At 38.7% G+C, this 144179-nt stretch overlaps 4 protein-coding genes across 4 annotated transcripts; 1 reads left to right on the plus strand and 3 right to left on the minus strand.

Annotated features, from left to right (window-relative positions):
• Positions 1–2217: 2217 nt before the first annotated feature.
• ivd (isovaleryl-CoA dehydrogenase) lies at positions 2218–14223 on the minus strand. The gene is made up of 12 exons (XM_084742908.1): positions 13966–14223; positions 11722–11811; positions 11209–11260; positions 10549–10718; positions 10344–10437; positions 7881–8011; positions 7605–7701; positions 7342–7435; positions 6443–6524; positions 6187–6291; positions 5397–5469; positions 2218–3006 (listed from the first exon to the last, which is right to left on the minus strand). Exons 1-12 carry the CDS (start codon positions 14095–14097, stop codon positions 2873–2875), a joined length of 1254 nt encoding a protein of 417 aa, XP_084599034.1. The 5' UTR covers positions 14098–14223; the 3' UTR covers positions 2218–2872.
• Positions 14224–16580: 2357 nt separating this feature from the next.
• Positions 16581–19044, minus strand: LOC146310770 (phenylethanolamine N-methyltransferase-like). Its single transcript, XM_084742592.1, has 3 exons — positions 18811–19044; positions 18132–18342; positions 16581–17379 (listed from the first exon to the last, which is right to left on the minus strand). The coding sequence occupies exons 1-3, from the start codon at positions 18962–18964 to the stop codon at positions 16941–16943; spliced, it is 804 nt and encodes a 267-aa protein (XP_084598718.1). The 5' UTR covers positions 18965–19044; the 3' UTR covers positions 16581–16940.
• Positions 19045–21284: 2240 nt separating this feature from the next.
• Positions 21285–39197, plus strand: itpka (inositol-trisphosphate 3-kinase A). The gene is made up of 7 exons (XM_084741786.1): positions 21285–21955; positions 29547–29643; positions 29959–30172; positions 33852–34056; positions 35115–35216; positions 35725–35796; positions 37184–39197. The coding sequence occupies exons 1-7, from the start codon at positions 21542–21544 to the stop codon at positions 37454–37456; spliced, it is 1377 nt and encodes a 458-aa protein (XP_084597912.1). The 5' UTR covers positions 21285–21541; the 3' UTR covers positions 37457–39197.
• Positions 39198–41124: 1927 nt separating this feature from the next.
• Positions 41125–113271, minus strand: ltk (leukocyte receptor tyrosine kinase). Its single transcript, XM_084741787.1, has 29 exons — positions 112843–113271; positions 87979–88077; positions 85930–86079; positions 84541–84769; positions 82179–82318; positions 81091–81228; positions 78620–78769; positions 78055–78155; positions 77753–77913; positions 76777–76871; positions 74264–74335; positions 73645–73819; positions 71527–71677; positions 71224–71352; positions 70651–70807; positions 65407–65592; positions 64800–64898; positions 61898–62059; positions 60926–61036; positions 55037–55223; positions 54816–54906; positions 53707–53771; positions 50176–50305; positions 49998–50095; positions 49199–49291; positions 48398–48499; positions 46061–46195; positions 43142–43232; positions 41125–42805 (listed from the first exon to the last, which is right to left on the minus strand). The coding sequence occupies exons 1-29, from the start codon at positions 112892–112894 to the stop codon at positions 41765–41767; spliced, it is 4590 nt and encodes a 1529-aa protein (XP_084597913.1). The 5' UTR covers positions 112895–113271; the 3' UTR covers positions 41125–41764.
• Between the last annotated feature and the right edge of the window lie 30908 nt (positions 113272–144179).

The following is a 144179-nucleotide window of genomic DNA, read 5'->3' on the forward strand; positions in this document are numbered from 1 at the left end:
CTGGTTGAGCGCCACCTTTACCCGCTACAACAATAAATATCAGTTCACCTGGTAAGGACAATAAAATAATATTACATACTATATATATACAGTTTGAAAGACAGTCAGCATAATGACTTTCACTCTTGATATTTATAGCTGCAGCAGCTAATTTGAACATACAACCCTCTGCCTCTCCTTTGCTGCCTCACATGCCGTAAGCCCCTCACACTTTTTTTTCCTTGTACCACAGGACAAGTGCCATTTAGTCTCGTTATAGTGGAGAGAAGGCAAACATCTCTATGGCTGATATCTCCAAAACTCTGCAACTCACACTAAAAGAATCTAGACGGATAAAAAGCACTTCAGGCCAGGGGTAAAAAAAATATATTTTTGATTTTTGGGTGAACTGTCCATTTAAGAACATTTGATGCTACTACTTACACACTTCTACTTGTCTGAATGCAGTTATTCTACTTTTAATTTTTTTAAGTATTTTCATATTGCAGGATTTCACTACAAGAGAGGATCTGAATATAACTTCTTGCTACTGAAGATATTTATGATTTGAACACATGAAATTAATAAACGTTAACAAACCTCTCCTGAAATTTTGTTTACAACTGCACCGAAACAACAGTTTAATGAAAAAGTACTTTAAAAAAGAAAGCTAACTTTTCACTAAATTAAAATACAAAATTGACCTTAATAGTTTTTTGTTCAGCTTCAGAGAAATGAGACACTTTATATGCTGATTGTCAGTTACAGGAAAAAACAATGCATCAGTACATAATTAAATAAGACTGTTGAAAGTGGAAATGTTGATACAAAAACAGAAAACATGCAGACTGTTGTGTGATGAGTCCCTTCGGCACTTTATGTTTTCCACCAAGCTACTGTGATTTTACTGCTAGGCAATCATGTATTTTAATTAGGGTTTAGTGTAAGCACCGACATTAAAAATCATAGCGGTGATGATGGATGAAGGAGCTAATGTATAAGCTGGTGATAAAAGCTGTTACTCCAGTGATTTAGTATTGCACTTACATTCAATTGGAGGACTCATAAACAAACAAGTTTTAAAACACATTTTAAGAAGGAAATGTCAGTAACAAAGCAGCAGAAGAGGCAATATCCTGACGTTTGGTCCTTTGTGTGGGGCAAACTCCAAAAATGCAGCATCTTACATTTCCCTTGATGTCGCAACAGCATCTTTGTGTTGAACACTTCACTGCCTGCTGAATGGCCTCATCTTTTAAACTCATGTCCTCAATTTGTAACACGGACTTTATTGCTCTTTTTTAAATTCTCTTTTGTATAATACATATTGTTGATATATTTTCCCTGTTATTTAAACATTTAAACATTTTTTTTACTTCTTGTTATCCTTCATCCATACAAAAGACACAGTGCCTACATAAACAAAGTAATACAAGTATAAATGTTAATTACATTTATATATCAATTACATTTATATATATATATATATATATATATATACACATTATATATATATATATATATATATATATATATATATATATATATATATATATATATATATATATATATATATATATATATATATATGTGGGTACTTTAGCAGATAGCAGATATGTATAGTAGGCACTGTTGTGTGTAATACAGTTTCAGATGAAAACTTATAGTTGCAAAACCTATGCAAAGATAACCCACTGATGACATCATGGCGGAGGGGGTTCATGTTCGAACTGCAGCTCCTTCTGAAATATAACTAAGTCTGAACCGTGACTTATTAAGGAATGATCAAAGGGCATAAAAAAATGATCCTTAAAGTACATAAATGTGATACAAATTAAAGACCAGAAGTTTAAAAAATGACTTTTATTTAAACAGAACTACTTTATTTCATAGTTTTTCACACTGTACAGCTACATCGTGACACCAACAATACTCTGGAGAAAAGACAAACAAATCTTCACGAGGGTTTCTCCACTCGGACTCCACAGACAGGTTACAACAGCGGAATATGTTTGCTTCCAAAAATGAACAAACTTGTTTTATTACAACAGAATCCTCAGGCAGCCACTTTTCCTTATTGATCAGAAACAGTTACCAGTTTGCATTGAGATCCTGAAAGGGAAGCTATATACAAAAAACTCTGCACATTTACAATGAGAGATCAAAATGACTTAGTGTGATCAACTGTTAAAGGTCATTACTGGATATTCTCATGTTCTCACATCAGCGTTTCTTGTACAGTAATAGTTCAGAATTCATTCTTATATCCCTCGAAACACCAGCATGGTTTGCTGGAGGTGAAACTAAGACGCAGCCGTCGCAGTATGAATGCCGAAGCTCTTGGCAGCAGCAGTTTTTGAGCTCTGGTTGGAGTGTTCAAGACAACACAAAAATGTGTCTCCATCATGTCAAGGGGTCTAAATAAATTATAATGCAATGACGAAATGAAAACATCCAGCAAGTGGTACACAACTGCATTAGACATTTGCAAAATTTAACTTCACCGCCTAAGATTCAAATTTGCAACACTGTCCTTTATAAAGGTAAATACTTATAGATTTATTGCTTTATTGCCATTGCAGTGGTTATAAAGTAACAGTAACTTAACCTACTTACCCTAATTTGAAAATAAAATGAATCAAGGTCCCTTCACCTACAAAATCAACATTTCATTTGTTTTATCGGTCAACTTGTAAGTTAATCGTAAACTGACAGATTCCTGTATGTTATATATGTGAATTAAATGGTGACAATGATTCTGACACACGTGATAATCCAACATCTTAACAGCAGCAACAGTTCATACAGTATAAGGCGCTGGGTGTGAGTAACTGTGTTTGTCCACGGCAAGCCACTCGTACAGTCTTTAGTGATCGCCACTTCTCAGTTCTGATTATTTGAACATGGTGTTGAAGGCTCGTCCAATAATGAGCCGGCGAATTTCGCTTGTGCCAGCGCCGATTTCATACAGCTTGGCATCACGCAAGAATCGTCCCATGGGGTAGTCGTTGATGTAGCCATTCCCACCTGTTGACAGGTGACACGTTAATTAAAGTTAGTGCGTTGAAACAACAGAGCAGAAATAAAACACATGGGCATTACATTCATATACTGACCAAAGGAGTGAGTGAAATCTTAAAGGGATAGTTCAGATTATTTGAATTGAGGTTGTGTGAGGTATTTATCAATTGTGATTTGCCTGTGGAGTTTGGTTGGTTTGGAGAGAGCGATATTTGGCTTAAAAAGGGCAGTTCCCCATCAGAAAAGGCTGCCTGATAGCGAGATAAATCAGTGAAAATATTTTAACTATAGCATACACTTAAACTATTGATTTTTTTAGGTGGACCTTTTTTAGGTGGCTTTCAGTTTGCTGTCAGCATCCAGAGCAGCTCATTGCTTAGCTTCCATGCCGGCCTGTCTGCATCTCCAACCCCAGTCAACTACCATCTACTGTCGGTAAAACACTGATGATTGACAAGTACCTCACATAGCCTCACATCAGATGATCTGTGTCATCTGTGTCAGTTGCTACTAGGCCTGGGCGATATAGCTGAAAAGCCTATATCGACATATTGGTCGATATCGATAATGGAGGGTGGGGGTGGGGCGTGCGCAGTCTCAGACTTTGAAAACCTATGCTGTAAATTAATACTCAACCAAAAAATCTCTGTGATTTTACACTACTTAATGTAGTCAAGTCTGCAAACTACAGCGTGAGAAATGTCTAAATTAAGTAAGAATATAGAGAAGAGGAAACACAATGAAACAAGGCCATTCACAGTTAATTAACTCGACATGGTAATTTGTTTGTATATTATTATATTCTGGGCACAAAATACTATAAAATTAAGGCATTTACTTGGCAAAACAAGGCAATCATCAAAGCTTGGCATGTGGTGAAAATGGCAACAGGCAATATAACAAACACAAAGAGGCAGATTCTTTCTAACCATGCAAATGAAGGTAATTACAATAAACACTGCATGTAACATGTTGAGAGCAATTATGTCTGTCGAACAATCTCATTAAAATTAAACTTATAAGATGTTCAATAAGGATTATTACTCCAATCTTTGTCTTCTACACCTTCATTTCTTACTTCCACTAGTCTATCTATGAATACAGTATATTCCCACTTCTCTCTATCATCCTGGGCCCCGTTTCCCAGAGCCTCCTTAGCGCTACGTGCATCGCAAATTGTACCTTAAGGTCTCCCTTTAGCTTACGGGCTGTTTCCAAGAGTCTCCTTAGTTAAGGTATACCTTCTGAAAGGTATACCTTTAGAAGGGTGGTCTGAACCACTCTATAGCTGCCCTTTAGTGATGCACTCTGTCCATCCTGTCACAGTTTTAGCTTTATTAGGCCACAATTATGCTTTTCAAATACTTGTGCAAATTAAATCCTAAATTAACTTCAGGAAAATTAATTATGAACTTGTTTCTGTCCATAACACATCATGAGAATGTTGTCATTTGACCTGTCTATTCTTATCATGATGGTAGCCTAGTGAAATATAGGCCCTCCCCATAACACTAATCCAATTTGTGAAAAATAGTGGATTTTTTTATGTAACGAAGCTAACTGAGGATACAGCTTTTCTGAATGTCTGTACCCCAAACTGTCCCTGAGGTACCTATTGTGCCAAACTTGTATTAGACTTTTTGTTTGTATGAGAACAAAATCATTCACCTATTTAGCTATGTTATTTATCCAGGCCTTTCAAGAGGTCTCACACTGTGGCTTATATGTTTAGCAAGATTAGCAGATGATCTTTAGTAAGCATAGCTTCCTTTGTTGTCATTATAGAATGAGATAAAACTGTCATGGTAACACCCCTCATGTTAAAACATCATTTATGAGCCTTTACAAGTGATCACTTATGTGCACTGCAATGAAGGATAGCTTAGGATGTACCTTAGCAGCTCTTCCTTAAGGGCACCTGCTAAGTTCCTTTGCTAATATTAATACCTTAGAAACGTTCGTAGAATGCTATGGCACATCTAACCTGGGAAACGTGGCCCAGGACGTTTAATATCGAACAGGTAAGTCCCTCTGTGTTCACACTATGCAGTCGAGTCAGCCTCCTCTCTCTCATTCCCTGCAGCTGTTCACTAGTCAGCGTTCTATTTATTAACCAAATTAGCTGCACCTGTAGAAACCCACTCCAGCTCCTGACAACAATGTTAACATCAAACCACCAACCAGCTACATCCTAAAACCGTGTGTGTAGCCTCATCAGAATCTAATCTCTATGCTGCATGAGGCTTTTCTTCTGTAAACTGGATTCTCCTGACTGTAATAAATTTATTCTAACTGTACGGTACTGTAGAGGCTTTCCTGGACTGATAAAATCACAACAGTTGCCTTCACTTTGAGGTTCAGTTTTCAGTTGAGCCTGTCAGTTTCTTGGCACTTACCCAAACACTGAATGCCATCCAGCGCAACCTGAGTGGCGTTCTCCGCACAATACAGGATCACTCCAGCACAGTCCTGCAATGACAGCACAAGTCAACACAGTCACTGTGAGCAGCGGTGGGGAAAAACATGAATGAGCACTTTCAGAAAAAGTAGAATAAGATAAAGCTGACTTAGGGAATGGTGGAGCTCTTTGAAATAATGAAGTATTTTTAGTTCAAGTTAAGTCTGAGGCTTTTTAAAACTTTGTAATGCCAAATAGAAGAAACAATATTTTATCATAGCATGAAAAATTTAGCACATAATTAACCACCGTCTGACACCATGACGTAAAGAGACATAAAAGATGTTACAGGTCACTAATAAGACTTTTCCTAAAACTCTTAAAGTCATTAGATTACAATTATCAGCTTTTTAATATGTGACTGAAATTTATGGGTTGAAAAATATTTAAAATGATATGTTGTACTCTGCTATTAAACACACCATCCCAAGCCTACACAATCACTTTCAAGATATAAGTTCTGTAATTAACTGCACTTAAAATGCTGTTCAAGGAGATCAGTTAAGATCATTTCAAAATCTAATTTTTCTATAAATTAATGATGCAATATTTCAAAAATACATTTACAGACACTGTAAGAGAAAAAAAATATCTGTACACTAATGCATTGCTATAGTCTCCAAATAAATTTTTTACATTTTGTGCAAATTTTGTGGGAAAATTTAAATGTTTTTTTTCCCCTAAACTGGGTTGTACTGAAGTAGATAAGTGATTAAAACTTTTCTCACCATTGCACTGAAGTGTCCTTTGTCACAAGCCCGGGCAACATTGTACACATACTGCCGACAGGAGCTCAGCCTGGTGTACATGTCGGCCATCTTCCCTTGCATCAGCTGCAAACAGATGAAAATAAAACATTATTAATTTCCCTTAAGTCAAATTACGTTTTTAAATTCTACAGCTTCACACTAGCAGTGTTAAATTTCACAAAACATATATTGTGACTTTTAAAACCTACTTTTTTGGATAACGGTGAAGACAAACCTGAAACTGTCCGATCTTCTGCCCGAAAGCTTCTCTGATGTGTAGGTATGGAATTGCAAAGTCCACGACTGACTGCATGATGCTGAAAAGTAATGACAATAATTTATTGAATATTGCAATCAAAAATGTCCGGATAGAGACATTGACGATACCTGCCATGGTAATACATGAGCAATTATTTAATTTTATTTTCTTTCTTAAATTGATTGCTACCAACTGCTGCATTTTTGCACACGCTTAGGTCATGACAGTAAGTAACACGACAAAAAATGACTTAAAGATAGAAGGAGACAAAAAATATGTAACAAAATGAAAAATGATGTAAAAGACGTAACAAGACAAAACAGACAACAGAAGAAGACTCAACTGTGGAGAAAAGGTGAGGATATTTCAGAGCCTGTGCTTTTTCATTCTTCTTCTTCTTGAGTAAAAGACATTGATTCAATACTTCTACTTTTACTTGAGTGTTGTTGTTTTTTTAACACGGGTATATGTTAACTACTTGAGTTTAAAACAAAAATGAAATAAAAACTACACATATACATATATACTTCACATATATTGCTAAGTATATCAGTAATAATGTAAACACTGCTTTGCTCCTCTAAAAAAAACATCAATTACACACATGAAAAGAAAATGTGCCACTAGTTGTTTTGGCTGCAGGCGAGCCCACAAGGTCTAACTAGAGGACACAGAGTTTATATTCAAATTATTTCCTCAAAGCCACCAGAGGTTATTGATAGATTAGCAATTACTTTGGGAAACAAATATGAGTGAGTATGTGGACTGGATTCAGGCAACTAACAGACTGCACTTTGTAAAAGAGTAGCTAAATGTGCTGCAAATATACTAGAAGATGCAAAAATGAAATAATTTTATTTCTGGTTTGAACTTACCCAATAGGTCCTGATGCCAGCACCAGCCTCTCCAGATCCAAGCCGCTCATCATCACATAAACACCTTTGTTCAATGGACCGAGGATGTTCTCCGCTACAATAAACAAACAAAAAACATTTACAACATAATTAACTAAAGGCGTACCTGATAAGAGATCACACAACACACATGCAAATAAATGAGCCAAAACAAAAACATGATCTGTTGATTCTCCTGCTGTACACACATGAACATATGGCAGGGTAACCGCTTAAACACACACCTGGGATTTTGCAGTCTTCAAAGATCAGCTCACAGGTGTTGGATCCCCTCATGCCGAGTTTGTCGAGCTTCTGTGCTGTAGAGAAACCTGGCATTCCCTACAAAACGCACGTAAATACGTGCACAAACAAAACCACCTCTTTTAACTGCTACGATTCTTGTTCCTTTCACATCCTTTTTGTATCATATTCTTTCAACAAAAATGCAAGGCAGACCAAAAACACATCCCCAACAAGTAAATCCCGAGGCAGAGAGGGATGCTGGATGCTGGATTTACCTTTTCAACAATGAAAGCTGTGATGCCTTTTTGATGAGCCTCAGGGTCTGTCTTTGCATAAACAATAAGGACGTCGGCATCTGGTCCATTTGTGATCCAGAACTTGTTGCCATTCAGAACATAGTAGTCGCCTGTAGAAAAACAGAAAGGCAAAACAAAAAATAGGTTTAACACTGCAGAATTTAGATCTTAGAAGCATTTGTCTGGATACTATATTTTAAGGACACTATATTTTGAGGATACATTTAACAGTGTTATTCACAGGTTCAAAGGGAGAAGGTGTGGTGACCTGTGATTGCAGTTATTTAATGTCTTTAGGCCATCATATTTTCAGACAGCTCAACAATAAATTCTCCCATCCTGGAAACATCTCAGTCTCTCTGGTTAAATCAGTACAAAACAAAACACACACCGCTACTCTATCATTAACCTTAACAACAGTTAGAAAAGCCTGACTTATAAAGGGCATGAGGAAAGGTGCAGCCACCAGGAGATCACACCCTGGAGCTGCAGCACTCTGACATGTCTTACTCACTCAGTGGTGTATCTGTAAAAGCACTGAACAGCTGTATTTCTATTTCAGTGAACATGTGTACCTTCTACAGGCGGCTTCATACATTCTGCTTTGATACTGTCAGTTATTTGGTTAACATAAAAGGCAATGATAATGTCTTTGTCTTCTGCAGTTTACTGCCACAGTGTAGTGTGACACTAGGGCTGTACCCAACTTAAAAATATCACCTTGGACTCTGAAAACCTGGGATGGACACTTTTCGCTATTTTTGTTTTATATTCTATAGATACTGCAGCCCTAGATTTAATATGACAATTAACTTTTATCTTTGTTATTATTTGATTACCTCTAATATATAAAATAATTAACAAAAAAACATTAAAATTGAACATTAGGACCTCTTTCACACTGCCTTTTTAACACATAGTGAAAAATATTGGTTATAGTCACTTTAAGATGTTCAAACCTGTTTGAATATGTGCATTAATTGTTTTTATTGGCCTTAGGACATTTACATGGTTTACACGCTCAGTTCACTCTCTCCACTCAGGGCAGCAGCATGTGAGAATCACTGACTCTTGACTGATTTTTTCAAGGGAAAATCAACTGATCTCTTCTGAGCAGAATCAGCCAAACCTGGTCGTTATCTATGCTCCATAACACAGATACAAATTCATCTTGAATGGGCAAATTTATCAAGAAGAGATGTGAGACCCTAGTTTCACTGTATGAAGTGACTAAACTTTATTTTATATATATGCATATATGTATACACATATAGTTATATACATATATATGTATATGTATATATTTATGTATTTTTTCACTAGCTGAATAAATAATTTTGTACAAGACAACACTTATTCCAAAAAAGCTGCGGTACTGTATGAAAGCAATCAACTTCAGAATGAGTTTATATTTATATATTCAAAAAACAATAAGGTTCATCAATTTGAACAGTAAATATATCATCTTTTAACTGTATAAAATTGATTACAGGTGGAAAATGATTTATAAATCAGGGAGCAAATTGAATTATTTTGGGAATGTTCAAATTTTACCAGCCACTCAAGACATTACCATTTATTTTTGGGCCTAAGTAGTTCACTTATCAGGCTACATAACCTGTCAGTGAACTAAAGTGACATGAGATAGTATAAACTTAAACACATACACAACAGAGGATACCCTGTTTCTGTCAGAGGATCAGTATGTGGCCTCGCAAGACTGAATTCTAAACAGGCTGTAACTTTTCACTTTGCTGCTGTCTCTTTACATACAGTATATTGACTGCTCACACTGACAGGGTGGCCATCCAGAACACACACACACGTCACTTTGCTGAGTCAGAGTCACTTGGCAAATGTAATATTCAGCGTGAAAAAAGGCTGAATGCCAACAGTGTTTTTGTCAAACCCTGAGTCAGTAAAATCGCCAATTTGCATGAACTTGCATCGTATTCTTTGTACTATGTCGTTGTATGTGTGTGTGATGTGTCAGTTTAGCAGCGTGTTGTATAGCATGAGTGTCAACTGTCTCAGACTGTCCCTGACGGCAGAGACAAGTCAGCATGTCTGGATCTTGTGTCCACACACATGCATGGTTATGATTGTTTTTATATTGACTATGTGTAGATTTTGGGGGCTGACTGTTATGTTTGATTGTTTAAATCACACGTGCAGATTTAATGTGATGTTATTAATGTATTGTGGTGTATCAGTATTTTTTTTTTCTCTGTTACCTGTCAAGGAACTACAGACATAAATTAGCATTCTTGCTAACTCTGGCATATTTATATCATGTATTTGACACTGATGCTCATTTACATAAACTTAAAATAAGAATAAAAGTAAAGAGAAATTAGAGGAATATAGAAAAATCACAATGTAGAATAACATTAGCATGTAGCACTAATGCAGAGGAATAAATCACACTCATTGGTGTCCTACCTTGCTTCGTTGCTTTGAGTTTCATGGATACGACATCAGAGCCAGCGTTGGGTTCACTCATGGCCAGGGCTCCTACATGCTCTCCTGTCATTAACTGGCAACAGAAAACACCAAGATAAGAATGACGAAATTGATCAATCACAGTTTGCGTTTGTATGTACTTTTAAAACTGTTGATGAATAGCAGGTGCTGTTTTGGTTCTGACCTTGGGCATGTACTTCTCCTTCTGTTTCTCGTTGGCGTGGCGTACCATCTGGTTGACACAGAGGTTAGAGTGGGCGCCGTAACTAAGAGCGATGGCTGCTGACACTCGTGACATTTCTTCCATCACAATGACATGATCGAGGTAGCCCAGTCCTGTGCCCCCGCATTCAACTGAAGGAAATGTACAAAGTAAATTAATTTTAAAGCACTACAAAACAAGAAAAGAGTATTTAGTCCAAACAAATAAACATGAAAAAGTTCCCAAATGGATAATTAACTCATAAAAGTGTGCAAATTGACCAGTTTCCAATAGATAACTGTAATTACACCAGTATAATTAAACGGAAAATATTATTAAAATCACTATATGGCTGGGGGTAAAATCTAAATTGCAGAGGCTGCAAGTTTTTCATAAGGAAAAATGTGTGACAAAAATGTTCTTCAGATGTAAGAAAATATGATTTTGATTTCTTCCAGTGACAAAGAAAATTTTGATGCAAAAATGATTATTCCCACCAATTGTGAAATGTTGCAATATCTCTCAAAATAATCACAGTATATTTTTTGTACCATATCATGGAGCTCTAACTGTAATTCAAACATCTAAATATTGAAAGACAGTGTTTTTTTCTTCCTTTTTTTTTTTTGTTTGTTTTTTTACCTGGAGCTGTCATCCCAAGGAGTCCCATCTCCCCCATTTCTTTCCAAAATTCCTGGTGAAGAAACACAAAATGTTACAAAGACAGAAATCCAGCTTTCAGTTCAACGCTAAATTTCAATTTGGAAAGACACAGCTCCCATATGAAATACACCACAACAGGAATAGGCATCATGTTCATGACAATGCAACCACTTTGTGAACTAGTCAACTCAATCAGGGAACTCGAGGTAGGTGGACCAAAGTTTTCCATATGTGCCAGCTTCCAGCAAAACATCACTTGAGTCCAGTCGGTTACTTTGTTAGGTTATTGTATTAATTTCAACTTTAAAACAATGAGACCATGATGACAGAGACACATGCCTGTCTGTCTGTATCAGTGCCGCCCCCACATTCTCTGTATGAATGTACAGAATGTGTGTGAGAGCCCACACAGAAATTTATGGGTTTAATAAATTAAGTGATTTATTAATATTAAGGGACCAAAATCAGCACCAGGTAATAGGGGTGACTCACCCGCATTCTTGGAAATTCATTCATCTTGTCGATCTCGTCAGCATGAGGGGCAAGTTTTTCTGCGAAGAATTTACGGACTGTCTGCCTGAGCTGAGGATAAAGACACAACAAAAATGAAATGCTTCAACCCTCATCCTAACAATATATTCAACAGTCACAGACTACCGCCTATCACGGCAAAATGTTAACTTGTTTCTTCTCAAATCATTATCAGTCATTTAATTGAGTAATTTTGCATAATTGTATGAAGAGTAGTATTTAGGGTCATTGACAAATCACACGACAAAAACTGTATCTGCTGCGCTGTTCTCACTCATTCGGCTAATTAGCTTCAGCTAGTTCAACTCTGTGTAACACGATTTTACCTCACTTTCAACATATTGTATAGCGGGCTGTAACAGCAAATTGTACAAACAGTTTAAAAAATAAATCATGGGATTACATTATTTTTTTTTCTTACATGGAAACTAACAAATCTAATGATGAAAGATGACATATCACCTGGTGACAATGACAGGTAATTATAACTATGCACATTCTGCTCCAAAGATGGCAGCGCCATCTCAGAATGTTCCGTGATTTCCAGTCTCTATACACTGACATTTTTAAAAAGCAGTAATTAAAACAGAAAACAATGATATGAAGTCATAAGGACCAAACTGATTGACAAAGTCATTAAAAATTGGAATAACAGAATAAATCACCTGTGAGATATAATAGAAAGTATAACTCTGGGGTCTGCAGGTACCCCGTAGAGAGGGTGCAACAATAAGGATTGCCCTCTTGGCCGGGGCAAGTAAAATGCCATGTCAGGCTAGCACATCTCGCAAATTATTTGCCCATCTGAGAAAGTGGTTTATAAAATAAATAAATAAAATAAAACAGATGATAATCAATTAATGGTTAAAGTAATCTTTCATGCAAAAATGGCAGAGAATGGTGTTTTATTAGCCCCTAAAATGTGGAGATTTACTGCTTTCCTCTGTTTATCACATAAAACTGAATATTTTTGAGCTTTAGACTGACAAAACAAGACATTTAAAGACATCACCTTGGACTTTGACAAACTGGAATGGACATTTTTATGTTACTGAGATTGCAGCCCTAGAACAAACATGACAATAAACTTAAATCTATGTTATTATTTGATGCAAATGAATAAAAATATTTGCACAGGGGCAAACAATTTTTTGTTTGTTTGTATCTGTTATTATTTTATTAAAAACACCGAAAAGGAAGAAACTGACATTAATCTCCGTTCTCCTGTGGGAATAAGTGAGAATGTGAGAGAAAGATATTTCACAGCCATACAGAAATGTATTTACTGACATTTCAGGCGTATTCAACTTGACACTGGCCAGGACTGGAGGACAGCCACTTTCACCCAATCAAATCCTTTATATGAACCCCACCCCCTGCCCTCGTCCGAGCCAGTGTCCACGCAAGTCTCTATCACTTTGTGCCAAACACTACCAACCTCCTGTCACCTTGCGTTAAACTGACATATCTTGATTGATAAGCATGTTTGGATGAGCCTTTCACCTCGCACCACCTTTCCATTGCGGTAGCTTAGCCTGTAACGTCTGATCTAGCAGGGCTACTGGTGGCAAACAAAGCTGTTTAAGCTTATACCGCTGCTCATAGAGAAATGATTAGTGTTGCATGCTTTAGCAACTATATAGGTGCAAGGGATATAATTTAGACTGATATTAAGCAGCTGTCGAGTTTGAAAAAATAAGTTTGCTAAGTGGTTAGCTAGGTTGAGCTAATATCAAGGTCTTCTAATGGGTCTTGTGTAGGGAAGGGAACCCAAACCTTGTTGTCAAACTCTCGCGATATTTGTTTCTTAATTATGCACGTTGTGCAGACTACGTCTGTTCTATGATATGACAAATCTCTAGTTAGTATATGGGTATGTTCAGAGACAAAAAAACACCCACCAAAGTAAGAGGAAACGTTATGGTTTAAGTTAAAATGATCACTCTCGCGAGATATTTCGGGAGTCTGGGGTTCCCTTTTCAACACAACTTTCCTGTGAGGGAGAGTTAGCTAATGTATGTCATAACGTCATGCGCACATCGTCCTTAAATAACTGTCGGCATTTGACCATTAAAATTATTTAACTACAAAGTTACTGTTCTTTACCTTTGTTTAAGTCATTCTAGGATTATCTTTACCATCAGGTGCTTAACTACACAGATAAGTGAACTTTATGTGGCGTGCTAGCTAGCCAGTGTGGCTAACCTGTATCTGCTCGTCGGTCAATCCGTTAACAACATCGTCCACCGGGATGGAAGCCCCGGCGCATCCTCTCCTCGCCACGGCGGGGATGGATAACCTTGAGCCGAGGCGGAGGGCGGTTCTGACGGCAAACATGATGAGACCCACACGTGAATGAAGAGAAATTGCAGTGCACCCAAACGTTCACACTGACGATGGTTGACAGACCCTGGGCTGGCAGTTCTCCTGTATAGAGAGAGTAAGAGGTCTCACTCTGCCACTATTTTCGAGTAAGAGGTCTCACTCTGTCACTATTTTTCAGGACTACAAACATCCACACAGCTGTTCGTCCTTCTTTTTCCTTCATCATTTTGCCACACTATCGCCACCTACTGGACTGGGGTGTATATCAGTAGCTCTACCAGTGAAGACAGTAGACCAGTCGGGAAGTGACCGTTTGGACCTCTTGTTCTCCCCACAGCCATATACATTTTTCACAGCTGCCATATAGACATGAAATTGTACTGTAAACACAGGTTTTATCAGTGATACTAATTAAAATCCCATTCAATTCTTGTCAAGCTGAGTCATAGTGCTGCTATTGTGCACACTGGCTCACTGGAAAGGCTCTGCTCAAGCAGAACCTTAATTAATATCATTGATAACACCTGCATTTACTATCTAATATCAGTATGGCTCCTGGGGAATGTGTCTTTCTACCTATTCATCAGTACTGGAAAGTAGTAGGACATGAGTAACATTTATTTGTGTGTGATAGTTCTACTCCACTACTTTTCAGCGAGAAATTTTGCACTTTTTAACACCACGACATCTATATGACAGTTGGACTAACAAGTTACGTTTGAGATGAAGATTTTACCTAAAACATAATTTTAGAAACTTGCAAATACATTGAATGCTCAAAAAGTAAACTCTTCCCATTGTCCAGGGACAATTTAAAAATAGCACCTGAGACACAACGATATGGTGTCTGAAACAATTCTTGAACAGTTGAGAAACATATCATTATAAATAAAATGATGATGTCCATAAATTGCATCATAAATATATACATGTTTCAGTTGTTGGGTGATCAAATTAAAAAAGTGTGAAGTGGCACTGGAAAGAGAAGGGGAACTATAACAAAGACCAGGCTCCAATGGAGGCAGAAAATGGGGGGAAAAGTGCTCAGGCACTGAATGTGTGTGTGTGTGTGTGTGTGTGTGTGTGTGTGTGTGTGTGTGTGTGTGTGTGTGTGTGTGTCTGTGTGTGTGTGTGTGTGTGTGTGTGTGTGTGTGTGTGTGTGTGTGAAGTAAGTGTGGAAAAGAAAGGATAAAGGGTGAGGAAGATCAGAACATGAATGAACAGATGAGGAGTGACACTAGAGGAGGAGATTGTATTTTGGTCAAGAAAACACACTCAAAATTTCTCTTAGTATCATTTTGATGACAGGAAATATTTGTGTGTGTATGTGAAAAACCTAATATTTATTATTTATATTTATTGTGAAGACATTAAAGACATTTTTTTAATTTTTAGTTGTTGTGCAGGAGATACTTGGACTGCCAAGGAGTCATCAACAGTAGATGGCTGAGAAGCAGCAGGAGTATTGGTGTAGGAAGCTAAGCAATGTACTGCAGTTTTCACTAAGATTCTGGGATTCACCAAAGTTTTCTCATGTGGGATTTAGAGTTAGGGTTATAAATGTATTTATTAATAATAATATAAAATAAATAAAATGATTATTTATAGCTTGCAAATAATCTCAAGAAAGAAACACATCACAAATCAAACAGGTTTTAATGATTATTCCCTTCACTTTTTTTAAAGCATGTCAGAGGTCTTGGCCACTGATGAGGCTCTCTGTGTGAGCATCAAGGGTTGTCCAGGACAGATCTGAGATCAGACTTGGGGCCGTTAAACAGGACCTAGAGGTACTGGCTGCGAGGTGACAGGTTCCTCCTCAGAGGATGGTTGTTTTGTTGGACTTCTGTAAAGAACTGATAAAAATAGAACCATTGTGGTGACCTTTTGGGGGCTTTGAATGATGCAGTGTTTACATGTCTGCATACAAACTAAGCAATTCAGTAACACTTTTTAAACACATAGCCATGTTGAAGAGGAGAGCATTTATTCACTAAATCTTTTTTCTTTTAGGTTTTACACTGGTGTTTAAATGTGAGCATGTATCTACAGCTCCCATCAAATTGTATTAATTCTGAAAAAACACCTTACCTTCTGATTGTGAGATGATCTAGGAGATAAACCTGCTCCACTGTCTTTCTCAGCTCATCTATGTGTGATCTCTGTGTGTTCATAGCCACACGGTTCTGCTGTTTCATGCCCTTACATTGGGCTTCATCATTGTAAAAACAGAGACCGGAACAATTCTGCAGTTTAAGAACACCATCATGAATCTGAGTTAGACTTTTCTTAGGACTTTCTCAAGAATGATATTTGTGAATGAGGCCCATTGTTTTAATTAGGGACAACGTATGTGGGGGTCATGTTAATGTTGGCAGAACTTTGCAAATCTCCGCTGGTTGCGTCTGGCAGTTGTGGTGGCATTGTAGTACTCATGCAACATGTGTTTGTTTTGTGTTAATAAAAACATGGATATCACAAAGGACATGATGCCATTTTGAATCAAGAAGTTTTTAATATATAACTTTAATCACTGTAATCACTATTGGAAAGTTTTCATATCATTTGATCTCTACCTGCTGTGTCTCCAAACTGGGGGCATGCTGACAGCCGTCTACTGTAGTTAATACATTAAATATTGAAAAGTCCCTCATACAGCTTCATTTCAAATACACAGTGTGATCCAAACTATCCCTTTAAGACTTTGCCAGGAAAAAATAAGATTTAATTTTTCTGATTTCATAGTAGATTTGCTAAGATTAGACACTAAAATCATTAATGTATAAGCTCAGTGTATTGTATTCACTTCTAAATCATTGTTACCTTTATTCCTTTCTTTTCCTGTCTCTATCACTTTATGCCTTTTTTGCCTTTACAAAAAATATCCCAAGCGTATCATCCTCCTTCACTTTGATCTCCTCAGGTATTGTGAAGACCTCCAGCCTGATCAGAGTGAAGCCGGTCTTCTTCAGACTGTCACACACAAGTGCCCCAGTCAGTGGAATCATGGGGATCTTCAACTCACGCCCGGCACAGTAGTAAGTCCCTTCCATGGTTCCAATGAGAAGAAGGTGGCCTCCAGGTTTCAGGAGCCCCTGAATGTTTCCCAGGGCTCTGGTGAAGGCCTCCATGTCAATGCAGGCACCCTCCAGACAGAAGCACGACACCAGGCAGTCGGCCCCCGCTGAGGGAAGAACACCAGAGCCCAGAGGGTGAGGGCTGTGCACATCGACAGGGAGAACGTCTGAGACAACTGCACGGAGCCGAGCAGCTTTCTGTGTCCAGGCTGAGGGCCTAAATGAGACAAAATCACCAAATTAGATACTGATATGGGCCTACACACCCTCTCATCTGAGGGATTATATTTCAGAGCGTCATACTGATTATAGCGTCAGAATCTTTCTACACATCAAATTTGTGTCACATTTTATTTTACAAAAAAAATACAAAATAACTGTACTGTAAATGAAAGTGTAGCCAAGCTAAGTAGATGTTTAAATTGATTCTTAATTTTAAGCTAGTTTTAAATTTTGATGCAAATTTAAACCATCATTTAATAAGCTTTATGAATGAATTCTTGTTGGTGCAATCCAGCCTAAATCTTTTCAGTCACCCACAGACAACATATTCCTCTACTGTGACAATTTTTACGCCTTTAATTGATAGCTCTGATTAACATATTGTTTTTAAATGTGTAGATAGCAGATATGTCGTATCACTTTAGTTTACATTACAGTTCTGTTGTAATGTGTCCCTTATTACCCTCTAATAATATCTAATAAGGGTCTAATAAAGAGTATAAATGCTGTCAAATAAAGAAGATATTTCTAGTTTTGTCATTATTTGATTCAAAGTTTGGTTTGTTACGTCTTATTAGTGTACTGTAAAAGAAAGAGCAACCTAAATTTGATCTCTGGATACCTTTACCTACACACATCCATTAAAACGTAATAAACACAAGAAAAGACTGAATGAATGAATATCACATCATGGATTGTAACTCTTTACACATGAGGCAAGATCAGTTATTATTGCTGTGTCCATACTCTCTTCCTTCCAGCTTGCAGACATGCTGTATAAATGGTGTCCAGTCCACTCCACAGTCTCCCTCGTCCTGCAGCCATTTCTTCAACTCCTCCCGGTTGACCTCCAGGAAGTCTGTGAGGATCACTCTGTTGAAGATCTCACAGGCGCTGAACACCTGGTACAGGGTGGGACCAGAACCGATGTCCACCAGCAGGTCCCCACTTATGTCACCTGGGAGAAATGGAAAAGAGCAGGTGAGACTCTACTAACTATTGAATTAATGTAGCCTAAACCTTCCATTCCAATATTTTAAAGCACTGGTTCCCAACCTGGGTGTCCCGACCACCACTAGGGGTTGCCAGAGCTTCACAGGGGGGTTCGTGAAGCTTTCTAGATTTCAAGGGGTTTAAGAAAATTTTCTTAAAATTAATTTCTGTGATGAAAACTGAATAAAATTGTTAATTTAATGTTCATATTATTATTTAACACAAACAGCATTTGTCAGCTTCTCTGTTGGCAAAGAGGTGTTAAAGTTTGTATTGATAGTCTATGTGGTTTCAACACAGACTTGGTTTACCACACACACTGTGGGGCCCCAGAGCCGTGAGCCTGCCATGCATTTCTTTAGTGTGGACAGTATCTAACATGCACTATCATTTTGTAGAGGTTTTTGTTAAGAGGTTTGCTCTGTTGTCTCACCTTCAGTGAAAGCCCTGTGCAGACATGCCAGTTTCCACGGCACGATGACGTCCTGTGGAGGCGTGTAGAAATACTGCAGGTAAGCTCTAGGGTCAAAGCTCTTGTAGTAGGCTGCCATGGCTGCCACTCCATCCTCTCCACTTTTCTCAGCCATCGTCACTCTTTGACTGTGTGTCCCGCACCTGAGCCTGCCCTCAGTGCTCACTCTTTATAAACCCTGCGAACAATGGATCCTTCACAGAGGGGCCTCACTGGTTGGGTCCCACCTTAAATTCTACTTAAATAAAGTTTATGTAAAGGGTACATCACCTGTACAGTTTACAAGATGATAACAGAATGCTAAGTACACAGTGTTACATACACAATAAAAGTGCACACACTTGAAGACAGACAGACAGACAGACAGACAGACACAAACACACATTCATTATCATACACAGTATTAATAATATATATATTTTTAAAAACCGAGATCTTAAAACTATAATAGGGTTGGGTTAGCCACTCGTCAGTAGAAGGAAGAATCAGTGATTTGGGTTTCTCAGCTGGTAAAATTAGAAGAGATCATAGTGAACAGAGAAAACACATGTCTTTGGATTTGGCTTTGGCTTGGATTTGCACATATCAATAGAGTTTGCATTTCGGCTGTGCAGTGGCAGTTTGGTCCAGAGCAGTGGGGCTCGGTGGGCGTAGGCTCGACCACCAAAAAGAGTTCTTATGAAAGTGAGGAACAGTTAAGTAGTCTCCATCGAGGGAACCTAAGGGATATAAGAAGCTGAATTTTGACATTAGCCCTAGCAGGAACTGGTAGCCAGTGCAGAGACATCAGAACTGGAGTTATGTGGTTGAACACTTTTGGATCTTTTCCGGCGCTTAAAAGTCAGGAAAATAGCCACGTCCGATGGTGGGGATTGGCCATGAGAGAACAATCTGCTTGCTGGTGCCCTGTTCGCTTGTCATGCCCTTGAGCAACTGAGGCGAGGCTACATCCTGGAGGCTGCCGGGGGGCTTTGAGTTAGTTCTCGGACCGATTCATGCAACCAGTGGGTATCAGTGGGGAGGCATTATCTTCTTTCCTGTGATGAGGATGCTGCCGTTTGTAAAACAACAGTAGTCTATTGTATTTAAGGTCACTCTCTGGGATGTAACACCCTATATGCAAGTGATGTGATTAAAATAGATGAAGGCAAATAAGCCACATGTAAACCAAAGTTGATAAAGTGAACTAAAACTAAACTAAAAACTAACCCTAACCCTTACATTTTAGTTAAATGAAATAAAATAAATAAAAACTAGACTTTTGACAAAAACAAAAACTAATTGAAACAATATAGTGTACTTATGAAACTAACCAAAATCACGATCTGTCTTTAGTGTGTCAGTTTGCTCAAATGTATAATAAAAACAAAACTAACAAACAAACAAAAACAACTATGAGGAGGCACTGGTGTCTACATGACTGGGTCAGTTGTGTTTGTATTGTAATACCTATTCTGAACTTCTGAAATCTTACCCCTGACAAATGCCCCATATATTATAATTAAAAAAAGAAAAAATAAAGAAAAACTAAAACCAATACTGAAACTAAACAATAAAAACCAAACTGAAAAGAGCAAGCCCACTCTTAAAACTCACTGAAACTAAACTGAAAGAAAACAAAAATTAAACATGAATTAAAAATAAAAACTAATAAAACATTTCAAAACCATATTTGATGTAAACATCATGATGATAGATATTTCAGTTTGCTTTTATGACATGTAATGACAGGAACATGGGCATAAATTTTCGTTTTAAAATGTAAATGTACTGCTGAGTCACCACAATGACTGTAACTGTGATTTGTTTTGTTTTTTTACTAACACGGAATTAATCACCCAGTTTCACACCATCTTTCCTCTCATTGCTGACTGTTTCTTGTCAAGAGCTGTCAGCAGTAAAACTGTACAGGTGTGTCACCTCCTGAATAATAACGACACGATAATAATAAACCTTTTATGATTTTTGAATAATTTCCTCTATTGCCACCAGATTTCTACAGTGGTGCACGCATGTAAATATATTATTTTATTTTGATGTTCTGCACACTGTCAGCACTGCGTTTATTAGATAAGATAATTTTTGTTTCATCCATCAAGTGTCCATTAGACTATACTTATTTTTTTATTTGAAATGATACCGTTCTGTGTAATTAAACCAGTTTGAAAGCTTGAAAGTTATTGGTTGAAATATCGAAATATTTCGATACAGGAGCTAAAACAATATGTTATTTTTGTGTTGCTGGATTATTTTTGATTGAATTGTTTAGTTCTGGATTGTGTCTGTGCGAGACAGAAGACAGTGTTCAAATCTTAACCCGTCAGCTGGTTTAAATTTTCAGTCAGGAAGCGAGAAAACCAATGCGGAAGATAATAAACCCTGTTGTACACTTGTGTGCGTGAGTGCGCCGGCGCGTGCGCGCGTAAAGCGCGTAGAAGCGTGGCCACGCTGCCTGCCAGCAGAGAGGGGTTCCCCTTTCCACCAGTGCGCACCGAAAGGAGAGGCTAACGGAGGCTGTTTAATGTGTCAAAACTCGGACAACAATAAACGAGGAAGTGGCACAAAGGATCGGCTGACCACCTAAACTCAAAACTGCGTTTCTGAAAGTGAAATGACCAGATTTTGAAGGTTAAACTGCTGCGGCTTGTGCGCTTCTTTCGTCGTGCGCCCTCACGACGGATTTTGGTATCCAATGCCCAAAGAGTGCAGAAGAAAGACCTCCAAGGACTTCGGGCTTCCTGGGATAAACGAGGGGTCGCGTTTAGAGCGAAGGACAGCCGGGAAGTCACCCCAGATTTGCGATGATCTCCTTCAGAAAGCCGCTCAAATCGCCCCGTCGTCCACAACCCGACCAGCGCCGACTGTGATGGATACGCGCCGGGTACCGCAGGTCACCATCACCCCGGAGGGAGGCGGCTCCTCCCGGGAGATGCAACAGGAGGACTGGGATGATGTGGTGGACGGTCCCCTGCGCAGGAAACTGTCCAACTCGTCCATCTCCTCCACGGGGTCCTCTGCTGTGGAGTCCGAGGATGACTTACTCAGCGACAACGAGAGCAAAAGCAAAGGCATCATCACTCTGGAGCATCTGGGGGACGCTGGAGAGGTGAGTAAACTGATGTATTAAATACTATAAAATCCTATTAAAGTGCAGCTAATGATTGTTGTAATTACTGATTCATCTGTTAACCAGTTTCTTGATTAATCGATAAGTGTTTTTTTCCATAAAATGTCAGGAAATGGTGTCAAATGTTGATCACTGCTCGCCAAAGCGACGTCTTCAAACGTCTCATTTTGTCCACGACCCAAAGATATTCAGTTTACTCACATAGAGGACTAATGAAATCAGAAAATATTCACATTTGAGATGCAGAAATTGAGAATTCTGACATTTTTCCTTTGAAAAATTACTCAGAACGATTGATCAGTTGTCAAAATAGTAGACCACTAATTGATTGATTGACTAATCATTGCAGCTCTAAAGTGGCTGAGTTTTCATTGGTCACTGGCAGGTTTTCCAGGGATTTAACAGCAAACAACTGCAGTGTAGTTTATGGTTTATCCCATTTACATAGTGTATGAAACAATTAAAATCACTCTCTGTATAAATTCTCTATAATGCATGACTAAATCAACTACAGCTAAAGTGATCCCGGGGCAAAACCATCTCAAATTACCATCCTTGACCTCCTTTGTATCTCCTCATATCAGTATCCTCTGTAATTATCCAGTTACAGTAAAGAGCTGATGTTTTGAAAACAAGAAACTGTGAAGCACAGCAGCACATAAACAGTGTCAGCACACTACTTCCTCACAGAAGACCTCTGGGATCTCTCTGACTGCAGAGAGAGGAGGCAGTTACATTTGTTTAAAGTTTGTTTAGTTGATTCTTGAAGTCCCATAAACACCTCTTATAAGTGAGTTCTGCAGCTAAAGAAAATCTCATGGGAAATCAGTTACTTCTACTTTTTTTTTTGGTGTCTGTTCTGTGTTTATCAGTGTCGGTTTGAGATATGGGAAATTTCAGTTGTGAGATGTACCAGTCATCAGAGTCACACTGCTTTTCTCTTTTTGTTAAAGATCATCTTTAGTAGAAGTGACCATTTTTTCCTTCCGTATATTGACTAAACTTTGCTTACCACAATAATGATATTACTAAATAAATGACTAAGTCTTGCTGATGGTGTAACTAAAGTGTTTACTGTGAAAAAATATAATTCTACAATAAAACACTACCCTTTTGAATGGAGTTTGGTTTGTAATGAGACCTGCACCCTTGGTTTCAGGGCTAATACATTCAGGTTCAGATTGATGCATACAGTAAACTCTCACCAGATCTGTCAGTACAAATACCAGTATTTTTGGCAGTTTTAGGGCATTTTCCAATACTGGTATCAGTATTGGAACAACCTTATAAAAAGTAAGATTAAATACCTTTTAGATCCCTGCCAGTGAGCGCAGGGTAATCTTCAGGAAATGTGATTGTCCCCATTGAAATCACATTATCTCTTCTTATGTTTAATAGCTTATCAAAACCTCTCACATCACCTTAATGATCTCAGGTGCTGTTTATGATCTTCAAACAACACAAAGAAGCTCCTAAGAGCTAGATAATCTTTGTGTGGTCGGCTGTTAACTGCTAATTATCTTAAAGGCTACGTCTTTTTTTTCCATGAGTAGGGCTGCACAGTTAATCAAAATATTACGGGAAATGCAATATGGCCAAGTGCAATATCCAAATCGCAGAAGCTGCAGTTTCTTGATAAAGGAAAAATGTGTGACAAAACAGGATTATAATGAAGTTCTGTGGTGCTGCAGAGATGCCCTGGCTTGTAAATCTTCTCCAGATGCAGCATGTGTGTTGGTACAGACCCAAACTAATGTCACGTCATCATGATTTTAATAGTTTATTTTAGTGAAAATGAAAATTGTGATGCAAAAATGATCATTCCCACTAATCACGAATCATACTGCAAAAGCAGTATGTGCCAAAATCATTGTAATCTGATTTTTTTTACCCTATCATGCAACCGTTGTTGTCAGATATCATTTTATTTACTGCCATCATCATTTTCCTACAGACTACTAAGTCAACAACTCATGCACATGTTACACACATTAATAATGATAAAAGTACATCTGTTCCACCCTAAATGTCAGATCAACAAAGTCATTAAGTCCTGACCTATTACACTGTGCGCCTCTCCTTCATTACACACACCAGTGGTGAAGGATCGGCATTTACTTCAATACATGCTGAGGGTGGCAATTTGTTTGCCTTTGACATTCTTGGCTGATAAAGCTTCACTCGTGGCTGACAAGTCTTGGTCTTATTAAACATGCTTGGGTGTGCGTTCAAATAGTGGTGTTTTTACACCGTTAGGCAGCACAAACTCATATTCTACATTTAGATTTGAACAGAACAACATATATTTTTGCAGCTGTGGAGCTTTAACTCTGCGTGTGATTTGTAGGGAAGTTTGGTGTTATCATAACAAGTGAGTCACCTCTTGGTTTCTCCAGTTAATCTGCTTTTTGTCTCCACTCTTGCCACATTATACTCAGAGGTTCATTGTGTGTGTGTGTTTTTATGGTGCGGCCTCTTCTCTCTACCTTCTCCATACAAGGCCGGTAGCTGTCACTTTCTTTTAAACAGACTGACTACACATTGCCTGTTAAGCCTTGGTGTTTGTGAGTGAGAGTGAGAGAGAGAGAGAGTGCGAGATATTTTCCAGTATTCTTTGAATGTAACATTGTTCCATGAAATCAGGCTCTCCCAAATAAAAAGTCAATTCTAGCTCTTTATTGGCTCCTCAAAGCACCGTAAGTCAAAATGGAAATATGTTGGTCGTGTCACCTTTGAAAATAGACACTTTTATGCTTCTGCCCCTTCAGCCCACACATCAGCCCACACACACACACACACACACACACACACAAACACAAACACACACACACACACTCAGAGTACAGCACAGGCTAACATGTCATTGTGTAACAGTGTTTTTTTTTTTGTGGCCAGTAGCTAATTTGAGTCCTGGCCTTTGACATTTAACAAAGAAGCACTTCAGGAAGTCAGAAACACTTGTTTATCAGCACTTAGCTTTTGAGTTCACATTAATACATGTATAATTAAACAGATTAATTCCTATTACTGCACAGCAAAGTGCGTTTTAATGAGGAGAGAACACACAAGACAGGCAGACAAACAAGCAAGAGGATGAACTTGATCAAACTCGCAGTGGTTCACATCCCGTTACACATAGATGACAGTACACAGGTTCACATGGAAGGTATGAGTGATGATGGTCGGCCAACAAAACCTGGCAGGGTGAGTCACATCATCGTCTCACTGATGATCTCATCAGTCCCTGGAAACGCATCAGTGGAATTTGGTGAAGTTGGCTTTCAGTGGCCAGTGTTTCGATCGATTTCTCAGACTATTCAGATCACCGTGGTGTAATGTCAGTGTGTCACACACACAACAGTCTGGTGTTACAAAGGAAACGTGTGTCTGACAGAGCAGACAACAAGTGTGGAGGGCGCTGAGCAAACCAAGCAGAAAGCAAACGAATCCTAGAAATACAATCCTCTTCATTTGTGACAACTTTGCTTTGTTTAAACAGTCATGGGAAATTACCATTTACATTTACTCAACTTCTGTATTTAACAAACCCCCCCCCCCCCCCCCGCCATTTCTTTATATGTTTATATGAAACCTAACTATGTTTTCTTTATGTAAAACAAAATATGACATGTGCTTACGTAGGTTTGAACCATCCAATTCCAACCAATAATATCATGACACCCACTCATCAATCCATCTTCAACTTTTAGCAGCACAGTGCAAAGAGTCATTAGTTATCTAGCTAGCAGCAGCATGGTTTGTCAAGTAATGACATGCCCAGGAGGAGTTTCAGATAAGATTTTCTGTCATTTAAGATGGTGAAACATGTTCACATTTAAAGACGTTGTAGACTGAGGAAAATTAGGTAAATGTTTATAGCAGGATGCCTCAGAGTTAATACAGAGCGTAAAACTAACTTTTACTTTTCCTTCCCAGAGCTCACGAGCAAGACCACTAACATCGCTAACAGATGTGTCAGCAGACTTATTTTGTTTATCTGCCTTGTGAGCGTAGGCATTAGCCGATGCCGATGATCTCAAAATGCTCAGCAATTGGCCTGATTAATCAACCAATAGATTGACCGGTCTTCATTAAGCACACCTGTTTTTAGCTTCAGACTAGACCCCATACGCTGCCTGCTGGATTTAAATACCTAAACTGAACTTAACTGAGTATTTATCTATATATCTAACTAGCTAACCAACTTTATACTTTTACTCCCTACATTTCAACACAAATATCTATACTATCTACTCCTTACATTTTCAAAATAGGCTTGTTATATTAGTTTTAATATTGATTAGTTTTAGTTGTGTCGTTGTGCACTGCCTTTGCAACATCAAGACTGATTTCAACCTAAATGGTCGGGGCAGTAACACATACAGGTGATGGACTGGTGTATCTATCAGTGCATATTACACATGACAGCTGTAACAAAACAAAAACAACATAACAACACTAAAAAGATGCAGCAAGATGAAAACCGAAGTAAAAGATGTAACAAGATGGAAAAGACGAGACGAAAATAAGTAACAAGACTAGAAACAAGGTAACAAGACGAAAAAGATGTAACAGGACAAAGGGAACTTCATTACAATTGTGGCACAAAGGCCATTCTTCTGCAGAATGTCTACTTTTAGTTTTGATACTCCCACTTTAGTAGAACTTGAATGCAGGACTTTAACTTGTATTTGGGTATTTCTACCTTGCTGTTTTGGTACTTTTACTTAAGTAAAGGATCTTCCACTACTGTATAAAAGGAGTTTTCAATGCATTGTGCTTTGTAAGTAAAAGGAGTGTTATTGTGTTATCAGTGCAAACTCTTGTGGTTTCTGTCATCAAGGCTGGCTGTGACAGCATAGAGTGAACAACATGAAGTTTCAAAGACAGACTATGTGTAAAATATAAATATTGTCCATAGAGCTTGGTCATTATGTTTACAGCAAAACCCAGAGTTCACATCTAAGCTTCCATACCCTCTCAGTCTGTGGAAAAGACATTACACCACATGACACCACTTTGTTTCAGTCAAAATGCAGTCAACCAGCAACATCCTGAAAATATATCTATCTATATTTTTTGCATTAGATAACAGTAAAGTTAAAGTTGACAGTAATAAACCAAATGCCTGTGGAAGTCTTAACACTTCCACGGTGTGATATTATCAGTAAACAAGTGGCACTGCAGCCAGTGAAGCATATCACCTGACATTTAAGAGGGACTTGGCTGGCTGCTGCGGAGTTCTGCTATTAGTGAGGACGGTGAGCTGAGAGACACTGAAGCGTGAGCTGAGTGTTTGACTAACATGAGAGTCCCTGTTTCATTTCCTGTTTCAATCTCAACACAGAGTAAAATGACCTCTCCAAAGCCTAAAGCTAGGATATAAGAACATGTTTTGCTTTTCCTTTCCAACACCTGGGAGTTTGAGTATGTTCCTTTAATTATATTTGAGAGGATTTCATGGAAACACACTGTAATCCTCACAGTGTTTTTTGAGATATGGACAGTTTTCTGGGAGAGAATTAAACAGGCATTTTCCCAAAGTGTGAAGCACTACTGTGTCTCTGTGAAATATGCAAGCTGTCACTGTGTTGTTTTTCTGTGTGTGTATGTGTGTGCGCACATAGTGAGAGACTGTGAAAGAGAAGGAGAAAGTGAGGATGGTGGGAGGAGAGTCCTTAGACAAACAGCCATGAAGAAAAAAAAAGAAATTCTGCCAAGACAAGATAATTCATTCGACAGCCATGTTTTTTTTTCCTTCTTTGTTCAGGATTCAATGCATTCTTTGATGTGTTCATCTGATTGGCCAAATGGTGTGAACACAAGTATCCAGGGCTCCATCTGAGAGGTCAAATGTTCACATGCTGCATGTGTTAAGAATGCCACTTTGAGTAAATTGTCCCACTGGTTAATAAACCTGTGACAACACTGGTGTTACCGGTTACCCTGGACATTTTACAAGAAAAGGTATGAGTGATGAAACTCAATATCTGTAACATTAGAGCGCTTACTTTGCTCTTTAAGATTAGATCGTTAGATCTTCCCCTCGTCAACAAAACAAATGCTCAGAGGGTTCATTCAGTAGTAGGTTTCGAGTTGCCACGTCTCTCACACATACCCCGTACTGACTCCAACAACTGTAGGTGACAGACAGACAGACAAGTAACGTTAATCTGTAACTGCACCCCAGGTCTAAGCTGAACTTCATCCACTGCAGAATTTTTAAAAAATGCTAAAAAGTGTCAAGAGGTTGAGATAGCGGGACGGGTTGGGGGAGCACAGAACAACCACTGCAGAGGGTGTGGCCACATGGTTATGTAGTAGGTGATGAGACACCAGACCAGAGAGACAGAATGACCACTGCTCAGTGTAGCAGTAATAAGAGCTAGCAGTAAGAGCTGGGTGGCTGCTGTCAGACTCTCTGTCTGCAGAGAAACACTGGAGACAGACAGAGTAATCTAGAGCTTTGACGGTCACTAGAAGCCCATATGTTGCCCTCTTTGAGAAAGTTTCTGCATAGCTAGCCAAGCTAATGCTAGCAGCTCAGCTGAGGCGAGGCTTTCTGGCGTGTGTGTGTCTGCGGGAAAATGTCAATACGTAGCCGTAACCCTGTTGTTGCAGTCTGATGGAGCTTCCACTGCCGTCAAGAGCATCAAAAGTTAAAAATGCTAAGTAGAGGGCTAGCAAAAAGTAGTATAAACTTCTGTGGATGATGAATTTCAATCAGCCTATGAAAATTATGATTTAAGATTAACCCCAAACAATCATCTGTATCACAGCATTGGCCTTGCAAATTTCATGATTTTTATAAATTTATCAAGAAATATTAACACAGGGATTGATGTGTTTCATCAAAATACAGTAATATAATTTAATTTTACAGCTCAACAAACATGTTTATGTGTGCAGTATGTGCATGGTTTACCCAAGTTAGCCATATTTTAGCACCAGCTAACAGCTTCATGGTACTGCATTGAACAACAGAATATTTGACAATGCTGGGGCTCCGAATAAATGCCCTATACATATATATGTATAATATTCCAATAATGATGAAAACAGTGTTAGTTAAGAGGCCAGCAGGAAGGCCGGTGTCACCCTTGATTATTTGGTGTTAAAGCTTGAGGTTTTAAAAGAAAAGTTGATCCAATGAATCCTACTTGAATATTAAAGCAATATAACCAGAAAATGTCTTAAGCTGCACATTCATGTGCCTGATGTCAAATAGTAGATTTAGACCTGTCTGTGAATCAAAGTTGCAAGCCCATCACTACACCAGGCTAGAGATGCTGAGTAGAGATGTTGAGTGCAGATATGAGTTTCCACAGAAATGGCATTTAACTGACCTAGATCAGAGGCTTCACGCAGTGGAAAACCAAAGACCTGGCATCAGATTTACTGGTTAGAACTGCTTATGTGATCAGATTTATGTTTAGACAGTGTAGGCCAGAGTGGACCAAGGGTCAATGACCTCACAGCACATCTTCCTGTTATCAGATCATTGATATGAACAAAGACACAGATAGGCAAAAAAAAATTTGTCAGTGCTTTGTGTTGTCTTGTTTTCCAGAGCAAGCCGTGGTGGAAGCTGAAGACGATTGTACAGTGGCCCTTCAGTGCCACTCAGAGGAGAAAACTCAACTGGGTTCAGCTGGCAGGTCATAAAGGTACCTGACCTGTTCACATCATATTACATACTGTCTGTAGATCCCTGCCTGAGAAATCTGATGTCCTGTTCTGCTGCCCACCTCCCATGTCAGGATTTGGTGCGCTGTCTTTGACATTTCTTTTTGGTACTGCTCTGTCATTTTTGTTGTGTTGTTCAAATTGTCGGACAGATTTATCGAGCAAGAAGGATGGAGGCTTAGAGGTCAGGCACAATCGCTACTAACACTTTTAGCACAGCAGATGCTGTCTGTCATGGATGATAGAATTTCCTTTGATGCCTGAAATCCGAAGTCTTTGCCTTTATCTCCTCTCAGGCAACTTCAAAGCAGCAGATGAGGGCAACATCCTGAAGAAGTTCTCGGAAAACGAGGTGCAGTGTTTCGAGAAGCTGCGGGATGACGCGCTGCTCCCGTTTGTGCCCGGTTACCATGGAGTTGTGGAAAAAGATGGAGAGTCTTTCCTTCATATGACTGACCTGCTGGCAAACTTTGATCTTCCCAATGTCATGGACTGCAAGATGGGAGTGAGGTAATGAAGCAAGCTGTTCATTTAAAGCCACTGGAAACCTAAATCCATAAAAACTTTATAACTATGTAGAGTTAGAGTCTCAGGTACATGGAAGTAAGCTTCTAGATGTATTAGAAATTAGTTTTATTCCAAATTTGAAATGTTGTCATTTAAGTTTTTGTACATTTTCCTGAAATTGGGTTTGAACTAGACACTCCCACAAATTATGCAATTAATTTCACCAACCGATCATAAAAAAAATCCACAACGTCAGTTGTCCCACACAAACAGGTGCAACAAAACCCCTCTGCTCCCACTTAATCTGCCTCTTTGAATCTGAGCCAACACATCAACGGAAAAACAGTCATATCACTTCAGACTCCTTTGACAAAACCTGTAATTTTACCTCATGAGCACAGGAGTTGAATAATCAGTAGAAGTAGAATAATTAGTGGACAGGGACACCATTACCTCACCCATTGGTTTGTGGATTACTGTTTTGGAGCCTTGAGTTTGCCCTTATGGGGGTTGTTTTTTGTAACCAGTGCATGCACAGTACTGTTGAGAGCAGGTGGGTGATGTACTGCAACTTGGGCGGTGCTTGGTTTTGGCTTGTCCATTCAGCAGGACATAATGGCAGCATGCTTGGTCGTGATCTTTCTTGTATTGTATTACATGTTTATGAAAAAATTTTAAGTGAGAAATAGGCAATGTAGTAACAATCTTGATGAGTATTTGATTAGTACTGTCTAGTTTGACAGTTTGATCTGAGTTTCAGGAACCTGGTGTGTTGAGCTGGACGTTAGTGATGTTCCTGGCGACTAATTTCCCTGTTGAGTGAATGCAAATTTGAACTTAGACTAGTCGACTAGTCTTTGAATTTGTAGCCGTTAATCACAGTCTACAATCGCCAAATTGTATTTCAAATGCTGCTGAAATGTGTGGCTCTTTTGCAATATGGACATTGCACATTCATTTACAAAACATGACAACAACTCACTAAATGCCTCAACTTTTCAGACCGAAAAGGTTCACAGTGTTTTGCAGGTTAATGTCGGTTTCTGTGCTTAATGTGGTCACATGTTGCTCCAGTCAAGTGGTTATATACCAGTTTATTATGTCACAGCCTACATTCGACCTAATTTTCATTATCTATATTAAAACACTGCCAAACCACGCTGGTTTTGCAAACTGTCATCTGTTCCACTTTGCTGATAAAAACATCTGGGGTAGGATGGACCACTGGAGCATTCACGCTGGGCAGGAGGGGCTGCCGTCTGATGGCACTGCAGCCCCGATTAGTGGCAGGCAGCTGCATAACATCTTAGAGGCAACAGTTAACTGACTCTGTGCATGAATAAAACTTTGATACATAGTTTAAGCGACTAGTATTTCTAGTGTTGACTAGTGAAGGTGGCGTTTAATCGTATAGTCAACTAATCGAGTACATCCCTACTCACTGGGAATGACTTGTCAGTCACAAGGTAGCCCAACCCTGAAGCATACTCTGCTTTACTGTGTATTTTACTCAAAACAGGACCATAATTTACATTTTCATATAAGACTCAATGCAATTGGACTTGGCCATTAGAAAGAATGCAGGTTAAACTCCGACCACTTATTCTACTCTTTATAGTTGTTGGTCCACTGTTGCATTGATGTGCAGCAATTCACGTTAGTTTAGATCCTAACTTACCTGTTAAAACGCCGAAGTCACACAACAACACAAAAAACAAACCTATCTACTCTCTCTCTTCTATGATGTAAAATTGCTGGGGGTTTTTTTTTCAAATATGTCTAGTGGCTGCAGTTCCCCTGCCAGACAAAGGCTGTCTGACAGCAAAGTAAAGCAGAAAATATTCTTAATATAGCATACATTATGTTGATGTTTTTAGGTGGACTTCTTCTTTAGGTGGGTAAATACATTTTCCAGCCCTCTTCTACAGCAGTAGATGCTTAGCTTCCATGCTAGTGCTCCTGAGGGAGATGTGGTCTAAACACCAAAATAGGTGTTTTTTAAACTAGGTTTTCTAATAGTTATGAACCTTTATTTTCGCTCAGATCTTTGTGCTTAATGACACACTCAGCTTTGATATTATACATGCATTTTTTTTATTTTAAGCTAAATTTACATTCCTTTCCTTACATATAATTGTGTAAAAGAAAAAAAAAAAGCTGTTTGTTTCCGCTACACTAATTGGCAGAAATGATAATGTCAGATCCTTTATGTGTTTGATGTTTATATTAATGCTCATGTTCTGTGGAAATGAATTAATGAGACATGTGCAGACTGGTGACAGTACGTGATGCCTGAAGCATTTTTGCTCTACAAGGGAACACCTGTTGTAACTGCAGGCTATATGCTTGGCTTCCTGCCACAGCGGGCGGGGTGCCTCACTGTATCATGTGCACAGACATACACACACACACACACACACGCACACACACATGCGCATACACAAACTCAGGCACACACACAACACACATACATATATGCATGAATGCACACTTGAATGTATACATGCACATGTTGGTGCATGCAAAGACATGCAGCACAGACATGATCTCCTCTGAGAGCTTTACTTCCGGTTCAATAAGAAAATACACACAAACACACACACACACACACACACACAGAATCACATGTGCACTAAACTTACATACACACATATGAAGACACACGAACAAATCTTTTTATTGTCTGTTAAATGTCTGCATGTGTCTGTATTTCTGAGACTACACACAAACACAGACATACACACATTCGCGCACTCAGGGTGTCCCTGGAGACTCCCCTTTGTCAAAAACACTCTCAACCACAAAGTTGCAAAACCGCTAACTTGCACAAACACACTCACACTCTGTGCTGGAGTCTCCTCTCAGCTTCCCTCTTCAGCACAGAGGAAGTGAAGCTCACAAACTGAAACTGAAATTCACATCTGTGTGCACATTACTGTCTGTATGAATACAAGTGTGAATGTGCTACTGTTCTGTCCACCAGCAGAATTTAATACTCACACAGTGTGTTGCTCTCAGCTGTGCTGCTCAGTAATGACCTTTAATGCACTGCTCATCCGTTTCTGCATTAGAAAAGAGCTGATCTCTTGCTTTTAGTGCAGTGAAAGAAAAATGAGAAGAGTCTTTTGTAGCAGAAAGTCTTTTGTAAGTTGTTGCTATAAGGTTTTTATATTGATAACGGGGTATTTATAATTTATATATATAAGGGTATTTTTATTCAATAAAAATATACTGACGTTGGCTTCATAAACTGAACAGTGTTCTTTTGTTAACTATGTAGTGTGTGTTACCCACAGTAGAGGCGGATTGGCATGCCACCAGTTTGGAGAAGCAGAGTTAGTGCACGCACAGAAGCAATTCAATGTACTGTTATAGACAAAATACCTTTTTTTGCTGACCCTGTCCACAGAAATACGTTGCTTAGCTTCTGTGCTGATGGTGCTCCTCTCTGCTTCTCCCAGCTGCAGGGATCCTAACCAGCATCTACTGTAAATGATACACTGTCTATCAATAAGTACCTTACTCAACCCCACATCTAAAAACCTGACTTATCCCTTTAATAAATAAGGGTGTGAATGCAGGACAAACCCTGAAAGTAAACCACAGTACTATTTATTTACATGCAGATAAATATTACTGTGTCAACATACAGCTGAAGGATTTATTCCTGCCACTGTTTCAGGACATACTTGGAGGAGGAGCTCGTCCGGGCGCGGGAACGGCCCAAGCCGAGGGAGGACCTGTACAAGAAAATGGTGGAGGTGGACAGCGAGGGCCCGACTCCTCAGGAGCATTCCCAGCGAGGCGTCACCAAGCCTCGCTACATGCAGTGGAGGGAGACGATGAGCTCCACCCACACCCTGGGCTTCAGGATAGAAGGGATCAAGGTAGAGGGAGTGATACTCCACATAGATGTTACTAACATGTCATTAAAGCTGCTATACTTAATATTTATATAATAACCACCATGGGTCAAATTACTGTGTAATATGAATATATTAATAATAAAAATGTCTGCTTCCTCTACAATATAAGGGGATTAAATGGCCATTGGAGCACCTGTGCTCAAAGGACCAAGAAAGTACTACAATATGACAATATTTTATTGATTCCAGGGGGTAATTGTTCATTGTGTGTGTCGCCATATTGCCATAAAGTCAGGTGTGTTTATGTTGGAGAACTCGGGCTAGATCTAGCTTTAGTTTCTGACTTGGAATTCCTCCTTCAATGACCATTTCATTGCAGTTTTTTTTCAGAGTACAATGGATTGCAGCATAAAACACAGCTAGAAAGGAGAGCGAATGTTGGACTTTGTTGGTCTATCAGGCGGCCAGAAACACAACTCTAGATAAGTGGTAATGTTGCTTTGTGTGTGGTTCATGTGTAAATAGGCAGTTGTTTGCTTACAAGTTCACCATATCATCAGGTGATGTTGAAAATGTCAAAGTGGCCAAGTAAACATAAATTCAGTCACTTGTGCTGCAGAATCACAAAATACTTGATGAAATATAACATAATGAAAAGTAATTTCACATCTCAAGTAAATGACTTGGTTCAAAGTCATTTTATTGTGTGATATTGTCATTCAGGCTGGGTGGCACAGTGGTGTAGTGGCTAACACTGTTCCAGTCCTCAAGTCGGTTGGGGGGCTGGGAATCTGTGGCTCCGGCAGAGCCTTTCTATGGAGAGTTTGCATGTTCTTCTCATGTCCGTGTGGGTTCTCTCCAGGAACTCCACCTTCCTTCCACAGTCCAAAGACATGCAGCATAATCAGTTAATTGATAACCCTAGATTGTCCGTAGGTGTGAGCGTGGGTGTTTGTTTGTCTCTATGTGTCAGCGCTGAGATGAACTGGCGACTTGGCTTCAGCCCCCCCGCGACCCGTTAAGGATACGTGGTTTTGGACAATGGATGGATGCCATTCACACCTTTTCTTCTCTTTCAGAAATGTGACGGTACATGTCGAACTGACTTCAAGAAAACCAGATCGAAGCAGGACGTCATCCAGGTGTTCAAGGACTTTGTTGAAGGGAATGTCGGCATCATAGTACGTAGCACTGATGAGTCATCTTCTGCACAAACACAACAACATGCAATATATTCATGCATGTAAGGATACAACGGATTACTATGCATATAAAGAGAAATCTTATGGGGATTATTGCAGACTACGCCAACTACAAACACACCACTTGGTTAAGGTCTCTTGTCTGTGTTGAAATGGATAAATGCAAACTGTTTCGTATACTCAGTCCTTACATTGGAAAAAGAGATGAGGCTTTCTAATGATGAATGTGAACAGCCTTGAAGTGTTTGAACTGTGAGAGCAACCCGTAAATCAAACTCCATCACATAAAGTAAATATTCACACTGTAATACTGTTGAGTTTTGTATAATGGTTGGAGGTTCCCAAATAAACACGTCAGCACCTGGTTATGTTGCAGCTGAAGCTTATACTGTACGCATTATGATTAAAATACATTGTATATTAAATCACAGGCTTCAGCTATTATTAATATTTTACATCACTGTCACTGTTTTTTCTTTAAATGCAGAAGTCTTACCTGAGCAGACTGACAGAGATCCAGCAGGCCCTGAAGATGTCAGAGTTCTTCAAGCGACACGAGGTGATGGCTGATCTAGAGACGTGTGACAAATTAAAGGAAATGAGCACATAAGGTGTCTAAGTAAAGCGTTGCACTTGAAGGGCTGAACACCATTTTTTCAAAAGATATTCTCATGTTTTGTGTTTTGGTGATGAGGTAGAGAGCGCTGTCTAACACATAGGTCAAAAATCTGTCAAATGTGTTGTGATCTGGTGACTACGAAGGTCATATCAGTTTCACACTCATCAAACCATTCAACGGCCCCTCCTGCCCTGTATGGCAATGATTCCTAAATTTCTTTGACCTCCCAGCTGCTGTTCCAAATGAGCCCCTTTGAATTGATTTTAAAGGGATAGTTCACCCAAAAATTAAAATTCAGTCATTATCTACTCATCCTCATGCAGACTGAAAGTCGAGATAAGTTTTTCTAATCCACAGAACACTGCTGGAGTTTCACAGGAAAACAACGTTGTAGATCCTTAGCTTGGAGTCATGTTCACATGTACGTACACATTGTCTGAACTGGGTGTGTGTGGTAAGATAGCGTGTATGCACAAGTGAACGGCATGCTGGGGCTTTAGGTGTCTTGGATTACACCAAACAAGCAGTATGGAGGCATGTTTATTCACCTTCACTGTTTGGGAGATTCTGCAGTAGTGTTTCTCTGTGAAACTCCAGCAAAACTAAACCGGACTTTCGATCTGCATGAGGATGAGTGGATAATGACTGAATTCTCATTTTTGGGTGAACCGTCCCTTTAAACTGGATGCTCTATAACATTATGAATTGTGCAACAGTGATTTTGTTAGCTTACAATTAAGTTTTTATATAATTAAACTGTCAGTGTTTAGGTCAAATTAGTATTACCACTAACTGGTTGAAGGTAGACATTTCAAATTTGTCCTTTACTTTAAGCAAATTATTTTATTATTATCATTTATCCTTTACTTTTCATTAAGTATTTCAACACTTTATCCATTATTTTAAGCAAAGCTAAAGTTAAGTATTTCAACCATTTATCCATTATATAACTATCTCAATTGTTTATCCAGTATTTCTATCTATTTCACTTTATCCTCTATTTTTACCTGAACTGTTTATAATCCTCTGTTAGCTTGTTTCCAACAATATTATTTAGAATTACAGCTGACTCAATATAAGATGTAATTTCTGTTTTTTTTCAATCAGTTGAGCTACAATGTTTCCATCTACCCCCTGCTTAAGTACCCCTTAGCTACAAGCATCCCTGGTTGGGAATCACAGCTGTGTGGAAGCATCTGCATGCATTACTGATTATTCATGTATTTCCTTTAATTTGTCACCCACCTGTATTTATGGATTGATGGATGAGTAAAAGCAAAAAAAAAAAATGCAAAAGCTAATATGTAACCTTCATTGTTTGCCGTAGGTCATTGGCAGCTCTCTGCTCTTCATCCATGATCACACAGGCAATGCCCAGGTCTGGATTATTGACTTTGGCAAGACCACAGCGTTACCAGAGGGCCAGACGCTGAGCCATGACATTCCCTGGCAGGAGGGCAACCGGGAGGACGGCTACCTGTGGGGGCTGGAGAACCTCATCCACACACTGGAGTCTGTGAGCAGTGAAGGGACTGATGAAGAAATGTTTAGCTCAGTTACCAAAGAAAACAGCCAAACTACAGACGTAGATGGTCAGTGACCTTCAACTTGTCAATGGGAGACAGGAAGTTGAAGTGTTTTAATGGACACCACAGAGAGTCTCTGAGGGAGGTTTCGGTGCTTTATGAGTTGAGTGTATACAAAGCCACTGACAAAAAAAAAGACACGATGGACATTGATCAGAGAGGAGCAGACACGTCGTCACTAGTTACTGAATGATTGAGCAAATGAACTGACACTAATTCAACTTCCTACAAAACGAACAGAAGTGAAAGTGTAGGCTTTTCAGTTTCAGGGGTCAGATGTGAAGGAAAAAAAGCTTTTAAAATACAAATTAAAACAAGGAGAAAATGATTGAATCACAAGTCAGAAACTCTGTAAGTAATATTAAAGGAGAAATCCTGTGCAGTATGAAACTGACTGGGTCACAGACCTCATAGTTATATGACTACAACACAACACATTGTCAGTATAATATTTCATACTGTATAGTGATTATATATGTGTCGCTGTTCTGACAACAATTTTATTTCTCTCACTTTCTTTTGTTGTTGTAATCAAACTTTAATTTAAACTTAAACGTTCAAATTAAACTTTAATTATTTTAATTTCTGGTGCTGTTGCAAACCTTGTTGGATATTGATGCAGCAATGTTTGTTCCAGCACATTCTTTGGTCCTGGTCTGAGATGTTCTGCAAATAAAAAGAATGAAAACAAACACACATACATATGAGGAATTAAAAAGGGGGAAATACTGTTGCATTTTGATTTCCATAGTAGAGCACTGTTACAATACTTTAAAGGGATAGTTTGGATTTTTTGAAGTGGACTTGTACTGTGTGATGCTCATTGATAGTCAGTGTATTACCCGCAGTAGATGGCGGTTGACACGCTCCCAGTTTGGAGAGGCAACAGCAGTACAGGTGTAGGAAGCTAAGCAAATTACTGCAGTGGACAGACTCAGCAGCAAAATGTATTTTAGCCATTTTAAAAAAGGCCCACATAAAAGCATCAATATTAGTTTCAATGTACGTTATATTTAGAATTTTTTCACTGCTTTTCCTTGCTGTACAACAGCTTTTTATAATGGAAAACCTCTGTTGTGTATGCCAAATATCACCTTTTCCAAACCAACCATGGGCAGAATCGGTCATTTTACCTCACAGAACACAGGAGTTGGTCTACTCACTGCCTCGAGCGAAAGATTAGCAACTCCTGTGTTCTGCAGGGTAAAATGACTGATTTCAATTTTGGTTGAAAGGCAAGAGCAATATTTGGCTCATGTAACGACGGTTTCCTGTTTGAAAAAGCTGTCTGAGAGCTGGTGGAAATATTCTAAATATAATGTCCACTTATAATAAGGTGGCTAAAATATGTTTCACTGCTGACCCTGTCCCCAGCAGTTCATTGCTTAGCTTCCTACACCAGTACTGCTGCTGCTTCTCTAAACTGGGATGTGATGACCGTCACCTACCATGGCTGATGAACTGACTAGTACCTCATACAACCGCACTTCAAAAAATCCAAACTCTCCCTTTAATATGTTAGGCAGGAGTTTTCACTCATTTTCATTTTGTATCGTGGAGACATAACTTTGTGTAACTGATCAAACTTACACGAATACGATCAATATATGTTGATTTATTTGGGGCACAGTTAGGTTAGATGAACATGTGTAAAGACAGTATATTGCATAGAATGAATTTTTGGTTGAGGCAGGACGACCTCGGCTACAAAAAGAATGTGGGGAAAAAAAAAAACCCTCAACAACTTTTCAGGGAGTGTGAAATAAAATGCACCAGGCCATTAAAAATAAACACTGTGAGCAATATGAGGATGATTTTTTTTCTTCTGTGAAAGAAATCAGTATTTCTAAATGACACAAATCTCTTGCTAAAAAGTCTTTAGAAAACTATATGAGCCTTTTGGTGAGTTACCTTTTCTGAAAGCTTTTCAAAAGGAGTGTTGAACAACTGAAATAAACACTCATTAATATCAGCAGGCCTGAGCACAAAAACATAGAACCCTCATATAAATGTAACCATTCATTCAACATATCAAAAAATAAACTATCGGCATGTTTAGGTTCAAAATAAAGACAAGTATCGGATACTAAATCGATTAAATAAGAATAACCTGAAAACATAAATACTGAATAGAGATTTTCACAATTAAATCTTTGATTAATTGTATGAACTGAGATACCTGCAGCAGCATGTTTGGTATATCATAGCTGAATACCTCCCCCTGCTGAGTAAACATAGGTACTACCAGCACCACATCAGTAGATGCAGTGTAGAGGTATCTTAATGGCAGTGATTGACTACAAATACACATCCATCATAACATAAATGAATACAAAATAAATGGTAAAACAGCTACAAATGCTATGGGTTAGTCCAGTGTACAGAGGTGAGTACAAAAATAGCAAATATTTTCACAGCTGCATGGTCGTCATCAAATTCAATATACGCTTACACATTCTGAATCCTGCTAAATACTGAGACACAGGGAGAGAGTCAGGATCAACAAAACCAAATCAAAAGCTATGAAGTTTGACAAAAATGATCAGCACTACCTGATTTTAAGACACACAGAGTCAGAGTTTACCACAAATCTTTTCACATCTGTTAAAGGGTATAGTTAGACATTTTGGGAAATACACTTACTTGCTTTCTTGCAGAGAATAAGATGAGAAGATTGCCAGACTCTCATGGTTGTTCGGTAAATACTTAGACTGGCTCTGTCTAAAGATAAAAAATAGCCTCTAAAAGTCACCAAACACATTATGTCTTCTTTGTGTTAATCCGGACAAAAAAATCACAGTGGAAAGGGGGTGTTGGTTTGTGTGGGACTATTTCTTGGAGCAGTGAATTTTAGGGCTTTTCCATTGTCACTTTTAGCCATGCAGAGTCAAATCATGCTGATTTACATTTACATTACCAGTTATAACGATGCTCAAGATGGAAAATCTCTGAAGTAGGGCCAAGTTGTGCCCGACCCACCTCCAAGCGGCTTGTGGCGACGTCTCAACGACCCGCAATGACCTCCTCAAACAAGCATGTGTTGCGAAAATCAGCTTAAGTTAGTGCTGACGAAAAAAAAACAACAACTCCTGATTTTGCTGCTTCATAATAAAATCTTTTAAGTAAAAAAATATAGGGGCACTTATTGTGAAGAATTTATAGGAAATTAAATGCGTATATCCACTGTTTTACAGCTACTTGACTAAAGACAAGCATGTCATTAGTTAAAGACACATCTTCAAGCGGGCAGCCCTGTTGTAATGGAGATGCAAGTCCCTGGCGTGCAACTGATGTGCCAAGATAAACCGAGTCAAGCCAAGTCAGCACGTGTCTAGAAACAGGGCTTTGACCAGGCGTCAGTGGACGGACAGAGAAAGATTTGCATTTGACACCTGAGATCATCCTCAAACAAAAGCAGGACTTATGTTCTGCTCATTTATACGACCGCTTCTTATCACGTGACTGAAATCCGATACTGAACAACCAAACCATCTCCATGACAACTGAGCAAACTCCATCTGTTCAGGAGGTTTTGGAAACACCAAGTAAGTAGAGCTTATGTTGAGCATTTTCCTTTTTTTTTTTTTTTTTTGCCAAACTGCTGTTTCCAAAGTTAAGAATGAACCTTTTAGCTCATAATCCACATATAAATAAAGAAATTATTGCAGTATATTTGACATAATTCTTTTCACATTATTTAGGGTATTAAAGCAAATCAGAATCACTGAAGTGTACAGAGTTGTACCGTAAGTTCCTAAAGTATGTATACATTTATAAATGAAACAGTTTCAGTAATTCTACAGCCTTTTCTGAATTTTAAACTTTTGAAATTAAATGCTTGGAGATTCTCTTCCCAGTGGCTCAATATTTTTGGATTCTTCTGGTTGTACTGTACACTGAATTCTGCAAAATATTTACTATGACGCAACATAAACTACTATCAATGCATTCATGAAAAAACAAAAAGGTAGAAAAGGAGTCCAACTACAGCAGTTACGTATGGCAGCCTTCTTAACCAGCAGGGTGGACGTTGAGAAAGCACAGGGCTGCTTCAGTGTTCAGCTACCAGTGTACCAGAGGCCCAGGACAGAACTCCAGAGTCCAGGGTCAGCTCTCTGTATCACAGTGCAGAAGACTGTTTGTGTGCATGTGAGTGTGTTTTCCAGCATTCCAAGAGCTCAAATAATTTGATGTTGCGGCCCTTAGACCATGGCAGAGCCCTCGTGGTCATGCTTTTTGTTCCAGAAATCTAGAACTCGAGTCTCAGGCTGTGAGAAAAGGGGCTCTTATCAATCAAAATCCCTGCTACAGTGAGCCGTCTCTTAGATCGGGGTGACGCTGAGGTCTTCTGACAGAGAGAAGCCTGAGTCTCGGTCACGTGTGGGTTTCTCAGCTTTGGTGTGTCTCCTGACATCCTCGTGTCCGTAGCTGGCGTGGCGCTTCAGCAGCAGCTTGGGCATACAGGACGAGGAAGTGTGGAGACCTAACGTCAGTCCCAGGCCGGTCCCTGAGGAGACACTGGGGGCGGAGCTGGTGTTTGTAATGGCTGGGGCTTTGGGTGTAACCAGTGGCAGGCTCTCCGCCTCGTAGCTCTGCTCATCGTAGGCGTAGTTGACGTTGCCACAGGGGAAACTCTGCAGCTTGGCAAGGTCCATGCCAGCTTTGGTGCTGCCACCTGCTGGGGGCTTGTGGGTAGAGGTGCTGGGAGCAGCTTGAGCCTGGCAGGAGGGGGACGGAGTTGAGGAGGTGCAGAGGTTGGTGTTGTCGCATCCAGCCTCGCTGCTCTCTAAGGCAGTGGTGCAGGTCTGAGTGTTAGAGGTGGAGGAGCTTGAGAGAGGCATGGACTGAGTGTGAGCGAGTGTTTTCTTCCCCCTGAAGTTCTCCAGCACCCAGGAGCCGTATGTGGGGTTCCACAGGTTCTTTGTCTTGTTCTTCAGCCTCTGGCTCCCTGAGGAGGAGCTGTTTCTGGAGCAGGGGCGGTGGTGAGGAGGCTCAGGGTGGAGCCAGTGTCCTCCTCCTCCTCCTCCTCCTGCTGCTGCTGCTGTGGACAGACCAGGGGCGGGAACAGGCTCGGCCCAGGACGGCTCCAGAGCCTCACGGCACGATGTCACCTCGTGGTGGACGGGTTGGGTTCTCTGGAGGAGCAGACGGGGTTTGGTCGGCTGTGGAGGGAGAGGGGAAGTACCCAGGCCCAGAGAGGAGAGACCCAGCTGGGAGGACGAGTCCTGCGAGACAGGATGGGACACAAGGAGTGGAGTGAGGCTGGAGGAGGTGTGGTCAGAGGGACGGATGACTCTGCTGCCATCGTCTTCTGAGGTGGGGGTGTATTCCATAGGGAGGGGTGTGTTAATCACATCTGGGTCCTGATGAAGAGTAGCGAAGAGGAAAATAAGTAAAACAGGATGGAAAAATTAGAAAGGAGCAACAATCTAAAGGGACAGTTGACACCAAACAGACTTAACTGTGAGCAGTTTCATGTAGGAACTACTTTCTTTCTATGATAGAATCTACTGAAACTACTTTCTTTCTACTGGGTTTGATTTGCAATTTTTGGCAGAAAATCCCTACAGCTGATATCTCCAAAATTCATACCAAAATGACAGATGGATAAATAGAAACATTTACTTTTGATTGTGGGATGAAGTGTCCATTTAAGAAAGACTGTTAAATGACATTTCTGAGTGTGATATAGTGCGTACCTGAGAGCAGTAGTTAATTCTCTCCAGGATGGTGGAGAAGTTGGGTCGATGCTCAGGACAGTGCTGCCAACACTGGGTCATGATCCGATAGCTACAGAGTAACAGACACAAATATCAGATATCAGTAAGATAAAGGTCAACTTTTACTGACATGACCACAGATTAAGTGACATAATTTTTTAATATTTAATATTATATTTATTGCATAATGATAACGGTACAGAACAGCTGATAAACTGTAAAATTAACCCAAATGGTGAACATAATAAGTGACAAGAGAAAACAAGAGATTTAGAAGAATTCTGAGATAAATTTTTTTTATACAATTGTCTGTATTATGTATCTCTCCTCCTGTCTGTTTCTGTTTCTCACACACATAATAAGCTTCTTTTTTTGAAAAATTCAGTTTTCTTCTGCCTGATGCTTAGCCACTGTCCTATTAGATCATTGGTTCATTCATCTCTGTGAATATAGCTTGTGTTCAGGTCTTCACTGTGCCCTTATCCTGTGAGATTTGTTTAAACTTATATCTTAAGTAATAATCAAAATTGAAAAAATAACAATTAAACAAGATATAGGCTTACTGTATATCTTAAAATATAAGTTTTCTTACACCCCTTTAAATCAAGGAGGACTTGTGTCCCCCCATGAAACTTTGATGACCTCTAGTGGGCTTCAGGAGCCTCAGGTCAAATTGGTTTAACAATGATAAATGTTCTTGTCCTCACTGCTTATACATGACTTTGTGCATGCAAGTTTTTTGATGAGAAATCTTTTGTGTAAAGTCATATGTTCAGGTTCAGGTTACTTTATTGGTACTTGTAAGTAGGGGTTAGGGTTATTTGGTTTGCTGTAGAAGATGAGGTATCCATCCTGATGCACATTTTAGAAACACCACAGACACCAGACAAAAATGATAAAAGTACTCAAGGCTCCAAGGACTAGATCTATTGAAATAAATAAGATAAAATGCAGGTTAAAAAAGTCTGTGCAGTGCTGCTATGACTTGTTCATCTGAGTAATGGCTGCTTGAACAAAGTTATTTTTATGCCACTTTGTTCTACACCTGGGGACTGTAAACCCCCGTCAAGAAAGAAGAAGCTTAAAGTCACTGTGTAGAGGGTGGGCGTCGTCATTTAAAATAGAGCTGGTTATCTGCTGTAACCGTCTGGTGTACAGGGACGCTGGATTAAGCAGTGACTCACTTTGATTCAGAGTTTCTGTTCTTTAAAGACAGGTTTCCATACCGTGACACCAAAGAAAAAGATCAGATAGATTCTATAAAAACATGATAGAATAAGGTTGCCATTGTTTTGGAAATAGGACAGTTTCCTCAAAGAAACAAAACACTTGCTTTTAAGTTAAGGGTTGAGTCAATAATGTCCCAAGATATTTGTGAGTTTGACCATATTCCACTGTCTGACCTTTGACTTGATGTCAGCAGTCATGTCTTCTAAAATGAAATATCATATCTTTGGTTTTGAACATGTTACTGGGCTTTAAATATCCAAAAGCCACTATTTTGGCTTTATTACCATCCAGATACAAATTGGTGTCTATTTAAGACGCAGTCTGTCCACACCTTCTCTCTTACAGCTTTAGTGTATTCCTCCCTGCCACTGAAACTCCTCAAAACTCAAGCTCTCTACCCTCAAACCATCTAATCCACCCTCTACACTCGACTCCACCATTAGATAATGGGATCTTACTGGTCTTATAGGCATTAGGGACTTAAACACTGACATTTTTAATAGTTTTGATGATCTGTTTAGAAAATTTCTAGTCCCAAAGTTTCCCTCTTTTCCTGATCACCCACCTACCAGTACTGGAAAAAACTCATTTTTAGCCTTGATGATAAAGGACTGATCTCTGCATTATACTCTCAACTGATGTTTCTAGGAGATCAAGCCTAAACAAAGTTAAAATCAGATGGAAGGTCAAACTTAACGTGTATCTGACTGAACACTGGACAAAAGCACTGAGGAGCATAAGCAAAGTTTTTGATGAATCTTTGTACTGTTCTGTCCGTTGTGATGTATTTATGACTCTGTCCTTTTAACTTATACTTTATCTTTTGTGCTGTCCATTGCTGTGTTGGACTGTCTTTAACTGTTTTCTTCTGTGTGTTGTCTATTGCTGTGTTGCTTTCAGCTTGCAAAACAGTTGCCCTCTGGGATCATACTAAAGTTGAAGAAGTCCTCAGCTTGACAGCTACTGGGCAATAGTTTTTTAAAACAACCAGTGAAGTTCTTGGAATAACATTAAGACCTTGCCCACTCACAGCTGTATTTGATATAGCAGACGAAACTTTGAATACAAATCAGTCTGACATTTTTGCATTCACATCACTTTTGGCCCATAAGGCGGTCCAGTGGTCTGCAAATCTGCTTCTCTTCCATCTGCTGCTGCTTGGCTAGAGGACGTTGTGTTTTTTCTAAGACTAGAAAAGATTAAATTTACACTGGGGGAAACTGTAATGAAGTTCTATTTGAAATGAGAACCCTTCTTGACCTACTTGGGAATCTCAGGGAGCTGCCCGCTGGATGAAGGCATGTGTAGTTGGGGATTTGCTTTTTTTTTCTCTCTTTGACTTTCACTTGCACCTTTTTCCCTTTTTCTTTTTTTTATTGCAAATTCCACAGGATGCCTGATCAATAATAAATGAATGTATTCTGAGCCATCCAACATGTTAAAGATGTACAGTGTAAGGGCTTGTCTCACAGAACAGTGCAACAAGTACGGCTGTGAAAATATGGACTTGTATTTGTGAAGTATTGTATTATGAACACAACAGCTGCCAATGTTTGTTTTAGGAGGGCAGGTGAGTGGTATGTTGTTAGTTCATGTCATACAAGCAGTTATCTTAAATTAGGGGTCAGTAACCAATCATTTTTGCATGCATTTCCTGCCTGTACTTACACGGGCCCTGGACAGCTCTTAGGAGGATCCATCCTGCCTCCGCTGGTGACAAACTCCAGCACCTCTTGGTTGGTTTTACAGGGATATGGCATGTATCCCAGAGAGAAGATCTCCCACAGCAGCACCCCAAATGACCTGCAGGGGGAGAAACAGGTCAACAACTGAACTGACTCCATCACGTGGCTCACACGTTGAACCTCATCTAATGCTCCTCAGACTGAAGACAACAGAGTGAATACTATATATTTCAACTAGCTGGAGATGTAATCATGCATTGACTAAACTGCAAACCTCCTCAGCTCATGTTTGGTGCCTATAGTTTACTGCAGCTCAGTCCTAAAATCTGAAAGCATGCATGGATATTTGTAATATTTATAGAAAGCAAATAATATAGTCTCAGCTTAATAGGGATGCCTTACACAAGGTAATGAGACCATGTGCGAGAAGATCAGCTATTTCTGTATAGTTATTCTGGCTGCCACCTGGTTGGATTCTCCTTGAAATCAGGTGAAATGAGCCTGTGTTCATGTTATGTCTTAGCCAAGGTTAGCCAGTTAAACAAATCAGGATTATTTAGATGATTTTACTTCTAACTGTAAGGGAAGGACATGCCATTGAAAGACAACAAAAAGAAAAGAAAAATACTTTTTTAACAGGCATGGCTGGGCAAATTGGAGCATCACTGGAGAGATAAACATGTTGTTTGGCCATTTTCTTTAATGAATTTTTCCCTCTGAGGAAGGGAAGCTGCGTGGAGATGGTGCCTTTACACACACATGAGTACAGTGGATTTATCTGGTGTGCTGAGCAAAAGTATGTAAACTGAATGAACTGTGGTGTTAATTGGAAAACTCTGGAAGCGCACAACATGCCTGTGGTGTCCTCAATGTACGTGTTTGGGAGTAAAGGGCTGAAAACCAACACTGAATGCTCCTAATTGTTGAGCCCTCAGGCAGCACTGCATTAAAAACTACATTTCGTGGGTGTGTTAGTGTCTATGGCATCATGGGTAACTGTTACATCTGTGAAGGCCCCATTAATGCTGAAAGGTACATACAGGTTTTGGAGCAACATATGCTGCCATCCAGACAACATATTGGTTAGGGACAATGACACATTCAGCAGCTGTAAGAACACCGTGGCTTCATGCCTGCCTTCAGTCCAGACCTGCCTCCCATTGAAAATATATGGTGCAGTAGAAGCGCAAAATAAGACAACTGGACTGTTGAGCACCTGAAGTTGTATATCAACTGAGAATGGGAAAGAATTTCACTTTCAAAACTTCAAAGTTTCCTCAGTTCCTAAATGCTTATGAGAAGAGATCATGTAACACAGCACAGCACAGCACAAAATGCAAGTTGGCCTTTGTGCTTATTGGCTCTTGTGTGGTCTGTGGCACTGTTAAATTCTGTTCTCACTTCAGAACAAACAGAATTACACAAGTACTGATGAATACCACAAAAGATTTGCACACACAATTTAAGCTCAAATCTGTGCGTACAAACATTTCATGCAAATGGCCCAATGTCAGTATTCAGTTTAACTGCACCAAATTGTAGTTGATGTCGGACTTATTGTCACCACCGTCTGACTTTGTCATCTCCACATAAAAATTCTAATTGCAACTATAAAAGTCAGATTTACACAACAGTTAATAAAACTCTGTTTTGTTCGGACTTGATCTGTAAACAAATCTGTTTTCCATTCTCCAAACGTGACATTATGACGTTGTTTGACTTATGTTTCATATTTGACTCGTCTTGTCATTGAAGAAGTGGCTTGGACCGTGTTCCTCACTGCGTTCTTTGTTCAGTAAGCTGTGTCTTGAATACAGATGCTGTTCTGTCTTGTAAGGATATTCATTTGATATACTGCTTTTTAAAAGCTGAGTTCTCTGTAGGTCTGTGTGGTTTTTGGAGGAGGAGTAAAAATCAAGATGTTTTTGTACTGACAGTCCTTTAAACAAGCTGCACTTTGCTGCTGGGATTTGTCAACACTTAAGAGGAAGAAAACAATATGTCTGATACGAATAAAAAATTATTTCAGTGTGAATCTATTTTCAAATTTTAAGCCCATTCAATGTAAGTTGTTAGTCTAGAAAATAAATCAGGAAAGCACAATGCCTATTAAGATATATGAATAATGCACTGTGACAGCACTCTGCATGTTATCCAGCATTTATCAAGGGCCTGTAAATGTATATCATTAACTAAGAGGTGTCATACAGAGTAAAAAGTAAGCAGTATCCAGTTTTTAAATTGAAAACAGTTCCTCTTTGTGGGTTCACGCTGTTGGAGCCTCACACAGTATGATATATCATGTGTTTAGGATTTATACCATGTATCAGTCTTGCAAGTAAAAATTCCCTCCATGAAGGCCTCCGGTGGCATCCATTTGACTGGCAGCATGGCGCGGCCACCTTTCCTGTAATAGCTGGCTCTGAGAGAAGAAGAGGAAAAAAAAAAAAAAAAAAAAAAAAAAATCAGATTAAGGAATGTGCATTTGTCAGTTTTGAGGAGAAGAAGAGGGTAAATTTGCACAAGGCCATGAACTCTATAAGTACATTTAGGATCTGGCCCTGTGGAGGATAATAAGAAAGCTTTTCAATCGGTCCCCCATCATCCCTCATCAACCCAGTGCTGCCTGGAGTCCTGAGCCCATGAAACACATCATAGTGAATCATCCTGTGTAGTGGTCGACTGATATGGGTTTTTCAGTGACCAATGCTGATACTGCTGATATTTACAAAGCAGGGTGACCGATAGGCGATACATGATGCCAATATCAAAAGAAAGAAGATTATTCCATGCACATTACAGTCTAATATACATGGTTATCTTACCCAGTAACATGCCATTTTAATTAATCAATTCAACAGAAAAATACACTGAGTCATGCTACAGAAATCAGAAATGTGACTGAGCAGGATACAGTATGCGTCATTCAATTGCATTATTCTATACATTATATTATACACTAGATTTGCTTTCATTGGGGATGTGCAAAAAGTGTTTTAACATTTAGAGAAGATGGTGGAGACTGAAGATATTTAGGTTAACATTTACAGTAGGATGCATGAGTTACAGTCCAGGGCTTGAAGCTAACTTTTGCGCTACAATGCAGATGCAGCACACAGACCTGTATATGTCTCGTGCCATGCCAAAGTCTCCGATCTTGGCTACTCTTTCTGGTCCGGGGCAGGTGAGCAGGCAATTTCTAGCAGCAATATCTCTGAAAAAACACAGGATGTATGTTACAAAATCTTGTTTCATGATGGCAAGACATTCTCCAAACTCCCAAATAAATTAGTTGAAAAAAAAAACAAAAAAAAAAACAACTTTTTTTTTTACGGAGATCATATAAAGATGGGTATAAACCAATTTTCAACAGGATTTACATTAACTTAAAACTTGTCATGTTTCCTGCTGCAAGACTAGAATATTGACCACTGTAGTTCACAGTAAACAAGCAGCAAGCAACTGCACTAATATGCATATTGGTAATTAATAGTGTGTCTGCATAATATGCTTCTATCTGATAGTTTACTTTTGGTACTACTCATCTACATCAATAGTGTTTATTTTCTCATAATCACTCATGTTAACCAATGCATAACCAGCAAGCTGCTTTTGACCATCAGGCCCTATGAAAAATTTCTGAGGGCATCACTGTAAACAAGGTTCACAGTTTATCAAATGTGTGGCTGTCCACAAGTCTGTCCATGTAAATATATACTGTATTGCTGCATTCTTTGTCACCCATCATTATTTTTGTCTCATTGATTTTTTTAACTCATATTTTGAGGAACCCATCTTCTACATGTAGCTCTCAATTACACACAGGAGAGTAAAGCCCTGATACCACGTTTTATTTTTGTCTTGTTGATCCCCGTATTCACTTGACTTCTCAGCAGTAATAATTGGGTGTGGATGTGAACCTGTGTATGAAATGGTTCTCCTCCAGGTAGCGACAGCCAAAGGCGATGTCTCTGGCCATTTGCAGAAGATCCCGCATGGTGAGAGAGGAGGCCTGGCCCTGGAGACAGCACAGCTCAGTTTAGTGAACGACACTCACTTACACAAACACACATGCAGAAGGGTGCAGTACGGACGTACAGCTCGTGGCCTGTTCTGTCTCAAGAAACTCTTCATGTCTCCTCCGGTCATCAGCTCCAGCAGGATGAAACGTGGCAGGATGTTCAGGCTGACGCCGATACAACGCACAATGTTCTCATGGTTGAACTTGCTGTGTGGACAACAACAGTTGGGTTAGTTTTGTTATGTAAAGTGTACACTCTTATATAAAGGCGCTAACTAGAACCATAAAGCGTGTTTCATTTTTTTTCCCCATAGGAGAACCCTTCCGGGGTTCCGCCTGGAACAGTTTCAGGGAGTTCTACTTTTCACAGATGGTTCTGCATATAACCCTTTATGGTAGGTTCCAGCAACCTAAAGAGTTATTCACAGAACCATCTGTGAAAGGTTTCACCCAGGACAAATCATGAGCGGTTCTACAGAGAACTCTTCTATACTGTAATGGTTCCACCCAGAGTGTTCTTCAAGGATTTCATGAAGAACTCTATCTTCCAAAAGGGGTTCTTCGGATGACGAGGATTCCTACTAGAATCCTTAGTCTTACAAAAAAAAACAACCCTTGACAAACCATTTCTACAAAAACAGGGTTCTTCAGAAGCAAACGGTTCTAGATAGAACCTTAGCCTTTTAGAACACCTATTTCTAAGAGTGTATTTGTCACTCAGGAAGCTTTGTTTGATGACCCTACTTGCACTCGTTGTCCTATGAAGACAGAGGGTTCTCATTTACACGTTCTTCTGGGAATGCTCTCCAGTGGCCATGTTCAGCCTCCAATCTTTCTGAGAACTTTGAGATCAATGTGTCTCGCTTGCCTATCACACTCAAGCTGAACAATCTGTCCAGTTTGGGCCTGACACTGATCAAAGAGCGAATGCTATTAGCTGGACTTGCAGCAGTGAAAAAATTGATTGCTACATGCTGGAAGACTCTCCGCTCCTTCTCCCATCAAGTGTGGCTTCTAATGTACCTGGATATCATGCATCTGGAGTTACTGACAGCCTGAGTACCCAGGGGCAAAGAAAGTCTCTTTCTGTTACCATCATTTTCCCTTTTTGACACTGGAAGACACACTGTTTGTAGTTAACACAAGAAAGGCTGTCTTTTTTACTATTTTTATTACTGTTGAACGTTATGAATTTGATGTTTTTTGTTTTTCTTCTCCTACCTTACTCATTTATTTTCTGTTTTTATTATTTCTGGACTTATTTTCCTGTTACTATTAAGGTAGATTATGGGCACTTTCTCATTCTTCTGTGATCAACTGTGGTTGTCAGTCTGTGTGTTTGTTTTTCTTTGGGTATTATTGTAAATCGATAAAAAAGACCTTTGAAACAAGAGAAAGACAAAAGACAACAGTGTAGATGAGAGAGAGAGAAGAGTTTTGCCCTGCAATTACCATATGATAAAACTGAATTTTCAATCCTTAAACACATCAAACAAATGCATGCAACACACATTGAGGAAGATAACAGGTTGTGTAAATTATGCAAATTTGTTTTGTTTTTTTCTGTATTGTCCTTATTATGCAAACTGACGCCAGGTGATTGGCTGAGTTATCTGTCTAAACTTCAAACAATCAGATCAAACTCTTGGTGAAGCAGTTGAGTGAAGAACAAAAGCATCTTTTCCATGGAGAAAAGCTTTCAGCGCCATTCTTTGTTCTCTTTTCAATTCAGAAATACTCTCCAGTTCTAATATAACTGACGCTATCACAGTATCTACACTAATCTCTTCAGAAGACGGGTTGTTTCCATTGGCGCTTCTCACTGTTGTCACACCTAAAACCATGCCCATAGCTGCCAGCAGTCCCTCCTAGGATGTTGATTGTAATTCATGTTGCTACCCTGGTTTCTGGTCAGTTTTTCTAAATAATGGTGTCTTGTAAGCCTGTGTTGCCTGGACACATTATTTGTGCATGACATAATAATAAAATCAAGTCAAATATTAAAATGAACAAATCCTCAGCTCCTGTTTTGGGAAGATTCATTGCAAATATAGTCAAATGTGCCCCTGATCTCATTGAACTGTACAAAAGAAATGCTGTTAATAAACTCTTAAAGGAAAACAGAAACAATTCAAGCTTTAACCAGCCTGCAAATGAAGATTTGAAAAGTGCACATGGACAGAAATGTCAGCACAAATTAAGTTTTAGTTAAAAAAAATAAAAAAATAAAATAAAATAAAATTCTGATTTGGTGCATGCTCAGTTTGAAATATTCTTACCAATGGCTTCAGCAGATTTTAAGCAGTGTGATAATTACAGTGAATAAAGGGACTTATCTACATTTTTTTGCTGACAGGCTTCATCAGTATCTCAGCTGTCAGGCACTTTTTCATTGTTTAAAATTCTGGGCCAGTGAAAAAGCTCATAGAGCACACAGAGTAGTCTGAAAGGGTCTAAAAAGAAGATGCTCCACTTCCTGGTTAAATCTAGTGGGTTTACTTTGCTCTTACTTTGAGTTCCATGTGAGGAATAAGCACTATTAAAATGATAACTCTTCAATCTACAGACATAACTCCTCTTGTGCCCAAAAAACATTGATTATCCTTATTCTGTATTTACTCACAATCAAATCTTGTCCTGAGATAACAAATCTAACCTGTCAAATCTAAAATAACAAATTTTCCTTAAGGAGTTTAGTTAAGTGAGAGAGAGCGATATCTGGCTCATCAAACAGTGGTTTCCTGTTTGAAAAGTCTGTCTGATGGCAAAATAAAGTGGTGAAAATAAAGTGAAAATAGATATAGATTAGAAAAAGAATAGATTGTAGACAACGTAGACATCTCCCTGGCTGATATTAACAAAACTCTGCAACTCACAAAAAAATAAAAAATAAATAAATAAAAACTCTGCAACTCACAAAAAATAAATAAATAAATAAATAAATCTGAATGGATAAACAGCACTACTACACTTAACTTCCATGCTGGTACATCTCTCTGGTTCCCCCGAGTGGGAGCGTGCCAACCCCATTTACAGTAGTTAACACACACTGAACTCATATAACCCCACTTCAAATAATCTGAACTACCCCTTTAACTTCAGTATACATCTGACCTCGACTGTATTAGAGGGGCTGAAACGGTGCTCCAATTTAAATGATCCCCCTTTATTTGGATCAAATCTCTCTGAAAACATTGCTAATGAAGCACAAAGAGCAGAACAGATGTTTTGGAATCAGCTTCATTACTGGTACTTGCCAATTAACATCTCACAGATCATAAACAAGAGTTAAACTGTATTACTGTTAGTTTCTGATACCAAATCATATCCCTGCAAATATGATTGTCACTAACAAATTGACCTCTCATATAATTAAATGAAACAATCATCTAATAATACGAGAGGCCATTGTGTATGTTGCTAAGTTTCACATCTGGCTCCAGCTGTTGTTTGCTTTAACTCAAAAAACATGTATGGTTATAAAACAAAGTCAGTTTGTGCCTGAGGACATGAGTTGACTGGTTTTTCACACGTCATGTCTACTATAAGACGGATGTACTGAGTGAATCAGTGTGTGTGTGATGTACATAGGAAGTGTAGCTTTGCACCTCATAATCAGCGCCTCCATCAGGAAATCCATTTCATCCTGTTCTGAGCAGATTTCTGGAAGGGTCTATGGAGCACAAAGAATCAGAGTAACAGAGTGAGGTGAGTGTGTGCCATTGTCAAGAGGAAAGATCATTAGACCTAATCAGCAGACTATTGAAAACCAGGCAAACACATGTGGAGCTCACTCAGCTTTTTTCTTTTTTTATCTTGTATATTTTTTAAGCCAAGCAATCTGAGGTCAGAGACTGAACACATTTGTTTTTTCATGCAGTCATCATGATTTTACATTGCATGTGATTTCATCTATGCATAATGTAGATTTTTTTTTAAACACATCAGACCAACTAGCCTGGGAACTGGACAAATCTGCCAAGTTCATATTTTCATTCTCTCTGGCAGACACGTCTGGCCCCACTGCCGTCAAGACACAATTCACCCAGCCTTGGATCGCGTCAGACCAATCACAACTCCACTGTGGAGCTGGTAGCAATGTTACCTTTGCTTTCAGCTATACTTTGTGTAATGGTGGGACAGCATTATACAAATTCTCAGGAATTGGTTGAATTTGCGTGAATTGTTGCAATTGCGACGTCGCAACTTCCTGCAAGGACTGATATTTGCATCTCTTACTATTGGTTTTAAACTAAAGTTTCAGACATACTCAAAAATCTCACATACTGTTTCAGCGTACCAAACAGCATGTTACTATGGAATTTCGGAAATAGCAAAAACTATGACACGCGTTTTGCTGCTCCAACTGGTTGCAGGTCTATCCAGTTGTATCCAGGGGCGTTTTGATGTGCACATGTTAGTGAGAGGTTCCAGACTTCACATTTGCTAATAAGTCTGGTGACAAAAACAAACCACCTTATTACATTTTATGTAGTGAGTGAAGCAAATAACCTTTCTCTGAATGAACGCATTACAAGAACCTGTCTTTTAAAATCCCACATGCGTGTGTGACCTTTACTGTACATCCAAGAAGGAGAAGCACCCCTGTGGAGATGTTGAGTGATGTATATGTAATCAACATTACTCTTGCTGAGGTGCTATCACCTAACATTTAGTGTGACTTTTCTGTATGCGCCTTCACAGAGTGCGAGCTGACCTTTATGGCCACCTGCATGGGACTGTTATCACCACTCATCCCCAGAACTTGTCCCTCATAGACTTCACCAAATGCACCATGGCCAAGAGCCCTGAAAAAGTGAAAATACAAAAATTAAAGTAAAAACATCAGTACTATGCAGTGTAAGTATGGGCATCAGGACACAGAGAGACATCAGAACCTAAAACTGAAATTTGACATAATATCCAGGTGTGCTGTACCTGAGAAGTGTTATGTTCTTGCGCGGTACTTCCTTCAGTTCATTGAGTGAGGCGGCCTTCCCTGCAAAGCAGTAGTTGGGGTTGTAGTCTGTCATGATGGTGGAGGAGCGGATCTTGCTCAGCTTGTACTCTGGACTCTGTAGACGCCCTCTCACTGCGTGCAGGTCATTCTTCCTGCGGTACCACACTAAAGACAAAGAAAAGACAAAGACAAGCTTGTTTTACGTCAAAGTCTAAGAGGTTATTTACTTATTTTTTTTTTTTACAAATCATAACCTTAACTGAACCCCACACTTACATGTAAGTTGTAGAGGTAACTTCCTGACTATCTGCTAACTGTAGGAACGGTAACACAAGGAGGGGTCAAGCCACATCTCAGAAGTCGATACAAATAGATGTAAAAACAAACATCTTAAAAGAGTACTCCACCAATTTAAACTTGTACCAATATAACATTGTTGAACTCACAATGTGCCTTGCCACAACCTTGTGCCTAATTGATTGATTAAACTACATTTTATATTCAGCATTCCTATTTTTGATTAAATAGTTAACTGCCAAAAACTGTCAACAGTCCTAAAACCTTACAGTAAGAAACCAACAATCACTATCACATTCACTGTGAGGAGGAAGAAACTGGAAACAGAGTAAATGTCAGTATCATTAAGAATGTTTGATGGGATTTACCTCAACGTGTTGACACTGTTGGGGCAATGGTGTATCATATGCCTTTATATAAGCTTTTTTTTTCTATCAGAAATGTTTTGCACTGGTCAGGGAGTACTCGGCTGAAAAAATTCAAAGGGGGTTTATTATTGACAAAAGTTTGGGAACCACCATTGTCATTCTAGTAGTGGCTAATGTAGCCTCGAGCCGCTAGCCTAAAACAGAGACGAGAAGCAGGCTACAGAGGTCTGGTAACCTCACTTCTGTCTAACTCCACAACATCAGATTCTTTTGCTTTCAAAAGTGTGGTCTTCAGCCCAAAACAATGCTGACTCAAGCAACATCACTTGAGGCACTTCATCAGACCTTGCATATATACAGTAGTACTTCCCAAGACCTGTAAACACATATTGATTTGGAAAATCAGTGGAGTTCCCTTTTAAGAAGACAAATCTGTCCACACACAAAACAAATTGTTTTGCTGGATGCAGGTGGGATGTCCCCTCTTTGGTTACTGCACCTAGACTGTCTGTTCCAGTGAGTTTGGACTCACCCTCCGTGGAGGCAGCCCACGTCCCCGATGCAGGTTGGTAGTCTGCCAGGGAGGGGGCGTTGCGTGCAGGTAAGAGGTGCCGTCGAGCCATCGCCCGGTGCAGGTGCTAAGGACTCAGTGGGGTTTTGGGAGGAGGGGTGGGATTAGGAGGAGAAGGAGGAGGAGGGGGGCAGGAGGAGGAGATGGGACGCCCAGGGAACAGACTACCTCCCTGCATGGGGGAGAGCTCAGGTGAAGAGACACCATTAACCTGAAGGGTGTGTGTAGGTGTGTTTTTGCAGCGGAAAGCAACATGTATGTAACTGCACAAATGTCATGTTTTTGTTTTAGTACTTGATTTATTCACTTCCACACAATTACACACAATGCAGTTAGTGAAGACGTCACACTAAATCATCCATTTTTCATGAAAAAGGTTTTCCTGTTTTTTCCTGTTGTGCATAGAAGTGAGCTTAGTCTGTACTTTGGTAATTATAGGAGTCATGCAGTTACACTCCACAGCGGTTTGTTAATCACTGGTTATAATTAGCAAAACAACCGTCTTATCTGCAAGTAATATCAGTCTGATTACAGAAGAGCGCATCTATGTCAAATATTTGGTATTATTTCACTAAGAGTTTCTGTCTCTTCTGTACAGAAATTTGTGTCTTTTTTTTCTAAAAAAGACCATTTATCTGATGGTTGACCTTAACACTAACTAAACAACTGAACTGTTGCTCATTTCCTAAAGTCATTCATCACCCCTGTAGTCCTGTTTTGGTTGTCTGCATCAGCAGGAAGAACCAAAATTTCTCAACATTAATTCTTCTGGTATTCTACAGAAAAACAAATGGTTTCTTCTAATGTGCACTTCACACGTTTACATTAACAACTTCATCCAATACCATTATATATCACGAGGGTCTGCCACTAGAAATTACTATCAAGTAATGCAGAGGTAATTTACCTAGAGGCTGCTCACTGCAGAGCAAAGGGGCGGAGCTTGACCTAGTTCAGCACCACCTCTAGGCTCAGCTGCACCCTAAACTGACAGGAGGCCAGTTTCACAACAGTGACTGGCTTAACCCGATATTCCTACCCTTACCCTACCAAATCTCACTCCTGGTGGAGCCACACTAGGTCCAGAGAGGTGGAGCTTAACTAGATCAAATTTGGTTCTGCAACAAGCACAACTTTTAGAGCCCTACTTGAATCTACCTCATTTTAAAAAAAGTTGTTCTACCTCTTTCTCTGCAAGCTTACCTTTACTTGTGGGTCATCTTTTCTTTAGCAGTAACTGAAGGTGAGATTTTAACTGTCAGTTTTAATATCTGTTAACAGTAGTAGCTTATGCTAGCTAACGTTAGCCTCAAAGGCTAGAAAGTTTACCGTTGTTTAGCAACATCATCAGCTGCTCAGCTGCTTCCATCTCCTGGTAGACTTGTCTCTCTCAATGGCTATTACGGTCCTGCTCAGACAGTACTGAAATAATCATCCAGATTTTAACTTCTAAATATCAAACACAAGTAAGCGAGCAACTCAGGATGTTTAAGATTGAATCTGTAAACTCCTTATATTAACCAGATAATGTGGGATGACAACCAAGACAATCAACCAAGGTCCCAGACCAGATTCTTCCTTCAATTCACAAGTGAATCTGAGACAACCAAAACTGCTGTAGTCTGAGCCCAGCTATAGGTTGGCAGAAAAAACAACTTTTCCTCGCTCACGTCACTGCCAGTGAGGGAAACATCTTCAGATTGCTCCTTTAATCCACCTGATTTACTTTTGATTGATCAGTTTCCTCAAAGGAGGGTTATTGAGTTCAGAGTCAAAACTCCAAACGGCTTCTGACGTTCCTAGTTTCCTTGTTATACAGCATACAAGCCCAGACAGCTGAAAATGAAATTGATAATTTTCAGGAAGTCAGTGCCATGCAGAGTTCTCCAGAGGCCCTCACACAAAATTCAGATTCACCAGAACTGACGGTGGGAAAGAGCTTCATTTAATATTCAGCACTTTCAGTGAGGTTATGCAAAGGACAAGAGAGAGCATCTATCGTATATTCACACACTTTAAACAGCACTTGGTGGAAGATCAGTAGATCAGCCAAAATGTCAGGATTCCCTTCCCAATTATCTGCAGCAGACGGTTGTCATAGAGCTGACAAAGGTGCAAAAAAAGTGTTATTAGCAGTATAATCCCTCACTGTCCTGTATGTCTGCAGAGTGACTGCATATGTTGTTATTACAACTACAACTGTATTTGTATAAAGTGTCTGTGGTTAATAATATTAGATCTAGTATAATAGTCAACACAAGACAGTATATATTGCATAGCAGCTTTTGAGACCACGTTCAATACTAATACAACATTAGTGTAAATAGGTAATGTTATATCCATGATTCATAATAAATGGACAGTTCAGATTATTTGAAGTGGGGTTGTATGAGGTACTTATCTATAGTCAGTGTATTACCCACAGTAAATGGTGGTCAAAGCAATGTACTGCACATCAATTTCAGTTTAAGAATATGCTATATTTAGAATATTTCCACTGGTTTGCCTTGCCATCAGACAGCCTTTTAATGCTGTTATATAATCCAAATATTGCTCTCTCTTGCTTAACCAGATGTCTTTTTAAAAACGGTCATTTTACTAATTAGGGAATGAACTTCATTGTTTTCTGTAAATACACACTCACTCTGAAATTGATTCCTGCAACATGTTCCAAAAATGTTGGGACAGAGGCATTGTTTTATACTCAGTATGTGTTTGGGAACTAAGGACTCTATTGCTTATGTTTTGAAATTCCAAACACCAAAACCTTTTTTGTACCTTTCAGCATTAATGGGGCCTTCACAGATGTGACAGGTACCCATGATGCCATGGGCACTCACACCCCCACACCATCACAGATGCTGGCTTTTGAAGTTGTCACTGGTAACAATCTGGATGGGTCCTTTTCCTCTTTTTCCCCAGAGGTCAAGACGTTCATGTTTTCTGAAAACAGTCTGAAATGTGGACTTGTCAGATGTGATGTGGACTATTAGCCCACACAGTTTTTCCACAAAGTGGTGACTGTCACCACATCTTTGTTTGTGAACAACTGAATCTTTTGAGGACCATTCATACTCAATCATGACACTACCGCCTGTTACCAGTCAACCTGTTTTTGACCATTCCACAACTTTCCCAGTCTTTTGTTGCTTCTTTCCAAACTTTTTTGAAACATGTTGCAGGCATCAATTACAGGATGAGTAAAACAATAACGTGTGCCAGTTTGGACATGAAACATTAAATATGTGTCTTTGTACTCTATTAAATTGATTACAAGTGGATAAGGATTTGACAATCAATGCATTCTGTTTCTATTCATGTTTTACACAACATCTCAACTTTTTTGGAATTAGGGTTGTAATCTGTTATTGATTTTTTTGGTGGCTAAAATATGTTTTGATGCTGCAGTACCTTGCTTAGCTTCCTACATCCCTGCTCCTGCTGCCTCTCTAAACTGGGAGTTTCAACTGTCATCTGCTGTCGGTAGTGCACCGACTGTGGAAAAGTACCTCGTACAACCCTACTTCAAATAATATGAACTATCCCTTTAAATATTTGATTGTGGTTGTCTCTTTATCCCTCAGTTGTTGTCTTTCCTAAAGTTATATTACCTCTAAGTGGTAAAATTAAAACTACACAAACTGGTTAATTGTTAATTCCCTAATTATTCCTATTTTAAGCAGTTTATTTGTGCAATAATCATCAGTAAAGCATTTTACAGGGCGTCTGACTGCACAGTTGTCTCATATTACATAAATCTATCCATCTCTTCACTCAGATACCCACCTTCTCTCACATATTCTGTATCACAGTGCTTTGTGTGACTAACATTTTGCTGTATCACAGCTGCTATATCCTTATCATAGTGTCAATGCCCATGGGTTAAGATAAACGTGTGATTGTCACTGTGTGCTTCCCAAAGTGACTGAAAGGCTAATATTTCACCACAGTTCTCTATTTCCCCATATTATTCTTATTTTCATCTGTATATAATCATAATTGTTTCAGGGTTTTTTTTTTCAGCCGCTGAATCATAACACCTGACATTTACTGCTATCTAATCTAATCTAATCTTATTCATCAGTACATACCTCCAACTGAGAGAAATGTCCTATTTAAATGTCAAACCTTTCCACTTATCCTTTTTATAGCCAATGGTGTATTTTTATACTAAAGTCATACAGTGAGATGTTTACAGTACATCCCTACTGTTCCCTACCGTTCCGCCTCAATGAGAGCAATCTGTAGGCAATAAATAAGGCATATAAACATTTTGTTATTTAACTACATTATTTCACTCCTCAACTGCAGTATAATTTTGTTTCACACTATATGGCACAAAGTTGTATTTACATACAGCCATCAAGAGGAGAGTGCCACCTGAAATAAGTGCTTACAATGTAAGTGTCCAAAGAATCACTTCATGTGTCAGTAACGTATAATTCAGAATCATATCTTTCTCACAGCTCCTTCAATCATCCAGCACACAGCCAGAGGAGGATGTTCAAACCAACGCTTGTCAAAGGTGTTTCTGTCAGTAACATCTGGAAGCATCTGCACGTCCAGCTGCGCTCACAGCCGGTGGAAAGTGGAGGGCACAGACTGCGCACAGAACTGGAAGAGTCTCTTACTGAGGATGAAGCCGGCGCAGATCAGCACAATGCCGCTCGCAATGGTGGAGACCACAACTGCCAGGATCAAAGATGTTGACATCTGGCTCTGAGGACCCAGGCCTTGGGGAGCTGCAGGGAGAAGGGCCTTGATTAATAGACATTGAAAAGTGTTTAGTCTAGATGCTTCGTGTGCTTCGACTGAGAGGAAGTTTGAGGAATTTATCATTTGATATTAGAGTTTTTCCTACTTGTTTACACACTTTTTCTGAATGTTTGGCTCATTTTCTCAAAACTCTTTCCAAAATGTTTTGAAAAAATGTGAGAAAAGGAAATGAGCTGCATCTTATAAACTTTTTTGTTCTGGCTTCTAGGCTCGCCACATGCATCCTCCATTGCCTGGAGAAGAGGCATGCGTGGGGATGGTGGTCAGAGACCTTCTATCGCCTGCCAAAAGCTCTTTAATTGGGTTTAGGAATGGGGAATATGGTCATAAGTATAAAACAATACAGTAAATTGTGGGAGATCAATGAATGGCTGTCCAGAAATGGGTAGGGACCAAGGTTGGCATGGTGATGCTGGCTAATGGCTGAGCTCATCTGTAGCCTATTATTGTATTAAAGCTCTGATTTCTAAGTCAACAATTAAGCAATTAGTGTTTACACCTGTGAAGTTTGGCTGTTGCCAATTGGTAACTCAAGCCTGGCACTGTGACTGCCAATTGCTTTCCAAAGGAGCACAAGAGGTTTTAATTTTGAAGGTTCTGTCTAACATACTGTTTGTAGTGTTTTTAGTGTGATTTAGATTTTAAAAGGTGAGCACAAAGCAGAAATTGTGCTTGTAATAATGCAGACTTGGTTTAGGGATTTGTTGGACAAGTTTCAGGTTTCGGTAATTGCATTTCAAGTTCCAATTTTAGGGTGTAAACAATTGTGAAAAACTGTCAAATGAACTGTTTATACAAAGTGGTGTTTGTCGGGTGTAATTACACACCTACAGCGCCGATACATGTGACGTTGTCGCTGGCCAGGACTTCGTCCTCATCACAGAGACAGAGGATAAGGTGAGTATCTTCATCTCGTTTGCAGCTTTGCGTTTGACAGTGGCTGCAGTTAAGCTGCACCTTGATCTCACATTCACCGTGACTCTCCATGGCTAGAGGGAACAACGTACACACACATATAAACATGGATGTAAAGGAGAACAAACATCAGACACAAACTCTAATGAGATGAAGCTCATTAGGTTAGCAGCGTGCTCTAACAGGGTCTGGTGAAATGTTTTGTGTTTTGTTTGTTAGCAAATATCTTAAAAAGATCAAACAATAAAACAATCCCACTCACAAATACTGTCTGTGTTGCCAGGGAATGATGCTTTATAACCTCCTCTATGCCACAGAGCTTCAGTGTTGTCCAGAAAATATAACACTGTTGCACTTGAGTCAATTATACATATCCTGTTCCAGTGTTATAAATACTTGTGAGAGCCCCAGATCTGTGGCTAAAAATACTCCCTAATAAATGCACCAAATATGCTCTTTTTGAGAAACATTTGCCCCCAACAGTTCTAGGAAATCAGTTAGACTTTTATAAAAATGAAAGTCCATGAACCCTTTTTATGCATTTACATCTTCAGCTGGAACAAATTAGCTTGGACAGGGAAGTCAGAGGTTATTGAAAGACTGACAGTAATGCCTACCACACACTAGAGGACTTTGAAAATACTTCTAAATGACCGACACCCTCACATCTAAAGACAATGTGTCACAAGTCACAGAGGTTTTAGCCACAGACTAAGATTTTGTAAAGACCTGGCATCCTGAGGAGTCACTACTTACAATACAACAACTATAATCTTTTTGAAATTATTTCCCATCATTCTGATGGAAATTTACAAGCAGAAAAAAGCAAAAAGTGAAAAAAATACAAATGATATTTACATATTTAGAAGATCAAAATAACTACTAAAATATAAAACAGAGAAGAGAAGGAGTGAGAAAGAAGCACAAACAACTATTTATATATTTACAAGTTACAGGAACATTCAGATCCGGAGAGCAAGAGTGAGAGAAACTCAATCACACTGTGAAAAGTTCCAATCCGGAAGATAGTTTTACAACAACTGAACTCCTTCTCTGTCAGCAAGTGGCATCCTCCTGTCACACACACACACACGCTGTCTGCCTGCACACAGCTCAAGATGCTGGAGAGAGCTCAAGTATTGGTTGTTGACAATATTTATGTCACTGAGCTACACTGTTTGCATGAGCCAAGACTTATAATCATATTAAACATGTTTAAACATGATTTTATTTGGACATCAAGACAGGAAAAAGATTGGACTGAGTATTTTGGCCAGCTTAAACCAAACAAGTCTGTGCTTCAACAACAACACTAATGACTTTATTAATTGGACTTTTGTTTGAGACAGTGAGATCTTTTCAGAAGTCATTTGGTGTAAAAAAAAAAAAAAACTAAATTAGGCCAGCCTTGACCTTTAATCTCTGAAAACTTTGCATGTGCTCAAATACATAATTCGTATATTTGTGTAAAAGCATGTGCTCATAATAAAATGCTTCTGTAATACATTTTTAATAACCTTACTGACTCAACATTGTGGTCAAAATTATGAATTAGGCTGTGGTTTGATATTTTTTTCCATAATAAAATTACTGTGACCTGAACTACTGTCATCTGTGACCTAGACAGTGCTCCGCTGTCTCTGGATAGAAATTATGAATATAAGGAGAAGTAGGCTTGTGCCATGCGTGTCATATATTAAACCTTGTCTGTCACTTAAAGACATGACAATGATTTAACTACATTACACAATTGAATTATAACCATTTAACTTAATCTCTTTTAGATCTCTCTTTGAATGTGTTTCATGTTTGAACTCTGCAGAGGCAGTCAGTGTGTCTGAAAGCGACAACACAGACACACACAGAAACAACAACAACAGTGTCTTTCACATGAGAATGGAGGCCTGTCTGATGGCGCCGGGGGCAACAGGCTGCATGAGGCTGTGAATTAGTGGACTGCCTTCCTGTTCCCCCCTGCTAAATAATGAGAATCAGATGGCTGGTAGTCTTACAAAAGAGGAAAAACAAAAAAACACCACTACATGCATCTATGTGTGAGTGTGTGGGCCTGAATTTTCAGAATGATAGTTATGGCACCAACTGGTACAAGCACACAAACACACACACACACGCACACACGCACACATGCACGCACACACGTACACCCTGGGGCATTGACTGGATCGATTTCTTGGCGAACTAAGTGCACAGACACCCGAGAGCTCAGGATTTAATCTTCACACCGACAGTGTCTCTTTGCTTTGGGATCAGCCGTGTTTAACGTTATCTGCACCTGGAGCAACTCTAAGCGGTGATGCAACTATATGTTATGTAACCAAAGATGCCCTTGAGTTTTCATGTTACCACCACCAAATGAAATGCAGAGGGATTTTCAACATCTGGCTCGTAACTGTCTGCATGTTTAATAGAGTACAAATTATAACACCAATAACATCAATTTAATAGAAATAATTCTGGCCTCTGATCGAAGGAATTTCTTGACTCAGCCTTTATTTGTCATTATTGTTATGTCCTGTTCCTGAGAAACAAAACTCCTTATTCAAGGTCCACATACTAGCTTTATTCATCTGCCTTTCATGGTCTTCATCATAGGAAGACATTTGCTTTATACTGTCCTCTTTTCTTATCCTCCTCAATTGTTTCCTTCTCCAGTCAAGTCTACTTTACTTTATTCTAGTTTGACCTTCTACTCTATTCTCCCTGTAGTTTCTGTACTGTACTCTGACAGTCGTTTCCACATTTATAAGCATCACTGTTATCTCATTATGATGAGACGTAGTGAGACTGACTCACCTGCCAGCGGCTGAAGAAAAATCTCTCCCATTGGATGAATGAACGAGACTCCATTCTGACCGTCGGCTGTGATCTCATCTGTCAGTGCAGCGTCACCTCCTGTCACAAAATGCACATTGTGAGTGCTCAGTAAAATCAGTCAGTATTAAAAATGATGTCAAAATCCTTCTGATCCAATTATAACAGTTTATTCTTGTCAGCATGTCAGGTTGTTGCCACTTGTGACAGTTTTCTCTCGACAGAAAAACACCATGTTGCATAATGCCCTGAATTTTTATATCTGTGACAGGAAGTCACAAAGCTGTGATTACACTGGAGTGATACTCCTATTAACTTTACATGGCAGCAAACAATTTTATGTTGCAAAACTTTTTTTCAGTTCAAATTGTGTAATTTCTGTAAAGACAAAATAATGCTCTAGTCTGAAGGACAAATCATTATTAATATTTTAAGAAAGCCAGTTATGCCACACAAATGATGAATATTCTTTGAGGAGTTTAGTAGAGTGTCTATCAACAAGAAACTATTATTATTATTATAATTTTTGTGCAGGGGTTAGAAATGGTAAAGCACTGCAGTTTAAGGACAGCTGACAGAATATTTTTACCTCTGTAACCTCCTCCGCCACCCCCAGCTGTGCAGGCTCCACCTCCACCTCCAAAGCCCCCAAAGGTGGACCAACTGAGCTTGGACAGGGCCAGGGGACATGAGGACCCCCCCTCAGCACCCTCCTCCAGAGACTTCCCTGCCCTCAGATGAGGACTAGGACTGTCTTTCCAGCCTCCACCTCCACCTTCAAGGAGACAAACAAAGTCAAAAGACATAATTAAACACTATAAACATATAAATTGCATACAGATTTGATTGGAAAAAAAATAAAACAAAACAAAAAGTTTAATGAGAAATAATTCACTGGATAGAGAAGAAATTCTTGATCAGATGATTTTTTTTGCTGCTGTTCACCTCTATTGACCTTCAGTCCATCTTTTGTAAGTGAACAGGGATGGAGAGTTTACTGAGCAGCAGCAGGCACTATGTGGAAACCCTCACAGGAGGTTTTCCACCACAATTTGAATTCAGGGAAGAAGCAGGGAAGCAGAAATGGTATAGAAGTGGCATATTTTCATTTCCTTAGAATGAGCCGTTAATATCTACAGAAGGCCTGTAGCCTCCATGGAGGTTGATATTTTGCACTGCCATGTTTTTACAGTGGCTCAAACTGGACAAACCAGACGTTGGTTCTAGATCGGGCCTTCGCAGCAACTGTAGAGTCTCCTACACGCTAGTCACTAAATCTCAAACACTTGTGCTTTAACTTCATTAGGAAACAGAAAGGATGTACACTCAGAGACTTGCATCAAGCAGAGAGATTTCAGAGGAGTTTTTAAAATTATCTTATTAAGATTTTGTAGATTTTAACTGTATAATCAGTTAGTTTTTTGCTGTTTATATTTTTCTACACACTGCACACTAGGCTAAAACATACAGCACAGACCTACACATGTGGGTTACATTTTTTATTACGGTTTATTACTGTTAGATATTAAGGATGCATGGTGTGCATCTGTGAATTAAAAAGAGGGAGAGAGACAGAAAGAGAGAGAGAGAGAGAAAAAAGGAAGTTAAGCTTGTCTCTTTAATATCCTAGATGTTCCCTCTGCTGTCCGTGGAGGAGAAACTGCACTTTGACAGCTCTCTCTGCTACTAGCAGGAGGATTAGTCCCCTTCAAGAGCTCAATTGTGCGGTCCTGACAACTGTACTATGCATAAAATTTGCGATTTGTGGGTTGAGTTGGGTTTGAGTTATTGATTAACGCATATATTTTGCTGGTCGTGCAGTGCAAATTGGCTCTCATTATATCATTGATAAAGATTCAGCCATATTGTAGAGTATTCTGTATAGGCTGTATATTTAGTAAAGTATATCACCCTGATGAGGACCCAGCACATAAACACGTCAGGCTGTTGATCTGCCTGAGCATGTTAAATTAGTGGTGGAGGCTATCTGTCTGGAGTGCTCAGCCAGCAAAACAGGCTCTGCTCGGTATGTTATCGATACGTCTCAAGAGAGACAGATTTTCTACAACCTTAGTCTTGTTGAGACTGGGTTTGACAAGATGGGAAGACCTCCAGCTGGAAATTTAAGTGAGGCAAGCAGGGACAAACAGCACAGAAATAAGAGGAAACAGAGCTCTTTTTCTGCCAACCAGTTTTTGTTGTGTTGTTGTGTTACTTTGGTTCTGTTCACAGGCAGCTGGTGGGTCAATGGCAAGTCTTCAGCCTGCCTTTGCTTTTGTTTATCATTTTAAAACCATTCACTTAGTCACTGACAAGCACGCACTATTGTGGTTACACTGTCGCGTTTTTACATGTATATATAAAGTTATATATATATATATACAGCTCAGTTCTTTTCCAACTGATCAAGGAGGTTTATCAAATAGTTTATTTAGTCTAAGTAGGGAAATTTTCTTAATGCATACAGGAACATGTAATCACAAATATTCAAATCAACACATTTGGTGATACATAGATATCACTGGGCAGGAACAGTACAAAAATTTGCAATCTGAAAAGTAACGAGTAATTAAAGCTGACTGACAAATGTAGTGAAGTAAAAAGGAAAAGGAAATGCTTGCATTCCTTGAATTTATACTTAAGTACAGTATTGTAGTAAATGTACATTGTTAAATTCCACTACTGATTGAGACAGAGAGTCTTCAGCAGTGCTTAATTTGTAAATCAGGAGGTACTGGAATGAAGACAAGGTGCTGTTCCAGCAGGTCAGAGGGCAGAAAAAAAGTCACAGAACGTGTAAAAAATCTACAGGGCCTGGAAAACAACAGACAACTTTGCCTACAGATGCTCCCTGTTAAAACTAAGCAAACCAAAAAGACAAGCGACTAAACAACTGTCATGTCAAACAAAGCATTATTTATTTACATTTACTAATCAGCGCATCCAAAATGATCACTCAAAATCAGCAGGGGAAGGTGAGTGGAAACAGCTGTTTGGTTTGCAGCTTTCACTCTCTCGTTGCCTGCCCCTTCACTTCACTCGTTTCCCTCCTGTCTGTGGATTGTGCTGCATCTATACAAAGCCCCCTAATTTAGCCTTTGGTGTTGAGCTGCAAGGCTCGGACACTTTGTCATCCAAGTGAGGAAATACAGGCAGTTCACAGATCCCATTATCTTTTCTTTTGAAGTTATTAAGAGTCATCACATAAAGTTACAGCCCCGATCAGACAGACAGCTGTCTTCGTAGTGAGAGGCACCTGTGAGGTAACTCACAGTCACAGAGGAGCGACACGCAGGGCGGGTGAGTGACATAATCAACATAATAAAACTCTTCATGAAGTCACTCTAACATCTGCTCTGATTCAAAACAGAAGAACAAGTACACACTATCTGAACTTAATGAAACATTCTAAAAATGTTGGGACAGGACCATTATTTACCTCTGTTACATCACCTTTTCCTTTCACAACACTTGGCAGGTGTGGATAAGTTTGGAAAGCGAGATTCATTCCCATCCTTGCTTGATGTACGACTTCAGTTGCTACTTTAACAAACAATACTACACCCTTTGGATTCAGCCATAGTTATTTCACCATTTCACAGCACAAATGCCCACTTGCTTATATTATAGTGATCATCAGATAACATTAAATATTTCACAAACTTTGTTTCAAGCAAAGGAGGTACAGGATCCAATCAAGTGGGTGCCGGTCCCAACCTGGGAGGTCCTGGATCTTGTTCAAGTGGGATCCGGCACAAATTAAGCCCTGCCTTTTCAGCAATTAATATTAATATAGTAAAGAAATGACATGACCACACACACCTGATCAAGGCCTTACCTACACTGATGAACAGATCAAAGCATGTTTTAAATGAATAACACATGTCCAGCAGGAGTTACCAATCCTTTGCAAATGTTGTGAAGTCCACACTGTGATGCATTATAATGACACATGTATCTACTGCAGCTTTTGTCTCATGTGATGGCAGGATGACCACTTCCAACATTGCCAGACACACACACCTCCTCCACTCACCGCTAGGAGCTACATACGTACTTCCCCTCACACTCAGATCTTTATCTAAACAATCCCACAGACATTTCAATGAGATGAACTGATACACAGCCTGTGTTGAGACTCTGTTGGTCAGAGGGGATTTAGTGAGAATGTTCCAGCAGGCGGCAAAGAGAGACCTCCCTGCCTTATATGTCTCGCTTCAAAGGTCAAGACCTGTCAGGGAACTAAAAATACGATCCAGATAGATCCCATTATCCACAGGCCAAACACATCCTGCTGTGTGTGAGAGCAGGCATGCATGCCAACGTGTGCTGTTTCAAGTGGGTGTACACAGACCAAACAAATCCTCACATGGCCTTCGACCAACATGTCTCTGTGGGCCAGTTTTAACACTACTTTTGAGAGAAAAAAGTGCTTTTGATTTCACACAAAAGTTCAGACAGTTTCAAAGAGAAAAGCCTGTTGTAATGTGGTGTTTATAACAGTTCAGCAACTAGATGAGACAAACAGGAGCACATTCTTTACTAAGGCACTTAACCTCTGTGATCATAAAGTAAACATCTGAGTCTGCAGACGAACCTTACTGTCATCAAGAATAATAACTACTGTTGTTCATTTTATACATTATTTATACTGCATATAATACAGTATTGTGCAATTTTGTAATTTTTTTTCTCTTGTGTTCAACTTTTTTTTCAAAGTTAAACTAGTTGAGACGTTTTCTATGTTTTTGTAGCTACACTGTAACCATTCTGTCATTCTACTCTCTACTCCAGCTTTTATATAAAACTGTTGATCTCAGTCTGGGATCCCCCTGGAGTCATAATGATTTGGGGTGATTTACAAGATCTTGCTGATCTGAAGGCATATTCCATTAAAGAGCCCTATGAAATGTTTATATTTTTAAGGGCCATCGAAAAAAATAAAAGAACTGTTACATCCCTGGTTTGAGTTTGGCCAAGACCCATGACGCACGTTCAGGATCTCTCCGTTTTTATTAGACAGCCGAAAGTGGAGGGTCGCCAAAAAACTTGCATGTTGATGTTCCAACAACTTAGTCAGTTTCATTACATTATCATTTGAGTATGTAGTACTCCTGGGACAGTCTGCTTAATTCTGCCTAATCTGCATAGCTTGCAACTTTGTTGGGCATAGGGTAGCACATACAGTGTCAAGATAACCTGAACTTGACCCACGTGAGAGCAGTCTGAACAAGAATACAGCCCCATGATGACAATCCTCCCAGTTTCTTCACAATCATTGGATAAAAGCCAGACTTTAGAAAAACATCTGTTCCACAGAGGTTTAAGTGTTCAAAACTTGAGTTAATCAAAATGTGGGACATTTTCTCAACATGTGGGACATGAGACAAGAGACAGAAATGCTGTGCAGTGCCACATAAAGTAGGACACCTGGTTAGCTTCTGCCACAACAGCATGTGGCTGTGATTTAAAAATTCAAGAATTGTCCAAAACAGTGTTCCCGTTAGTCCAAATTACTTACAGACCTCACTGTCAAATCTGTCACTGAAACTACTTTTGATTAAAAAAAATAGTCCCTATGAGGACTATTAAGTGCATGTTCTGTGGATTATCCAGAGTGACAGAAAACACATTTTTTATTTTTTCAGGGCTGTGAGCACCACAAGTAAAATTCCATTCGCTCTCATTGTGTTAGGGTGGAGGGAGCAATCTTAACATCAGATATATCACAACATGGGCACGTAAATCTGAAAGTACCAGCATGGACAGACACCACAATAGGCAAATGAACATCTGCAATCTTAGTAGTATGACCTACAGTATAATATCGTACCTGCAGCACCAGTTCGACCATTGGTACTTGAAGCTATAGTGCTGTTTTCGTACTGCTCCAGTGGTATATGGTCCAGACTAGACTCTGGGTCCTCCAGGTAGGCATTTCCTCCTCCACCTGCCGCAATCAGCAACGGAACCAGCTCACCCCCCTCCATCTGACAAGTGGACAGAATCAGTCTAAATCTCATTTGAGCCTTTTTCAACTATGTGCGTGCTCAGTGGTGCACATGCATACATTTTATCTCAACATTTCACTGCAAATGAAAATGGAGCATAAGCTTCGGCATTACAGCAAAAGATACCCTCATTTTATTACTTGATGGGAGATCACAATAAAACTGACACGTGAATATTTTTCTACAGTATGATAAATCTACTCTCTAGCCTCTGGTGTATATCTAATCTATATCTAAACCCATGGATTAGCGTGTGAGACCTTGCTGAATCAGTTCAATATGCCTACAAGCATCTCTGATGCCTATCAGTATGTACACTTAATCTGCACAAGGTATAAAATAAACTCACAGAAAGGACACACCATATTGAAACAACACAGAGTTCCTTCTGTCACCTTAAAGATGTAGGTGGCTCCACCTCCTCCACCTCCTCCCCCAGCCCACTCTGCGCCAGCTTCTCCCCTGAGGTTGTTTTCAATCACAGATGACTCCCCAAGGCAGATCTTCTGGGTGTGAGGATTCCTCTATACACCAGATGAAAGTGAGATTCAGAGAAAGAAGCCAACTTCAAAAAAGTATGAATCAAGCCAGAAAGAATTTTTTTTTAATCTAGGTCACTCTCTTGTCTCTCCTCTCTCTGGTAAAAGATATCCCAGAGAGACGTCACGCATATCTATGAATCCTTTTGCCCTACTTACCCCTGGACATGCGTCCTCTCCCTGGTGTCCCGCCAAGATGTAAAGTACATCTCCTTTCTCCAGAGGAAATATGGCAGATATGAACACCCCATGGTTGCGTTTGTTGTGGTTTTTGGCTCCTTTTCCACCTGCAGCCCCGTAAGCAGAGATCCTGCAGGAGATCATTGAGCCACATGGGGATTAAATACTGAAAGAAACTGCTTTCTAGCTCAGGCTTCACATAGTGGACAGATAGACTTCAGTACACTTAAGCTATAGATATTTGCCATAACGCATAAAGAGGTTATCTGTGGGACACGGTTACCTGCAGTTCTATATAGATTTCCTCTTTCATACACACTATGTGTTTATATTGTCATGACGCACAGCTGTGTGTAATTTATTTAAGCTATTCAACACCCTGTGAATCCCATAATGGTCATAATCCTGCCACTTTTCTATTGGCTCTTTTCATGTTGTGAGTGTGATAATGAGGTCCCATGACTGGCTGTGCAAAAACAATCAAACTGCTTGAAGTCTTGATCTGGCAGAAAAACAATCAGTTACGCTGAGCATGGCCAGAAGAATTTATATTCTCCAAGCATGCAGTCACACCTTTTAATTGTCATGCGCAGCTCTCTGAGTCACACAACAATGTGAATCAATACGGTCTGTTCAACAGCAATGCTCTTCGAAATAAACTTTGGATAATATTTAGAAAAATGTTTTTGAAAAGTATAAACAACAATGGAACTCTTTGTCAGTATAAAGCCTGTTACATTTAGTATGGGAATCACTGCTTTTAAAGGACAAGCCTGGTTATATTCATTTCAATGAATTCACATCCCTAATTATTATTTATGGATACACAATGAATATGAGGATTGATGTTGTATCTGCTGATATGGAAACTTTATATGATAATTAATTATTCTCATAATGACATTATAACCACTGGCAATAATAATGTCTATTTTGACAGATTACTTCAAAGAACACAATTTGAATTCTTGGGTAAAAATGCCCTATGAAAGCCAAAATATGAGGTTATTTGATATACTTAACTACAAAAAATAAATGCCTATTTAAAGAATAAGAATTGTTCTGAAGAGTCAAAGCTCTTTTTGTTGTAATAGTGATGTCAGTTAGATTTAGTATGGTCAGAGCTATGAAATTTTAAGTTGTTCATCTTTGTTATACGTCAATGTTGCCTTTCTTATCTTCAAGTGTGCATAAACTACAGATTATACGAACTTTTTAACATACAAAAATGTTAGATTATCAGTTTATCTTATCAGCACTGGCCATGACAAGGAGATAATTATGTTATCATATCGGCTGAAATCCATCCATATTGTGCATCCATATCATTATTATTTATTTCATTGATACTTTTTGAATGCCCTAAAATGTTTGTGGCTCTCAACTTCAAGGTAGAAGGACAGTAATATACGCACACCACGTAGGCGTCAGCCAATTGAGGTGCATGATATATAAATATGGATGTGGTTTCCATTGTTCAAACATTCTGACCTGATGAGGATTCAAGTGGGATAGACACGTCTTTATTGGACTTTATTGGAAAAAATGTGCAGATATTACCCCCTTTTTTTCTCAACTTCAAGAACTGTAACTTCTTACTGAATACAAAACATTTTATTCAGCATTCATTTTTAAGAAAGGCTCAGTAATTCCATATAACCTCTGGGCACTGCAGTGTCAAGCAAGCGTTACTCAAACAGGAGTGCAATGCAGGGGACTCTTTTCAGTTGAGGATTTCATGAGCTAGTGAGTATTTTTGACAACAGTACAGTTGACCATAATGAAGGAACATATTACCCAGTGCAACAGTGTAGCTCATTTATGTGTTTTTCAACAATTAAAGTCTATGACACCGAGTATGAGAATATTTTATAATATATAAGTATGTATGGAATAAGCCAAATCAGGTTTTGACTATACAGGTAATATCTGTTATTAGGATCTGTTCATTGTGGGTTTTGGTCTTTTCATGGGATTTGTTGACAATACGAAAACTATAGCATATTATCAGACTTGCACAAATAAAAAACCAGCCTGTTGACTTCTACGTTAAAGCTCCGGTAGATGATCATTAAAGCCATCCCCTTTATCACTTACAGGTATCTATTAGTAGCAGGTACCCTCCACATTTGGACTCCTTTCAAGGGACCTTCCTTCCCCACAATAACAGTGACATTTTTGTTCCTGTAGGTGCTGTCACACTGGGCCTGGGTTGGGCCATGGGGACCACTGGCACCACAAGAGTTAAACCACCACGTCATCAAAGAAACCTCTAGAGAAATGGAGACAAGGAAAAGGAAAACAACATGAGCTGTTGGGAGATTTTAGAATTGTTGAGTGAGTCGGTAACTGTAAGTCCTGTGTAGTAGTGTATAGTCACATGGGGAGAAAAACAAGAAAAAATGCAAGAAATATATGAGACTAAGAAAATTACAGACATAAATAAATATGTCTGTGTGACTTTGTGTTTGTATACAGCATATTCAAGGCCATAAACACAGACACATCACTGGAATGAATGAACCTGAATGCAGACTGGATTCAAATCTTCTGGTCAGCAGATATGGTGGATAAAGCGTCAAGCATCAACAGACATAATGAGTGTACAATCCACCACCTGTTATGTAAATTCTGCATGCAGAATGGATTAAAAATTACACAGTGGATGAGGGACCCCTTGAAAATTTACAAGGTGACAGCTGAAGCTGCACGCTACCTGAAGCAGAGGGCTCTGGAAGGGGGCTTAAGAAATCCTCCAAGTCCACCATGGGCAGGAGAGAGTTGACATCTGCGACAAGGCAGGGAGCCACGGTGGAGACAGGTGTGAAGAAAGAGAGAAAAAAGGGCAAAGTCACTCATCTGTATATCACTTAAGAATAAATTACATCCAGACAGAAAGCGACAGGGATCAAAGGAAATGAGAACAATTGAAGTAAGGGTAGTCCCCTTCAACCACTATGTAACATACAGACAGATGTTTACATTATAGAGTTGTCTTAATTGGAGCTGTGCCTATCAGTTGCCAATACCATTAATCTTTTAGTTGCAGGAAAAAAATACCCCAAAAAAATCCATTCGGGAGTTGCTGTCAGGCCCAGGACAAAAGTATTAGAGGTCATTTACCAGTGTGCTCGCTGATTTTTCCTCAGATTGGGTAGGCATGACCAACTCTTCTCCGCCTTCGATTGGCCTACCCTGATATTCTTATCCTAACCTTACCCAGTTACATTCCTTGTCATGCCTAAACCTACTCAACACAAGCCAATGAAGGCATTGAGTCCTAGTCATTCAGAGTCAGAGTAGGGTGGGTCCTTCTGGGAAAAAAATTGCCACCAGCTTCTAACTGTCTTCACTGCCGTTAGCTTATAAGCTCAGTTAGCTTTCCTATCTAGCTTACTCTTCCCGGACTGGGACACAGCCTGTGAGGCCAATGGAGGCCTGTTTGAGGGCCGAGCATACAGTATTGAGGTGATTTACAGCGGGTCTGACCAGGACTCTGAGGACTTAGCAAGTTCAGGCACAGAAGACAAGAGGCATGGCAGGAAGCATGATGCACAAGCTAGTTTGTAGCAAGTTCAGCAATCATCATCCACCATGTCGATAAGTCCACAAGTATTTGTTTTTTTGAAATTGGAATATGAAAGTTAATTATTCCTGTGTTTTGAGGAGAAGACTTGTGTGAAGTCACGCTGCGTTGAATATACATTGACTAAAGGTTCATTCATACATTCATTCATTCAGTCAATACTGCTTTTACTGTTAGCATTTAACAAGTGTTTTGCTTCATGCCCCTTGCAAAGTGTTTATTTTAAAGGCTCATTATTACGGTTTTGAATTTCACAAACATACCAAAGTGCTGACAATGTTACTTATAATATTCTCTCTCAGCCCTGGAACTCAAACCACTTTCTGATGCCCCCTAAAAATAGATATTTATAATAATTAAATTCATATCATACAAGTGCAACAACTAGTCAACTGGGAAAATCTTAGTCGGGGGCAGCCCTAGTCCAAACTTTGCCCAACCCAAGATCCAAGGCTGACTACACTGTCGTTTTCCAGGCCTTTCCCTGAAACCACGTAATGGCAAACTATGCAGGATTTTCCCAAAAAAGGACTCATAGATTTATACGAAAATAATCTCTCTCAGAAGTGTGTGGCTGCGCCTACATCCTTTGCTCACGTTGTCTAATTTTCTCATTATTTTATTCACTTTAACAACCCAAAACATCCACATTTGACGTCCTGGGAATGGCAGTCAACTAATCAATCAACTATCTTTCTGGTGCATTTACACACAGCAACTGACAAATTCTATTTATTCAACCAGCACGATAAGATCCCAACACAGAGAGAGTTCATTAATGTGATAGGGAGAATCATTAGGCTAATTTATAGTTCACTAAAATTACTCTAGATCTTGATTTGACCCGAATATCAGCTAGAAAATGTTCCAGTTTTGCCCAACTGGAGCCGAGCAAAAGCTGTATACCACTGTTATCACTGTGCTTCCCTGGAGTACTTAAACAATCCTTGCCTTAAATCTCACACAAACAAAAACAGACTCATCCCTTTCATCCCATGCACCCAAGTAAAATTTCACATCTGTGTGTCAGCTCGCAAAATAATAAAAGTCATCCTGGACTATTTCTCATGATTGTGAGACTAATGATTCTGACACAGGAATGTTGGCACACATACTGCGGTACTGCAATCCAACAAAGCATTAAATGTTGGTTACCCTCATGTCACGTCCAATTGTTTAAACAGGGCATCAAATGAATGACTGACGGCCTCTGTGACACACAGCGGTCATGAGTTAGTCTCAACAATAGTCAGTCTCAACAACAGGGAGGGCTCCCTGTACTCTTGTGTTCTCCATTTCATACAGCAGAAGTTAGATTTCCTAACATGTACGGATCACTTTGAAAGAAATGAGGCGAGACAAGCAGAAGCAGAAAATAAAAATGGTCGATTACATTTTCTGCATAGTGGTCTCTGTGGCTACAAGTGCTAATTAAAGAACCCTGCAGGAGTTTTCTTGTCAACAAACAAAAGTTGTGTTTTCATTTAATGTTTCTGACCAAAACAGATTGTCTGTATCCAAGCCAATTTCTGAGTATTTAAAATTATGCATTGTTTACTAAGGCTGTATCCGACTTGAATCGGATTTGACCCACCCTTGAAATGGTAGTGTTTCTGTTAAACTCAAGTTAAGCAACAGCTCACCTGTGTTGAAGCAGGCTGCTCCAATTGCAAAGTCATCGAGAGCAACATCAGCGTTGGAGCCTTGTTCCCACACAGCTGTCACCTTAACCTGGAACCTGGAGCAAAGTACAACTCATTTGTGTATTTCAAAAATTGAAGTTGTTATCTTCATGTAAAAGATAACAGGATTTCGAAACAAAAACATCTTACAGTGAAGCATAAGTCTAATCTTCAAAATTATTACAAATTCTTTAGATGAAAGCAATAATTTCCCTCTTTTTCATCATCAATCTGAAGAGGGTCAGAGGGTTTCGAAGCGGGAGGTGGGCCTCCGCAGGGGGGCTCCAAACAGTTTCAGGGAAGGCTCGGTGAATGGAAATGAAAAAATATTATATTAGTTATCAAAACGAAATCACATATAATAGCCTAAATGTGTGTGACTTGGTTAAAGAGATAGATCAGGCATGCACTATTGGGGAATTTTACTGTTTTCCACTTTCCCAGAGTCAGAAACTAATAAATGCATTTGCACAGATCTTTTTCTTATGTATTTGGTGCAGTCTAAGGTTATGTGAAACGGCAATATCAGGCTATCTTGGCTCAAATGTTGAGCTCTATTGGATCAAATAGCATAATGATGATCCCATAGGCATCCAAGAGTGAAATTAAGCAAGTCAACTAAGGGGGGTGGGTCTTTTTCCCAAACTTTGTTTGAAGGGAGGAGGCTCACAGTCCAAATCCAAGGTGTGTCCAAATCCACCTTTGCCGTCTTGCACCAGCAGTGCAACGGTTTGCGCTGGGTGTGAGACAGGGCCCTCAGACTTTGAACTCATTTGACCTGCTAATCAACTATGATGGTACTGCTGCCAAAGAACAGCTTTTGTTTTGACATGGAAATGAAAGGAAAAAGAGTGAGTGAGTAAACTTATGATGGAAGTCACTTTCGCACACACAAGACCATGTGCTCTCTCTACCCTTTTATTTTCATTTTACATACCCATGAACAAGGCCAGACAGCTGCAAGGCAACATCTTCCCAGTCGTCTGTCCACTGACCATTTCTCTCCCAGACCAGTGGCGCTGTGGTGGTCCCATTCTCCTCTATAGCCACCACCAAAGAACCATTAAAGTCCCCATACAGGTACAGAGAGAAACGCATCTGCACAGAAAAACAAAACCAAAAAAAAAAATCAGCAAGGAGTTAGCATGCTGACAAAATCTTGTGTTGCCCCATAAGGAAAAGGGAACAATAATATATCAATAAAATTGTTTAACTACTGCATTTGTTTAAATAACTGACCTGGCAGGCAGTAGTGGAGACTGGGGGAGGCAAAAAGGAGCTCTGAACGGACGCCTCTCGAAGGGAATGACTCTCTCTTACTTGCAGAGACAGGAAGTGCCCTGGGGAGCACAATAAATGTGAAACAACAGTACACTGACATTGAAACAAACTGTTATAAAAATAATGGGATCAGAGATACGGTAATGGTTTGAAAGGTTTGTCTTGTTTTATTGCTAAACCGGAACCAGCAGCCTATAAAATAATAACAGTCCTCAGAAGAATGAAAGACGTTAGTAACATTAGTTTGAATATAAGGCTGTTAGCACAAATATACTCTGCAGCTGGATTTAAACCATCCATATGAAGTCTTTAAGGTCATGTGATGCAGCTTTATATGGTAGTAATCTATTCCTGTCATTAGCTGGGTTGAGAGAGAACTATAAATGAAAAATCAGATTGCCAGAAAACTGATGAGTTTTGTCATGATACAAATTTTGATAACTTTTAACTTCCATCTCTCCACGCCACAATAATGGGATGAGATTCACCAGAGGGATAGTAATACAACACACACACTGCCAACCTGGTGTACTCTGCAAAGTGACGCCCTGTATGTCTTCTCTCTCCAGCAGCTCATCTCCAGCGACTCTTCTCCAGCCCGTGTGCTGTTTGGACACGGACCAACCACATGTATCTTCTTCAAACGAACAGTACGAGCCAAACGGAAGAGCACCTGGGGAGGAGAAAGGCTGTTGTCATGTTTTACTAAAACAGAGATCACAGCTGTTCAAAAGTTCATCTTTTTCCCTTTGATCACCCTTTTTGAGGAAATTAGCCAGGCAAAAATAATTACTTCAACGGGCGCAATATTTCTTGATGTGAAAACTGGTTGTAGTCTGTGAGCTTGGGCACGTTTCCTTTATTCTCCACACTTCATATTATCTGGGTTCTATGATATGCACTCTGTGCTGTATCTGCAGGTTAGAGTCTCCTGACCTCTCTCAGACTTTGCAGGAAATGTGCTTGTTTGGAATCTTACAGTCACACGTGATGATAGATAATATCTAAGTCTAAAAGAAGAGGTTAAAGAGTGCCTTCCAGCAACTCCAAAACTGTCTTATTTCCGTGTTGAATCATTTTAGTTGGCAGTCTAGTTGCAAATACATTCAACAGTCACTGGGTTAATATATTTTAAACTACAGCATCATTATATGATCACTTGCAATATATCATTTTCTGTCTCTACAGGTCAACATTTTGGGAATTATGCATATTTCCATTCAACAGTCTGTATACAAGTACAACAACATCCAAATATATTTTTGATGAAAATTTTTAATATTTTGAAATACATTTATTAGTAGATTTCTGTTACATTTATTTAAATTTATTTTTACCTGGATTTTTTTTTACATTTATATAAAACAATTTATATTTTTGGAGAGACAGACATTTAAATATCAGGCCCTCCAGGATTTTGCAATGTCACAACTGCAACAATTAATGCAAATTTCCATGAATTCTTTAACCTTGCAATTTTGTCCAATCCACAAAGTCAACCAATCATCCAGCAAGTATGTACATCTCAATGAACCAACTCAATGCATTTTTATATTTTATAATTTTATGCTTGCTGTTTTATTTTTTTGCTTATCAAGTTTGAGGTATCATACATGAGCACACCTTCATGAAGTATATTTTGTAAGAATTTCTTTAATCCTGAGCCTTTTTGGTAAGGTCACTTAGAACATTCTACCTGGAACCAGGTGCTTTAGACTTTTAATCAATCAATTAAGAAAGAAAGAAAGAAAGAAAGAAAGAAAGAAAGAAAGAAAGAAAGGAAATCTCAAGTTTGTTTTGCAATTTTTCACTTGCTCCGGCAATTGCATTGCAAGAGACGCAAAGACAAATTGTAACACATACAGCAATTTTTTTTTTTTTTAGAAAAACTGACATGAAATCAGGCACTTTAGGCCGCAACAATCCCCCAATTTAAAAATTGTTGGGCTGTCCCTTTAAGAGAGCACTGTACGAACACTCATGAGCACTACAGAATAGATTACACTGGCAGGCCATTGAAAAAACTGCACCACCACTGTGGCCCAGCTCTTTTCCCCGGGGGATCCACAACTCAAGGACTCTAAATAGCCCTGACTTCATTGATTTCATTACTGACTAAAGTGAGGCCTTTTGATTCTCAGTGTGGTAAAGTGTTTTTCTTTGCAGTGAGTGATTGATGTTTTCAAAGAGGCTCTCTATAGAAGCTCGTATCTCAGACTGTGGAATGTAACTGTATGAAAACACACTTTTGTCTGAAGCATATCTTGCAAATCTGACTTTTCAAAACACCAATAAATCCACACGGGATGTGTCGTGATAAATTATTAAATAGCTTATGTTTGATGTTTTACAAGGCAGGATTTCAGAATGAAAACTTAAATAAACAAAGAATATGGAATTCCTAATGACAGAATAAATTTCCTGCTAATGAAGAAAAAAATAAGATGACGAGAACATTTTGATGCACATAATCTGAGGACAGAAACTCCACTCAGGCTTCACACTTTAAATGTCCATATAATTGTTACTTCTTGCATTTTAAATACATTGTGTAGAGGCTCCTGGCATGGAATAATCTGGTACCTCCGGTCAAAGGATTAACAATTTATCATGGATCTAAACTTTAATAAAGCTAATGTAAAAGGATTACAGCCTGCCAGGAGCAACATATTCTGCTTTAGGAGTCCTGTACTGGCCTCACTTAATTCTCCACCCACAGCCACACAAACTAAAGCACCCACACACACACACACACACACATCTTTAGCTTTTCATATTGTTCTCACAATCCCACTCTCAGACCAATCAGTCCAATGGTACAGATCAAATCAAATAAAACATGTTTCATTGTCATGCAAGAGGGAACCTCTCAAGCGAACTGCGCTACTGCATTTCCAAGTATCACTAATAGAAATTGAAGGCCATGATTTCAATCAAAGCAGCATCCTATTCTGCCTCCTGATTTTATTTGGAAAAAATAAAACAGAACCTCACCACAGATGAAGCCCTCATCCTCTCCTAAAGGACAGTCAGTGTGGAAGTTGCACACTTCGCTCTGGTCGATGCAGGCCCCTGAGTTTTCACAGTGGAAAGATTCCCCACATACCGCATCCAGCCTGGTGACCTGGTGTTCTGCTTCACAGCAACCACACAATTATCACACAATATTGTAATTATACATCACCTATATCATAGACAACTCAACCCAATGCAAAAAAGACTTCTATATTTGTAAGTAAGTGTATGTTTCCTTAAAGGAGCGCTTCATAGAAAATATGTCTTGTCAATTGTCAAATGAGAAGCTAAACAAGAACCTCATATCTGTTTAATATGAGCTGCAGTCAGCAGCCTGTTAGCTTAGATTAGCACAAAGACAGGGATCAAGGGAAAACAACTAGCCTGGCTCTGTGCAAAGGTTACAAAATCACACTACCAGTACCTCTTAAACTCACTAAAAAGCCTCTTGTAATCTCATTTGTATAACCTATATGGAAACAAAAGTAACAATTTGTTACAAATGTTTTATGGGAGGTTATATGCTGGACTATTTCTTGGCTGGTGGGAGCAGGAGCCTCCTGGAGTCTCCACTGGTTGCTTCATAATGGCTCTCAGCCAAGGAATAGTTTGCCAGAAACTGAATAAGCATATTTCAGAAACTGTTATCCAAAAGAGACTTACACCTGCCAAACAAGAAAGACAGAGTTATTTGTTCAAAATGTGGTGAAACAACTATATGTTTGGGGCTTGTGGCCTTCATCAGGGTCAGCCTGGGCTGCTGGAGCACATGTGACAATGAAGTCGTTATTGATACTACCACTTCCTTAACACTTTCTCATTTTCATGCACCCTGCAAGTAGGTGAAGCCATGAGAGTAATTTGTAGAGCAAAAACCTTTTCACTGTCTATCTTTTCAGCAGAAAACTTTAAAAAAGATGTTTCCAGTCATGTGCCACTGTGAACCAGCTGGTTCTCTCTGTTTTCTGCGTTTGGTCAAAGGTGCTTATCAAAGGAACAAATTACTCTACCTTTTGGTTTGGGTGGAAACTAGTCAGTCACAGCTCTATAAAAGATGATGAACTCACCTGATTCACAGTCTATGAGCTCCAGAGAGTCCAGAGCCACAGTTGCTCCATCCTCCCCCAAACAGGAAGTGTAGAGCAGGGTCAGCTGAAAGGGCTCATCCACCTGACCAATCACAGTCTCGAGAACCTCCCACTCAGCTCTGCATCAACCAATCACAGAGAAATGATGTTGTTTATCATGATATGCATTTTGCAATACTGAAAACGTTTTAGATAGTTTCCATGTTTATAATACACCCCAAAGCAGCAAACTGTTCCTCTGCTCCTCTGTTCGCAGAATTAAATGAAAAACAGGTTTACTTAGAAGATAATGGAACACTCAGTTAATCTTCCTGTGAAGACTTACGTCTGGAAATTTTGTCTACAAACATAATGAGGAACACTTTTGCCATAATGAGCTGTAACACATAATTGTGACAATCTGGATAACAATCTAAAAATGTGTGTGAGTATTTTCCCCACTTGAGCTCTGTGCTGTCTTCACTTTCACTGACAGTTAATAAAAACCTTTACTAGTTGATGTGAAAAGAACCACTCAAGCAGCTTGGTAATCATGGATCCTTTGAAGTAGTTTACCACAAATAAACATTCATACAATTCTCATTTGTCATCAAAATCCAAAATGAAGCCCTTGCAAACATACTGAATATATTTCCTGTGTCAAAAAAAATTGTAGAAGGTGTTTTGGTTTGTTTTGAAAACTGCATTGTTTATATCAGTTCGTAACTCTCATTTTTTGCTTTTGATGAAGTTGATGATTTCATTATCTTAAGATAACAAAGCTTATTTTCTCAAGATCACTGGTTTATTTATCTCATTTTCTCAAGAAGACAAAAGACAGTTTTGATCTCGAAATAATAGCATCAAAAAAATATTCTCATCTCACTCAACCATCTCACTTTATGGTTGTAACGAGCAATGTAACTTATTAGTTTTGCAATCCAAATACTCAGTTATTTAGTTGCGTTTTCAGATAAGCAGTACAGATTTTCATCGCAGCGAGAAGTGCCGCTGCCTGCACCTGTCACCAGAGGGCACACAGGACAGACACAGACCCACAGTCTCAGTGGACACTGAATCATCCAGTGTATAATATAACCAACATGTGCAAGGAAGAGCAAAGTGATTTTCATGTTTGGGGATGCAAAAGTAAGCTTGTCTGCTGACAAGCATTATCTCAGTAGGTAATGTTGTAATGCAACAGTTACTTTTTGATGGTGGTAATCTTGTAATCTAATAAGCTGCTTTTAGAAGTATTGTTTCCCAACACTGCTTGTTATGTTATTTTTTTACTTCCTCGATTCCACCACATGCCACAACTTGCACAAAACCAAGAGACGACAAGGCATACAGGACAAGATGACATTTGACATTATTTTCATCCCAGAAGGTGATGCTGAAGGCATCTTCACTTAACTTTACCTCACACAGTACAAATCCATCTCTCAGAGTCTAAAACAAATCTGCAAATGGCTGAGTAATATTTCACTATTGGGAACACACAGTGAAATGAAGATAACACATACAATCTCGGGGCCATTTCCAGGAATATTGAGCCTCTGTTTAGCAGGAAAGATGTTCAATTAGGACAGCTGCTGACTTCTAAGAACCGTGCGTACAGGTGAAACATCACAACACACACAGCACTGCGGTAAAATTTATGTCACGGGTGATGGAACAAGTGCTTTAAATGGAGGGTCCATCCAGATGATACAGCTATCGGTTGGTATGGGATGAATAGTGGCTGAATAAATGTAACCACCGTCTGTGTGTGTCTCATAATGGAACTGCTAAGTCCATTACAGCACCAACACCAACAAAGCCAATGTAGAAACCTGATTGCATATGCCCATCCATCCCTCTTCTGTCCTAACCAATTATACATAAATTCATTTCCAGAGTCTGCATCTAGAGACATGAATGCTTTTAGCTGCTCTAAAGAGGGCTGTACTTCAGCATTAGATCAATAGGAAATACCTGTCCTCATTTCCCAAACAATACACAGAGGACTGCTGTCCCAACATGGCCACAATTCTACAGTTTGTCCCACATGAAAGCGAAAAAACATTTTCTTCATTGAACTTTAGTACCACAGAAGTAAAATGTATTAGTTTCTGTGCCCTTGCTGTGTCTGAAAGCCTCAGTCAACTTTCATTGCAGTGAATCTAAGCTCCCTTTATTTATTTTACAGGCTGGACCTCAACTTGACAAGCACTTCAATCAGTACAAATGCAGGGTTTTGCTTTTTGACACTAATTGAATTGACATGTTGTGCTGCATTAGTACACTAAAAAATAAATAACCATCCTGTACAAACAGCAATCAGAGATATGGGCAGCCTGTTCTGAGTGTGTTCACTGACCTGCGGTCATCACGTCTCCCGTGGTTGAGAACCACAGATTGAACAGCTGAACCTAAGAAAACTGGCTTGATTAGGAGCGTGAGGTTCCCCGCCACTGGACCGGCTTCATACAGAGCAACCTGCAAGATGCAGTATCTGTTGCTTTCCTGCAGAACTGGGCTGGTTAGGTGGTATTCACATCTCCCAGAGGCCTCGGCTGCGGGGGAGGAGCTCAGGAGAAGAAAGTGGCCTAGGGTAATAAAACAGAATAGAAGTTTCATATTTGACAGTTTTAGAGCAGCTTCATAATTCTGTCACTCCTGTAAACAATTTGACAAATGCTTCAACATTAGGACAGATATCAGACTCAGCATAAGAGATAAGCACAAAATCAAAACTAGAAGATTGCAGTCAGTAGAGTGCAGATCCAAAAAGATGGTGAAGTGCCTACTGCAGTGACACCACAACTCTTGGATGCAACCGGTGGAGATTTACAAAGTTTGAATAAAGTATTTTTATATAGTATTGTAAAGTTTTCTTATATATACAGTATATGTGCAAAGTTTTTAATGCAATGGTTTTATAGTATAGGCTCAGTTTTCTTTAAGGTACATAGAATAGTGCAGGAGTGAAACTAGATGGCAGCAGATCTCGGCATGTCAACCGGAAAAGAATATTTGGATGAATTCACCAATATTCTCCAGAACTGCTGGTATCCTATTAGACATTTGTGTGAAAGTTTGTCATAGTTACCATATGAATACTGAGATTATGGTCATACACATGTTTTGTGAGGTCACAGTGACCTTTGACCACCAAAGTCTAATCAGTTCATCCTTGAGTCCAAGTGAATATTTAAGTCAAGTTGGAAGAAATTCCCTCGAGGCGTTCTCTTTAAAAACTGTGAATCACAGAGGTCCTTCAGCATACTGGCACTTATATACACAAAACAATTTAGGCTGATGGGTCCATTAGGATGCGAGATTAGCTGTGAACAAGCTCCAAGCAAGTGCTAGCAATTAGCAACAGTCTCAGACACATCAGGAAGGAAATTATGTCATTTAAAATCGTTGAGAGGTTTTCAATATAAAACTTAGCAAACTGATTTCAGTGTATGTATCAGTGCTTTGCGCTCTGTACAGTTTATCGCATTTTAATAAAACTGCAATTATACTGATAACTGCAATAATTTTGTTCACTATAACCATGATATAAAATTTTCATACCATTTTATCTCTAGAGTAGTGTCATGGTTTTGTAACTGTGTGTTCTGGGTTTGCCTTACTGTATAAACTTAGTAAGGAAACAATAAACTGAACATTAAATTAAATTAAAATTCACACACACACACACACACACACACACACACACACAACAAAATGCAGAATCCCCTCCATGCTTGTACCTTACCATCAGAGCTTCCCACTGAGTGGTCGGTCACAGGCATCATCCCAGCCTGTACGTTTTCTGGTTGCTGTGGCGACACCACCGACCAATCACTTTGTTCGCTGTGATATGATGAACTCCAGGGGCACGTAGACTCAAAATCACAGGAGGTTACTGAGAGACAGAAAGATGAGAGTGTCAGTGTTGTTTGGATAAATATTCGAGGATGTGAAGAATTTACTAGACACTAGCAAAAAAAACTCACAGTCATTAATGAAATGGCAAAGTGGTATTTTTCTCTTCTATCATCATATTTTAGATGATTAAGTGTTTTAAGCAGGAAAAAAATAATACATTTACAGCTGCCAAAACAATGCTCTACTACTCGTAAATAACTCATGATTAATTAATTTTCATATTGTGCAAAGTTTCACATAGTATTTTGACCAAATATGCCTGTAAGATGTTTTGATGCACAAAAACACAAATATTTAACAGACTGAATCTTGAATTTTCAAAACCAACTAGCCAACAAGATTTTACAGAGAACAAACAGCATCTGTGATTTCCCCGAAAGGAGCCAAAAGAAGAAGTCCCAGAATGAGGACAGGCAAGGATGACAGTTTCCAATTTGTTTTGTTGGGATCACAAGAAAAGTATTTGATGATCTCAACTTAACAAGCTGTTTTTCTGGAAATCTGAAATATATGAGGCCACACACCAACACTGAAAAATCCCAAAACTTTCCATTTTAATAAGAAAAAATAAATAAATAAATACTCTACACACAGAACAACACAAAAATAGACATAGTGATACATGTAACAGATGTTTTTCATTCAGGAAATTACTGTGATGATTAACAAGTTTTAAGTTTTTATTCTGGTTATAGTTATAGTTTTGCCATTTTTAGTTATGTTTATGTGGTTTGTTTTAATACTTTTATTCTCTTATTGCCATGTTTTTATGGGTGTTTTTATGATTTATATGTTCTTAGCTTGTTCTGTGATGCATTTTGTAACGTTCTTTTGCGAAGGCAGACCAAAATATTATATAAATCATCAATAAATGTTTGGCAAAAGAAATTGGAATTCGTGTGGTGATAAGTAATAATTTTAATTTCTTCTGGTATGACATGATTTATCCCAATTCTCAAGAATGGGTGAAATATATTATTATCATTATTATTATTATTATTAAATAAAAAACAGCAAAGGTTTTTCAAAATAATTTAAAAAATAAATATTAAATAACAGCTGAAAAATTCCTGGAGTCACACCTGGATCATGACCTCTACCACAGACTAATCATTTCATTGGTTCATAACTCAAACTAGGTTCAAATTTAATTGAAATCCAAGATTCGATTAACAGTCAAACAGGGAGACCCTTTGTAAAATTTGAGTGATAGTTTGATAGTGTGTGTGTGTTGGGGTGGGGGAGGCGGGGGAGGTTGATGAACAGGATGAGAAAAGAGGAGGCGTTCAAGACATCATGTGATGACTGGAGAGGAAACTATAACTTTATTCAGTGCGGCAAACACCCATACGAATCCCTCTGGGGAGAATATGAAGTTGTTATTTCATAGAAACCCTGTCATAAAACTAAAAAATGTGCTTCCTTTGATCATAAATGACCTAAAAATGCATCTGGTTTGCATTTTCCCAAGCTGTTTTCTTGGCGTCAGCATGCTGCCTGTGTGCTGCTTTGTTCTTTTAATTTCATAATCTAATGGAGAAGTGTTGTTACACCTCAATCAAGCTTGCACCTGAGCTTCATAATAAATTTTCTGTTCCTTGATTTTTTTTTCTCCTTGTGAATAATTGGCAATATAAACAGTCCTGACCTAAGTTGAATTTTCAGGAGCTGTAGGTGCACTAATCAAAGATTCCTCTCTTCATTGTGCTTTCCAGTCAAGCCAATTTCCATTCAGATCAATGTCTACTTGAAATAGATGCAGGTAATCATTTCAGGTAATGATAATAATGCCACAAATGCTCATGGGAATATTTATTTTCTGTGTGCGTGTGTGTGCAAATGTGTGTGAGCACATCGTTAAGTACACAACTCTTACTTTGGCCATCATCTTCTGAGCCCAAGTGATGAGGAAACAGCTGATGTGAGAAGTTCTCCTCCAGAAATCTGTCCAAAAGAGCGTGGCAGGCACTGCTAGCTGTGAAGAGAGAGACGGAAAGAGAGAATGGTTACAGGACTAGCTTTGCTTATGAGGGTAAGACATACATACATATATACAGGACTTCAAGCTGCTATACAATCATTTCACTGACCAAATCAACAAATGAATTTTACTTTCGATTTGAAGGTCACGGTTTGGTTAGACTTTTCATTTTAAACATTTTCTCTTGCACTGATGTTCATGCCATTGTTAGACTATCGAGTATTGATTTGTAAAGATCAACAGATCATTGGTTTCATGCCCCGACAACTGTCATTTACAATTTCAAATTCCTCTTTAAAAAGATTGTCTATATCTATCAAGCGTGACATAAAAGTCGGTAAGCTACGCTGTTACGTGAATAGGGTAGGACAGTAAGTAATCCTGATGGTATGAATTTCAATACTGTCATAAATAAAGACGCTGCTATGTCTATTAAACTGATATGGAGATGATGTATGGCATCTAGGAGATAAAGATACAGGACTGTAAAAAAAAAAAGAAAAGAAAAACACCTCTGCCCTGGGAGCATTTAGGGATTTACTCATGATGCTCAGGCCGTGTTAAGGTATGAAAAAATAGATATCGCCCAAGCCTATGTGGCAAGGCAAGTCCAGGTGTACTGTGAGATTTTGTGAGAACCACACATTGTGATAACCATACACTATTACTGCAATATACAGTACAACTATACAAAAACACACTAATTTCCCAATCCTTGAAAAACCCTCCTTCAAAATGATGTCCAGTTTGTGGATGGTGGGAATTAAGAGCGTCCGTCTCTCCCTCTTTTCTGTTCCATTGCCTCATTTTTAATGTCGAGACCTGTCTGGTTCAAATAGTTGTGTTGCTGCTTTAATGTAATTTGACAAAGTTTCAAATTAATTCTTGCATAGTTTTGTTACTGAGTATTTCATGATCAGGCCTAATATAGTATAAATAATAATACCGTAGATTTGGCATTAGTAAATAAAAATAAATACGTACAGAGTGATTACGATTACGTCTGTTATTAAAAATATTTTACACAAATATAATACAGATGAGCCTTGAAATTGGCTGATACTGTATGTGTCAGCCCTGTAATAGACTGATGACCTGTCCAGGTTGTATTTTCCCTCTTCCCTAATGTGAGCTGGGATGGCGATGGACTCCAGAATGGAGATTTACAAAGCCTGAACAAAAACAAATCAAAGGAAGAAATAAAGTGAAATACAAGACATAAAGTTATTTGTTTTTCCTTTATATGTCTGTATATACTATGTCATAATTAAACCTGCAGTTTGGGACTTTTACACATAAATGAACATCCATAAAATTGAAGCCCTTACCAAAGCTGATTAATTTTGTAACCACTGGGTAAATCTCTCCATAGCCGCAGTATACCAGAGTTTTTAACTCTGACTAACTTTTAACAGATGGCTTTAGCTGACTTGCTGCTAAAGTAGTTAACTGCTAAACTGTTAGCTGCTGTTAGCAGCCAATAATGCTGGGTTCAGCAGCCTCCCAGTGAACATGGCCAGTCACCAGGACAAACACAGCCTCCTAGACCAACAGGAAAGCCACTGGCACTTGCTAGCTGTTACATGGGAACTGAAAATGACAAAAATATGATCAATTTCAGCTCACTGACACAAAACTTACTTGTTTCAAACTGTGAATCATGTGTTTGATGGACAGTTGCATGCAAAGGGTCTTGTTCATCATCAAATGAAATCTCAGTGATTAAAAGGGTTGGGTTTTTTTTCTCATATGGTGTCAAGACCCAAAACTGATGGGAATAGCTTTAAATGAAACAAACAATTTTTAAAAACAAACAAACAATAAAAGCACAAAAGGGAGATAATTGCAGCAAGTGAGGAGCTTTTATATAAGCCAACACATTTATTTACAGCATGCCTTGAATACATAAATCTTGATATACTGAGCTTAATTGTCAACAGTGTCCCTAGAAAACCTCTAATAATTTCTGTTATGCAAGATACTCAAGATGATTGAGATTCGTTCAACGTATTGTCCTGATGGCATTTTAGGCAGCACAAGCGTGTGACCAACCTCTTAGTGCATTAGCAGGAGATGATGCACTATACACTCAATTTATCGGCTGTGTAGTGTGGCTCACTGGATGCCAATCCTCATTAGAGCATTTACCCCAACTTTGTGGATGATTACACACGTGTCCTGATCAAATATTCTGTGTAATTGCTGATAATTTAAACACTCAGAGATCAAGATTTGCTTTTGCAGTTTAGAAAACCCACTACCTGAGAAACAATGCGCACAGAAGCTAGGAGAGGCAACAATAGTAGTATGCAACAGGTCTCAGGGTTGGGCTGATGTCACTGACCACTGAGCCCTCTACCATCGTAACATTGTGATTTAAAAGCCCTCTCTATTTGAGGTAGCATGTCCCCTCTGAGTTGCCACAGAATTGTTGCCTAAGTTCTGTTTTTGACATGTGGGAGAGAAAATAAAAAGAAGCTGTGGCTGCTGTTTATTGCACTACGTCTTCACGTTGTTTTAATTATTTCCCTTTAAACACAACTAAGTTCAGACGTGGTGGAGAGGCGAAGACCCTATTAGACCCAGCGACAATATCATTGTTGTTTCACTGTGGACATGGACATATGCCAATTTGATAGACATTGCCCAGCCCAAGTATCTTGCTATTTTGTGATAATAAAGGTACATTCATGTGATAATGAGATAAGTACTGAGTTATTATGAAACTATGATTTCCAGATGAGGAAGAAGGAAAAAAGTATTGATGATAAAGTGAATTTGCCAGTGGGTGTGAATATGGTTCTCTGCAAGGGCTCAATTTTCACTGAGAATTAGAGGCAAACATTATACTGTCACTTTTCAAAATGCTGTTTTATTTATTCACATTTTATGAAAATGTCTGTAAACAGTATCATCCTTCTGTCCAGATGTAATAATTCAGACAAGAGAAGCACTGAGTGGATAAAAATCCTAACACTCCCTCCACCTTGTATAGGTCCCCCTCAGCTACCATGTCAGCACACACATGGGAGAAGTTAGCCTCCAGGACAGAGAGATTTCATGCAGAAATTGCTTTCTGTCAGAAAGCTCAGAAAGCTTTCTGCCAGAAAGGCTTTAGGAAGTCAGATGACATGGTATAAAGAGTGACAAAGTCCACAACAGCAAAGTGGGATAAAACAGAACTGATAAGTGAGAACAGTATTTCTATTAACAAAAGACACAGACAGAACCAGAGCTGTGACAATGAACATAACCCTGAATTAATCAAGAGAAGGTAAACATGGTGTGTTGAGTTGGACTAGTTTTGATAAGTGGGGACAATGTTGACATATGCCTTTTAGAAGATTCTGATATTGCTTGTTGCTTTTCACTTTGAGTTCTTGGCTCATTCAATTTAAGTAACAACCATTTCTCACAACTATTGCTGCTTATTTCTGATTGATATCGATGTTTCTGCCAGAAAGGGCTTTCTGACAAGTATTTTATAGGCTTTCATGCTTGGTTTCAGGTTAGAAGCTGCCCTTAAGGCATCAATATGCTCTAATCCAACTCAGATGGCCAAACAAAGTCCAACAATTTCTGTAACTTTCCAAAGTGAATAGCCTAACATTCGCACCCTCTTAATACCAGATGTGTGGAGGTTAGACAGTAAACAGGGTTTGAACTTCTCTCTGAGGCTCTCTTTTTCATTCTTTCAGAATTACTTATGTCACTTTTTGTGTGCACATCTGTCCAAAAATAAATTCTCATACTTACACCTCATTATTTATTGCACATCAGGCTCTTCACCCTGCCTTCATGTTTGGCCATTCAGAACAAGTATGAAGATGTTTTGCCTTCCAATGTTGTCAGATGACACATCGTACAAACTAGTTTGTTTCAAGGATCCCCCTGCAACCTAACCTTTTAACTGGTCAGGCTGTATGGAGCCTTAAAAAAGGATCTGCAGACACATTTAAAAACAACTGCACCCACCTCTGGATACTTTACAGGACAATAAGCATTTAATCTACATTTTGATTTACATTTGGCTTTGTTTAATTCTAATCTTCAATTTCACACCATTGAAGTACGTCCACTTAAAGTGCTTGTTTTTTGGCACTGGCAGGTTCAGGCTTTTTAAAGAGGAAGATGGGTTTGTTGTTCTCATTTGTCACTTAAACACAAAAACATGGAAAAATAGGACCCAGGCTGAAAAATACCAAAGTTATCTTTTATTTTTATCTTTTTTTTTAAATTTTATTATTATATTTTAATTCCTTGGTTGTCTGCCTTTATCCATTAGGCCAGTGACATTGCACAGCCCAATACACATCATGTCTCAGCCCAGTGCATGCTGGGAATGATTTCAGTCCCCACAAAAGATAGAGGGACGTATGAAACAGAATTAATACAGAAATAGGGCCACTGCAGGCTGACCAAACGCTCGTCACAAACAACCGACAAACGTGGTCTTGTTCTGACCACTTTACACGTGACATAACATTCAACATAGTAACTGGCATGACCAGCAGACAGTGACGATGGTGATCATATCTCCATGGGTCATCGCAACTTAACCCCTCCACTGGCCCCTGGACAGTGACATTACTGTTCTCTGGAGCCTGTAAGGCAAGGCCCCACAGGTCAAGCAGAGCAAATTGGATTATTTAAAGGACAGTTTATTAAAAGCAATTAGTTATGACAGTGATGGGGGTGAGGGGGGTCATGTACTTGAATGGCAGCTTAGCTATTCATCAGTAATTATGGAATAAAAGTAGCTATGAAGACATTCCTGATATGGAAACCGGAAAAATTAAAAAGCCCATAATGAATGAAGGGGGAGAAAAAACATTAACACTATTATTAGCATTAAATAGCGAACACTTTTTTGGTGGGAATCCCCAAGAATTCAAACTTCCTGTCTTTGCCATGTCCAGAGTTATAAAATGAAGGAGAAAAAAAAACATGATTACATCCTCTTTCATGAAACAGAGGGGATGAAAAAACATTGAATGATCTGCCACATCATTAGCCAACAGCTATTTACTTTGATGACAATCCAGGATGCTGGTGATGTTTTCTGCTTTGAGCTGTGTGACTTGAACAGTTTTTTGAGCTGAAAAGCTACTACTGATTATACTTTAGTTCAAGGTTGGGGCTTTGTAGTGGAGCTGCTCAGAAAAGTTATCTGATGTTGTTCTGTAACAGAAAAGGGAGCAAAATAGCTGGGGCCACTTTGCCACTGATATACCTAACCACCAGGGATGCTTCTCCTTTCCACTCCTAGCTATCTCCCACAGACTAATTTTTCATTTTCCCCTCAGAGGATCAGTGAAAAGACATCTGGGCCTGTTTACAAAGCTTTATGGGAAATTATTTTGTGAATACTGGCTGTTTGTCAGGTCAAATAACCCTGAAAGCAGCTCCAGAAGGTCTCAGATCAATGTTCTGCCCTGCATCTAACACTTGTATCTGCTAGACCATATGTATTGATTGCATGCTATTTTTGCATCTTTTTCAGCACTGACAAATACCACATCTTCTATTCATGAGCTCATGAAAGTGACAACCTGTAAATAGTGTTTGACTGAAAACAAGATTAAGAATCTACAGTGATGATAGCAGCTCTGAGGTATCAAAGTATTGAAATCGATGCAACAGAACCAAACATGCTGCTTTTTGTATTCCACACATTCTCTTTCCTTGTCAAAACTTGACATCTACATTACCAACAAAGCAACTCAACCGCTGACACTTTGCTATGAGATTCAGGTGTGTTTTGTTCGTGGCAGGTAATGTAGCCTTAAGCTACTAGTCGGCAGCAAAGATAAGGAGTGGGCCACAGAAGTCTGGAAATCTCACCCCACACCTCCAGATTTTGTTTTAATTTTCAACTGAAGTTCTTAATCCCAAGTGATATTGACTGAAGTGAAATCACTTCAGGCAGTTTATCAGACTCTGCACAGCTTCTTCTGGAGCCACAAAGTTTTATAAAACTAGAACTTCCCAAGACCTGTAAAGACACTGTGATGTGTCAACCACTAAAATGACTCTACATGAAAACTTCATGTAGGGATGCACAATATGATTTCTGCTTCTAATGGCCAATACCAATAACCAATAATTCCACGTTTTAAAATTTTATACATATGTATAAGCTGTAGTTTATGCACACCTGAGGATAAGGACCATAAAACTTTTTTTATGCAAATCATTAACATGTTAATAATATTTTATTAATTTCATAATAATTTCATTATTGGATTAATAAGTAATAATACAAAATTTATCCTAATTTATTGGTCCTGATATTATTGTGTATCTGTAACTTCATGGCAATCAAGACATTTGACTGAAAACCACATTAAAGATCACTACAGAATGTTTTCAGGGCAATCCATCAAATAGTTGTTCAGATATTTCAGTTTGGATCAAAGTGCTGGACAGAACAACAGCCCGACACTACCATCCACAAAACCAAAATGAGACTGAGGTCATTGCATAAGTAATTCTGATTGAAAGTTCTTGCCTGATTCCTCTAAAACAGTGCTTCAACTCACCACTGGCAACATATGAGCATGATTAGGAGAAAAAATGAAAATGTAACACATGTACAGGCATAATATGAAAGTCTAAAAGGCAAAGAGTTAATCTCCTTGTACAGTTGTTTAAGCTGAGTCATCATTTGCTGAGAGTGAAGCTTCATCCCTTTCCGTCTGCTCAATGAAGTCCTGATCCTCTTAAATAACTTCACTGCATCAGGTGTGAAGACAGATAGAGGCTTAGAAAAGGTTTCACTGACAAGGAGAAACACAAAAGCGCAACTGAGAGGAACTTGAAAGGTAAGCCTTCATATATTCAAATCAAATAAGAAAAAGTATTCTCATGGCTCATGTTGTAAATAGTTTACGCATGGCCTTGTTAATATCGTTATTGAGGGGGTTCTGAGCCTTTGTAATCACTTGCAAGTGCGCAGCTATGAGCACACAAAGAACTCTGTACTTCATTTATGAGGGTGTCTGAGAAAGAAAACAGAGCAAAACACTGGAATCAAACAAAACTCTCACCCACAAACATTCGCCCTCCACTGTGAGGCATCAATTTTTGTGCCGACTTCTCGGCAAGATTGTGCAGCCTGATCAAAGAATCTTCTCGCTTATAAAAGGTGTGATAAATTAAAAAAAAAACACTCTCTGACCAGCCTCTGCCAAACTTCAGTCAATGTATTTATCACAGCACGGGCACCAGAACTCCTCACGTCCGAGGCTGCGTAGATAAGCTAACCTTTCACAAACCTAGATTTAGCCCGCAGGCTGTCATAAGGACAAGGTCATGGCTTTCCTTAACTATCTTGTTGTCTTCTCTAAACACCACAAATCTAGTCAGAACCAGTTACCAAAGCTTTCAGAGACACAAAGTCAATGACATGTCTGGAAATTGGCCAGGGAAGCGTCTAACTGAACAACAACTGGTTAGAGGACGAGGGCAGTGTTTTCTTGGGAGACTGATGGTGTAACAACAACACTGAGGTGATGTAAAACTGACTGTAAAATTACAGCATTAGCCAGTGCTCCCATCCATTGGCGTTGTATGTAAGAGGGGCCTACTGAGACAACAGGTGTGCATACATGGGTAGATGATGCACTTTTATATGCAGTATACTTCAGCACATTGTGAAGGGAGATAGAGAAGGAGAAAGCACCAGGCTGCCGGACAGATAAGCAGTAAGAGAGGTTCACTGCCCCTCCATGTTTCCACACAGCCAGAGGAAATGCATTACCTAAACAGGCCACAGAAAACACTAACTTAATGCAAAGAACATGACAATTTCTTCATGGTTATTATTATGTAAAGCTGCCCCTCCAGGGTGGACTACTAACAGTGGCTTTCACAGCTATATGCTCATACAGTATTTCAAATTTGTTATTATGACTCACACTGCCATTGAGATTGTGGAGCCTTTTCTTGTTATGTGTGCGGTACTTTTTCAGAAACACATCATAAAGGTGTCTGAGGGAACAAGCCTTGGTAATTATAGCAGAAGGTAATAATCTCCATAAAAGTTTAAAGGGTAACTAAGAGACAATTAGAAACAACCATTTCTTAGATTCGTCCAGTATTGAGGGAGAGGGAAACTATTGTGCACTGTCAAAGTACGCCCAGTAAAAGTGTTTGTTTTGCCACTGACACGCTCAAAAATCTTTATGAGTGCCTCACAAAATTATGGAAAGGATTCCGACAGACTGAGACCTTTTTTCAAAGCGCAAGATACACGTCACAAAACAATTCTAACATCATCATCTTCATCAACACTTGACAGAAATTACAGCCAGAATATTTCACATCTATTGCTGTGAATAAAGGGTCTATTTTGACAAAAAACAACCAGAGTTGATCGGTAGGTGATTGTTGGTGGAAAGGTGGAAAGACGAGCCAAGACTGTATTAGTGGGTTTTATTTTATTTTTTCTGACAAATTGGAATTAAGTGTGTTAATGATAAAATTATCGTTTTCCCAAAAATGACTCTGGTTAGATGGTGAAAGCAATAAAACAGCTGTTTGTGGTTAAACAAACACACTTTGTTGAGACTTTGTGGCTCTGTAATGTCACCTCAGCTCCTAACAGACAAGAGTCATAGTTATTACAGCCACTAGAGAACTTTTTTTTAACTTAAACATATACAGGCCACAAAATTATCACCAGCCAAAAACACAATGTGACAAAAAGCAAAAAGCTTCCTGAACATACAAGTAATTTTGGGGTTCTGTCTAAGACAACTGATTCTGTTATGCTAGCTGTTTCCGTTTCCTTTTTTTATGCTAAGGTAGGCTGTTGGCTTCAGCTTCATATTGACCATGAAGACATGACAGTGGTATTGATCTTCTCATTTAACTCTCCGAAGGAAAGTGACCGAGTGTATTTCCCAAGATGTTTGCCTATTCCTTTAACATTCAGCGCTGTGTTGTGCATGATGCTTGCAGTTGTGCAGTGCATTAAAGCATGCAAAAAGATGTTTTTCAAGACATCTTTTGGCAGACTAAAGAAAATTAAATAAAAAATTAAACTCTGAGACTCTCATCTCCCAGTGATAGAGCCTGAATAATTAAACATCAGAAAATGATGCAATTAGACACAAATTGGACAGCTTCACCTTATACTTTAGTGGAAAAGCAATTTAAAATGCTTGTCTGTTTCCAATGTCCATTTAACAGGAATGTAAGCTTGTTTCTAGCTTCAGAAACAAGGCTCGTGGGGGTTAACCGCTTTTCAAAACAGCTGGGTTCAATCCAGGCTCACCAAGCTGTAACAAATGCAGTGTGAATGTCCATTTAATGATGAAACATTACAGTTAGACATAAATCTAAAAAGTGTGATAACAAGACCTCATCAGAGCTTGTTAACTTTTAAGACAATGAATAAATTCGTTGTCTTCAACAAGCTACCATGGAGGGCTTAGAGACAGGTAATACAGAGACAGACTCTTATTTTTAAGAGGAAACACTGGTAAAGAGTCTGGTTTGTCACCAATCTTTGGTTTGAACCCCTGAAATAACTAGTGTAATTTTTCACCATTGTTATATGACATTAGCTTTCTGTATAATTTAAGGCTGACAGAAATAATTATTTTGCTTTTTGATTATCAGTTAATCTGCAGAAATTTTCTCAATTAATTAATTAGTCGATGAATTGTGTATAAAATGTTGGAAAACATGACAGAAAATCAAGTTTTCTTAATTTGAGGAAGCTGTAATTTGAAAATTGTTGAAAATGAGTGAAATTATAATCCATTATCAATGGTTTCCGAATGCTGATCAATTTTCTATAAAAATAGACTAATCAATTAATTGACTAAGTGTTTCAGCTCTGTTACATGTCAAGTCAATTACAAACAAATTTCCAGAGTTTGCTATGGCTGAACTAGATATTACTTCAGTTATCACTTCAAGCTATTTCTTCTCAGTATTCTAGTTTTCTCCCACAGGCAAGCAGCTCGAATGAATGAAAATCTGTGTGATCATCTGTCATGCAACATCTACTTTTAAATATATGTCTTTTATGTCACCAATTATGTCAGTTATAAGTAGACTTGCACCGATTAATCGGCAATGCTCGGAATCGGGCCGGTTTTCACGTGACTGGCCTTGACCGGTGACCGTCAGCATCACAAATCCGGTTCTGTGGCCGTCATTGTCACACACGTTCTGCACGATCGTCACGTCATGCGCGCAGCAGACAAACTGACCGTGACGTCAACACAGCGCTGATAACAGCTACACACTCTGACACGTCTGCTTGAAGATGGTGTCAGCGACAGATTCCAAGAACAGGATAAAGAGAAGACAGACAGTCTACAACGAGACAGAGCAGCTGACAATGACACAGAACAGCCGTTAAACTCTCTCGCGCTTCAGGCTAATGCTAGCAAGCTAGCGGCAGACTGCTGTTCACAGAGGGACAGTTCAAATCTCACCTCCTGTTCTGGCTGAAGAATAAACAACCTGTGTTGATGCGTCTCCTCAAACATTTTCTCATCCAGACTCCTTTAACTTCTGTGTCTTTTTTTCTCACGGCAAAGTTTTACTTCAAACTGCTGCACCGCGTTAGTCTCCGGTTTGTTTTCATCCGCTTCCACAAAAGATCACGTGAAATCGCGTCCCGCGAAATCCCGCGAGATGATCTCGCGAGATCACGTTCACCCAATTCACCCAATTCACCCATTTCATTAAAAAATATAATAAGGCCCGGTTGTAATCTGGATGATTTTGGCTGTCAATTACAGTTCTTAGAAAGACTGAAAATTGGAACCGGCCAAAATCGGAATCGGTAGGTCAGACCCCTCAAAAATCGGAATCGGCTAAGAAAGTTGAAATCGGTGCAAGTCTAGTTATAAGAAAGCAGTTTGATGACATGTTTGATAGTTTAAATTTAACTTAAATGCAAACTGCCATGAAAGCACTAAACAAATATACCCTGGCTCATAAACAGCCTGCCACATCCATTGATAATGGGACGTGCCACAATCGGCTCATGCACAGCCAGTCATGAGTTTGAGGATGTTTTTTCTGGCTTTCAGCTGGGAAATTTGGATGTATATGAAATACACACTTATAGGATCAGAATTGTCCTCACTTCTTGAGCTAATAGTTGTCTTTGCCTGGAGTGCTCATCATCTGATCCTGCTGCATTCTGCACAGCCTGAAAGGCCATCACACAAACCTGATCAGATCAGCCTCTTCTGTTACTCGCCTCATTTCTCCTTTCATGCAAAACTGGCCTATCAGTCTCTTCTTCCATAAGTCACACATAAAAATGATTAGAACCACTAAAAAACACTGTTTTGCTGCATGTTAACTATGACTAATAAGCTTGTTGAGGGCGAATTCTAGACTTTGTTGTTGAGGTCTGACATCAAAAAAGTCACTATGACTAGATGAACAACAATTCACATTCATTTAATTTTCCAAATTGACTTTGCCATCCTGGCAAAAGAAATATTGCCCACACAGGACTCTACTGTTAATGATAATCAGACAGTTTAATTGCTGGGATCATAATGCTTGAGGAGTTAAAAATAGGGTTGCAGTTGAAAAAACTTTGCTTGACCCTCAAACCACCCCACCCCCACCCACTCCAGAAAAGAAAGCTTTTTGCCATATCTGCTGGGACTTGAAGTTTTTTTTTTTTTTTTTTCTCAGTCATAAATTATAGGGGGAGCTTGGAAATATAAAAACATTAGTGTAATCATTTCACTCATGGTTTGTTTTTGGTTTTTTTCAAATGAATTGTGTATTTAAAGGCAAACTCAACCTTAAACCTAGACTTTAAACTCATTGTTCTTGTGTTTCATATTCCATCTGTCATCTGCCTGTGACGCACTGCAAAACACATATGTGCTCTTGTCTGAGGTCCAAAAGAAGCAAACACTGCTATCATCTCCCAAATTCTCATCTACTAAACACACTGGAAACCATTTGTACATATCAGCATGACTCCAAATAATAATAAATACATTTTCTCCTCCAATTTTATGTCAGTCATCAGCAAGATCATTAGAAATTTGGACATGTGGAGACAAACTCAAAACTCTCTCAAGGTCTCCAAATTTACCTTAATGTGTCCAGAGGTTTTAAAAGAATAAACATTTGGACATTTTGGGAATACTTGCTGACAAACTACTTAACTACTGGAAAACTGAACCAGTCCTTGGACTTTGCTAAAGGATTTGTTCACAATTGTTTCATCATTAGGATTTTATTGTTTGTTTCTACTAAAACCTTATGTTTAACCACACAGACGTTTTATGGGGCTCATCAAAGCCCATAACCTCTAAGATTAAAACATATAGACTACAATTAGATTATATCCTGTTAACAGTGCCACATAAAATTTTAGTGAGAACCTGAAGGCTTTTCAAGCACCACAATGACCTGGAAAGCGATCCCAAATACCACAACTGTTGTCAGTTAATGAGTGAAATAGAAAAACACTTACTAGTTTCTTTTGTTAAAACAGTAAATTCTACTTCAGAGGCATCAAAGTGAAAAGTTTCACATGTAAAAACAATCATTTTGAATTCTGGCTAAAAAAAGACTAGGGACCCTATCTTATGTTGATCTAAAGTGCAGGTGGAAAGCACGAGGCCCAGTGGATTTAATTTATTCAAGGTCTGTCCAAGTCCACCTTTCCCGTCTTGTGCCAGGGGCGCAAGTGGTATTTTGCCCTGCCCCACCCCATGCACCACCAGCACAAAGCAGGATGCACCTATCAGGTGTGCCCAAGTACCATCATTAATTCACAGGTGAGTTTAAGCCAAACATGCAATAAACCAATCAGAAAGTCAGCTTTCATCACCTTTAAGAGGCAGGTGTGCCAGCAGCGCAGATTTGCATGACAGCAGATTTACCAGGAGGAAACAAAGAGAAAAGATATTCAAAGCGAGGAGACACATCTCCTGGTTCGAGAAGTGAAAGCGCGAAAGTGTGCAATATATGGAGACGGCAGGACGTCTCCAAAGTAGCTTCATAATTTAACTGGTTATGTTTTACACTGAAGCACCTTGAAAATGTGTTTTTATAATTTTATGTTTTCTAATTTATTATTATTTTTATCATCATCATTATTATGCAGCTCTGTCCCGCTAGGAAACAATCAGAAAGAGTTTCTGAAGTTTGAAGTGCGCAAAATTACGCACGGATATATCCAACCAGCTCAGATAGAAGCACACATACCTTCTTCTCTCCAGGTCAGGCCGGACTCAAGCGGTCAAATATAGTGTCTTGTACATTCTGTAATGTTATAGATCATGATTGTTTAATCCTTGCTTTTCTGGATCTCAAGAAACACGCAGACACAAAAACTACAGCTGCCCCGGCTTTCACGCTGACTCCTCTGATAACGACGATCTGGCAGCTGTCCCGTCCGCACTTTGCATGTCTGTTTAGATTTATTAGGCTTTATGATTATAAAATAATATCTTTTTCATTATTAGCGAGTTTAACTTTAAAGACACACACATGCATATTGTCTTTTTTTTTTTTTTTTTACAATGCTTGAACGAACTGTCACCGTTGCAAAAATAAATAAAACAGAGCAGTGCTACTCAACTCGTCAAATCTGTCTGGGTGGCCCTCCGATTATTTTGTGATTAACGGTTAAAATAAATTGATTCACATTGTTTTGCTAAGTAAGGAAGGACTGATATGTCAGTTTTTGTATGATGGGTTAAACTGGAAAAAATGCAAAAAATGAGTTCTAAAGTAAATTGGAGATAAATGGGACAGTTCCCTGAAGAAGCACGGTAGAAAATCAAGTTATACTAATCACAGTGTAAATCTAAATATGTTTTTTCATGTCTTCTTCTGGACACTTCATGGGATTGTTCACAAAACACTCCCTTAGACAATGACGACCTAAAAAGATTTTCAGATGGGAATTACTTCTGCATGGTTTTTCAGTAAGAAGCTTTGTGTGTGTCTGATGTTCACAGGTATACTATAGAGCTCATCATTAGGGATTTGAACTGAAAAAGCAGAATGGAAATATATATTTTCTATGATTCATGACTGGAAACTACATAAGTCCATTAATTCACATTGACTCACTCTGTCCACTAAGTGATCTCAAGCCGAGCCAATGAGCAGACTGTTCATGACTGCTCATGCAAAAGGAAACTTGAGATGCTTCGTGCAGTCCTTCAGCTCTGTGTGTTGGTAAACTGGAGCTATGGAGTTCATTTCCTTCCAGAAAATAAGCTCCATTATATCAAAATTTTGATAAAAACTAGACTTCCACTGTGCATGATGTCAAAATGTGCATATTTGCTGAAACCCTTGAGTGTCTCTCTGCACTTCTGAAAGACCCATTCATGTGCAGAGAATTAGAGAATTCTTTTGGTATTTCCAAAAGAATTAAGTCCCATAACTCAATTTATGATTTAATTGGCTGCATCTTGGCTTCAATTAGCTTGTATATCGTACTGGTATGCTGTTCCTTCTCAAATGGCCCTTTTTAAACAAAAACTCACCCTGACTTTCAGACACATCATGCCTGTTTTTCCTATTTTTTTTCTTGACAAGCAGATATGCATATGAAGATAAAAAGCAGCATATACATGCTAATTCAAGGTGACTTGGGACAATTTAGCTGGCATGTAAACAACATTTGGTTTGGATGAGAGATGCATCAACTAAAGCCTTGATGGCGATGGTGAAAAGCTTTTACTACATTAATGTAATGTGCTTTTGCGATGCATTTTTCATCATTGTGGGGTGCAAACATGTCATGGAACTGTATGTTTGTCGAGTGCTTAAGGGTCAAATCTTTATTAATAGAATTCTTAGAAAATGTCACTGTTCATGCATGTATAATTTTGTCATTTGCTGTAGTTGAATGTACAACATATTATATATAAATGAACTAATTCAAGCTCAAATCAAGACTGGTATCTAGTATCTCTCTGATTGACAGGGCTAATTGGCATTATTTTCTACTGCTATATAATGCTGTTTACATCAGGACTACTGATATAGAGTACAACAGTACTGGGACTTTTGACTTCATGTATCACTATGGTTTACAGGTGTTCTAACAGCAGCTGCATTAACATTATATTGACTAACAGGTAGAGACCCACCTTTTCAAATGGTCTCGATCCAACTGTTTGGTCTGTACCAGGACGAGTCTCAAAAAGTTAAACACGGACATTGAGTCTCTTAAGTCTGAGCTAAATACAACCTTGAGGCAGTTTTATCGATCTATCATGACAACAAAGCAGGGGAACTCTATTGCAGTAACATGTAGACCCACACAAAGCAGTTTGTGTTGTTTGGCAACAGTCCAGTCCAGTGGTGAAACTATTTGTGTTGGTGGAGCCAAAAATATTAGAAAATAAGAAAAAAAAATCTTAATTTGTTGATGCATATTACTGTTAACTAATAAACGGTACTTGTAGAAGTGTTGTATACAAACAGTGTCAAACTCGAGGTTCTGCTGTTGTACTGAATAATCAGCACAGCTGTGATCTATCTTCTATCAACTGAATCACTGCCATGCTTATATTACATTTGTCACCTTTGGAGGTTAACTGTTCCCCCCTGTTTCCAGACCATAGCAATTCCTCTCATCAGCATTGTTTTTGTCCACAGTGGGCAGCTATTTTCATTTTCCGAAATCGCACTGGACTGTATTTGCAACCAAATGATGTTAGACGAAGTATGCAACTAGCTGGTGAACACTGTGGAGCATTTAGTACCTAAACGGCTCACAAGATCAGAAAGGGGTCGTATTTTCATAATATTATTTGTAATATCTGTGGGGCACCAGATCAAACAAGGCTTGTTTTTGTCAGGGCAAAGAGAACCAACTTATTTTTTCAACATGCTTTGAGGACAAATTCTCCAGATACTATATAGATGTAGACTTAGGATTACAGTGTATGATTAAAAAAATACCACTTCAGCCTTGAATGAAAAGAAAATTTACTTGAAAATTATTTTCTTGACACAGCAAGCATTAAAAATCTAAAAGTTTGTATTTCTTTTATAAAGTATAAACTAATACTGTGTTCATGAGCCTTTAGAACAACTAACAGTGTCTGTACTGTGGTTGGCTGTCGCCCTGACATCTGTCTAGTTAACATCCTGAGGAGGCGGGGGACTGGCTGGGAAGTACTGAGACCACCCTTCTCATCTCCAGCCACAAAGTCCAACCCCCACTCAGTATGACCAGGCTGGGGAGCTGACCTTCCTTCACAGAGATCAAACAGCAGAGCAAAGTGTACACCCACACTTCACTCACAAGCTACGTCTTTCAGTTCAGCATCAAAGCATAAATTAGGCCATAACATCACTGTGACCGACAAGAGCCAACACTGTCTTCTGTATGACTCACATCGCTTTACTGGACTTGAATGAACATCTGCTGCACACTGATTTAAAACTGATGCTTTTCGACAAAGTGCAAAAGCAATGTTTCCCACATTCTCAGAAAATTGAAAACACATGGTCAAATATATTAAAACGCTTCCTGGTAACAAAATGTTATTTGTCAGTTTGGGGAAAAAAAATTTGCTATATGAGCAGCAGAATAGCTCAAAAGTCACTCTGTTTGTGATTTCCTTATTAGAGGGACAATAATAGCAGTCTGGATTTGTTGCTGTCTCGGCTGCTACCTGTTCACTCTTTACCACAAACCAGACTTTAAAATATATTCTGATATATTAATATTGTTGTAATATCTTCACCTTTTTTAACTTGAGCCAAGAGTCAGGTCAGTCACTGCAAGAGTCAGGACACTGCTGTGTGACAGTGGAAATGCGGTCACTGAATTGACCAGAATGCGGCAAAACATGAAAGTCTCGTGATAAATTAACATGTGACCTTGAGTCTAAGACATTGGACACTCTGTTGTTCTGGTTTGTCCTTTTGCTTCCTCTGACAGTGTCCTGTTTCCATTTAACAATGTCAACTTGCAGCCAAGTTATTCTTCTCCACATGGATGTTTGGGGCTGGTGAAACGTGAAACACTTTCATGTCTAAAACAAATATGCAATTTCAACTGTGTCATTTAAAGGAAGAAGGACAAAATTGTGGTACATTATGGTGACCAGAGGTCCCGAATTACAAACAGTTGTCTCAGATCCCAAATCCTGTCCTGTTTCTCCTGAAAATGAACCATTATAGTAGCATAATTGGATAGCATGAACGACATATGAATCCTTGAAGATGTTCTCAAATCCTTGCTGAGGACTATAATTCCTGCTTTTAGTGTCATTTTCAGCTTTAATTACCTGTTTGTTTTTGTAAAATATGACAGAGAATTCTTGATGTGTTTTCACGTCTATTGCACTGATTAGACTACCATAAATAACTTTGAGATCGCTGATCTCATTTGATCTGTTTTAAACCAGATGTGGAGAGTTATTCCACTGCAGGAGGAATTCAATAAAAAAAAACAAAAAACTAAAAAATATGTTTGCAAGCTCTTACAGCTTAATGACTACCTTACCTGCTGAAAAGACTTCTGGTATTTATAATATTGATGACAGATTACCAGAGTCAGACTCTGATTTTACTTTAAATGAATCTATACATTTTAATCCCCCTAACTTGACATGCTCAACTGGACACCGTATGGTAGACACGTTCACAGATGTTGGAAAGTGAACACAACAGAGCCATAAAAAAAAAGTTTCTACCTTCTGTATAATATCCTTAATCAGAAATTTTATCCTGCTAGGATCCTCAGCTGTTTCTGAAACTACTCTACATGATTAATTATTCACACTCAGGAACTCTCTAAGCATGAATCTCATTTTAAAATGACAGAGGCCTAATTGCTAACACTTCAAGTCTCCCTCTTTAACATTTATAAAAACATGTGACATTTAATAAATGGCTTATAGCACACCACAATGTAGTTGTAAGCAGACCTAAGTGTTTTTATTGTATTTGTCAACAGCTATAACTTCCTGTCGGCAACCATCAGTGGAGGCTGCTGTATGAACAAGTTACTAATGACAATATAGTAAAACATCATTGTAATAATATAAAATACGAAAAGTTATAGTTGCTGACAAATACAATTCACGAATGCTCTCATTACAACTACATTTAACTGTGAAATAAATAATTTATTAAATGTTTGTATACTGTTTATAAATGCTAAAATATTGGGACTTAAGTCCAGCATATTCATTTTACCAAGGACAAAAGAAAGCAGCAAATCCACACATATGATAATATGGAACCTGCAATACTTTGAAAAATTACTGAAATTATCAGTTAAACTATAAAAACTGCTGACAATTTTTTTTTTGCTCAATAAATTAATCCCTAAATTGTCAAAAATCATTTCAATTTTACTTGTTTTGTTTTTTGTTTTTTTTGTTTTTTTTAGAAGAACATATACTGTAAAGGGTTACTAACGTCAGCTGAACTGTGAAGAGCGTTGTCGTTGTCAGGCTTCCTGCTGGTAGCTTAACATGAAAAAAAGGACTAATTCTGTAAAATAGTAAATGCTGTGCATAAAACTTTACAGCTCTCCAATTTAAATTTGAATAACATATTTTGTATGTTTTATTGCCAATTCTCTATGTCCTATTTGCACTTCTAAACTTGCAGTACTTGCTTTAATATTTCCTTATATTTTTCTACTTACTATGTATGTTCATTGTTATGCACCTAATAACCAAGGCAAATTCCTTGTATGTGTAAACCTACTTGGCAATAAAGCTGATTCTGTATCAGTATACTGCAGTATAATATACTAACAACAACCTGTGGTCATAACGACATCATTTACTCACATAATGTCTACATAAAGTCGGACTGGCACAAAATGTGCTTTACCATATTCAAGATAATTTTCCTCAAAAAGTGGTTTTAATTCACTGCGGTCTTACTGATCCACTGGAAGTCAACCACTATTATCAGTCACTTTTTGGAGTTCCATCTATTTAACCAGATAACTGGGATCTACCATAATCTGGAACTTATTATCTGTGCAGTACTGCATGGTGCTTTAGGTGCCAAAGAGTTAATTTGAAAAACTCAATTGCAACGTCTCTCTCCAGACTCACCTCCCACAGCTTTATGAGCAGACTTCACAACTCTGCACTAATGCCAGTTTGTTCTTTTTTGTTTTGTTTTGAGACCCAGAATGAGACACAATTTAGAGCCACAATTAACAGCAATAATTCAACCAATACACCATCTGTGCATTTACTTTTAGTATTATCAAAGACAAAAGAAAACGGGTGCAATTTTGATGCCACACAATTGTTATGCTATATCTGTGAAAGTCTGTGACATCCTGAAACTTTCAATCCTTTCCATATAGCAGAACCGATGAAATCATTATTCCTTTCCCGTTTTTCATAGTTTCAATTTCTCTACTACCTCTGTGAAAAAACAAGCACCTTCAACGCCTAACAGGTCACACTTTTGTGTTATTTCCTTACACAACGGTAAGATCTCATGTTTTATTTCTCAATGTTAATGCTCCCTGTCATTATTGCCTATTTGTATGCATCTCTCTGCCTTTATGTTTTTGATGACAAGAATTTTAAAAAAACAACATCTGACTGGTTTTACCCTTGAATGTAAAGGATGCACAGCTGGCTGCTCATCTGTCTGTTATGCGGCCAGCAGAGTGAAGCCCCTGAGGCACCGCTTTGATCTGCTGTCTCTCCCTCTGCCGACATCATTACACTCTAACTACACCTGAGCAACAGGCATCAGACTCTAATCCAGCAACTTACTACAAGGACAGAGAAGAAAACAACATTTCTGTCTCCTTGTGTGACAGACTGTAACTGGTTCAGGAGGTGGAAAACACCAAACATGAAAAGATCGAAGAAAAAAGCAGAGGAAAATTCAGTCTGCCCCAAAAGCCTGCCAGAGAAAAATTCTGAAAGGAGGCAGATCAAGGAAATGAGACGTTTTGCAAGGTAAAGAAAAATATACCGCAAAAGTGATTAAGTTTGCACCTCTTAAAAAAAGCTGAGCTTAGTGATCAAATTCAACCGACCATCAAGACAGCTGACTCCTGAGATATTTTAGTGACTAAGCACCTAATTCCCAACCATGTTGGACTAATCAATTTACGCCTTAAACCAGCTCCTCTTGGTTCAAGGTACGGTCAAGTTTTTACATTTCGTTTGATCTCCAAAAAAGTTAAATTTCCATATATGCAACTTAATCTCAGAGTAAATTTCATACCTAAATTCAACCAACTGAATTAATGTGACTTAAATAGTATGAAGTATGAAGTATGGGCTGACTTACGTGTGTGCATGCGTGTGTGTGATCTTTAGTGAGCACTGTTTGCTCTAATGAGAACGCTGAGAACTCTGCACGCTTATTATGTGCAAATCAGACCTATCTTTTTTTTTTCTGACATTCATAGAGACACATGGGGACTGAGAGGATAAAAATAAACACAAGATTAGTTTGAGAGGAATCATTAAAGCTGTACACACAAACACACACACACACACAGTTAATGCTGTTTGAGAGTCACTGCTATTCAATTAACAATCAAAACAAGTCATAACCTTTTATTACTACCTCACCCAGTTTAATCTTTACTTCTGAGGGGCACATTTTCATTGCAGTCAAACCACCACAGTCATTAACTAGGAGTCTTTTTTTTCTTTTTCTTTCTTTTTGTCTGTCTTGTTTTGACTGTTTGTTGGTTTTTCAGAGTGTGAGTTGTTGCATTTGTTGTGTAAGTTTTATATATGTGAGATCTGAGGTCTATTTATTTTTAAAAAATGGGACATACATATTAATGAACGTTTCCATGTAAATATGTTTGAGATTGTCCCATTGGCAGGTTGGTGTTCACAGAAAAAAAAGGCAACAATAAGAGAAATATTAATATAGAAAGAGTTTAGAAAAAAAGGGGGAAGAAGAAAAAAAAAAGATCAAATAAAACAAACGAGGCAATGAAATAAAAGGCAATACAATTATTGATTGCAGACCAGACTTCTTCCACAGTGATCAAAGTTTGTCAAATATTAAAGTGCGAGGAGCTAAGTGCTACAGGTGCCAATTAAAGTATTAAGTGCTGATGTTATTGCATACTGCCCGATTTCTTATGTTCTTAAAGTTCTTAGTGCTTAGTGGATTGCACGCTTCCCTTTTGCACATGTTGGTGTTAATGCACGTTGCTCGATTTCATAATGTGCTAGTTAAATTGCACAATGCCCGTTACACAGTATAAAGTCACATGGGGTTGCTTGTCTGGTCTGTTTTCAATAATGAATGTATTAATACGTATGTGTATGAATTATGTTATCCATGTGCCATCAAGATGGGGGAGGGTAAGGCGTGTAATCCTTTGGGTAACAAGAGGTTTGGGTAAGTAGAGCCCTTCTGAGGTAGTTCATGAGTTGATCCATGGAACGTTTTTTTTTTTATTTTTATTTATTTACATCGGTTAAAATGATCCATGTATATGTCCTCATAGAGGCTGTTGATTTTATGTTTTGCTCTAACCTCCAGTATTGAAAAATTAAATAAAAACTTGGTCAGAAAAAAACAAAAACAAAAAAAAAAACCTAAGAGTCTTGCTGGCTTTCGTATGAATGAGTAATATTCACTGAAGTAACCCCAAATCAGTTCATGTAAGTCTCTGTTTTAGCCAGCCAATATCCTCAAGAAAACTAAAAGCTAAGTCAAATCAAAACAAGTCCTGAACTGAAATCTGTATTTGTCTAAGTCTTGTTATTAAAGACAAGAAACAGGCCATGAAACTGATAGAATAAATAAATAGCAGCACAGACACAGAGTTACAAGGTGGAAATGGACTGTTAGTGGTCTATGTTTTTGCATCACAGAAGTTCTTTCAAGATAAAAAAAAGGTCTTCATTCAAATCTTTGTTTTCTGAGAATTTAGCATAAGATACCAAGTAACTGGTAGAAATGATGCATGAGTCAGTGCAAAAAGAAGAACTTTCTCTTAAAGACTAATGGCGCTGATGCATTTTGGCCATTTGCCAATCTGTGCCATTTTAAAAGATGCTACGTGGCATTTGGCAGAGCTGTTAACAGAGTCTGAAACAGCAATGTTAATACCTCTAGTGTTTCTACTGTATAGCATCAGGCTGCATGAGGTATACAAAAACCCAGGATATATATAGCCTCCTTGAGTGATTGTACTGCATGAATGTACTTTTTTCAATATGCAAATAGGAAGGTCATCAAATAAAACAACCATGTTAAGTCCATGGAAATAATGAATTTAACTTAAGGGTAAACGATGATTTTACTTGAAATGGATGAAGGAAATAGATGTTTTGTTTTACAAATTACCAATATAATATTACTAACATTTCGTTTGTTAACATTAATGTTACTCATTACACTTATAACAATTCTAAGGCTGCCAAGTCATTTAAGTCTATGTAGTGATCTATATGAGCAAGGTGTATCATTATATGTTGAGTTTCTTGTCTTATTTGTTCACTAATTTATCAAACTTTTAGTAACAATCAGTCTGGTTTCTATAACATCCTAGACATTAGCACTGGACAATTTAAAAAAACATATGTATCTGCAATTATTTTGACTGATAATTGCAATTGCAATATGATTCGCTGATACTTTTTACATCAGTATTTTTATTTTGATTGAAAAACATGTTAAAATGACTATGGTGTGATTTTTTTTTTTTTTTGCAGGAATCAGATTTTTTTCTAAGTCTGTAGATTATGATTTGTAGGATGGGACATCTCTGCCTCACAACATCTGCATTTTCAATAAAATTTTCAATAAATGATTAATTGAGCAGCTCTACTAGACACGGCCGCCACTACTGGTTATTTGTACAGTGTTTCACTTTATGCTGCCCAATGTGAATTCTGAATATGCATAACATCTCAGTTAAAACATTTACTTTTCAGCAGTTAAGAGAGAAAACAACTCTTCTGTCTTGCAGTCTAAACACAGCACTTGATGAGCCACTGCCATGAATCTTTGCATGTATCACAATAAGTACAGTGTTTTGAGAATCGATGCAGTATCACAAAACTTAATATCATCATATTTAAGTGTATCAATAATTTCTCACAGCCCTACTAATTAATAATTCATAAACCATTTATAAATGATTTATAAGAGCAGTCTTATTGTATTGCTGTTGTAAATTAGTAGTATATAAATGTAATTTCAAGAAGGCAGGGTTGACGTAATGCATCTGTATGCTGGCATGAGAAAACCGTCCCTCACTTGCTGCTTAACTAAGCTGCATGCTGGATACGATTCAGGAACGGGGAGTGGGGGGTGGGGGTGTCTGACATAACACTGTGAATTTTGGCAAAGCTCACGCTGGGTTTTCTCTTGTCACTGGGATTGACTGCAGTAAGAGCCACTGGTCCAGCCTCTGTGGCTGCTATGGAGCCAAAGAGGGGACAAGCCAAGAAGAGACTCATTCCTCCTGCGTCTAAAAGAAAAGGTGGCGTTGCTGAAGATATGTGAAATACGATATTCACTGACATGTTACTGGGAAAGCCTCCAGCATCTGATTGGCTGAGCACATACAGTACAGTACATGCAAATATTAAGCACACAGTAGAAATTATGTGTGCATTTACCAAACAGCTGTTTGAAAAACAAGCATAAAAAAAAATTAGGCTGGCAGTTATGTGATCCAAATCTGCCTTTTAACATGTGAAAGGTGTATGAATGTGCTTCACTGGGGGATTTTAATACAAATGAAGTGACAGTGACACCAATAAGTCAGCTCTGCCGGATCCAAGTGACCTCATCAAAATTTGTATGCCCACATGACATGCCTCTGCTTGTTGTAAACACTCACTCCATTCATATGACATTAAGCCTGGTTGGATCTGATATGCAAGAAGCACAACTAATCATTCTTTTTTGGTCAACAACACAATTTCAATTTCATTCAAAAAAAGGAAAAAAAAGACTTGGGGGATTTCAAAGTGAACAGAGGCTGACTCTGAATAATACTATCGGCATGTGTTTACCCTTTTCAGTTAGGCCGCTCGCCTAAAAATAAAACACCTGACCATAACTTGTGGAGGGAAAAATCATTGTTCTGCTACTATTTTGTTTAAAGAAGTACTAAAACTAATACCATGCAATATTCTGTAACTGCAAACCTTCTCCTGCCAAGTCTTGTTGTAGTGCTGAAGTGTAAATGAATGGAAATCAAATCCCCATAAGTCTGCCTCTGTTTTCAAACAGGATGTGAAAACACCTTAAGATGTGTGTGTGGAAATAAGAAAGAGAGAGAGAGAGAGAGAGAGAGAGAGAAAGAGAGAGAGAGAGAGTAGCTGCAAATCCACTCAAAGGCACTCAAATAAATGAAAATGAACTGCAACCGGCTCGGTCTAAAAACTGGAGTACATGCTCAACTGAAGGCTCCATTTGACTGGAGTGACACAATAATACAGCAAAACTGCAGCAGCTAGCGTTAAAATTAATTTATCGTTTTATTATTTCTGATCATTTATTTCAGCTTGAATGAGGTTGGTATAGTTATACAGCAAAATACAACAAAGTAAAGATAACTATTTTATCATGATGGAGCTCAGTTACATGAAACGTGACTTATTTTAAATTGGGTTCAACTATGCGCCCTTTTTGACTGAAACCACTCTACAGGTTGTCAATCGATTAATCAAACCTGTTAAAGAAAAAGTAAAGCAATAAATGACCGGTAAGGGAAAAGTTTTGACGTGGTTAACCATTTGGTCCTGCTTGAGCAAAACCGCAAGTGAGGTAAAAGTGAATTTCTGTACTTACTCATCAAAATGATGATGGAGAGATAAGTGTTGCGTTTTTTTATATAATCCATGGCTCCCGTGTCTTTATTCCCGGCAGGTCCACAGAGAGTTGGAGTAGTTTTTTTGGCACCTTTACGTCCTCATGGATCCGGTCACAGACAGTTATAACGGGCACAGTCAACACTCACAGCGCTCCTCCGGACAGTGTGGTTGTTTCTGCAAGTTGCTGCACTGTTACTCATTCTGACCGGTGATGCTGCTGATGCTGCCGCAGCTCCCAGTGACGACAAACCACCGCCCCCTCCTCTCCATTTACTCGCCCTGCTCCGTCTCTCTCGCTGTGTTAGTCACCGCTCAGGCAGGCTCCCGGTCCTACAGACGTTCATGGTGTGTGTGTTTTTTTTCCTCAGGGACGTGCACAGATATTTTGGGGACAGGTGCTCAAGTGAAAAAAGGGCATTCCTCTCATTATTTAAATTTTAAAAAGTTGCATCTAATAGCACATCTTTTACTAACTAACATATTTATTTATTTAAATAGCACTCATGCAGATATTTAATACTTAACCTGTTTCTGCAAAATTCTGAATTCACACAGAGACGATCTTTAGGATTCACTATTTCTACATTTGTTGCCAGAATAGGTAAAAACAAAGAAAACAGTACCACATTATGCATGCTTTAGTGGTCTATAAAATAAAGGCAGATGCTTTTTGTACCCGGTTTGGAATAGCCAATGTGGCTATTTGCATCCTGGGTTTCAGTGCAACCTCATCACAAAGGTGCATATGCAACTTGAGGGCTGGAAGCAGCACTTGTGCACATAGATTTACCAACTTTTCTGGTAATTTCCCACAATTACTGACAACTAATTTACTGATGTAATCAGCAAGGTCCGACTTACTTTACAGTGTAATCGGTGCGAGTCATTTTGTCACTGTTTACAGTAGCTGTCAAATTTCTTTCAAATGTGGAGGCCATAAAGTAGACTTGTTGTCAAGATTTTTTCCTTTGAGTTAATTAGCCCATTGACTCTAATGTCATGTCCACACTCCTGATGTGGTTAATAAAGAGAGGATAAACAGGCTCAATGGCCAAAAACCAGGTAAGCTGAGTGAATTTAATATGTCATTAATCCATAAAATTTTGTGATCCGGATCCTTTTAGCTAAACATTTATTTGAATAGAAAACTTAATGGGGTGATTTTATTCAGAGACCTGATAACTATACTGATAGTCAACTATTGTTAGCTAATACTGTACATATTATATTATTATGATATGAAAAACAAACAGAACCAACTCTGCAATGGCATTTCATGATTGAGTCTACAAAGACTTACATGCAACAAGAAACCCATATATATATATATATGCTGTATTTATATTTGCAACACTTAATTTACTCTTCATATCTCTTTGCCTTAGAGCTAATATTTACAAAAGAAGATTATAGATGAATATGCAAAGAGAAATTGTAGCTCACTTATTACGTACTGGCCAGTAGAGCAGGGGAACACTGCTAAAAGAGGGTTACAGTCATTTTGGAGGATGTGGTTTGTGGTTTGTGGTGCTGTACTGAGTTACACAGAGGTGTTTCTGCTATTTTGTCCACCCATTTACTTCATCAGTTGTATGTAGTTTATATATTATTTTTTGTAAGGTGTGCCTAATAAAGTGGTAACTGAGTGTATTTTATTCCTGGGGCTACTATTACTATTCATGCATTGTGTATGTAAATTACAATGTTGTGGTCAGGGTGAAGTAGAATTAAGGACTAAAAATGAGTGCCTTTAGATCATAACAATGCATTATATTGTGTACTTTTTAATAATGTAGTAACACTGTTTGATTATTGTAACAAAGTGATTAAAAAAAGCGCATGATCTGTGGGGGCAGAAGTGTAAAATAGCTTAAAATGGAGATACTTTAGTAACTTTCCGCTGCGGACATTGTTATTCATAGGGCGAAACACTGCAGTAATGAAACTATTAAAATGAATGTTTGTTTTTCAAATAATTCAGGTTCAGAGTTTAATTGCTGGTGTTCTGTACTACAAATGAATCCATATTTTTTTTCTTTTTATATTTACTACTGCGTTGCAATGTGTTTCTAATTAAGTGCTGAGAGGCACCACGTAAGCACACCTCACCTCTGTGTTGCAGAGGCTTTTCAAAATAGACTATTGCAATCTGTCACTCATAAAGAGTTGCTGTTTTAAATGTAAACACAAGTAAAGATGTTGCACTGATCTAATTATATAAATCACTGGTGAACGTGCAACTTGGTATGGATTTCTGGGATCTGTTTAATACAGATGTTCTTTCAGGTGTGTTCTATGTACTCAAGATTTACACCATAGACTACATTTTACTAAGCAATACCATGCCATATTTATTATTTTCAACCATTCAATAATCATTATGTCGTCTAAACATACAATGTTCGTGTGAAGATATGTTTATTTATTATTGAAGAAGATGTATGAACCTACATCAGGCAGCATTTTAAATTTTATTGCATTGTTTCAGACAAAAGCAAATAATACATTCAGTACTGAACCTCTCACAGCCAAGGTTGCTTTATAATGCACAGGAAAAAAATGCCTCTTTGTCTCTTACTGTGTGAATGTATAAAGGTGAAATTGTCTGATCTGTTTCATGTTCTCTCCCCTAAGCTATAAGGAAAACTGTGTTTGGCTTATCTTAACCTCTGCCTGAGGAAAAAAAACTGACCAAATATCTTCTCAAGTGTGCAAACAGCTCCCTAAACATTATATTTGAACACATTCTCTTTATTTCTGTATTAGATACCATGACAATCCATATCTCAAGAGTATTTCTTCTGACTCTTCACTTCAATCACACAAGGCTTGCTTCATCAGACCACTGAGGAGTGCCTTCATGTTCATCTGTGAAACCTGTCAATCAATGGCAGTTTGAGGAAAAAATTTTTCAATCTTCAGAGCACGTCACACTGCAGACTGCAGCATAAGTGAGAGTGGCTGTGGAGGAGGAGGAAAATATCTTCAGGATAGAGGAACACAGGAAGATTGGAGGAGCTAATAACATCTTCTTTCAAGGGGGTTTGGGTTAGATACTGGCATAATGTCACTGTTGTGACAGCAGTTGTATGAGCACCAGGAGATATTCCTTATTATGAAGGGTAATCCTCCCAAAGAATCAGTATAATTTTAACAGGGGAGAACTGACCTTTGTTCAACAATGGACGAGAAGAGACCAGGAGCTCCACAGGCTTATTCAAATATGCCTGCGTTTTACACAGAAACATGCTGCTGAATTTCTAATAAGAATTTGTCACAAGTGCAGCACCACATGGAAATGTACATCAGGTATTACAATTCATGTGCACATAGGCATAGACCTTTATAACTTATATAAAGATAAAATGGATCACATGCAGGCTAAACTGAAGTCTGGTTGCTTCCTGGTGACTCACATAAGTAGTATTACTTGGAACCACAGACAGCCTGAGTTTCAGACTGGCAGATCTTTGCTGATGTTTTTCACACCCCCATCATGTCTGCCATTCCTCTCTGTAGACTGACAGCAAATATATGACAGCTGCATCCACATATGTCGCTTCCCTCCCATCATCAGCCTTCAAAAAGCAAGAAAGCTGCCGATTTGTGATGTCCAAGTCGTTGCTGACCCTTCAAGTCATCTTAATCTGGCTTTTGCTCTATGAGGGAGCTCACAAAGAACCCAAACAACGATTAAGATGCTGCTCGTAAAATTATGATCGTTAACAAGCACCATAACAGTTTTTTATTAATGTATTTGTTTGTATATGTGTTAAAGTGGTAACTGTTGGGAGGTTAAGGATTAATGGTTATACTGTGGTTTACAAATTTTGCATTTTAGTAGCCCTGTGTCTTACAGTTTATACTAGTTGACTTTTCCAATAAATGATCACTTTGTTTTGAACAGCTGATAATAAAAAAAAAAAGATTAACAAAATACCTGCATTTACATGGACCCTAATAATCCACTTATAATCAGAATAATAGCCCAATCAAAAAAAAAAAAGCCTCATGTCTCAATCAGAAGAGATTAACCTGATAAGATAAGATAAGATAAGATAAGATAAGATAAGATAAGATAAGATAAGATAAGATAAGTAGTATTTGCAATGACAAACATTATATTGCACCAGATAATGAAGAGGAGGGGAGAACTTATACAGTTTGTTGGCTACTGGTAGAAAAGCCTGCAGTGCAGAAAAGCTGTCCTGATTTGGCTCAGTCAGAAGGAATTTTAAACTGGGTTGAGAGGGGCGGTGTAAATCTTTGATAACCTGTCCAATAGTAAAATATTAGTGCCAAAAGACCATGTAAATGCTTAATCTGATGGGTTCTCTAAAATTGGAGTAAATATAGTCTCTGTGCACATTTGATAGAACTTTTGTTGAACTTTTTGTTGAAGACCTGAGAAGATTTATTGGTATAATACACATTTTCCTAAAAGCAATGTATAAAATCAGATTGTAATCAATTTTAATCATTATTTATGACTGTGTAGATATGTGTGGTGGTGACTAAATGTGCAGAGACCCTGTCTTATGCCTGTATTTCCTTATCTTTCTCAGTATTTTGCAGTGCTGGGAACACTTCACCAACACTTTTTTGATATCTTGGCATCTTTCTGGTGCACTTATGAACAGATCAAACAAATCCCACTCATTCTGCCTTTAAGGATTGTTGAAAACTTTGATGGCTGGAAGGCTCAAAACGCTGAGTTGTTCAAACAAGTATTTGAAAAGATGAACGAAGCTGGAATCCACAGATTCATCAACCAAATCAAACATGTCTGGAACAGAACCACTTTTTCCTCTTCTGCTGTTAAATATATGGCAGATTAGACTCATCATAATGGGCTGAACCACTTTGTGCATGTCAAAAAAGTTGCATTCTGATCAAATGCTTTGGGGCATGTAAAATGCACATCTCTCTGATCACTTTATTTTGTATCTATGTAAACAGTTAAAGCTATAATTTGTAAATTTTCCACATTAAAATGTCTAAAAATGGCAGGCATATGTTATACATTTGTTTAGTTGTGTACTTGCGTTATCCAAATGTTTCAACAATGGTCCAACGCAGAGAAATCCATATTTTATTCAAGGTCAAGATTGCAAACTAGTTGCTAGCTGCTATTACTTCTGGGAAAACATGTCGATTACATCAGAGTGATAAAACTTAACACGAACACAACAGCCAATAATAATAGTAAATTTCATTTTTATAGTAACTGTAATACATGAAATGCAGCTCAAAGCGCTGAACATAAAAAAAGACAGAATGAACATGAAAACAAGAATGCCATAATTAACGGAAAATTTGATGGACAATAAAGCCAACTTGATGATAACAGCGAAAATAAGATGCCAAGCATGACCTAATTGCTCTGCCCTGCTGCTGTTCTTCATTTAAACTGCATAAAATAAAATATAAAATACTGAAAAGTTACAAGCCAGAACCAATGTCTGTTGTTAAGCATACTGATAAAACAGGCTTCGTGCTGCTGCTTTGAATAAACTCGCCTGACTCTCCATCAAGAAGTTTCTTTTATCTAATCCTCTTAAAGCTGTCGTAGGCAACAATTTTTTTGGTATCCTTGATCAATAATTCCATAATAACCTTTCCGCATATCGTAAATCAAGTGGTCTGAGAGAAAATTAGACATCTACACTTCACCTCAGTTCTGTTTTTGGGCTGTAGGAAATCTGTCCCGTGACGGGAGACTTTAACCAATCACTAGTCATCTCAGAGACGTATTATTCCTGTTGGCTGTTCTAATAGTGCTGCTGTGTGTGCACGTCCCTTCAGTAGGAAGCTTGAATCGGTGGCAAAAATTCCTGCAGGAAAAGTCGCTATAAAGCAAATTATCAGAAAGAGAATCTTAAAGAGAGTCCAGCTAATGAGCAACATGTTCAGACCAGGAGTTTGTCAGCTCATCCGGTTAACTTGACTTTACCTTCAGTGCGTTTATCTATTGCGGGGTTTTTGCCAAGTGGACCAGGTCGAAGCCGAGCACAGAGCCGACAGACAGCTGCTGTGAGCCTGGGAGCTCTGCGGGAAGAGGGAGGAGTAACTTATTTGAAATGTAGTTCTTGAATGTACAGAAAAGAGGCGGGAGAGAACATGAAGCGTGTGCCCCTGCATATGTGTGCCTGGTAAGAGTGGCTGAGGATGGAGAAAACGAAACCTAACTCATATCCTGGAGATGAGATTCAACAATCAGGTGTAATCTAGGCTTTCTACCTACTGCAGCTATTACTGAGGAACCATGACTTCTTTACACCCTGAAAGACTGAGGTGAATGAGATCAGGAGAAACACGGCACTTCCTATAACCATTAATATCTCAGTATTAACTGAAGTAATAGATATTTTTACATTAATGTAAAAATCTTCCCAACAAGACTGATTTCCATGAGTCATCTATACATCCCTTGGTGTATAGATCAGTGCATATCACACACAACAGACATAACAAGATGAAACTGATTACTTTTATACTTTGAGTACATTATAGAGCCTGTACTTTTTCACTATTACTTGAGTAAAGAAGTTCAATCAGTAGCAGCAATACAATAAACACACCAAAGGGGACATGAAGACACTGGACACTGGTCATGTTGTCACTACATCTGTGGCAAACATGAGATTTAAGGTCAGTTTCAAGTCTTCTGATGTTAGTAGCAGGTTTGCCAAGACACTTCAGGAAATGCTGCACAGACTTTCAACTTAACTTCTGGGCGTCTTTTCTGCACAGGTCTGCCAGCAAAGCTTGTTGAGTTCTCAGCTGGGCCAAAATGCCAGATTTCCCCTACAGGCTCTCTGTGAAACCGTCCTGCCATAATCATTTTGTTGAAAAAAATAAAAACAGGATTTCGACAGGGCGATTTTGCTACAGTGGTTTTTAAAGAGCTCAATCAGTGCAAACCACTGATTGTGATTGTCTGTTTTGTATTCTCCAGAGGTCTCTCCACCAAATCGTTTGTAAGCGCTTCAGCCAAATCTGACCAATGGATCCTCTCAAATTGCTGCTCTGCTACATCTGCTGTTGTGCAGGAGAATTCAGCATGTTTGAATTTCAGCAGAGCGCCCACTGTCTCTCCTTTTATCCTTACATTTTAATCCAAAATAAACACCACCACAAGTTTTCATGCTGCTACAGCAACACAGTATGGTTTTCTTACGGGAGTGTATCCAGACAAGGCTGTGAAATCCGTCCAAAGTTAATACATAAATTCCCACCTTTGCTCTGTCGGTTTGTTAGTGTCATCACATCTGCAGCATCACACTAGAATACAAGAAGATAGTGTCAGATTTTGTTGGTCTCTGTAGCTGTCCAGGAAGACATCACTGCATCTTTTAAAAGGCCACTAAACACATGCAGCACATCAGTTGAGAGCAAAATTATGTTTGTACCTGTGGTTTTCTCCTCTCCACTTATGCCAAAAATTATGATTCACAGCAATTTGTGGTGATGGGAAAGGCATACAAATCTAATTTATGCTGCAACCCTGCTGTGTATAAACCATGCACAAGTTCTGACTACACAAGGTGCTGATGGGAATTAAAAGGCAGACAAAACAGAGTAGATTTAAGATGTCATCTTGTCAGTTTGATGCAAATGACACTGAACCACAAACAGACATTTGCTGTGTTTAATGTATCTTCACAATCCCAGTAATGGAGAAAATGATCAAAGAAATAAAGCAATGAGCAACATATTATATCAACACCAGAGAGGTCAGGACTGCAGGTGGGCCCGGTTCCTTGCCTAGATCATTAAAGGGATAGTTCGTAGGGTTTATCCATAATCAGTGTATTACCTGCAGTAGATACTGTTCAGGCATTGCGCCAGTCCGGTTTTATTATCTGGAGTCTATTTTGAATATTCTCTATGCTGTGTCTGATTTGCTGCTGGCTTGATCTGCTCTGTGCGGATTGATGCGGCATCTGTCAAAAATAGATTGGGCAGGTATTCTCAGTGGAGCAGAGTGGAGAGACGCTTCTGGGATGCGACGCAGCGCTTCTGATGGAATCGCAGCTTGCATGGTCTAGCATGGCCACCATCAGTTGCAGCAGCCATGGCGCAGCCAGAACACGGTGAAGATGTACTCAGTGGAATCAGGTTGTAAGCAATGTACTGCTGTGGACAGGGGCAGCAGCAAAATACATTTCAGTTACTTAACAAAACATTGTGGTGGCAATTTCTGTTGAATAAAGCACGGAGTCAGAAACTTGTCTTTCTGTAAGGTTTACTCAGGCATCTGCAGATGGACTCACAGCACAGTAGAAGAATGAACTGGGCAGAATGAGCCCAGAACAGAGAATGTGTCAATGTTTTATACACAGATAAATGCAAGGTCAGGAAAGGGCGAATTGCATGTCGTTATCACATGATGGTACAGGACATTCAGAAAAACAATACAGCACTTCTGGCTTGTTCTATCTCATGTTGTCTTGTGCGTTATACAAGTATATCGGGCCTTCCTCGCTGTCCTGTATTTAGGCAGATACAGGATTACATGAGAAATGGGAATTTCTATCACAACATCTATACCAGTTTAAGTGTTTGTAGAATATTTTCACTACTTAGCATTTTCTGACAGGAAATTTCTGTTATATGAGCAGTATAAGTATAATGTAAAACTAATCTAAAACCCATTTTGCTTCTGACCCTGACCACAGCAGTACATTATTTTGCTTCCTACACCGGTACTGCTTCTCCAAACTGGACATGTCTGAGAAAGCCTCTGCAGTCTGAATACTGCACTTTGATGCTGGTTAAAATGTACCACCTTGTTGTTAGGGTGACAGTTTGCCTTGTTACCGTGGTAACCTGGGAAACAGAGGAAACATCACTGTACTTCAGCGTAGCCTCAATAACAGAATTTGTTTCCGCTCTCTAAAACATCAACTGCATCCTGAATCTGAGGCTTCAGTTTCAACTAAAGCTGCATCTGTACACTTTTTGTCAGTTCAAATCTTTCCTATACCTGGATTTGGATCTCTGTTGATATTGATACATATCTTGTAAATGTGCATTCAACCCTCACGATTTATCTGTGAGACTCTGAGACAACCAGACAGATACTGTCAGTGTGACTACAGGCTCTGCCCCTCTCTGTACGTCATCTTTCACCTCCTTTCTTCCTCTCCCTCTCGTATGAGCAGCAGTCAAACAAATTAACTCAAGAAACGCTGCAGACTTCTGTCGTAAAAACAGCCTATGGTATGTGGATCATTACGTGGATCAGTGACGTCGGTCCGATATCCATTGAGTGATTTTTTTTAAAAAAAATTTTTAAGTTTTGGGGGAACAGAGGAATCAGAGGCCAGGAGGAGGTGAATCGCACTACTTTATCACTATCTAACAGCTGGAATGCAGTGAACCTCACAGACAGATGATATCTAATTGTGTAGGATTATGCCGAGTTGATTTATACTGGAAAGCATCAACTTCAAAGAGTAAATTGTATTAAGTAATGTTGATACAATCATGAAGACCAAATGACCTCAAGTCAAAAGTAGCACAGCCTCTTCCTTCATTGGGGCTGCTTACACAGTGTCACACATCAGAGGCTCACAGTTTTCAGTTTGGGTAAAAAAAAATAAAGCAGCTATAATCAATATTTTTATAATGATAATGGATCAGATGACTGCACGTACATTGAAAGGGGTTGTTTGTTTTTACTCATGACAGACCTCATTAAGAATTCATTCATTCATGGAGGGGTTGATTTTTTAGCATCTTTCACCTCATTGTTTTGGTTTTCTGAATGCAAACTTTACACCAAAAATGGTGCTGTTTCATTATGTTAATCACGTTTTAACGTCATGTGTACGTGACATAGTTAAGGTCCCGAGCACCTGTTGCTGGTGTTCTCCACCAGTCACATATGATTTTCTAGGAGTTCATTTGCATTGACCTAGTCTATCGTATAGGAATGAGGATGCATTACAAGAAGCGAGTGAACAGGGAGGAGCATTTAGCAACAAAAATCCCCACAAAAGATTCCTTCAGGTGCTGGTGGAGACCAAAACAGAGTTAAAAGGAGAGTGAATATTGGAATTACATTAGCTATATGCAGATGGATGCTAATGTTTGTGTAAATAAGCAACTGTTTGCTGACAAGTTGCTCACATCATCTTAAAAGAAGATGATATGTCAATGAGTGTCTCTTTACGATCTCAGTTACTGTGCTGCTCTATAAACTAGAGTCTTACGGGGTGTTTTGAACTTTTTATGTATGACAGAGTCTTTTGTAGGGTTGTCGTCCAGCATCCATTAGTGGTCTTATTGTAAACTGTGAGGTCACGAATGTTGGCGTTTCATGTTATTCCTCAAACATCTGTCCATGTACTGCCCATACATAAAGTCGTCTAGTATTAGGGCACCTAGCTGTTGTGTCTCTCTCACTACGTTCCCCTGACCTTTGTTTGACTACGTATACCATCTCTCAGGATGATCTCAAATCTAATCATGTAATTAAATTAGAAGAACCTCATTACTTTGAATCGCCTGCAGAAGTAAGGCTTTGTCTCAGGTCTCATTACATGACATTTCTTCTTCCATGAACGCAGTCTGGTTTGTCGGCAGTATTATGGGTGATGGAGGCCCAGATGGAGACAGAAGTAATACCAAGCCCTCAAACCTTTCTGCTTGTTCGAGGAGAATGAACAATCTATGACTTTCATAGCTTGAAACACATAATATTGTTTGAGTTCGTCCAGCTAGACTGCATTACTGTATAAAGTGACAGTTGCATTACACCGGCCAAGCATGTGTTTTCAACCTTTTTTGTGAGTCACATCCTATTAGCCTGAAGATCAATGACATGTTTTTGTTGTTATCTCACTTGGCATTGTTTGGATAAAATTTCTGGAAACAATGCTTGTCATTTTGAACAGACTCTAAACATTAGTGCATGTGAAAGAATGTATAACTTGCCAAAAAAAGAAACACACTGATTGAAACAGGCTTTATTTGTCATTGACATCACATTGCCAGCTTTTCTTCTGGCATTGTTTAGAGGTATAATTCAGATAATAAAAAACTCACCATGAACATCATAGTCAAATTTCATGTTCTTCCACTGAGTGTTCTGGGTCATTTGCACCTTTTGAGGGGCTGCTGAGGGGATTATTGTCTCGCTCAAGCACACTTCAGACATGCTGGTTCCCGTGAGATGCAACACTTTGAACTTGTTGATCCACTGATTACAGAGCAGCAGCCAAATACGTGTGCTACAGTACATCTGGGAAATTTCTAGACACATTACTGAGTTTGAGCCACTCGGAAATGTTTTTTGTCTTTCATTCAGATCATCAGGATGAGACATCTATTTATTAAGTTATTTATATACTCGGCAACATATTTGCAGGTGATGAGATGAGCTGAACACAGTTGCTGTAGACAGGATATGAATGTAGGGAGTTCACAATCTGCGTGATGTATTGTGACCTAAATGTTAAAAACATTACTTAAGATGATACATTTACTCTGTGTGCATATTTGTAACCAGATACTGCATTTCTACTCCTGTTTTGCTGTACACTCAAAATAAGGAAGGCAATAGGCAGGGGGCTGAAATGAATGAGGATGACCTTCAAAGTTGCAGTAAATTCTTTATTTATTGATGCACGTGTTTCTTATTCACTTATCACATTTAATCCCTTTAAAAGTTTACAATATGCTAAGCCTCTCCAAATTCATCACTTTAACTTTATTAGCTAACAGGCAGATATAATGACAGATGTTGTCATGTGGTGATGAGCATGTTTTTTGTTTTTTTTTACCTCCACAGTTGGCAGGAAACGACTTGCTCTTGATGGTTAATCTAATAAATGTGAAATATGAAGCTGTCTGGGTCGGTCAGGATGTGTTTCCTCCATCTTTAGTGTGTTTGTCTGGGTCTTATCAGGACCCATCAGGAATTGTCTCTCCTTTTATTGTGTCCCAGTTACTGTATACAAATCTCATACCTTGCAAAGTTGTTCCTCTGCAGTGGTTTGAGTTTGACATGACAGTTTATAGACTAAAATGCACCTTATATATCATCAAGTAACTCTACAAGAAATGGGCAAATGAGACCTTTCTTCTCTCTTTTCCTCATGGCTCTCTTGCTGTCTCAATGGACCAAACTGTTGGACGTGTTGACAGAACAGTTAATACCTAGCGGATCAGATTCCCTGTCTGTGCAGGTTTGCACAGGGACCACATCTACGGCAGTAAATATCACATTTCCCGATTAATTGTGTGCACAGTACCTCAAGGCCAGTTGATTTAAAGTCCTACGGGAACACAAAAGCAGGTTTATGTGTGTGTGGGTTAGAGAGAAAAGAAGAAGTAAGGTTTTTGTCTGATCTTTTCTTTAAAAAAAAAAAAAAAAAATCTGACATTTCAAAATTGTTTTCCTGCTGGACAGCACTGACAGTCTTGGCATGAGAGTAAAATCTCTGACTGAATTTAATTTCCTTCCATCTGGCATAACATCAAATCCTGAGGCAAATGTTTAAATAGTTGGAAGCACTGTTGAGGACCTTGATGCAGAGCAAACACTGAGGCGATGCCCTCAAAAAAAAAAAAGGAAAATTCCTGAACAGTCAAGCACTACAATAAATATAACAACTGGAGAAGAACAGAGTAGAGGAGATTAGAGGACGAGATGAAGAGTGAGAGAGATAGAAGAACATCGAGAAGAGGGGGAAATCCAAAGAAGACGGAACTGAGACACAGACAAAGAGGTGATGTGTGGGAGCAAATCAAGAAAGAAAGATTTCAGAGTTCAGAGAAAAAAAGAAACATTTTGTCTGGGGTCTGGAGACAATTTCATAGAGAGCTGAGCAAAGTGAAAGAAGAAGAATGAAAAGAGGACATCAGTATGACAGAAAGAGTACATTGGTACTTTATTCTGCACAGTATGTGTGAGTCCAAACAATAGTTTGACGTTTTTGCTTCTTGTTAGATGAAAAGATCATTGCTGCATTCATATATGTGTTAAATATGAGGCTAGAGCCAGCAGCTGCTTAGCTAAGCTTAGCGGCTGAGACTGGAAGGAGGAAGAACCGGCTAGCCTAGCTGGTACAAAGTACAAAAAATCACCTGCTCTCCCCTCTAAAGCTTAGTAAAACCACAAATTGTAGCAACAGAAGAAACAACTAGATCTGCTAACTGGCTCCATAAAATAATAATAATAATAATTATAATAATAATAATAATAATAATAATAATAATAATAATAATAATAATGTCTATAACTAGCTTCTATAATTAGCTATAATTAGCTTCACCCTGTTTTTCTCTAGCTAAGCTAGCCAACTCGGCTGAAGCTTCAGACAAAAATAAGTTAATCTGCTTTGTACCATTAATTTTCATACCACACTAATTTCTCAGTTAAGAATCAAGCAACAGCAGGAGATGGTTATTTAGAGTGAGAAGATGGTTAACTTTGTTTAGCATGAAGACTAGAAGCAAGAAGAAACGAGCGCTGGTTAACTAACTCCTTGTGCTATGCTCACTAACCTGGGTTTAGCTTCAAATGAAGCTTGGATGACACTTGGATGGATATGCTAATCTGTTTCACTCATTTTCAACTTTGAAAACCTCAAAACAGTACAATGGTGAGTGGCAAACTATGGAACACTCAGTACAGAAAATGGTTAAATTACAATTGTTCAAGACAGAGAAGACAGACAAGCAACAAACTGAGTCACTAACAGACACAATGTGACAGACAACACTAAGAGGCACACCGTGATAGACAAAGAAAACAACAATATTACAGACAAATTACAGACAAAAAAGGAAATGTCCCTGACTGCAGTCTGAGTGCATTAAGAGCAGAACATGAGAACATAAGCACTGAACTCTCCAGGGTTAATTTTTCCATCTCACTCTCTGCTCCCTCTCTCCAGTCTTTAATAGTAAGCAGCACACTAGATAAAATCATTTTGCTAACAGATTGCGATTGCATGCATCGTTTTTGTATTTTTTTTATTTTTTCAAAAACATTGTTTTGAATAATAAATTGGCTGGCTCTGTCATGTCTTTACATTTCCTCCTCTATCCCCTTCACCAACTCCTTCTTTCTATCAAGTCTTCCTCCTCTATTTCCTCTCTCCTTGACTTGAAAATATATTTGTGCTGATGTTGTACATTCACTTAACTCTTGCTAATTTCTGGGAATGTTTTCCAAAGCAGTTTTCTAGTGCAGGCTGTTAGTAGAAGAGGAGTGGTATGAAGAAGTGGTGAGCAGACCCCTATGCTGGCCAAAACAAGCAGAACGGTTGAAATAAGAACATTTCTTCATAGTTTCAACTAGAGACATGACCATCAAAAATGGGGTGTTGTTTGAATCCTGTAAAACCACAAATTGTTTTTATATTTAGTTTCTTGTTAGCTTTGGACAGAGCCAGGCTTACTTTACCCTGGTTTTGAATGAGTCCTAAATTGTTGTTAAATCACACTCAAACTCCAAGCAAGTGGTATTGACAGGGTGACTAGTAGCTTACTGGTTTTCAGTGTAGCTAACGTTAGGTGTTGGTCTGTGTAGTCAATGTTAGTGGTTGGTCTGCATAGCTATCCGTAGCAGTTTTTTTCTGTTTTTTTTCCCTGTAACTGGAATGGATTACAGTTATCTTTATTTGATATTATAATAATGGAATATGTAATCTGGCAATCTGTAATCCCCAAATTTGCTCTAAAGTGTAAAAGAAAAGCGAAGAAAGAAAATTATCATATTCCACAATATTGAAGTGTTCTGTTTAAGTTTTTCTTCCACCCTTTTCTTTTACAAAGTTGAGATGAACCACACATGCAGAAAACAGTTATCAGAGTTCAATTTCAATGTCAAAACCAGGACTGAGATCAGGTCTCTGTTAATGTTACTTCTGCCTTGCTGCAAATCACGCTAACCACAACCTTCAGAGAAATGAGAGAAGGAATTTTTAACTCAGCAGGGAATACTTTTTCAAGTCCTTTCTGTGGTTTGAATGTCAAAAAGATAAAACTAAGGAAAATATAATTCCCATAGAAGGAAACCACATTGTTAGATCAGTCAGAAACACAATAATGGACTTATTTTTGGATCCATTAAAAGACACATCCTTACCATCTGTGTATTTGCAGAGACGGGTTCAGTCCTAGACATATTACTGATTTTTCCCTCTGCCGTCCTGCCAAATCCCAGCTCATATCTCCATTTCTTAGTTATTACAGGAGGAGGTCTTGGCACAGGCGTGAACTGTGTAAAATAATCCATCACTAAGCATGAAAGGGTGCATTATACTCCATGAGAGTGCATGTGTGTGTGTTATTACCTGTACTTACAGGCCACAGTTCTCAGCAGATTGTCTTTACCATGAATCCTCTGCAGATAGTATAATGACTGACACATGCAGGTGCTGACTCTTGGGCTCATTGAAAGCTGCATGTTATCTCTTTCCATCAGATACCATGTGTTCACATACCACTTTTTATTTTACATATTGGGTTGGTTATTGTGTCTTTTCATTGTCCAATAATAACATTCCAGATAGAGCTGTACTGGCCCTGGAGAGATAAAATCTTTTCTCAGCTAGAGTAAAATGTTTTCATCAGTCTAATTCATTAAAGTTTATTGTCTCTGCAGGGAACTGTGTTATGCTGTCAGATTAACAAAATAATAGTAACCACAGCACATAGCATCAGTTTAGACAGAAATCATGAAGTGTAAAAAAGGGTAAAAATGTGATCATGTTTAGTAGCCAGCTCTTTCCTAAGTTGAAAAATTTGGTTACCAGCACCTCTCTACTTCTTGCTTTGCATGTTCTTTGTTCAATCTGTGCAGGATTAAACAAAGGAGTATAAAATAGGAATATTAAAACAATAATGTGTGGTTTTAGGAAGGTTTTACAAGCTTGAATTATTTCTTGGCAGCTCCAATAAGTTCTGTGCAGGTGCAGTTTTGTTGTTACAGTGAAAACAGTACAGTGGAGTGTTGAGTGGACAGATAAACCACTTTTCATAAATAAATATTTACAGCTTCCCCTTAAACAACAAATTATAAATTATACATTCATAGCCAGGCTAGCTGTTTCAGATGGCTGCCAGTTTTTATGCTAAGCTAGGCTAATTACCTCATGGCTCCGGCTCTGTGCTTACAGCACATTAGAGTCGTACTGATTTTCCCAGGTGACTCTTGGAAAGAAAATGACTACACCAAATTCCTAACATGTCAAATTATTCCTCTGAGCAGCCAACAGTGAAGTAAAGTCTTCCTGCAAGATCCCTCCAACATGCCTGGGAAGCAGACAAATCTGTGAGCTTGTGTGTCATTTGCTCTGACATATATATGAGGCCACTGTCCTGTTCAGACAGATTTCAACCTGCCCTGGATTTTTCATAAACAACTAAGCTGGCATCTGCTGTTATGGAAAGTTGTTTCTTTTGAATCCACTGTTGAGTCAGTATTAACTAAACTGGAGATTGCTCTAAGAATAAACAACTAGTTGATCAGAAAGATGTTTGTGTTACTTGCAAGAGAATTTGGTGAGTTTATTTACCAGCTATGTTATATCACACATGTTGCTTTGACTGGTTGCTGGTCTTTTCCAGGGGTCTGTGACCCGCAGCTCTGGAGCCACATGCAGCTCTTTTGTGCCTCTCCAGCGGCTCCCTGTGACTTTGACAAAAAAAATGTAATGGAAATTAATAACACTTCTTATTTACTATTATGTAATACTTGACCATTGTTGTTGGCCTAAAGGGATTCTTACATTCTCTAATTGTAGACATGTGAACCCAATACCCATAATATAAAAAAAAGTTGTAGTATTTTGTCAACTAAAATGTGCATCACAGACCACGTCTATGACTTGGCATCTTTTCCTCTAAATTTTGGCAGTGGATCCTCTTATGTCTCCCTTGAGGAGCTATGGATGCCAAATCCAAAAATAGAAGTCTCTTTAATAGTAACGTCTCCAAAGAGATTTTCTTTGATGGTAAAGGTTGCTGATTCTTGATCTATCCAGATGCACCTGGAGGCATTTTTTGTCTGTGCCTGTTAATAGCACTCCTTGGAAACTGAAAATGAACTGAGTGATTCCAGACTAATTCACATTTGCAAAAGCAGATGCCAACGTCGATGCCAGGCTGCTCTCCAACATCCACTGAACAAAATCCACATTTGCATACTTCTCCTGACCAGGGACCAAAATCAAAGTTAAACTTCTGACAGTCAAAGTGACTCATTTAACCAAGAATGCTGGTTAAAAATGTTCCAGAAGCCCTGATTGATTTTAGTTAATTTTGTTCTTTTTTAACAGAAACATCATTCAATTAACTGAGAGAGAGTCACCTGAAATAAAACTATTTCAGGGAAATAAATTACCAAGAGTTTTCTGGTGCTGTCATTCTGACCTTTATTTCATTAAAATTCAATCTGAGTCCATTTTTATCAGTTGCTTCTCCAGGTTTGGTTCATGACTGATGATAATGGTGGGATGGGGGCGTGAACATTTTTCGGCCTCTGAAGGGGGTCATGCCAGAAAATGTTTGGGAGCCACAGAACTCCACAGAGAACCACAATGGATACATGTGTCAGTACAAGCGTGACAATGTGCACAGTTGTCTAATGTCTACAGCCTTGAAATGTAACTTTACTGCAACATGGTTGCTGGTGCCGCTGTCTCACCTTCCCTGAAACACACTGGGAAACCGTCACAAGGCTTCCTAACTCGGGGTGATGTGAATGAGCAGAGAGAACATCAGATTGTGTCAGTTTTTCCCGATGAGGATATTGTAATCTGCTCCATGTGTCAGCAAAAAAGTTTAGGCAACATGTAATTTGTTTGAAAATCTGCTCACATTGGTTCTGTTTTTGCAAAGTTTTGCAGACTTGCTTCACCCATTTTCATTGGTCAAAATTGACACCAATGTCCTTGACAGTTCTGTTTCCCTTGCCAAAACCACTTATCGATCCATGCCCGGTTGCATAAAAGCAGTTATAGACTAAGGTTTCCCTTAAAAAACAGGATGCCTTAAAACGATTTACATAAAATCACCCTAAGGATTTCCCCAGGGGGAATATTTAAGTATTTGCCCTTAGCTACTTAAGTATTTCCTTATGTGTTGTCAATGAGTCCAGAGTAACCATTTTCCTCAGAAAAATTTATGGGACCCACAACAGTCCCTTAAAACTGAAATAATGTGTGGAAAATCAGACAATGACTGAATTTATGGTGATTGAAGACAAGGAGGAGGAGACACCAAGACACATTTTTCAGGACAGGGGGACCCAGTGGACACGATGAATAATGTGACTTGTTACAGAGTATATATTTGACATTAGCACTTGCAACTTTGCAGCTTAGCATTGCACTAATCCACACTGCTGTGTGGGATAAAGACAAAAAATGAAGGTGTTCTCTGATTGTGGAGACGTGTGTCTGTGCTTCAGCCAAACGTGCTAGTTACTATCTTGTGCAGACAGACCTATCGCATCACAGACTTTGCACTTCGACCGGGTTTTAGCCAGTCTAAGGCACAAGTGGTTTTGACTCCAATGCACTGTGCACAAGATAGCAAATGCGCCCAGCCATGGCTTTGTTTTGTCTTCATTTTTAGACCTCCCATCCATGGCTGCACAGACTGGGCACAAGTTCATTTGCTATCTTGCAGATGTAGCAAAAATGGATCAATTCATGAAATGCTGGTCCCATAAAAAAGGTCAACTAAACTTCAACTGAATGGGACTGAATAGACTGAACTGATCTAACAAAGACAAAACAGATCTAACAAGATGCATGCAAAAGGTGAACATATATAATGACTGATCGGACCATTTTTGAAACAAATGTGGTTACACAAACTTTAGTAGCTACTCACCACTAGATGTCAATAAATCTTACGCAGTGACCCGTCAGGAAAATCACTCTAATTGTGAATAAAGAACATTATTGTAGAAAAAAAAAAAAAAAAAAAAAAAAAAGTTTTCTTTTTAAACAAGTAAGACAAAACAAGACTGACTGAAACATTGGGGAAAAGAGGATATATTGGATATTTGGATATACAAATGACAACAAAAACAACAACAACAAGAGGAGAAGTAAAGATGTGTGTTGAAGAAGGGACAGCGCTGTCCGTTTGTGTGTTTGAGGGCTCATTTCAACCATTTGAGCCCCTCTGCCTTTCAGATTTTAGCGGCATGTTGCTTATACTTTGGGGGGCCTATCCTTCCTTAGCTGCCCTCAGACCCTGGGAGGGGGCTGCTGTCAGAGGCTGGTCCTTTCATCCAACCTGAGGAGCACACAGACTTTTTTTTTCTCTTTTCCTTCCCATGGAAGATAGAGATTTACCAGCTTTCTCTTCACTATTCTGCAGTATTATTATTATGGATATTCATTGTAATCCAGAGCCTGGAGGTTGCCAGCAAACGTGAGATGGTGACGTCCAAAGCAAATCCGCTGCACATGGATCCACTGTCTGAAATGCAAGGATTGACGTTCCCTCCCTCACTGAACATATGAATGTTTCTAAAGCACGACTTTATTATTTTATAGTCTGCAATTAATTTGGGTGATTCTCCACGTAGACTACAAACAGCTGGCTCTTCAACAAATATGCCACACATTTCAATACCAACACCATGACAAAACAACAGAGGGCTAAAATGTGTCTGCCAAGGTGTCTTGCGACACGCACATAATCACTCTAGTATGCTCTAATATGAGGTTGTACAACTTGAGCAAAACTCTCTAATCTTGATTTCTTGCATTAACAACTCTGTCAGGTGTCATTACGAGGTTACGATGCTTATAGGTGAGATAAAGAATGTAAGGGAGACAGGATTGTGATTTCTGTCAAGGAAAAACATTCAGTAAACAAACTGAAAGCCCTGGAGTGGGTCACACTTGTCCTCAAGTTGTTGTCCTTGTTTTTGTAATCATCCTTTCAATTATAAATGTTTTGACAAAACACATGGAAAAAAATTTAAAGACGTCACTAATAGGTCTCAGTTGACCCAAATGATAAAAAGATCTAATTTTCACAAATAAAGCAGATGAAGATGAAGACATGTAATCTAATAACAGTCAGATCATAATCTCACATTCGTTGCAAGAAAGCTGCTGCAGTACAAATATTCAGATAAGATGGAGGGAAATAAATACATTTCATATGTTCCAAAGACTTGGAGATGACATTTAAATAGGGCTGAGTAAATCTAATAATAGAATTTATGGTATAAACTGTGAGAGCAATTTACAAGACTTGGCTGAATAACATCCACTGTCACTTAATGAAGATGAGAGATGCAGCTTTAAAGAGATCTATAAAATCGGGTTTGATAACTGATCAGTCAAAGCTGGAGTAGGCAGTATGTTTATTTATTTATTTATTTGTGTGTCATTGGGCCAAAATTCAGTCATTTGGTTTCAGCCTATAGCAATTCAAGTGATCTGAGAGAAAACCAGACTCTTTAGCTCTGTTTTCTGAAAATCTAGCCTGTGACAGGAGACTTTAAATCCCCTCTCTACTTTTATCAGGGAGCCTTTCCCTTTCCCTTTTATTTACCTAAACCATGTTGTTTACCTGCAGACAATGTGATCATGCATGGTCTGAAAAGTTGAAGCATTCAGTGAGGATTTGTAGGATAGTAGAGAATGTTCATAATGCACTGTGCCACACATTTCATGACATTTTATAGGATTTTGTTGTTGAAGAATGCAATTAAAGGCCTCAAATGAATCTTAATACACACAATATTTTTTCAGACAATGTTTAACATCGGACACTAGTGTAAACTGGTTCCAACTGTTTAGCCATGCCACAAAGGGGGAAATACAGAGGTTTTTTGTTTTTTTTTAAAATATGGGGACATTTTATTTAATATCTTGAAAGTCATAATGCCAGATATTTGCTGAGTAAATGAACGTGAGAATATTGTAATGTGCTTTGTTTTGTTTGTTGGTTGGTTGGTTGGTTTTGTATTCTTATATATCTAAAATTGTAAGTGTTTTGAATAAAATAAATGTATTTTTCCAAAGAAAAAAGCATATTGCACTTTTAACGAAGTTGAACAGCTCTCATCTCCTCCTGCTGGAGCTCTCTTGGTTACTGGCAGGCTACTTCTATGACATGGAAATGCTCAAATATCACAATATGAAAAATATTAAATCTGAGGCCATTAAATGTCACTCTACAGCTTGATTTGACTCAATGCTGCTGATGTCTATTATTCCACCATGTGCACAATCCCCAGCTGCAGGGTGTGAACGAGTGAAACTAACCCACCTCAACACATTGATTCAGGCCAGAGGCCGGTGCAAAACACTAGCCTCACACTCATCAGGTTCAGGTGTCATAAAAAAACAGAAAATTACCTTTCCATTCCTGCCACTCACCACCAGCAGGGAAGAAAAACTGGGCTTAGAGCCATCCACTCACCACCCATGTGCTCAAACAGAGAGACTGATCTAAGGGTGCATGTATAGACTGCAAACCAGTAGCTTTACTCAGGCTTCACTTCAAGCTCCTTGTGGCCCAATTTAATGCAGCCTGCATAGGATAAAGTAGCCTGTAAGCTGACAGCCGACAGCATCCATGACATAATGAAGGAGTTGAAGAGTAATGAGAGAGACACAGAGGTGACTGGTAAGAGCTGTGTGTGTTAAACTCAAGTGTTTTGGACCCCTGTGAGATTCTCCTCAGTAACAGAACAGCAGTTTCTGCCATCTGTGGCACGAATCTCCCGGTATAAACCAGTGGACGGTCAATCAATTATTAATTTAAGAACTGTTTTTATCCTTTTAAATTTGCCAACGATTTACACAGCCCGCTCTATTTTAAGGAATGTCTTCTTTTGTCGTATTTTTATGAGCCGATGTAAAATCTTTCCCACCAAAACGACAAGAGATTGTGGCCAGTCTCTGTCTCAGATTACTTTTTTTCTTTTCATCATGCTCTGTAATATACATCTAAGTAGAAAAAAATAGGGGTGTGAGACCCAGTAATTTACTGCTGTGTGAAACTGCTGTGCCAACAGCCTCACAGCCTCATCTCTTTGTCGGTAAAAATTACCTACCACTCACTAAACAAAGATTTGGATTTGCAGGTCAACATGTCTAGACAGCCTAAATTTAGTTGAAAAGCTTTTCAAACAATTTGAGAAGTTTCATAGCTAACTGATGTTTCATGAATATATTTCAACATACTTCACTTAAAAAAGTTCTGATCTCTGAATAATTTTATTTTATTATTTTAAATGCTCAGTCAAAAAAGACCAAAGAGTCTTTACCCCTGACGGTGTGCAGTTTCTGTGACATTATGAAAACAGTTTTGATGGCAGGCTGTAGTTCAGTATTTCCTGCTATTTGGGTGACTTCTCATTTGGGAAAGAGTTCAATGCTAGGCATGCAATGACACCAAAAAACCCAGGTCCATGATACAATATTTATCATGATATTTCAAAAAAAAAAAAAAAAAAAGAAAGAAAGAAAGAAAGAAAGAAAAGAAAAATGATGACCTGAAACAACTTGAAAAAAAAAATCTATGAAATAATTTATCTGTGTGTAGGCCTGAGCATGTGCAAAAATGTGCAAAACAATGCAGCAGTCAGGAGCAGCCTTTTTCTGAAATTAAATAAAAATACAATAATTAACCCTGTAATATCACAATATATCATCACAGGCTGTTATGGTATCAAGACATTTTTTTTTTATCATGAAGTTTGATGTATTATTACATCCCTAATAAATACTGTTTATGTGTATTAGGTGGCAAGTTTGGACTTTCAAAACAGCTTTAGCCTAGATTTATCTTTGACATATGGATATCTTTCTGATCTGCAAATCATAAAAGTCAATGCTTACTGCACACTGTGTGCTCTGAATGTGCAGCAGAAAAATAGTTCAATATGTCATGAGAATACTGAATATTGTCAGCTTGAAAAACATCAGGAAGAGATATAGAAGACCAGATGCAGCAGTAGCATTATATGTGTTCTCTTTTTAGCTCTTTTTAGTGTATAAGTTACTTCAAATTAAGTCTTTGTGACTCAGCGTAAAGTGAGGTCTTGCTCATAACTATCTCACTAGTACTTTGACAGATGTTAATCCGCACATTTTCCCCTCTTAAGCTGCCTCCTCTTCGCAGCAAATCCATTATAGCACCCAACTACTGTAATTCAATTGTATAGTGTGGAAAATATATATAGGTAATGGCTTAGTGGTTGTAGAATTAATAAGAGCTTTATAATGATTAATAAAGAGCCAGTATACCACTAACTAACTAGTAAATGGTGGATATGTGTACTTTACTATAAAGTGTTACCATTATAACTACTGTGTTAACATTTTAATGAAACTATTTAAACTCTGGCCGTCTGTCTTAAGCTACTGCTTTAGCCTCTCTGCAGATCTAAAAGCAGTAACCCCTGTTTATTTACAAGCTGACAATGTGCCTCATGGTCAATAGGAAACTCACTGCAGTTCACAGCCAACCTTTGACAAAATTGCCGTAATTAAAAGCAGGTCAAATCAGCCCACTGACCTGTTAGAGCCTCTGCAATTTGCAACAGACTGCTCCATTAAAACATCAATAGGCACTTCAGTGCTTCATTAGGGATTTATCACCACCCCAGTGTGGCTTTGGCCGTACAATACAAGCCACAACACTTTTCTATACATTGACTGGGAATATATATGCAAGAAACACACAATAAAGATGTAATAAAGGAACTGTTATAATTGGTAGGTGATTTGAAAGGGGCTGTATCAGCATATAGCCTATTTAATGTCTTTAACCATTCATGAATGTATGGATGGCAAAAATGGTCCACACTTAAGTATCTTGATTATTGTTATGAATTTTGATCCATACATTTATGTTCCCTTCAGGACTAACTACAGTAACTCGATCCTCCGACATTTCGTTGAGTGTTGCACCATCACCAGATCAAAGTTTTCACTTTAATCTGTGCAATACTTAACATGTTTAATTGCTAAAAACTTGCAAAAACTAATGCAATTAACATCTGCTTCAATTTTACTTTATGTTTAACAAATGTTATACATACTTACACACTAAACTTAGCTGGTGGACATAGGAAACATTAGCATCAGCACGTTAGCATTATCATTGTGTTAGCATGATTTTAGGCTTTCATTGGTTAAAACACATTGTCTCTTCCTGTCTTGATGAGAAGTGAACTAGTAGCATGTCTGCAACCAAATGCAGATGGACAAACCTTGACTCAGTGCCTGCATAATTAAAATATTTAATACCTACTTTCCTACAAGACATTCATATGCCGTCCTCTAATGTCTGCTGATATGCACACCAGAAATTTGGCCATTTGTTGTCTTTTTACTTGCCAACAGCACGACCAATATTTTGAACCACATTTCCACCACACGACTTGTGTTTACAATTTCAGGACAGTGAAACACAAACCAGACCAGCTGGAAAATTGAAACAAGGTATCATCCTCACATTGGTTTGATTCAGGAGCCAGACTTCAAGGTGTGAACCCGCCTTTAGTCATATTTCCATTATCAAAACATGCAAGTAGAATAAACTTCATTTCAATAGCAATTAGGCAAACACAAGAAAATGAAAGAGAAGAAATAAAAAATGTGATTTTGTGTCAGAATGTGTTGCCATTTCTGCACGAGGATCAGATGAATCTTTTTTTACAGACTGTAGAAGGACGAAGAAGAAGATTGAAAACTTGGCGACAGCGAAGAAAAACACAATATAAATATGGTCAGAGACAAGCTGTTGTTTTTAGCACCAGTGTGATGCAAAACAGACTCAAAAACATAAAATGTGTATACCATCAATCTTCCCAGCACTACATCAGAAAAACATCAGAAAAACTCTAAAGGGCTACAGTATAAGAATAATGTTTCCTAACAAGAGACACTGATAATTTATGCGCAATCCTAAAACTGTAGTCACTCAGTTTAAATAACTGAAAACAAACAGCTGAAAGGAAAAATATGTTCAGAATTAGGCCACTGTTGTCAAAACTAACACTATTCATAAACGTGTAATGAGACCATCAGAGTCCAGCTGAGAGGAACATTAGAGTTTGGACATCTGCAGTAATTCTGACATGAAATGTGTAAAAGTATATAGAGGCGACTTCCTTGTTTGCACTTTTATATACAACTTCAATTAAAGTTATTATAGGAATAGTCCGACATTTAGGAAAATACGCTTATTTGCTGTAAATAAGGTAACACTTTGTCCATTCACATGAAAATTTATCTTGTGTCACTCTGGGAAACTCTGCAGTGATTTGACAAAATACTGACAAAAAGTAAATGACATAGTGGTGGGAAAGATTCACGTTTACCTGTAGTGGATAAATGTCTGTGGATAAGAAAATCTTTGGCTTCCACATTAACAGACAAATAAAAAAAAACACAATTTTGCATGTCAATTGTGGGAGAAAGTGCAGGTTGCTTATTTACAGAATGTTTACCAATGGGCAAGCCACTCGCTCGACCACTCCCACAGGAATGTACAAGGAGTGATGAATGATGTTGTGTGATCTGTTCACTTCCAGTGGGTATTTTCCACTATAACTGAAGACTGATTACACTCTTGCCGGGAGCTGATTAGCTTAGCTTAGCACATGACTGGAGGCAGAGGGATGCATCTAGCCTGACTCTGCACAAAGTAATAAAAAAAAAAAAAAATCAGCCCCAACCGCTAGACGCAGTTCTGATTTTTAGACCCACAAGGGAACGCCATGGGGGTCAATTACGAACGTACCTTAAGCAACTCTCTCAGTCCAAGTCAGCCCAGCAGTTCACTTCAGCTCAGTTTAGGTCCAACATCGGACTCAGACTGTGGCGGCTCAAACATGTCTGGAAATGTCCAGTAAAGCTGCTAGACTGAGTATCCATGTTTCAGGTTGTTTGACGCTGAGACAGCAGAGTGGACACACCCCAGGATTTCAGAGCAGAGAGGACTGCTCAAAGATATGACAGGAAAATGGGAAAGAGTGGGGAAATGACATGCAGTAAATGTCTCAAAATGTCAAACTATTCCTTAGTCCCCCCAAATATATGTCTATTATCTAAGGGCAGAATTAAAGTGTCCTGCATTCAGCAATTGGCTGGCCAAAAGAGTGTAACTACTTCAAAACTGCTGACTGTTTTCTATTAAAAGAAGCGATGAGCTAATGGGAATGATAATGACAGCTTTGAATGCAGTGCCCTTCACCTCGGTGACCTCTCAGGATTTGGCTTTTGAGCAAAGCAGAAACAGCAAAAATCTGATTTAAGTGATCAAAGACGCTGCTGATGCTGCCGGTGTTTCTCCTGAGTCAACACAAATTCTTCTGTGTGTGTGTGTACAGTGTACACTCCAGAGAGACCCACAGGGCAAGTATTAATTCATGCTTCTAATCTGTGTTGGGCACAGCATGTGTTGCATGTATTTCATACAAACTGTGTTTGATCTCATCTCCCTTCATACATAGTGGATCAATTAATCCCTGGAAAACCAAACATGCGACACGTTGTGTGACCTATAAACCATGTCATACAAGGCAGATGTGTTTGGTTTTGAGCAGTAGGCTACAATTTTGTTTGTGATGTGGTTTGTTTATATGTTACCAAACAGCAGCTGCCGGGAATGTAAGGTCGAACTGGTATAAATATTGTTTTTCGCATTTTGTTCACATTTGTAGTCTGTCACTGCACTTATTTTGCTCATGAAAGATTAAATTGAAGTTTATGGGGATGACTTGAGGTTATAAGGTGCCATAATTAAAGTATTCTGCTCAAAAAACTGAAGATGGCTAAACACTATAAAATAAAAGCCAGAACCATTTGTGCAAGCTGCAACAAAATAAACAAAGTGAACCTCCACAATGTCAGGAAAGGAAATATTCTCACACCTTTGTTCCTTATGAAACAGAAAAATACAGCTGTTCACCTTCTGAATTCAAGTTTGTCTCTTAACTTAAGTAAGACAAGCTTTAATTGCCTTGCTAACTCTGTGAAATAGACTTCATACAGACAGAAACAAAATAAAACTCACCAAAACTGTCTTGGTTAGTCTTTCCACTGTTAAAACAATCAACAAGCCCTGGTTTGGTTGAAATTAATCTTTTAATTAATCCTTAACAAATGACAAATAATGTTTGTGACTTGTCCTCTATGTCACAGCCACAGTCATGCTCCAGTATTGTTTGTGTTTCTCTGTGTTTCCAGCTCCTGCTGTGTCCCCTGTTGGTGTCTCCGTGTTGTGTGCATGTGTGTTGTTGCTTGATTTACACTCTGTTCTCATGCTTTTGTGATTGATTCTCCGTGTTGATTCCAAGCCTGTCACTAACTGTCTTTCACATGTGCTTCAGGATCTCTCTCATCTGGTCATCTGCCTGCCTCCCACTCACCTCTTCATTGAGCCTCATCCCTGCAAAACTTTCTTAAAAATTATTCTAATATCCCACATCTGTGTGCTGCATTCAGGTCCACCCAGCTACAGTTACACTCTGAACTTTGTGAGGGGGAATCAACTGAATCTTACAGTGCAATGCAGAGTGCTGAGGTCAGAAATGGCGATAGTTCCAGACCAGTCTCTCCATGAAGAAACTGATTTCCACCCTGCATCCAGCTCCCAGTAAGATCAGGGGCATTTCCAGGCTTTTTTTTTTTTGACTGCGGTGGCCCAAGAGGGACACTGACTAAAGTATGCACCCACATTTGCACGGATACGTGCAGATGTGCACATTAATGTACTGTTTCTCATACCTATTTTAATCACTATTATAGCAGTATCTTACAGTGTCGCTTACATTCCTGTTTAAATGATTTATTTTAAGATAATTAGTCCAAACAATCAAACACGAGTTCAGTTCTTCTTTTCACAAAACAAACTTGCAGCTGCTACTGGTTAGTAGTCTTGTCATTGTTTTGAAAACCAACCATAACTTGTCTCAAAGTTTTTACAGACACGGCAAGTTTTCATCACGTATGCATATGTTTTCTTCAAACTATAAAAAAGGAGGGTCTCAGGAGAGTTTTAGTTCTCAAACAATGCATGCTGGGAGGTCTGCTATTATGCTGCTGATGTTTCTTTAGAAACTTGATTTAATGAGTTGTTTGACCAACAGTACATTCATTCAACTCATCATTTCAAGGCAAAGGATTTAAAGTTGGAAGAACTCATGATGATACATTTCGAAGGGTTTTGAAAGTAGAGTAGAAATTTTAAGTTTAAATACCTTGAATAAATGCAACTTGTATATTTATCTTTTGTTAACAAGCAAAGATTGGTTGATTCCATGAAATTCTTGTCAGATTTTTTACAGTGTAATGCCTTTCTTCAAGTTAACCACACTACTCATCAATCTTTTCGTGTAACCCACGCTCTGTTCCCCCTGAGGTCTGGAAATTACTACCTTGGAAGACTAGAAACTTGGAATAATACCCACGAATACACAGAGACCACACACTCCAATCACTCATCCCTTCATATTTCAGGTCAAACCCAGTTTTCATGGCTACATTAAAAAGTGGAACATCCTCCACAACAAGTTCACTCTCTGAGCTGGAGCCAAGAAAAGATGACAACTGTTCAGCCGTCTCCACATGTACAGTACACATGCAGCAGATTTCTGGAATAACAAGCCTGAACTCCTCTCCTTACAGATGTCTTCTCCAGCCATGAACGCCACATGTTCGGTATTTGCATCACCATATAGAGAAGAGGAAATAAATCCCAGGAAATGTATAGACTGTGCCTACTGTGGCTGGCTGCGGGTTAATCTGACAGGACGATTTATACAAACATGGAGCGTGGAGCTGTGCCTCGCTGTGTCAGCTTCATGTCAGGAGGTAAGGGGGGAGGAAAAGAGGATTTCAGTCCAAAAGGAAACAAAGGATCTCCTCTGAACTGAGAACCTGCGCGCAGAGGGATTCATTAAAAGAAATCTTTGGCTGCATTTTTTTTTTTTTACATGGACCTGACAGTAATACTACAGCTGCTGTTATTAATGGCTGTGCAACTCTCTAACGTGCACCTCACTGTGTATTGTGTGTTGGGGGATGATGGATGAGTGCAGTGATAAATAAGCACAGCGCAGTTCTTCTTCAGGTCTAATTGCTCCGCTCAGAGTCTGGAGATCACTTATCCAAAGATAATTTACGATCTCTGTGTTTTTGGAAATGTCATCAGTAACAAATGTGAACGTGATATAATACCATCCCTGCTGTGAAGAAGTCCAACTCCAGCCAAACATTTTTTGGACATCTTATCATTCTGAGCAATGTCAGCCATCAATTTATCAGCCTAGCAGCATCCCCTCTTGTCCTTAGATGAACTGTTACTTTAGTTTAGTTCTACAGGCTGATACAGAGGTCAAAATTAATGTTTGGCATCAGTGTCCTGCACCTGTCCCGAATTCTACTTTCAACTGTCCCACTTAACAGCTGTTGTCCTAAATTGTTCCGTTTTTCATTCCACATAATGCAAAGAGTTTACAAAGTGCATTCAAGTGACTCACACTGACTCACTCTGGAAGTGGATTGTGGAAGTGCTCTTAGTTGTTCTTTGCCTAAAATTGAAATTACTCCAGCAAGTTACTCAAGTGTAACAAGTTACATTTACTTATTACTTCTTTAAAAAGTAATGCTCTTACTTTACTCATCATTTGATATCAAAAGTAATAAGTTACATTCCTCATTATAGTACTGCTATATTACTTTTGTACCTTGTTGTCAGCCTTGTTGTGTCCTTAAGTTGAACTGCTGACTGAACACCTGCACTGTAAATACTAACATCAAGTTTAACTCAAAATTTAAATACTAAGTTTACCTAACTCAGTTTTTATCAACTTGTTATTAACACTGATTTTAAATTAAATTAAAAAAAAAAAACATATATATAAAGAAACTCAGAGATGTGACCGCTTATAATGCTTTTACAGGAAAAGGAGACCAGCTAACAAAGTTGACCGCAGTACCAGGTTTGCTCAACTGTTATTGGAGCACAGAGCAAAAAGGGGCAGAGCTTCGGAAGGGTCAGTTTACAAAATTTCCATCATGCTGTATTGAAGACTTACAATGGAGACCGTAAAGTTATTAGGAAACTACCGAAGTTATAAAGTGAGAAGTAGGGTAATTTTCTCATAGACTTCTGTACAATCAGACTTTTTGCACCCTTCTGACCATTAGAAAGAAGGCAGGTTCAAGGGCACTTTTGCATTGGCTTCACTTTTCAAACCTGGAAGCTACGTTCACTTATCTCATACAATCTATTCATGCACATCATGCCATAGCTAATATGCTGTATGTGTATGTCATGATGAGGATGGGAATATCATTATTTTTGGTCAAGAAGTATTGCACAAATTAAAATTCTGACCTGATCATGTAGCTACATGAAAAGTTGAGTGATCATCAAAGTTATTACACCACATCCTGAGAAGAACATTAACGTCTGTACCAAGTTTTATGACTATCCAGTGTTTGTTGTGACAGTAAGCAGAAATTCAAAATACAACAGTAAAACTATAATGGATCCAATACTCCTGTGTGAGAGGGAACAGAGCAACAGCAGATATCCATGATGATGACCTTACCACATATCCTGTTTTCCTGTCTGTTTACTCATTTGTGTCATGGTCCAGGCTTTCTATTCACCACTAGTATTCTCTTTTCCCTCCACAACATACACACAGTTCAGAAAAACACCATGCAGCTCCAAATTACACTTGAATCTCTTCTGGGAATTGTTTACTCTGCCTGATGTGAAGAGCATTTCTCTGAGAAAATCTGCAACGCTTATGGACACAGAGTGGATATAATATGGTCCTTACACTGCCAGGAATGTCACGGACCTCTGCACGCATGGAATGTCAACACAGCCATGTCACACACAAACGCACACACCGTCACCGTAACTAATGCGGCTCGACCTGCCAGCTGAATGTAAGCGATTAACGGAGAGCAAACCAAAGCAGCAGGGGAGACCTCCTGCTGCTGCATACCCTGCCCAAAACACGTCGCTCTGATCCCGAATGGTTTGAGATCTTCCATATCGACACCGAACTAATTCACATAATGGATCACAGTAAAGCATGTGAGAGTTAAATGGCTCGATCATGGGGAAAGAATGCTCAATTCCAGATTTCCCCATTGTTGCAAACAGCATGATCTGCCTGCAGCCTATAGCAGTCAAGCTCCAGAGCAAAGTGTTTATAATCCGCTGTTTAAACAAACAAGGACATAATGCCTGTTGGTGTGTGTTGTCAAACCTCCATACATATTCAAACCAAATGTGCTCAAAAAGGCCGACAAATTCAGAAAACCTCTGAGACAG

Source organism: Lutjanus erythropterus, chromosome 18, assembly GCF_056507025.1.
Source record: "Lutjanus erythropterus isolate fLutEry1 chromosome 18, fLutEry1.hap2, whole genome shotgun sequence".
Classification (NCBI taxonomy): domain Eukaryota; kingdom Metazoa; phylum Chordata; class Actinopteri; order Lutjaniformes; family Lutjanidae; genus Lutjanus; species Lutjanus erythropterus.

What these genes read in the sequence shown, in the direction of transcription:
- itpka (XM_084741786.1), top strand. Translation starts at nt 21,542, where the DNA reads ATGCCCAAAGAGTGCAGAAGAAAGACCTCCAAGGACTTCGGGCTTCCT. An exon ending in ATCTGGGGGACGCTGGAGAG is followed by an intron (nt 21,956 to 29,546) that starts GTGAGTAAACTG and finishes CTTGTTTTCCAG; the next exon opens with AGCAAGCCGTGGTGGAAGCT. An exon ending in GACTGCAAGATGGGAGTGAG is followed by an intron (nt 30,173 to 33,851) that starts GTAATGAAGCAA and finishes CCACTGTTTCAG; the next exon opens with GACATACTTGGAGGAGGAGC.
- LOC146310770 (XM_084742592.1), bottom strand. Translation starts at nt 18,964, where the DNA reads ATGGCTGAGAAAAGTGGAGAGGATGGAGTGGCAGCCATGGCAGCCTAC. An exon ending in GCACAGGGCTTTCACTGAAG is followed by an intron (nt 18,343 to 18,810) that starts GTGAGACAACAG and finishes CATTTCTCCCAG; the next exon opens with GTGACATAAGTGGGGACCTG. An exon ending in TGCAAGCTGGAAGGAAGAGA is followed by an intron (nt 17,380 to 18,131) that starts GTATGGACACAG and finishes TGTCTCATTTAG; the next exon opens with GCCCTCAGCCTGGACACAGA.
- ivd (XM_084742908.1), bottom strand. Translation starts at nt 14,097, where the DNA reads ATGTTTGCCGTCAGAACCGCCCTCCGCCTCGGCTCAAGGTTATCCATC. An exon ending in CCTTGGGATGACAGCTCCAG is followed by an intron (nt 10,719 to 11,208) that starts GTAAAAAAACAA and finishes CATTTCCTTCAG; the next exon opens with TTGAATGCGGGGGCACAGGA. An exon ending in AGGAGAAGTACATGCCCAAG is followed by an intron (nt 10,438 to 10,548) that starts GTCAGAACCAAA and finishes TTCTGTTGCCAG; the next exon opens with TTAATGACAGGAGAGCATGT.
- ltk (XM_084741787.1), bottom strand. Translation starts at nt 112,894, where the DNA reads ATGGATTATATAAAAAAACGCAACACTTATCTCTCCATCATCATTTTG. An exon ending in GAGCCACCTACATCTTTAAG is followed by an intron (nt 70,808 to 71,223) that starts GTGACAGAAGGA and finishes TCCACTTGTCAG; the next exon opens with ATGGAGGGGGGTGAGCTGGT. An exon ending in ACTTGCAAGACTGATACATG is followed by an intron (nt 46,196 to 48,397) that starts GTATAAATCCTA and finishes CTCCCCCTGCAG; the next exon opens with GTCATTTGGGGTGCTGCTGT.